Source organism: Glycine soja, chromosome 19 (assembly GCF_004193775.1).
Source record: "Glycine soja cultivar W05 chromosome 19, ASM419377v2, whole genome shotgun sequence".
Lineage (NCBI taxonomy): Eukaryota > Viridiplantae > Streptophyta > Magnoliopsida > Fabales > Fabaceae > Glycine > Glycine soja.
Genome location: NC_041020.1, coordinates 39559069 through 39684491, shown reverse-complemented (window position 1 = coordinate 39684491; position 125423 = coordinate 39559069). Strand labels below are relative to the sequence as shown.

At 33.7% G+C, this 125423-nt stretch overlaps 10 protein-coding genes and 1 pseudogene across 14 annotated transcripts; 2 read left to right on the top strand and 9 right to left on the bottom strand.

Annotated features, from left to right (window-relative positions):
* Positions 1 to 4000: 4000 nt before the first annotated feature.
* LOC114399972 (putative calcium-transporting ATPase 11, plasma membrane-type) lies at positions 4001 to 15353 on the top strand. Of its 3 annotated transcripts, none has more exons than XM_028362202.1 (8): positions 4001 to 4401; positions 10802 to 10856; positions 10959 to 12901; positions 13019 to 13177; positions 13465 to 13636; positions 13724 to 14022; positions 14157 to 14474; positions 14748 to 15353. In XM_028362202.1, the coding sequence occupies exons 1-7, from the start codon at positions 4228 to 4230 to the stop codon at positions 14460 to 14462; spliced, it is 3108 nt and encodes a 1035-aa protein (XP_028218003.1). In that variant the 5' UTR covers positions 4001 to 4227; the 3' UTR covers positions 14463 to 14474; positions 14748 to 15353. The 3 variants fall into 3 exon arrangements, with proteins under 3 accessions (XP_028218003.1, XP_028218002.1, XP_028218000.1); XM_028362201.1 differs by having other exon boundaries at positions 14623 to 15353; XM_028362199.1 differs by having other exon boundaries at positions 14157 to 15303.
* A 1309-nt stretch (positions 15354 to 16662) lies between these two features.
* Positions 16663 to 22018, bottom strand: LOC114399113 (UDP-URONIC ACID TRANSPORTER 1-like). 2 transcript variants are annotated; one of them, XM_028361223.1, is made up of 5 exons: positions 21660 to 22018; positions 21026 to 21520; positions 20147 to 20250; positions 17807 to 18035; positions 16663 to 17082 (listed from the first exon to the last, which is right to left on the bottom strand). In XM_028361223.1, the coding sequence occupies exons 1-5, from the start codon at positions 21738 to 21740 to the stop codon at positions 16936 to 16938; spliced, it is 1056 nt and encodes a 351-aa protein (XP_028217024.1). In that variant the 5' UTR covers positions 21741 to 22018; the 3' UTR covers positions 16663 to 16935. The 2 variants fall into 2 exon arrangements, with proteins under 2 accessions (XP_028217024.1, XP_028217025.1); XM_028361224.1 differs by having other exon boundaries at positions 21026 to 21517.
* A 12202-nt stretch (positions 22019 to 34220) lies between these two features.
* Positions 34221 to 39170, top strand: LOC114397917. Its single transcript, XM_028359974.1, has 10 exons — positions 34221 to 34405; positions 34840 to 34905; positions 35402 to 35467; positions 35553 to 35851; positions 36275 to 36457; positions 36583 to 36798; positions 36913 to 37197; positions 37314 to 37601; positions 37711 to 38014; positions 38096 to 39170. Exons 2-10 carry the CDS (start codon positions 34869 to 34871, stop codon positions 38773 to 38775), a joined length of 2358 nt encoding a protein of 785 aa, XP_028215775.1. The 5' UTR covers positions 34221 to 34405; positions 34840 to 34868; the 3' UTR covers positions 38776 to 39170.
* A 642-nt stretch (positions 39171 to 39812) lies between these two features.
* Positions 39813 to 44426, bottom strand: LOC114399097 (glycerol-3-phosphate dehydrogenase [NAD(+)] GPDHC1, cytosolic-like). The gene is made up of 5 exons (XM_028361203.1): positions 43340 to 44426; positions 42101 to 42322; positions 41397 to 41644; positions 40717 to 40856; positions 39813 to 40539 (listed from the first exon to the last, which is right to left on the bottom strand). The coding sequence occupies exons 1-5, from the start codon at positions 44001 to 44003 to the stop codon at positions 40416 to 40418; spliced, it is 1398 nt and encodes a 465-aa protein (XP_028217004.1). The 5' UTR covers positions 44004 to 44426; the 3' UTR covers positions 39813 to 40415.
* A 3969-nt stretch (positions 44427 to 48395) lies between these two features.
* Positions 48396 to 60454, bottom strand: LOC114397972 (chromatin-remodeling ATPase INO80-like). Of its 2 annotated transcripts, none has more exons than XM_028360067.1 (23): positions 60137 to 60454; positions 59894 to 59981; positions 59327 to 59723; positions 58792 to 59224; positions 58501 to 58701; positions 58232 to 58342; positions 57223 to 57647; positions 56935 to 57043; positions 56775 to 56855; positions 56535 to 56707; positions 54992 to 55117; positions 54591 to 54752; positions 54445 to 54502; positions 53786 to 54016; positions 53460 to 53606; positions 52014 to 52559; positions 51635 to 51892; positions 51428 to 51535; positions 50894 to 50988; positions 50624 to 50780; positions 50174 to 50371; positions 49860 to 50018; positions 48396 to 49355 (listed from the first exon to the last, which is right to left on the bottom strand). In XM_028360067.1, exons 2-23 carry the CDS (start codon positions 59973 to 59975, stop codon positions 49083 to 49085), a joined length of 4530 nt encoding a protein of 1509 aa, XP_028215868.1. In that variant the 5' UTR covers positions 59976 to 59981; positions 60137 to 60454; the 3' UTR covers positions 48396 to 49082. The 2 variants fall into 2 exon arrangements, with proteins under 2 accessions (XP_028215868.1, XP_028215867.1); XM_028360066.1 differs by having other exon boundaries at positions 60186 to 60454.
* A 1578-nt stretch (positions 60455 to 62032) lies between these two features.
* LOC114398178 (alpha carbonic anhydrase 4-like) lies at positions 62033 to 66435 on the bottom strand. Its single transcript, XM_028360341.1, has 7 exons — positions 66065 to 66435; positions 64658 to 64872; positions 63979 to 64085; positions 63755 to 63857; positions 62927 to 63085; positions 62778 to 62831; positions 62033 to 62416 (listed from the first exon to the last, which is right to left on the bottom strand). Exons 1-7 carry the CDS (start codon positions 66162 to 66164, stop codon positions 62327 to 62329), a joined length of 828 nt encoding a protein of 275 aa, XP_028216142.1. The 5' UTR covers positions 66165 to 66435; the 3' UTR covers positions 62033 to 62326.
* A 2013-nt stretch (positions 66436 to 68448) lies between these two features.
* On the bottom strand, positions 68449 to 71631 carry LOC114399064 (disease resistance protein RGA2-like). Its single transcript, XM_028361162.1, has one exon. It carries the CDS (start codon positions 71542 to 71544, stop codon positions 68911 to 68913), a length of 2634 nt encoding a protein of 877 aa, XP_028216963.1. The 5' UTR covers positions 71545 to 71631; the 3' UTR covers positions 68449 to 68910.
* A 10763-nt stretch (positions 71632 to 82394) lies between these two features.
* Positions 82395 to 85667, bottom strand: LOC114399419 (disease resistance protein RGA2-like). The gene has a single exon (XM_028361604.1). It carries the CDS (start codon positions 85566 to 85568, stop codon positions 82956 to 82958), a length of 2613 nt encoding a protein of 870 aa, XP_028217405.1. The 5' UTR covers positions 85569 to 85667; the 3' UTR covers positions 82395 to 82955.
* Positions 85668 to 90538: 4871 nt separating this feature from the next.
* On the bottom strand, positions 90539 to 92886 carry LOC114398822 (annotated as a pseudogene).
* A 5125-nt stretch (positions 92887 to 98011) lies between these two features.
* On the bottom strand, positions 98012 to 101034 carry LOC114398287 (disease resistance protein RGA2-like). Its single transcript, XM_028360471.1, has one exon. It carries the CDS (start codon positions 100917 to 100919, stop codon positions 98289 to 98291), a length of 2631 nt encoding a protein of 876 aa, XP_028216272.1. The 5' UTR covers positions 100920 to 101034; the 3' UTR covers positions 98012 to 98288.
* A 13240-nt stretch (positions 101035 to 114274) lies between these two features.
* Positions 114275 to 117430, bottom strand: LOC114399376 (putative disease resistance protein RGA4). Its single transcript, XM_028361565.1, has one exon. It carries the CDS (start codon positions 117318 to 117320, stop codon positions 114723 to 114725), a length of 2598 nt encoding a protein of 865 aa, XP_028217366.1. The 5' UTR covers positions 117321 to 117430; the 3' UTR covers positions 114275 to 114722.
* Between the last annotated feature and the right edge of the window lie 7993 nt (positions 117431 to 125423).

The window sequence follows — 125423 nt, the reverse complement described above, 5'->3', positions numbered from 1 at the left end:
TGCGGGGTATTATTTCTGTGTGAAATTTAAAAGACGGGAGAATTGAAAATGCAAATATTTTATATTATTTTGTTTTGCAAGGAAATTTTCATACACACATAGGTGGATGTTTCTAATTGTTTGCAAGTTGAGGTCAATCATTTGCATGAAGTGTATTTGCTCTATTATTTCCTAACTATTGCTTATGTGATTTATCTCTGCAGTTGCATATTGATGTTTTATTGAGTATAATATAGTAATTTACTGCAATGAGAGTTCTTTTATCTGCATCCAATACAGATTTTATGTTTGAATGACGATACATGCAGTGGCAGGGATTGACCCTCAGTTCTGATTCTGCTAGAGCATTAGACATAGAAGGGACAGCTTGTGCTTGGGTATTTCATTTTTTATTTTCGGTTATTTGTAGTAGTGATTCCTCTTGGCTTGGGCAATGATACGAGACGGAAGGAATTAAATTTAAATTTCTTAAATAAGATCTTAAAGATTTAATCATCAACAAAGTTTGTAAATATTTTGTACTTATAACTTGATAAAAAAAACTGTAACTTAAATATCTCCTAAAAAAGTGTAAGTTACTCTAAAATAAATCTAACAGTTAAGGACAAAAATTTAAAATAAAAAAAATATTTGTAGGAGCAAAAAGTTAACTCCACTATCATACACTACTTTAAAATGGAGAACACTAATGAAGCACTATACCTAAGTTTTGCTTTTCAAATTGACAACTCAAATCTTCATTCTAGTGAACATATTTCCTTCTCAAACTTCTTAATAAATTTAAGGCGAATGCTCATATATACCTAAAAGTTTAAGAGAATTTCTTTCCTCTCTGATCGGATGAAGGTTTATTTCCTTAAATTAAAAAAAAAAACCTTTAGAAATATATGCACAATTGTACACAAGAAGGACAGGGGTTACTTCTAACGTCATGCACCAGATCCATACTGGTAGGTAGAGCATTATTGTGTTATCAATGTCCAAATTAAAATTTTCCAGCTCTAGTTCCATACTTCATTGTTGGTTTCCTGATTCGTTCTATATATATCCTAGCTAGAAGATGAAGGTTGTGGGGCGTGTGCTACAAAAATGACTCTTTTTTTTCTTCTTTTTATGTTGGAAACATGACTCTTGATGCTACTGAAGAGTTGTTGAATGCTCAAACAAAAACAAAAACTCTTGGAAGCAAAAGAATGTTGTCTCTAGAAGATAAAGCAGATTGTGGCTTAATTTGCTGTGGCCATTAACAATTTTGTTGGTAGAGGCTGAAGTACCTTTAATTTGCCGTGGCTCAATACTACTTTAAAATCTTGATATCTTAAGTGTAAAATGAAAGGCTAATTTTATAAACCGTTGAAGATAACATGTATTGGGTGATGGATGAAAGTGTAAAAGTGTAAGTCTCAATGCAAATACAATATCAAAATAGAGTGTTAAAATTAAAATTAATTAAAATAATTTTTTACTCTTTATATATAATTATATGAAATATGATGAGGATTAACTTCTCGCATATTTCATTATAAATTATTTCAATCACTTAGTATCAATTGTAATGTGATAATTTTGTCTAAAACTCAAATAATTTTTTTTTAAAATCTTTATGGCCTTTCATTTTTCAAATATATTTATCATTATTGAGTGGAATTTGTTAAAAACCACAAAATTATGTAAACCTTTCAACCGGTATCTAGTCTAGTATCTACGTGTTGTCGCCACTCAAATAATGAGCTAAAAAACAATGGAAAATTTACTCGCATATATATATTTTTTATTCACAATCGCGCGTATAATTAAGTTGAGTTCAAAAGCTTTCTTCATAATTTGTGAAGCCTCTTATCTTTAAAAAAACAAATCCATTTATTTTGACTGCATATGGCCTGTTTTAATGATTAATAAATGCGTTACCTTAAAAAAAATTCAGTTCTTTGTTTGCTTAAGATTTTTTTTAGGTGAATCTTGTTTGTTTTTAAGGAAGCCTTTTTTTTTAAGAGTGTAATAATTAAAGTCTATACCTTTTGCCAAAGAAACTATTACTCTATTAGCGATAAAATATCATTGATTTGAAGAAAGTCTTCATCATGCAAAATCACTTTTCAACGTCTACACGAAGTCTTTTTTTTTTTTTTTTTAAATGTAACCACTATCACTCTTGTAATATTTCAGCATATTATAATATGTATTACTTATTTTGATTGAAATAACCAAAAAACATTTTTATTATAATTTAAAACATTTTTAATCTTATTTATTTGTTCAATTTCTTTTAAAAAGATAATATTTTCTTATCAAGATCTTGAAAAGATTTTTAAAATAAATGTTATATGAAGATTAATCCCAGCTACATACGCACATGTACTATTGCATGTGGATGAAAGAAGAAGAAGAAAAAAGATGCTTTTTTTTTTTTATCGGCAATAAATATATCATTTCATAAAGTACAAGAAGTGTTGTAAAATTAACAAAAGGATCACAGCAGTTCCAAATTCCTTCTAGCCATTACAGATGAAAAGATGACTAAGAAAATATAAGATATCATCAATTTTTTCCTATGCTAAGAAAGATGCCCTTATATGGGCAGAGAGGTAGCTGGCTTCTTTGAAGAGATCATTCACATGCAATTTCCAAATAATTAATTAAAAGTCTATTGCGTCTGCATGATACAAATAAATTAAGGAAAACATATATATTACATCTGATTCTTCATTTGGCTAATTCTTATATGGATGCTCTTCCTGTATAAGTGCAAGAGGGTTCAGAGGCACATGACATCACGTGAATCAGCATGTCACATATGTATGCATTGAGGTACTTGAGTAACTCTAATGGGAATGCTTGAGTTATATCTTTTTCTAATTTAAGCAATGTTATGGTTTTATTAACACAATTGCCCCATTGATATATAGATACAGAACCTTACACAGAAAAAAGAGGGTCAAGCGTCATAACACGGTAAATTAAAAGACAAAATATAATAATCCAGAACCAGAAATATTTGAAAAAGAAACGAACCCCCAAAGTCTTTCTACAGAAGAAAAAGAATATAGTTGTTAAACATTTCTCAGATTCTCGGTCAACTATAGACAAATTAAACTAAAGTAACTTTTTAAATTCTTATACGCACATTAGAATGAAGTGTACTAACAAAAAAAAAAAAAAAGCAGGCCATCAAGTAACATGATAAATGCCTAATTGGTAAGAGGTTTTGTAAGCATTCGGAGAGTACAAACCAGTATTTTTAAAAATCAGATTCGTCTTTGAATTGGTTAAGTCATTAGTTTAGATTTAAGATTTCAGCAACCATTACCAAAATGCGGTCAAATTAATATTAATAAAATAATAATTAAATAACATGTAAAATAATATTAAAAATATAATTTCATAACACTAAAAACTTAGATAAAATATTATTTTTATAAATTTTTGACATTTAAAGTCCTCACAAAAATTTAAATCAAATATATTATAATATTTAAATTTAAGTTTTAACGATACACAATAATACAATGACAAGTTTATATATAGAATAAAAATAACAATTATTTTAAGTTGATTTGCTTTTTTTTTTTTTTAAATAAATTTTTTTAAAATTGTCAAAGTAAGCATTTTTCATTGATTTGTTGTGAATCAATTTCTTTTTCAGATAAATTTATTAATTTTTAAAATAATTATTTTAAAATTATATAAATGCTAAGTTATATTTGGATGACAATGTGCATCATCATTTAACTCTTTTGTTAAAATAAATTATTTTAAAATATAAAAAAGTAATGATATTAACTTAAAAATAACAAAAAAAAACAAAATTATTTTTTAAAAACTTAAAAGAAATAAATAAATAAATAAATAAAAACCTAAAAATTCAAAGCAAAAAAATACAAAAAGAGTAAAATAATAATATTTTAACATTCCTAACATGATTTACTTTGAAACAAAAGTAAACGTAGCAGCCGGTATCCCTCTTTAACTCCTCTATATATTGCCAAATCGTGCAGAGCACTATATCTTATATCTCCGTACGGTCTTTGTTTTTCCGTTCGTCGTTATCGCGGACACATTTTCACCCGTTCTTAAATCCTCTTCCATTTATGTGTACGTATTCCACCACTGCGCCACAAAACGCGTGAGATTTTCACTCGCCGCTTCCCTCTCTAGCCTCTTCGAAACATCAACACCTCCTCTTCTTCTGATTCTGATTCTGATTCCGATTCCGTTTCATTCCAAACAATGGAGAGAACTCTCCTCAAGAATTTCGAGCTCGAGCACAAAAATCCCTCCGTCGAAGCCCTCCGCCGATGGAGATCCGCCGTCACTTTCGTCAAGAACCACCGCCGCCGCTTCCGCATGGTCGCCGATCTCGACAAGCGCGTCGAAGCCGAGCAGATTAAGCAGGGAATCAAGGTTTTTCTTCCCACTTTCCTCCTCTATTTTTATTTCATTATCTGTTATAACTATATCTGTTTGAAAGTTTATCGAAATATTCTTAACCACCACGGCGTAGAAACTTCCAAAAAAAATAGCAAAGTAAAGCAGAGAAAGGTGCTATCATTAATGATCCTATGAATATTGATGTTAAAAATCAAATAAAAAGTAAAATACACTTTGTGCATATAAATTTCAACAAAATAAAAATTAAATAAAATAGGTTAAGCTTCTCTATCAGCTTAAATCAATATGCGGTACATGCATTAAATTTTGAAAAAAATAAATGAAATAAACTTTTAGCATATTAATCTGTTTTTTCTGTGAATGTTTTATGGCTGCTTTAGAAAAGTCTACGTAAATTGAGCCTAAAAACAGTGAAGAATAAAATGGAATTAGCCACGAGAGTTTAAGAAAACTTTTACTAGTAGAGTACTAGTATTATTATTGCTTGTTTATTTCTTGGTCATATGCGAAAGATCACAAGCACATGCTCTCGGAGTTCTGGTTGTTGAGAGAGAAATATAAAAAGTGACGGAGGAAAGAATATTAAAAATGAGGTCTACATGTGGAATCGTATGCGGAGATAAAATAGAGATAAGAATTGAAGTGGCGTCGTTTTTTAAATATTCTTTTCTGACTTTTTGTGAGGATTTGATTTCGTGTGAAATAAGTTGCAAATGGAGATTAAACACAGTCAAAAGTTTTTGCCTTTCACTAAATAGCCGGTTTGGACGTGTGTCACAATGTGAGAACGTTGAACCCAAGAACAATTCAAAGCAAAAGGACACTTTTTGCAATGATACAAAATATTTAAATGGTATTCCTTATTTAGTGAACGGGAGTTAAATATTGCGGCTGTTGCTAGATGAGTCTCTTTGTCTTTATATATATATATATATATATACTTTATTTTGGAGTGGATTGGAGAGCAAACAAGAGAAAGAAGAAAGGAAAAAAAATAAAGAGAAAAGTAATAGATATAATAAAGAAAAGAAAAAGTATAGGAAAAAATAAAATAAAAATTTGATTAAGGAAAAAGTAAATATGTATTTATTTTTCTTGTTTTATGCTCATCGGGCGTCTGATAGGATTATTATGCAACTCAATAGTCTATTTCTGTCTTTTAACACAAATGACACAAAATGTTTATTTTTGAATATCCTATAAGTAACATATTTTTAAGATACTTTCAAATATACTTTTATTAGAGAAAATAAAATATGTACTATTAATATAAAATAATTATATATTAATATCTAATAATAATTTATCATGATAAATTAGTAATTATTTTAAAAATTATATTAATAATATTTTATAATTTAATAATAATATAAAATTATTCTATATTATAAGCATGAATAATGTTAAACTCTTTTTACTTTAGTTAAGTTTCATTAAAAAATATAAAATTTTGTTAGTGACTTTTCCACATTTTGTGACGTGTGAACGTCTTTTCGTGACGTTAGTGTCTGTACTACTGAAAACTAATGCTTTGTCGTACAGTTTTCTGTCTGTACTGTGTTTAGTGGTTCCAACATCCCAAGGTCAAGTCTACCACTAGCAATAAAAATTTTTTAAAGAAAAAGGGTAGTTCTTCATTTGCACAATAGCTGCCATTGGCAAAATACATACGATTATTGATTACCCCCTTGAAGTAGGCTAATTAACTAATACTAATAGTTAATAGTGTGTGTTAAATTCTCAATTTAAATCTTTAAAATAATTTGTGACTTTCTTAAGAACAAATCAAACAAGCACTGAATGGGAGAAATGGGATGGGGCCATACTGCGCTGGTGCTATCTTTTTTCATGATGGCTGTTGTCATGACATGACTTATGGCCCAAACAACACTGAGCTAAAAAAAGTAGGTGCTGATACTTTACATTGGATGGACGGCAGATAATGTTACTTTCACGTTTGGCCGTGCCAATGTATCTCATCCGGATTTGACATTTTAGCTTGGTTTTATTTTATTTTGTTTTTAATTAGGAGTGAGATTAGGAAAGGTAATCAATCTGAAGATTACGATTTGATTTATATTAGCGGGTTTGTTGAAGAGATTAGATCAACACTTTTTAAACGTAGATTCTCGGTAAGAATGTACGTCTACCTTGTGAGTTGTGACTTTCGGGACATTCATGGTCAACATTCTTCCTTTATCTTCTTGTTAGTTTTGATTTCCAGTATTTATCCCAATTAATTTATTTTACTAGTTTATATCTTATAAATTATAAGTTTTTTCAACTAGCTTATAATTTATAGTTATATATTTTTACTGTATTTAGTTTTTCATGTTTTAATACAATTTCATTTTTATTTGTTTTACATTTAGGATAAACTCTGATTTTACTTCATCACTAAATAATTCTATTCGTTTTTAATTGGTACTATTTTTTTGCTTGTTTTTTTTAATATTAAACTATTATTTTAAATTATTTCACTATTGTATTATTCAATTTATTAATTTAATAAAATATGTGATCTTTTAGTTCACATAAATTCTTCATATAATCTTTCAAATCCTTAATATTGAAATTTTTGGAATATTCAAAACTTAAGATGTAATTTTATGTAAAAAAATTATACTTGAAAGAAAAAACAAATAGTGGACATAAAATAAAATAACTGCAATTTCAAAATATTGATTATTGCAATTTAAAAGTATAAATGAGTGAATAAATAATATAAATTATTTTAATGATTTATTTATAATTAGCCCATTTTTCATATTATACTATTTATTTTATATTGTTCGATTTTATATCTAATTCTTAAATCTTAATACTATTTTATGAATTACTGCCATAAAAAATGTTACAAATGTTTTCACCATGGATACTAAAGTTATTTGGAATATTTAACATGCAATTTGCACCGAAGTTATCTTGTGGCATGCCACATCTAAAGCAACTGATGAATAAAGATGTGATGTAAAAATGGAAAATTTAAGGTATCTTTGAAAGTATTTTTCATGCATACAGTTGTACTACCCACTACAAAAGTATTTTATTTTAGCAATTAAACATATTTATCCTAGTGACACAGCAAACAAGAAAGTCGAAACTTCCTGGAAATTTCCTTGGCAAAATCTGATTGGGAACATTTTGACACTACAAAGACATCAATAATAGATTTCATAGAAATCAACAGCCATCAGTGATCAGAGACAATGAGACAAATAGTAAGAAATAAAAATAAGAAGGAAGTTGGTATTTACTACTACTATTTAAAAAATATTCCAAATACATTCACTTTTTATTTATTTAAATTTTATTTTATTTTTCCATTCCTCTTTTCATTTTATCACATCATTTTTCTACTAGTTAGCAACCTTTGAAAATGACACTCGTGTCCTGTATCTGTCTGAAAGTTATGGGCAATTAATATACATTTTTATAGCTTAATATACGTTTAAAAACTCTTATAATATAACTTTTTGGATACAAAAGTTATTTTAGTTTGTTGTTAAAAGTACCTTAAAAATGCATACTGTTAATAGTGAAAATTAGTGGTTTATGGAAAATTTGTGAAATTATATAAACGTGCCTTATATTTTATTATAAAATAATATGAATTTACTGTTAATTAGAACATCGGATTGTATATAAATGTAAACTTTCTACACAAAAATTCATTTGCTAATAAATCTTAAACTTAATTTTACAAGTTTTATAATACTTGAAAAATAATATATTATTTATGATATAAATGTTCAAAACAATGCTAAACAAGTTCATATCATTTACTCCAGAATAAGTAATGTTGGTTAAAGTCAAGTATCACAACATGTCTCGATCAGCGCGATAGCGTAACTACTCTTGACTAGTCTTTTTTGGTGCTGAAATTAAGAATGACTTGAAAAACGCGGTATAGACGCGTCTAGTAAGTTGAGTGTTAACAAAGGCACGGCAACAGCAACAGCAACATTTTGAAATGGCAATGTAAATTGTTGCCGAAATTTCTGCTGCCGTATAGATGTCAACAATGGCGGATGTCGGTTTAAAGTAAATATTTACTGTAAAAGGGTTCAGACTACTGGAAAACGAGGGTTTAGCCTGAATCCTAATCCTGATAATTGATTGAAAAATTTACTGGTGAAAAATTTACTGTTAACATTTACTTAGTTAACGAAAAATTTAATTGAGATTTTTTTTAATAAATTCTTCGTAAGATTAATGGTGAAATTTATTGAAATAAGCTAAAAAGATCAATCACAAAAAAAAAAGTTAAAAAGATTATTTTGATAAGCTTTTCTGAAAAGATTATTCATATAAGTTAAGAAGTTATAAAGAAGTTTCAAATAAATTATTTTTTGATTTCCACGAATTTATCCTACAAACCAGCAACCTGGGTGTAATGGCAACACTCGATAATCTTAGCTACGAGCTTTGTGAGATATCTTAAATAAAACATATAATTTAGTGAATTTAAATTCTATTGCACTGCAGTTCTGTTGAAGCAACATTTTTTTGGTGAATTTAAATTTAGTGCGTGTTCAGTTTAGATTATTATTAGTACTTTTTATTAGCAAAGGGCCTAGAGGCTAGAGGCCAAGAAAACCAGAAAAGCTACCTACAAATTACTAAACAAAGTTGCTGAATCATCAGCTAGCAAATGTAAGTACAAGAAGTCCAGGACACAATCTAAAATCCTAAGACCACCACTATCTAAAGACATTCCATAGTTGGCAAGAGCATCTTCAAGTGCATTCATCTCTTGAGCAATATGTCTACAGAAATAAATAATAAGAGACTCGAGCATATAATTGATATATCTAACCAGAGTATAACCGGGATGGTGGATATTAACCCCAATATTTTCATGTTGATAGCTAAGAGGGAATCACTTTCAACACATTCTGGAGAAGCACCTGCTGATGGCTAATTTTAAACCATGAAAAATTGCCAAATTGCAAGCCATGGCTGATAAGAAACGGCCACTATGATCTCTGATGATACTGCCAGATGCTTCTACTTGAGAGGCATAAGCATAAGCTCCATCACGGTTAATTTTTATGAATCCCTCATCAGGGGGAGTTCAAGAAAAAAATTTGCTCAGGATGATGAAGCATTGTGGATGTTTGATTAGAGCCGCCTAATCTGAATGGCAAACAGCCTTATGAATGGACAAATCAGTGGAAAAGAGAGGGGCAAAAACAACTTCTAACTTCTTTCCGAAATGACATGGATTGAGAAACCAAAAATAAGAGACCAGCCAACACCCTGGGAGTGCTGTCCGTCCAGGTTTGTTTGAAACCAAAAATGAAGGTTTCGGTTCTGAAAATTTTTGTTCCTTGAACCCGTGAAGAGGGAACGTTAGGAGCCAAACCTGTTTTGCTGTGCCACAATCTTTTGGAGCATGGAGAGTAGTCTCTTCATGCTGTTGGCAGCATTTGTGGTGATATTTCATTGATGCCTAAGATAGTTAGTTAGGAGAGCATTATGGGCTGACTTCCAAAGAAAAAATGTCACTCTATCCGGAACTGGCCAGTCCCAAATACTCTTGAGTAGGATGTAGTTACGATACGCAGAGGCAAGATTGAAATTCCCATTAGTAGAAAACTTCTAGATCAAGGAACCATTTCCAAAGCATTCCACAAATAATACAAACTATGTGGCTTGGGAGCATTTCCTTAAAAAAGTCATAGTTCCAAGAGCCATCCTGTGCAGTGACTTAAAAAACTTTTAAATCCCAATCTGAATCCTCCAAGGACTTCAAAGCCAATTTTGAAAGGGTTAAAGAAGTTTTTGGAACTTTCTTAAAAAACCTGTTTGGTCCAATTCTTAGAGACAGGTTGGAGAAGACTCATTGGAGCTCTTCAGAGGTCAGTTAATCATGGTGATTGGAAGTTGATCAGGGTTTGTTTAAGAGAAAGTGATTAGACTCAGAATGTAACACCTTCTCCAAGTTACCTCAAAGTTGAACTCGAGGTTTATATGACCCAACTAGCATATCCTTTGGCAAAAAATGCAGATTTATTTCATTTCATTATTCACTTATATGTTGACACATTCAAAAGGGGTTTCCCCTCCAATCGTTCTGACAATATTGATAACGGTGACCTCTCTGCATTATGATTAACCATTCCTTGTGAGTATCGAGTGAAAAATGTAACTTTCAATATTTCGTTTGCTGGTTATCTAACCTGCTCCAAAAATAATCATGATTAAGATGGAAATACTAACATTTTTCTTAAATTTTAACTGAGGTTTCTTGAAAGAGTTCTCCTTAACTTCATAAAGTTTTAATTTCATGCAATGAGATATGGGACTATTTTCTTACTTTGAATGAGGATTTTTCTACCTACCTTTTTGTATGTTGACAATTTGTCGTTACCAGTTTTACTATTTTATCTTTGGTTTACTCTATCAGGAAAAATTTCGAATTGCTCTCTACGTTCAAAAGGCAGCATTACAATTTATCGATGGTACAGTGATCCAATTTCAGTATTCAAAGTTCTTATCATTGCTATAGAACTAATCACTTTCTCTTCATATGTTTTCTAAGCTAATCTGGTTTTCTTGTGCAGCTGGTAATCGAGTCGAGTACAAACTATCAAGTGAGGTAAGAGATGCTGGTTTTGGTATTCATCCAGATGAGATTGCTTCTATTGTTCGTGGTCATGATAACAAGACCTTAAATGATATTGGTGGAGTTGAATCCATTGCAAGGAAATTGTTAGTTTCGGTAGATGGAGGTGTCAACGAAGAGAGTATAAATAGCAGACAACAGATTTATGGATTCAATCGTTATACCGAAAAACCTTCTAGGTCGTTCCTGATGTTTGTGTGGGATGCATTGCAGGACTTAACTCTAATCATTCTCATGGTTTGTGCTGTAGTTTCTATAGGTATAGGGATTGCCACTGAAGGGTGGCCAAAGGGAACTTATGATGGTGTGGGAATCATACTCAGTATATTCTTGGTCGTCATTGTTACAGCTGTCAGTGATTACAAGCAGTCCCTGCAGTTCAGGGATTTGGACAAAGAGAAGAAAAAGATATTTGTTCAGGTCAATAGAGATGGGAAAAGACAAAAGATCTCAATTTATGATATAGTAGTTGGTGATGTTGTTCATTTGTCAACTGGGGATCAAGTTCCCGCTGATGGGATTTTTATATCAGGATACTCTTTGCTTATTGATGAATCGAGTTTGTCAGGTGAGAGCGAACCGGTAAATATAAATGAAGAAAAACCTTTTCTTCTCTCAGGAACCAAAGTGCAGGATGGTCAGGGGAAGATGTTGGTTACAACTGTTGGCATGAGGACTGAATGGGGAAAATTGATGGAGACTCTAAACCAGGGAGGAGAGGATGAAACCCCATTGCAGGTTAAATTAAATGGAGTTGCTACTATTATTGGTCAAATTGGTTTGACATTTGCCATTCTGACATTTGTGGTGTTGACAGTTAGGTTTGTGGTCGAAAAAGCGCTTCATGGTGAGTTTGCCAGTTGGTCTTCAGATGATGCAAAGAAGTTACTGGACTTCTTTGCTATTGCTGTAACCATAATAGTTGTTGCGGTTCCTGAAGGATTACCACTGGCTGTGACACTCAGTCTTGCTTTTGCAATGAAAAAACTAATGAATGACAAGGCACTTGTAAGACATCTTTCTGCTTGTGAGACTATGGGTTCAGCTAGTTGCATTTGCACAGATAAGACAGGGACATTGACCACTAACAAAATGGTGGTTACTAAAGCATGGATATGCGAAAAATCCATGGAGATAAAAGGTAATGAGAGTGCAGACGAACTGAAAACATGTACATCTGAAGGAGTTCTAAACATCCTTTTGCAGGCTATATTTCAAAATACTTCTGCTGAAGTAGTCAAGGATAAAAATGGAAAGGACACTATATTGGGAACCCCAACAGAATCAGCATTATTGGAATTTGGCTGCCTCTTGGGTGCTGATTTTGATGCGTATGCACAGCGTAGAGAGTATAAGATACTCCAAGTTGAGCCATTCAATTCAGTCCGCAAGAAAATGTCTGTGCTTGTGGGTCTTCCTGATGGAGGAGTCCGAGCTTTCTGCAAAGGTGCATCAGAAATAATATTAAAAATGTGTGACAAAATTATGGATTGCAATGGGGAAGTTGTTGATCTTCCTGAAGACCGGGCAAATAATGTCTCTGCTGTTATAAATGCCTTTGCCTCTGAAGCTTTGAGAACTATTTGCTTGGCCTTTAAAGAGATAAATGAAACCCATGAACCCAACATTTCAGATAGTGGCTATACTTTCATAGCCTTAGTAGGAATCAAGGATCCTGTACGCCCTGGGGTTAAGGAAGCAATTCAAACTTGTATAGCTGCTGGAATAACTATCCGCATGGTTACTGGTGATAACATAAATACAGCTAAAGCTATAGCTAAAGAATGTGGTTTACTTACAGAGGGTGGTCTAGCCATAGAAGGTCCAGATTTTCGTGACTTGTCTCCTGAGCAAATGAAGGATGTTATACCAAGAATCCAGGTTCTGATCTCATCTCAAATTCTGTGACTTTCAGTTCTTGAGGACAGGGAAAAGGGTAGGTTAGGTGTTTTGTATCCTCTATTGAGATGGTTTCTTATGTACTTGATATGGTTTCAGGTGATGGCACGATCCTTACCTCTGGACAAGCACAGATTAGTAACCAATTTGAGGAAATTGTTTGGTGAGGTTGTTGCTGTTACTGGTGATGGAACTAATGATGCTCCTGCACTGTGCGAGGCAGACATTGGACTTGCAATGGGCATAGCAGGAACTGAGGTTTGTATCTCTTGTTTACTACGATAATTCTGGCAGTTAAGTGTACGCTTAGTTTTGTATAATAGTCCTACATTATGTTAAAGATATAAGGCGTTAGCGTTATCTTCTATTCTAGTTTCATAATTTATTAACTGATTCGTTAATTTTTCCTTTGCTATCTTGTCTATCCTCCCCTATAATTGTCCCATACGTGGCGGTTTCTTTTTCCTCTTTTTATATTAATGACTCTTTGCTACCATTCATATCTAGTAGCATTTTTTGTGCTTGATAATAAATACCATTTACAGGTTGCCAAAGAAAATGCCGATGTCATTATAATGGATGATAACTTCACGACTATTGTCAATGTTGTCAAATGGGGACGTGCAGTATACATAAACATTCAAAAATTTGTGCAGTTTCAATTGACAGTTAATGTTGTTGCTCTGGTTATCAACTTCTTTTCTGCGTGCATCACTGGTTTGTTGGTTAATAGAATTTGTTTTCCCTTTTATAATCTGTTGACTTTGTTTCAAGCAACATGGTTGATAGTCTTCCTTCTTTCAGGATCTGCTCCACTCACCGCTGTTCAGTTGCTTTGGGTCAACTTGATCATGGACACTCTTGGTGCATTAGCCCTGGCTACTGAACCTCCTAACGATGGACTTTTGAAAAGACCCCCAGTTGCAAGGGGAGCAAACTTTATCACCAAACCTATGTGGAGGAATATCATAGGTCAAAGCATATATCAATTAATCATCCTAGGGATTCTAAATTTTGACGGGAAGAGGCTACTCGGACTTAGTGGTTCAGATGCAACGAAAGTTCTCAACACTTTGATATTCAACTCCTTTGTATTTTGCCAGGTACACTCTGCATGCATCATGCCCTAATTGTTGTTTATACTTAATAGACTCCAAACATGTAAAATAAAAGTTCAAACCTGTTAAAAAATGGTTCCATTTATATACCTAGCTGTTTTCCATTTCTACTCTTCCAGGTGTTTAATGAGATAAACAGCAGAGATATTGATAAGATAAACATATTCAGAGGCATGTTTGACAGCCGGATATTTTTGGCGATAATTTTCGCCACCGTGGCATTTCAAGTGGTGATAGTTGAATTCCTTGGAACGTTTGCCAGCACTGTGCCTCTAAACTGGCAATTCTGGTTACTAAGTGTGGTAATCGGAGCAGTTAGCATGCCTATAGCTGCTATCCTCAAGTGCATCCCAGTTGAAAGAGATACTAGTAAGCAGCACCATGATGGTTATGAAGCACTGCCATCTGGTCCCGAGCTGGCATAAAATATTATAAGAGTATGGTTTCGTTTTCCTTTTCTTTTGTTTTTGGGTCATGAACATTTTTGTTTACGTATTTTGTTTTTTAGGACACTAACCTTACGAAAAACAACTAGATAGATGAACATTGACAAGAATGCCTAACCAAGCTACTTTTTTACATTAGGGCATTACCCTGGTTGCTCTGCTCATTTCTCCTACTAGTGTAGTGTGCTTTTAATGCTGTCATTCCTTACGGCATTGCAAATTTATGTAATTTTGTAAAGACTTGATACCATACGGAATTTCCAGGCATGACAAAACATATATGGGTGTTGGAAAAGAAATGATTGAAGGCAATACCAACAACAGTCCTCTCCTCTCTGCGCACTGAACGCAACTAGTGTATGTTTATCTGTTTATGTCAGAACCAGCTGTTTTTGAGGAGCATTTTTATTTGAGAACAGTTCCAAACTTCTGCAATTCGTAGTTCACATAAATTCATTTAAGAGTCTAGTTGTGCAAAACTAAAAAAAAAAAAAAAAAAACTTTCCTGCGCCCTTGCTTTACCAGCATGACGAGGGGGATATTCATCCTATCTTTTACCAAGCAAGCCGATTGGGAACCCCACATATTTTGCACCCCTGCATTTGAGCAGAGTTTGGTCCGTTTGGCTTGTAATACAAAGATCTCAGCACGTGCTACATAGATAATGGCGTTCATATTTGTTGAACAGAAACTAGGTAGTCCTCGAACTTTATAGTTCACTGGTACATTTTTGTACTTTACAATATACTTTTTTTTACATGTTTAATATTAAATAAATGTTATTGGTAGATAGGTAGTGTCTACCTTGGAATTGTGTTTACGTAGTGTTTGGTTAGTGGGAAATGGAATACGGGAGGAATATTTTTATAATTTTTATTGTTTGTTTCAATTTTTAAGAAGGATAGGGGAATAAAGGGGGTCATCTAATTTTTGCTCTCCTCTAATATTGGAAGATTTGGAGGAAAGAAGGAAATTTAAAACATTTCAACTATAATAACTAAAATATTTCTATTTCTATTTTCAAATTTAAAAGTGTAAGATTACAAAATTAAATTAGTTTTTAAAATCTTTTCCTCCCCTTTGAACCAAACAAGAAAATGATTACTTCTTCCCCTTTATTAAAATCTTTCTCCTCCTCTTAACCAAACATAATGTCTAAACAATTTTTTCCTCCCCTCCATTAAAATTCTATTCCTCTTCTCCTTTGAACTAAATATTTCCTTAGTTCATAATGAATAATTCTAACTTCTAAGTCTTCTAACTACATCCTCTCACTAATATTACTACTTTTTTTTAATTATAAGTATTAAATATGTTTATATTTTTAACACCTTAAATGTATTTATTTTTTCATTTAATGCTTTATAATGTAGTAGGAGAATGCCTAGGAGGATATAACATTACTATTTAAAATCTATGCTAATACAAAATAATTCTATCTGGAGTTCTTATTGATCACATGTCAACTTATAAGTGCATTTCATCCTAAAAGTTCTCTCCTAAATTACTCATCTATCCCATGTCAATCTATATTAGCACATTTCAACATAAAAATCTTATGTGTCGTCTTTCTATACATTCTTTTATTTCAATTGAATTATTAATTCACATCAATCTAAGATTTAATGTAACCTGATTTTATGGACTATATAATCAAAATTATTTTTTATCATAGGAATTGTTAGTATCATAATGTTTCTATTTTAAAATTCAAACAGAGTTGGAAAAGAAAAGGCAACAAATGAAAGAAGAAATAAGGAATGTGTATATTTAAAAGAGACCCAATATGAGTATTTTAAAAAAAAATTTACTTCTTTCATTTTTTGCATTTGATTTTTTATTTATTCAGATTCTCCTTTAATTTCCACAACATTGAAATTTTTTCAGACTACATGTTCTGAACAATCATCCCCATTGCATTGATTCCTACTATTGCCTTTGTCATTGTCTTTAAGTCTTTCTTAAGGTGAAAAAATATAAAGCCAAACTGAGATGAGTATAACTTTTCTCTATCTCTTTTTTGTTTTTACATTTTCTTTATTTGAGAGGCTTCTATTTTTTTTTTTAACTTTTATATTTTATCATTCCCTTTTCATTTGTTTGCTTCATATGTTTGTCTATAATGAACGTGAGCATAATGACATTAAGGGTGGAGGGCAAGATGGTGCTCAGATCCTAGTTTGCTATCAACTTTCTCTTCATTAGTAACTATTGCCTCTGACGCATTCCTAAGCATAATTCTCGTGCTTCAACTCATTACAATTTTTTTTTGGTACACTTACTTAGGACAAAATGTACCAGTGATAAATAAATATTTATGTGGTAGATACAACAGAATAACATTATAAAATGGCTCCCTTCTACTCCTAGTCACGTTACAAAGAATCTTGTTCATATAAATAAACTACAATAAAATACACGAATCAGACAATCGGTGAATGTTAGAGATTGTTCATCTAAACCTCCTTTTTGTTTCTCCATATGCAGCTACTCCCATCACGGTAATTGTATAGCCACCCATGCCAAGAACAGTGACAGGGTTTCTGAATAGGAGTATTGAGATTACAACAGCTACGGCACCTTTTGCATTGCCTAATACCTGTTTAACATAATTTTAGAGGGAATTCAGTGTATGAATTTCATGAAGTAACAAAGCAAGTTTGCTTTAAGCACACTTTGACATGAATTTTTTATGTGATTTGGATAAAATAGAATTTTTAAGAGTTTCAGTTTCATCCTTAAGTTTGAAAAGTTTCACTTTGTTTTCTTAAAGAGTCTCAGGTAATCTAAATTAATCCTTTCATTAGTTTATCACACTTTTTTTTTATTAATAAATATTAATTGTTAGTATTTTATTAGCAGGCAAATCAAACCCATAATCTTTTCCTCTCTCTTTTTCTTTTACCATCAAGTTTACCTTACAACTCCTTTAGTTTCCTTTAGTTTATCACACTTGGTTAACTTAGAGATACATGACAAATAATGAAAGATGTCACATCAAATAAATATTTGCCACATCAGTCAAAATTGACATTGATAGTGCCAAAAATTGATAGAAGAACTTAATTTAGTCTAAGAAAGACACTTTAAGAGACAAAAGTGGAATTTAGAACTTAGAGCATCAAACTAAAACAAAAAATATAGATAACAAAAGGAAATTCTATTTTAGCCTATGTGATTTCGAGTCTTATGTTACAGGGTCAAAACATTTAGTTTAGGTAAAAGTGATTTTCAGTTTTAATGAATAAAAGAAATTTGGTCTTATTATTTTAGCTTTTAACTAAATATTTTTCATAAGTTCTAGTAGTGACAAAGAGGCAAACCTGGAGTGTGAGAGCACTGGTATGTTTAGTCACCAAGAAGTTTGTTAAGTTTGCTGCATACGCTATGACTGAGTTTAGAAAAAGAAGTAGCCACATTGATTTATGGTCCTTTGCAAGCGTCAATGTGACATCTACGACATTTGGCTCCATTATAAGTGCTGCAGGCAACAAAACTAGAACCGCGATTGGAGACATATACAGGAGCAAATTCATTGAGTTCAACTTTTCCCTGTTAAGTTGAAGGGGATGCAACATTATAAGCATTTTGTATCAGCCAAAAAAGGCTTATGCAATTATGGTTTATGAAGTCCATGAGATAATGGGGAGGAGGAACCTCAAGTTCTGGTCATTGTCATACTAATACTAATAACTTGGAGAACATAAAAATTTCCAGTATCTTAAGTTGTGTTTTGAGTACAAATAATTTAGCCAAAGTTTGAAAGTTAGAAAAAGGAAACAGATAGTCACCCTGTTGTACTTGAACACAATAAGTAAATACATAAGAATGTGTGTTTACTATAATGTTAGGCATTAATCCTTTACAAAAATTGAAGCATTTCATATGGATAACACATGAGAGGTGATGTAATACAGTTTTAAGGACACTTGAGAAGCAGCAGTTTCACTGTAGAGAAAGGCAAGAGTGGAATTATGAACCAGTTTGTTTAAACTTATTTGTTGAAATAAGTGTTTATTTTAATCAAATAAGCAACTTTCTATTTTTAATAGTGTGTTTGCCTAAATTGTTTCTGCTTACAAAAAACAATTTTCTGCTTATTTTAAGAAGCAAAATCTATCTGCTTCTTAAAAAAATGCTTATATAAAAAACACTTATTTTAAAGTTGCTTTTTTAAAAGTTTAAACAAACTCATCCTATATCTAAGTTACGGATGAGAAAGTTTTAATCACACCTTTGTTCACAACTACTGCTCATTTCCTATTTTATATATTTAAAATTAATCATATACCAAAATGCATATAGTATAAAAACTTCCTATTGTCAAGTAACTAAAACTCTGAAAGTAACATGCTGTTAGCCAAAACTTTCAGCAAAAAATAGTTATTTGTTGGGTTCGAAATTAAAGCCAAGTGAAAAGGCATAGATGGTATCATGATAGACACAATCTGCTCGACAACGAAGACTATTCAAATCTAAAACCATCCAAGATTTCAATTATAATGAAGAAAAAGAATATTGATTCTCAAGTTGTATTATCATGTTGTGACTGCCTCCACTCAAGTTAAGCTATAATTTTGGCTCTAAGTTTGCAGAGAACCACATATACACATCATTAAGAAGCTGAGTATTTAGACGGCCATTCATTACTAATTTACGGTATAACTTAAACAAATATAGTTCATGTAACCAATAGGTCTTGCTTAAGAATAATTCATTTATGAATATGAAAAGGAAACATACCTACATGACTAAAATGTAAATAAGTAGGAAACATAAAAAACAACGAAAAGTTTTAAGCAAGAAACATCAGGGTATTAGAACTTTCATTTGTCTTTTTTCAATCGTATAAGAACAATGGAGAAGAAAAACTTGTTCCTCAGGTAGAAGTGTTCTGCTAGTCCATCTTTCATGCATCAAGTAATCATGATACAAAAAACATGCATGATTACACAAGTTGGAAAAGAGTATATTTTTTTTCTCTTACCAAATGATTTCCGGTTCATGAAAGTGTAGTTTGCAGAAAAAAGTGGATTCAACAAGATTTTGTTTTTCCTCACATATCACAAATGAGATTAAAGGAATGGGTTAAAAGCAAGCAATATTAGTGACACAATTTTCAATTACAAACCAATAATACCTATAAAGAGCTGAAAGAATAAACATTGTCCAATAAAGCAATATAATAAAATTTTAAAACATGTGTTCTTGAATCCACAATTCACAATAACTTAATATTTTCAACAAATGTGAATTTGGTTCTTAGTCACTCCACAACCTTGGCTACTGATCAATTACAGCAAAATCACAATTGAAGTATGTTTTTACATATAACAGCATATCACTTTCCAGCTTTTTTATTAAAAAAAAATACTATTGTATGTCTTATGAGTCATGACATCATATCTTCGACACACAGTACAGCTAACAACTTCCTGAAACATCCTTCAATGGTTGTTTTCCAGGAAAAATAAGTTTAGACAGCTAGTTCCCTATTTCTTGTTGCACAATTTCTTGTTTCAAATAAATAAGCTGAAGGGAAGCATATTGATAGCAGATTTCAGCAATCTTTGATACTACTATAATTTTTAGCCAGTTAGCTATTGAAGTTAGATGAAAAAGAGGAAATTAGAAATCGTAGACACAGTGTAAAATATTTTTACCCTTCAGAAGAAAGTAAAATGCTCTGAAGGACAGACTTGAAGGCTCTTGCGGCAGTTGCACTTAGGCACATAATGAATCCAAATAAGTGAAACCCTGGCTCGCCCTGCAATCACCAAGAAAAATATGAAGCTCTGCAGAATCAAAATGAATAAGCCGGGAAAACAAAAAGGAAAATATGCATGATGCCAGTCGAAAGCAACTGCTATGATGTTGCCACTTGCCAGTCGTATAACAAATTATATTGTGGTGTGCAATACACAGAATGCCATGACATTTAATAAGTAGATAACTACAAAAAGCCTAATTCATGAAAAGCTTTAGGGGAGGCATCATAATCATATATATAACATGATTAGATAAAATAAAATGATAATTAAGTAACTTCAATGCTAGTTGATTATTTTTTAAAAAAATCCCAAAAACCTGGCTATCTGATATAAAAGCTAATAAACTAGAACAGTGCAGATCCAAAAAGAAGAAGACAACAAAGAATAATGCCAAGAAGCATCATTTTCCCAGTGATTGTCATAGATTTGCAGTTCTTGAAAAGTTGAGATCTCATTAACTTCCAAGCAGGTTTCACTTCATGAAAAACAGATTCCTTATACCTTTCAAACAATCAAGATCAACTAAATCACACAAACCACCATCACCTAATCTGTCCAACACCACTCCAGATCTGGAGTGGCACAAGGAACATGATGCAGCATTGACATGTCTCTATAGTCACACAAACACCCTTCAAACACCAATATGAATCAATCAAGAGCCCCCCTATCCCAATCTCAAAGAGAAACACATCCATGATCATTCACAACATTCAAATACAACAAATCAAAAGAAAGCAGTGAGATTAAATTAAAGAGAACAAGACATACCCCACTTGCAATGACAACTCCAGCAACAACAGGAATAAGGGCACCATAGGTAACCCAAGCCTCTCTCTTGAGGGTGGCCAAATAGGCAAAGACAGCAGTGAAGAAGGGTGTGGTTGCCCCCACCGCTTGGTTGAAGGACACAGCCAGGTACTTGAGGGAGATGTTGCCACCAACCACAGAGGCACAGAAGACAAGGCTCAAAGTTGCAATCTTGATGAACTGGGACCTTGATTTGATCATCTGCTGAGGCACCACCTTGAAGAACACAATGGAGATATAGCTGAGAACAGCACAAGCTGACATGTGGCACATTGTGAGGAAGATTGGGAACTTGAATCCATAGTTTGAAAGCAGGTACTTGTTCAGAAGGATCACACCAATGTTTGAAGAGTACCAAAGTGTCACCAGAAAAACTATAAACAGATTCTCCTTGCTGTTGGGGGACATTGTCTTCCCACTCTTGCCACCTCCACCACTACCTCCTCCTCCTCCTCCCTGGATTTCCATTTTTATCACAACCTCTCATCATTACATAAATTCTCAATATTCAAAATAACAATAATAAAAAAATGATATCTTTTTCTTTTTATTTCTTTTGTGTTTTGTTTTATGCTTTTGTTTATTTAGTACTTACCCCACTTTCTTTCCCTGTGGCCTTAGCTTCATTTTCAAAGGAGGCCTTGGATCTCATGCTGTAAGAACCATGTGTGCTCATTGAAACTTGTTGGTATGTTGTGAATGGGACAGACAGACAGAACACACGGCTTTTGTTTTGTGGACTATAAAAAATGGGGTCTTAAATTTTTAATTGTTATATATATGGGTCATCCCTCTCAGCATTGGTGATGATGATTTGATGAAGTTGGTTGAAAGCTTGTGGAATAGAATTGAGTGGAGTTTTGTTGATGATGCTATTGCTAATGATGTTTTGTACTAAATTAGAGGAAGGGTCATTTATAGAAAGCTATCTGTTGACATTTTCAAGGGAACCAACCACCCAAAAATGAATGTTATGCTTCTTCAAGAGCTATTAACACACTCACTCTTAACCGATCAATGCGCTCACAATTAGTCACTCGCTAACAATAGTACCATACAAAAAAGTCTAGGCACAATTGTATTGCTTTTGTAATAAATAAATAAAAGTGCCAGTTAATTTTCTTCCGTTACTAGTATAAACACTCTCAACCAATCATAGATCAGTTTATATATGAGTAATTATTATAATTAATAAATTTATTATATATGATAATGGGTAAATTTTTTTACTGCATGATAATATGTAATTGAATAGTATAATAAAATTATTGAATTAACGGTTTTGAGGTGCTCTAATTTATTGGTATACAATTGTATTAAATATTTAGAAAAAAAAAAATTATCACTCATAATGACTATATCCAATTTAAGTAATTATTTTTAATGAACCATACTTATATCTAAAAAAAATACTAATATTGTATCTTAATTAAATTTAGTAAAAATAATTTTTTAATACAATTAGAGTTAGAGTTTTTTTTATCTTAGTGATTAATAAGGGATGATATATTATGAAATTCAAATTGAATTTCGAATCGCTTAAAATGTAAAGCAAGTGAGTATTATTTTGAGAGAACTTTTTTAGATTGGAATTGAAAAGGGGGTGTCCCACACATCATATCCATGGTCCTTCCACCACCCAATTATTCCCCTTAATGTTAGGATAGGAGTAAATTATTCCTGATTTTTGGGTGTTTTCCTTGTTTTTCTTCCTCCTTTTTAGGTTAATAACGAGAGATTTAATAATTAAGCAAAATAAAAGGGTGAAAGAACAAAGACTATAATCTATGGGAAATGAGAGGAGCGGTGCCAGACGACACGTTGGGATCAAAACGACAAAGATCTTGGCACTTGTCGTATCACCTCTTCTTTCTTTGATTTGTGTTTAAAACGCCAACTCTTCCACGTCCAAGCCATGACGCATAAACCGACACTCATTCACAAAACCCTATCGTCTAAAAATACATACTACAATATTTAAGTGTGCAAGAAATTAGCATCATGTTTATGATAAGGAACCTTTATGGATAATGATGTATGCTCCAAATCCACGGTGATATTTACATAACATTATGGTCCTCTTCTATAAAAAGTTTTTTAAGAAATAATTGCCACAGAAGAACATGATCCAATATTGATAAACTCTTCGGTATCACAATTTACATTCATTATAGTTATTTTAAGTTAACATCATGGCATGCAGTTTTTTTTAGGTAAAATATAGTTGTGTAATAAATTAGAGTTTAAATTTAATACTGTTTAAATACTTATAATTTTTTATGTGTTAAAGTAATTTATAAGAGTTAATAATTATACCACATATGGTAATGTATGATTAAATTGATAGGGGAAATATATTTACTTCTAATTAAATTTAATAGATATTACTATTTAGTTTAATTGACATTATTAGTATAAAAAATTTACGTTATAAAATAATTAAAAATCACCCTTAAGATAATTTATATAATATTTACAATCAATGTTAACAAATTTATCACATATACCAATTTAAATGATAATATATAAAAACTGTTTGCCAACACATTTTTAATTAAATTCTTATTTCTTTAGAATTAATATATATATATATATATATATATATATATATTAATACTATAAAAAAAAAATACATTGTGATCTAATCTAAAATTACCATATTTGCGTGAAGGCAACCAATGTTCGGGTCATCTATCTAATCTTGGACTCAATTCTCTAGAGTGGTGTTTAACTGGGAAATCTTGTCTATGATGATTTACTTAGACTACTCATGTCATGGGCCCATGCCTAATGGCATCCGAATTAAATCCTTTTCCTTTCCTTGTTTCGTCCTATTTTTCTATCTATGTATCAAAAAAATATATAGAATTGACATATTGTTGAAAATTATTGATTTTCAATAATTATTTTCAAAAGGCATATTTATTTATTCTAATTTATTAATAGTATTAAAAAGTTTACTTCAACAATATATAAAAAAGGTTAAATATTAGGAGTATTGAAATTCAAACCAGACTAAAATCCAAAATTTGCTAAAAAAATAAAATTCAAACCAAACTGATGTCTTTTTAATTTGTTTAAATAATTTTGTGCTCAAATTAATCGGTTTAATTCGATTTAATTTGGTATCCTATTTATGTCTCTGGCATCATTCAAATCAAATTGAACCACATATACCATACTCAAGTATGCGCTGCGCTTTAGTATTGTTATTCTTTTATAATTTAATTTTTTTAATAAAAGAAAGCTGAAGTAATGAAATGTACAGTGAATTAAACAAATTATTTCATAGTTGTAATTTGTTATGGATAAGATATATGTATTTATTCTCACATGTTTAAACACACTATGATTTTATCAATCTTATTTGCTAGCACTATACGCAAGTAAACATATTATGAATGAATCATTGTGGGGTTGGCTATTCAAGGCTTCAACTTATTTGACGAATAGTAGGTACTGAATAGTAGGTATCTTAGACAAATAATTTTTTTGTATAAGAGATTAATAATATAATTATTATCATGTATGTAATGTTTTGTTCTTCTGTTTCTTATTATTATGTAAATGCCAATTTCAAGTTTTGATTATAACTTAATTAATTACTAGATTTTACATTGTGCCAGTTTCTTTCTTAGTTAAATTTAAACATTTTTAAAGATTATATTAGGATAAAATTCAAAGTATTAAAAATTATAAAATTGATCCAAATCAAATCACACAAATCGATCGATTAGAGTTCTGTCAAGATTACATTTAAATTAAATTGTATATAATTTTATGTTTGATTTAAATAAATTTTTAACTAAAAATTGGACTAAACCTCATCACAAACACTTCTATTATATGTGATTTTGGTCATTCATATATTCGCTTTTCGTCTTCCAAAAATAATTTTATTACATTTAGTCACTAAAATTTTCATTTTATGTCATTTATTTAATTCCGTTAATTTTTTATATTAAATATAAACGGGCTTCACCCCTGTGAATAATATGATTGTTACAATCAAGTCAATGCTCTTGTTGATCAATTGATGTTTGTTCCTAGAATAATGTTCCACCAAGAACAAAGATAATATGAGTTAATTGTAAGCACCTGTTTGAAAATAATACAACTCTAATATGATTTTTTTATAATATATGTTTGTAATTTCTAATAAATATTTAAATTTTATGTTTATTCTTTAATTTTTTTTCATTTTTGTTATCTGACAAAACAAAATTTTTTTAGTCCTTGATATTTTTATAGTCTTAGATAAATTAACGAATTTTATATTTATTTTTTTTATAAAAAAAATTTATTTGTTATTTGTCTTTTTAAAAAGACATATCACAAATGAAAAAAATTATAAAAAAACAAACATAAAATTCATTAATTTATAAAATACTTAAAAGTGTCAATAAAAAAAATAAAATTATTATTTTAGTAGAAATCCAATGCAAATAAAATATTTATGTGGAAGTAAACATAAAAATCCGATATTTATTAAAAATAAAAAATATATTTTAGTTTTTTTTATTCTTGCAAAGCACGTTGAATATTAATTTAACGTTGAAAATGAAAATGTTAATGATAGAATAACTACTGCCGTAAACTTTTAAAAGAAAAAGTTAATAGAGGTAAATAAATAACTTAAAAGGAGAATTTAAAAAATTTCAAAGAACAAATTGAATAAACATTATTTGGAGGAACAGAATCATATTTAATCCTATCAAAACATTATTTATAAGATTTTGGAAATCAATTAGAACTTGAAGTTTTTCTTAAGATTTTAAAAGTAAAATAAAACAAATAGAGTATGATGGAGTGATCGAGGTGCAGGGTGTATCCGGGACAAAACAACTTACCAAGGAGATATTCATTTTTTTTTTGTGAAAAAAATGTGCTAGGTGTCTTATATGGTAAGAAGAATAAAATATATCACCTAATTTAATTCATGGTTAAGATAAATAGGATAAAAGTAATTTAAAACTTGTCATCATTCTTTTCTTAACTAATTTTTGGAATTCTTATATCCACTTTTCCTTTTTATTAGTACACTTCCTTTTTTTTTTCAAAAATATCCATGAAGTATACACTCTCCTTCATTCTCAAGAAGAGAACACTCCCCCTATGCTAAATGACTATTTATGTTAATGAGAGTTGAACTTTCACTCTGGCTCTTAATGACCATGGGCAATCTGATAGCATCAACCTCATCCATGACCATTGACTTGCCGGTGGCCTTGCCAGAGATAACCTTGCAGTCCTCGATCTCATTGTAGGTGTGGAACAACACCATGTGGATGTTAGCGGTGTGCCAGGTCCACTATGCCACATTGTGCTGCTTTGTTACTGCCTCAATGAGTAATTTTGCAATAACATCCTTGTCGAGAGGTTCTGAATAGGCTCGTCATCATCATTGTTATGTGAGCACTAGATTGCCTTGTTTTGCTTGTTGTTTGGATTAGAATTAGAGAGGTAAAGGTGTCATTTTTCCTTGTTGAATTAGTACCACCATCATGTATTATGAATTATCTCAAGCCCAAAATTTTATTTTAATCTATTTAAAACTCTTCAATTAATTTATTTATGAAAGTATTTGTAAATTTTTCACATCTCAAAGGATAAAGACTAAAACATAGAACATCAAAAGAAAAATCATATCATATATATAAGCATCATAATAACTCAAATCTCCTCCATACATGCATGTAAACATAAACTACACTTTAAGGATAAATTACATAAACTCTAAGTCGGTGAACATTATACATAAAATTAAAGAGAAAACAAAATGGATAATGTGTCATCACGTTCAGATACACATATTCATTGAGTCTCCAAATGGCATAGAACCACCTTTTATCCATCTACTCCCTATGTACGTCAGATATGGGATCATCACATGCACGAATCACACATATAACAATGCAAGGGTAAGTTTACCAAAACAAACACACTAACAAGGGATAGAACTTAACAATTAAAACATGATCCATTATTATCACATATATGACATAACATGCATAAATTATGCATAAAACACAAGTCTTAGAATTCTAGTGATAGAACAACTCATAACAATCATCAGTTTGTCAATCATTACATAAAGGTTCAATCATCATGCATCATCTTCATCATCAGTCCACCAATCATCAAATAACACAATATTTCCATGACTCATCAGGTAACACATCATTCTCAAGTCACAATTATTAATGCACATATTTATCATATCATGTTGAATCTTTACTCTTGGAAGATTTCACCTTTAGAGCGGTTAATTGAAACATGTCCCTTAACATAGTCGTACTCTATGATTTGACCAATTGGGAGACCTGAATTAACACTACAAATGAAGTGTGGTTTTGAAAAAATGGATGAGTGTGAGTAATGGATTACCCCAATAAGGCTTGCAAAGACCTTAAACTATCTAGGAATTCACCCACCCATTCATTCTATAGGCACATTCGACATTAGCCACCACATCAACCTCCAGTATTAGGCTAAAGGCCTTTTTAGCACCCCCAACTTACGTGCCTATTCACATGCAATGTCATTCATCAATGCATGTATGTTATGATCATTCAAATTAATATCATACATCATCACAAATTCATTCACCAATCTCAACATCATAAAATGTTATAATATCATAGATTCACCATTCATATGTTCATCACACTGATGAACCCACATATAGTTCAATAAGCATAGCAAAACATTTCAACACCTTAAATTCTTACAAACAACTCGCAAAATTTTATATGAATATGAATATCATGATCTCAATGTAAAGTCAACTCTAATAATAAAACAACATAACCTTAGTTGCATCTCATATCATCATAAATTCATTAAGATCTTAAAATAATTAACTTACGTGAGGAAAACAAACATTAATCATATTTACATCCAAGTTGGTCATTGGACTCAAAACTAGTCCTGGACTCAAAAAATGGTCATTATACTCAAAATGATCACTAGACATGAACTGGTCATTAGACTTAAAAATTGATCATTGAATTCAGAATGGTTATTGAACTCAAAACTGATAATGGTCACTGGACACGAAATTGATGAATGGACACAAAACTATCAGTGAATGTGAATTTGGTAGAATTTTAAAATTTTATAAAATTGTCTCTCATGACTTTCAAATCATTCCAAAACAAATCAAAACTATTTTCTATCAATTCAAATACTACAGAACATCAAAACTCTTTACAAATAGAAACTTTTCATCAATATTCATCAAATAATCAAAAACCCCCCACATGCTTAATGTTCCATTTTTAAACAATATGATTAATTCTCAAACAAAATTTAAACCAATCCAAGACAACCTAATCATAGAAAAGGGTAAGGCTTCCCGTACCTCTATAGAAGCAAAATAAAGCTTTGTGAAAATGGAGGAGAAAATGATGAACTTTAGGTCCAAGGGAGGAGCTTTCCTCCACTCCAACAACAAGTCTATCTCAACAACATCACCCTAAACCTAAAAGCAACCACAAACGAAATCAAAACCCTAAAAACCAAGTTTTTTTCATGAAATCCCATGGATGCTCTATGAGAAAGCCAAAATGAAACAAAGGAAGGAAGAAGAAAGGTCCTTATCACACTAGGAACAATTCAAAGAACAATTAGAAAAGGAGAAAGAAGCTTTCTTTTGCACAAGGAGAAAAATAGTAAAAAATGATATTTTGATTTAGGTTCCAAATTTACAAGAATTTTGTAAAAATTTATGATTTTCTCATTTTTTTCTCTTTGCACCCCACACTTCGCTAAACTCACCATCTCTTTCTCATGACTTGATGTCAATTCACTTGATTTAAACACTCTAAAACTCATTAAAACACATATACAACATGAAATATATACCTAACATAGACATAACTATAACAATCCATCATCTTATAATTAATTAATTACTTATACACTTAAATAAAATTTAATTATTCTTACTATTTAATTAAAGCACTTAATCAGAAATTACGAAAAATATAATGTTACATGATGTTTATACGAGGTGCACTAGAAAGAAGGGATGAAGTTGTTAATTGAAGGTTTGGGGAAAATTGGTGTTCTGGAAAGTACCGATTGTGTGTGGTAGTGTACGAAAGCAAAGGTGGAGAGAGTGACGTGCGGGGTGATGGACGAGTGAAAGTTTAGCTAACATAAATAGTCATTGGGGAGTGTTCTCTTCCTGAGAGTGAAGATGAGTGTATATTTCCAGAATATTTTTGAAAAATAAAATAAAAAGGGAGTCTACTATAAAAAATGACGCATTTGTAGCCGTGCTAGTTCATGTTTCTAGCACATGACTTTAAATTATTTTTCTAAAAATAGGTTTTATGCTAATAAATTGCCACCTTATTATTCTAGTTTTGCACATCAACATAGAAGATGCACGTCAGCTACACTGTCAGCAATTTAATTAATATAAATATATAAGACTAAATTTCATTGAATATGAAAACTTAATTTAAACAATTAAAGTTGCCCATGTGATAAGTCACAAAGACTAAAAATATAATTGAGTAAAAAATTTATAACAATAACTTAGATTTAAAATTAATAATAAATAATAATTATATTATGCTGATAATAAATTAATTCTAATGTAACAAAAAATCTCAATCACCAAATATCAATCATCATGTCAATTAATTGTTCCAACTTAATCTGATATGTCGAATTTAAGTTGTTAAATACTTTGGAAGATGGTCTAAACAAAGAAAACTCAATTAAAAATTCCTAGTAAAATTTATCATTTAATATCTAAAATTAACAATAAATGAAATTTATTATAGATATGATTTTTTTTAAGTGAACCTTGAGTGTCTAAGAACCTTATGCAATTTTTTAATTGACTTGACGCCTTACACAACCTTGCAGCATTAAACCACATCATAATGATGTATTCCACAACTTGTTGCCCAAGTCGTGTCTTTATGGACGGAACGTAGAGTAACTATAATAATAGAGTCAAAACAAATATTGGAATTGGAAACCCAATGGCAAGAAATAGAAAAATGTCTAACAAGATGGAAAAATGCCAATTTTAAGATAGGGTACTGAATTCACAATGCATGCGTGTTGCAGTTTAGCACTAAAAGAAGAGATGAAGTGCATGTGACAAATTTCAGAGTGGTTGGGGTTCCTTGTCCTGTGGTTTAAGTTTTGCAAAGTGAATTGCCAACATTAGATACGTCTCGTACTTAAAATGATAGGGGAATGGAGAGAAATGATAATGATGGGAAGAGCATTGGAAGATCTTGTACTTAAAATGATGACAGGGAAAGTGAGAAACTCCAGAAATTCAATTTGTGTAATTTGTGGTATTGCATTGTAAATTTTAAAATAGTTCATGTGTTTATTTTTTTTTAAGAATTACTATCACTATGTTAATGAAATCTTACTGTTCATTACTACTATCTAAATGTTAGAGAAATAGTGAAAATTAAAATGTAAACATAAGCGTAATTAATGAAACTCTTGATATTCCATGAGGGTGATTGATCCTGGGTCTCTTTTATAAACTTATTATCAAAATAGACATGTTTTAAAACATATTACTAGAGTGAGTTTGTTTTTAACCAAGAGTAGGTGAATCAACATTTTCGACTTGTCGTTTCATTTTCTTAATTCGAGCAAACATTCTATGCTACATGAATCAACAATCACAATTGTTATTCCCACTTGACGTGACATGTACAACAAACAACAATTCGAATGTGTTGGTTCCTTTTAATCGCTAAGAATTAGGAAATTACTTCGTTAAAAAAATCAAATTGAATTGATTTCAAATTATTTTTATTTTAACTGGTTTGATTAATTTTATAATCGAATGGTCAAGTTGATTTAAAGACTAGTTTAAAACTAAATTTATTTTAAAGACTAACATGTATACTGTTAATTCGAATGAAGCTGAATTAAGATCTTTTAAATAAAATATCGATTTTGAACTTTTATAAGTAGAAAAAATAATTAAGAAAAAATACTTATTAAAAGTCAAGTTTTTTTAATAACGATTAATCATTACTAACATGATAGATGCTTCAAGTCAATAAAATAATAACCCAAAAAATTAGTCTTCAAAGAATAAATTTTCCGTATAATATTAATTTTTTAGGACTTTACTAATCAATATCCTTAAGAAATTAATCAAAAAATTAAAAAAATATTTATTATAAAAATTATAAGAGAATATAAAAAAATTATGAACAATATGATTTTATGCATCTTAATAATTTTTTTTAATTCATTAACTAATGTTTCTAAAGAATATTCGTTAACATTTTGTCAATTATTTATACTAAGTCTAGATGCTATGGCATATTATGAACATATTTGGTAGAGATACAACTTGAAAGAATAGCTATTATATTTTTTTAAAAAACTTGGCTCGGTAAACTTTTCAATTATTGTGGTATCGATCGAAAAACTATTGTTTGAAGAATCAATTGTTGCATAAATTAATACCTCAGAATACTTTCAAAAGATTAAAACGACAACGTACTTTAATGAAAAATATGATTGTAACAACCAAATGTCACATAAGAAAATAAAACAATGTGCATAAAAAAAGATAAAACGTTGACTGAAATATATGGTACACACTAAGATGACCAGACTTAAAAAGAAAAGACGTGACTTTGTTATAATTCACCATTTTTTTATAGATAAATATTAATTATTAGTTTTTTAGTTTTTTTAGTAAAAAAATTCAAATAATTTTTTTTAACCATCCAACCAAATGATGAATCTTATATCTCTATTATCATTCACCTTTATCTTATGATTTTTTTTTCTTTGAAAAAAATCTTCTATTTCATGAAAAAAATTCTTATTTATTTCTTGATAAATAAAACTTTTGATTATATATGTTTGGATTAACATTTACAAAATTAAGTTTGGATGAAATTAATTTAAAAAAATTGATTATGATTATAATTAATTTTGAAGTTAAACAATGGCATGAAGCAGTTATATATGGCATAGCAATCAGACTTTCGTTAATGATGTTGATTCAGTGAAGGAAAGGCTTTTCCATTTTCTGCAAGTATTCGATTACCACAAGCAGCAGCTTCAATTGATATCAGCACTATGGGGTATATGGGGCAGATCGAAGAAATGAGAAAGTGTGAATGATTTTATCTCCCACTGGCAATTTGTTTCCAAGAACAAATCTGGAAGCTCTCAGCGTGGCATGTCAACCACACCAGCAACTCCTGATATTAAATGGACAAAGCCTCCGTCTCTGGATTTTTAAAGTGCAACATTGATGCTTCCATGCATTTATGCAGAGAGACAGAGACAAGTACATATGGAATTGGTGTTTGTATCCGTGATGAACGTGGAAATTTCAAAATCTGCCAGCATATATACTGCAATCATATGGACCATCCAGAAACAGTTCCATATAACATCATCTTTGATCAGCTCGACTGCAAAACAAGTATCAGATGACATCCTCTCTTCGTCTTCTACAAATTCTGAGTTTAGGGTTTTTTACTGTCTTTACGTAAGAACAAACTTAGGTTTATTCATAACTCTTATGTGAGTTTTGTGCTCAAAGACAAGCTAATCAAGTCGCTTATTCGTTAGTCAAGACGTCTAGATTATATATTAGTCCAAAAGTTTTTGAGTATATATGCTCCTCGTTGTATTGATGTCATTATTTTAAATAAATGATAATCTTAGTGTTTGCAGTAAAAAAAAAAAAAAGATGACATCTTTAAAAAAAACACACACACACATAACTAAACACACAAGATATATGATTTTTACCATTGAATGTCACTCGTTTGGTAACTTCAACCACATGATTTATATAAATCTATGGGTGAAAATATTTTGGGATTTAAGCCTTTTCTTTCATAAGCATATAAGATTGAATGTCACTCGTTTCTTTCATAATTTATGTAAATAATTTATATATTAATTTATGAAATTTAAATATAAATTGGTAAATGAAAATAAAATATGTAAACTATTCACAACAAAAATATATAAAATGATATAAAATAATTAAAAAAATTTCTATTTTAAATATTTGAAAATTCAAAAAATTAATAACTTTTCATTAATGATTAATAAAAAATAATATTTATAAAATTAATTAAACAAAAGTAAGTATTTGAGTGATTTTTTATCTTATCTTTAAATATTTCAATTCTTATTAAAATCTTTTTTATTTTATTTAATCTCTTGTTAGCCTATGTTAGCTACTTAGATACCATGTTCCAACACATTCCATCAAAGTTAACTTTTAACAACTTTGAATGAAGGAAAAATTAAAATTATTTATTTTAAAAAAATAGAGATAAAATATCTTGATTTAAAAATAGATTGACGAAAATTACGGATTTAAAATTATAGGAGATCAACATTATAATTTAACCATGAAAAAATTTATGTTAACAAGGTAAAAAGAAGGTTAAAATAAGAAGAGAAAACTTAAAAATCATTTAGGAAGATAACAAGGTTTTTTCCTAGGCACATATTTTCCATTTGATTCCTATTTTATTGACTTTTGATTCTTAATGAAATGATATAAGTGATTTTGTGAAAAAAAAAACAAGATGTTTTGTAGTCTTATTATTTAAATTTAAATTTAAATATAAGTTTCATCTTTCATGTAAAATTTTAGCAGTCAAGTTATTAAAACAAGTATTTACTTTTAATTTAATTAAAAATAATATTATAAACAGTTAAACACTTTCAGTTTCATTTTAATTTGTTATTTAAGATAATTAAACAAAACTTTAAGAATCACTCGGTCACGTCGTTTTCTATGTCAATTATAGAATGCTTCTCTCTTTACGTTGTTTAAAGTCCGTACACATCCATTAAAAAACATTTACTCTATTAAGTATTATCGCACCATACGGAGTATTTATTTTTTTAACAAATCTTCTAATATTTTAGGGAAAATATAAAAATATATACGTGTTCTCTATTTAGTAAACATAAAGATGAACAAAAGGATTTTATAAAAGGAATTAAAAAACTTTTAAAAGTTAAAAAAAATAGAATAGACGTGTAGCAAAAAAAAGAGTTGACGTGTGGACCCCATTGGGTGATAAAAATAGCACCTGAAAAAAATCGACGGCCCACGAACTAGCCCAGTCAAACAGGGCCCCACCAGAACCCCGGGCCCACGTCGCAGTGTAGGAAATGACCACACTACCCTCAGTCTCGCCGCTTTCATTTTCAGTTGCAGCCTTTTTCGCTGCAACACAGAACACACACTCACTCTTGTTATTCGCTCTTTCTTCTTCTTCTCTGAATTTGTGGACAATCGCAAAACCCTAGGCACTCTCACTCGCATTTCACGGACTCGTTTTCCAGGTGAAGAAGTAAAATACAAACGTGCTTCCCTTCCTCATTTCATTTAATTTCTCCCTTTTTAGGCATCTTTGTACTACTACTGCATTTTTTTTTTATATTTTATTTATGGCCATTAATGGTTACGCTGTGTGTGATGTGACCATCATTCTTAATGCTTCATTAATTATTATTTAATTAATACATACTCTGGTTGGTGCGTAAATCGTAATAGTAATTAATTCCACCCCTTTCCCCTTCTTCTTCGATTCTCTTGAAGAAGTTCCGTACACAATGCCTTTGTCGTTCAACCCTCTTTCGCACCGACCAACACCATGTTCGTTCCTTTCCTTTCCGCTACTACTTTCTCCCTTAATCTCATGTTCTCTATTACTATTACTATTATTATATTCAACTTTTCGTCTTCCTCAAAGCCACTTTTTGTTTTCATTTTTCAGGATATAGTAGTAGTTACCTACTGCAGTTCATGGCTTGGGATCTCTGGGGTTCGTCCTATGCCCAAGGTTTCTCTTTTTCTTCCCTACCACTACTGTTTCTCAAGTCATTATTTAATTAATTAATCGTTTAGTAGGTTGAATAAGTTATATAATCAACTTTTCACTCTAAAAAAATAGTTGTAATCAACTTATTAATTAATCCGTTCAATATTTTCTATGCGCACATGTTAGTTAAAGTCGATATTTTTAAAAGGTTTGTTTAATGAAGAATGAAACAGTTTTTAAATTTTATGGAAATTTATTACTTAATCCACTCAATATATATATATATATATATATATATATATATATATATAATTTATGGTTGAATTAATAAAATTTAATATATACTTAGAGTTGCTGAAGAGGTAGTTTCACCCAGAGTTGCATATGGAGTAAATTGATCCCTCTTCAATATTTTTTTTCTTATTTGATTTTCTCCTATAAATGATTATGATCAAGAAGTTTATCCAAACATATCAAATTGCTTTTGACATGTAATTTATTTATTTACTTGTCTCAGTTGCGAGTGGTAGTAATTACTGGTCACAGCATCCTGAATGTGACTTCTACTTTGGGTGTGGCCGTGGTAATTATTGTTTCACTCCCTCGCTCACAATGCATTTGGGTCCTACGTGTGTTGTGTTTACTCTGGCTTTCTGTTGAACTTGTAGATTTGATAGAGGAGGATGCCTTGAATGTGGAATCCTGTGTCCGGGTTTTGAGAATTTTGATCACCAAGGCAGATACCGAGATCGAGGAACTTGAAAGGGACCTCTTGTTTCTTCAGAATGAATTGGCCTGCGCCGAGCATGAAAAATGGCCTGATATATGCCGTGCTGTTCTCACTGAGAGAATCAACCGGCTTGATGTGGCGGTTAGCACTTTGAAGAATGATCATGCTGATGATGCGGAGATGCAGCCACTGTTAGATAGTGAACCTGCTGAGACACTTCATGAAATACTTGCTCAGGTTTGGCTTTTGAAATTTATTTTTTGGATATGAAAAACGTTTTCTGTTTTCATTTTTGGTATATATTCCTTAATTTCTATTATTCAAATATTCATGCAGGGGGAAGTAATTATGCTACTATTGATTATAAGTTATACTACTGTAGTATACAATAGCTTATCAATTGTATAACTGTAATTCTTTTATCTTAATTAAAGGGTTAACCTATGGATTTTCTCTATCTTACAAGTGCTGGATAATGACAACAATATATATTTAGCTATCCGTTGCTTGCCATTTAGCACATATATTTACTCCTATCTCCTTGGTTGCTCTTGTGTATCTTCTGGTAGTGTTGGTTTAATGTATAGTATTTAACTGTTGACACTTGGTTTTGAATGTAACTGGCGTGTTTTCTTCCCCCACCTTTTCAATTTGAAGCAGTCTCTGGATATGAAAATGTTGAGTCCAATTGTGAATCTAGACAAGGATTCTAGCACTTTTGATTCTAATATAATCATTAAGGGGGAAGAAAAAGAACTCCATGGAACCTCTGAAAGCTCTGGAAGCTCAGAACTTCTTTTGGAGCTTCATGGAAAGAGATCAGATAATCCCGAAAAGATTGAGGTACAGAAAGCTCTGTTGTATGTTTTTAATTTAAATGCTCTTATTTTCTATCCCCTGTCAAACATGTCTCAGACTCTCAGCCAGTGGACCTGCTTTAAATCCTGACTAGATTTTTTTCTGTTAAGGAATTGTCTGAAAAATCTCTTGTTAGAAGTCCTGATTTGGGGGCTATCATCCATGCACCTGATCACTCTGTTGAGACAAAATTATCAGAAACATTTGATAATGACGTTACTGGAAATGAAGAAGTCAGAAGAAGTCAACACATTAGTACAGATATAGGTCAAGTGTTGGATTTGTTTTCTGCCAAAGACGATGAAAACATTCCAAATGGAGTCAAGGTGCAAGAAGTGTTGTTCCCCTTCTAATCAATTTAAACTTCTTGGATGTTGCAATTAATATTTTACTTTAATTTTAAAAGGTTTTTGGTCCATTTTTTCTCTTAAATTGTGCAGAAAGGAAATGAATTTGTCAAAGAAAAAGATGTTAGCTCAGATGATTTTAGACCTGCAATTGGTGTCAAGGGGAGGAAAGAGTATCCTCATTCCAGGTTAGTTACTTCACAACAACGAAAAGGTGAACCTGATCACTCTGATTGGATGAAATTATCAGAAACATCTGATAGTAAACTTGCTGGAAATGAAGAGGTCGGAAGAAGCCAACTCATTAATACAAATATAGGTCAAATGTTGGATTTGTTTTCCGCCAAAGACAATGGAAATATTCCAAGTGAAGTCAAGGTGCAAGAAGTGTTGTTCCCCTTCTAATCAATTTAAACCTCTTGGATGTTGCAATTACTATTTTACTTTAATTTTAAACAAGGTTTTTGGTCCATTTTTTTTCTTAAATTGGGCAGGAAGAAAATGAAGTTGTCAAACAAAAAGATGTTAGCTCAGATGATTTTAGACCTGCAATTGGCATCAAGGGGAGGGAAGAGTATCCTCATTCCAGATTAGCTACTTCACAACAAAAAAGTGGACCTGAATCTCCTGATCACTCTGATTGGATGAAATTATCAGAAACATCTGATAATAAAGTTGCTGGAAATGATGTTGAAAGAAGCCAACTCAATGATACAGATATAGGTCAAATCTTGGATGTGTTTTCTGCCGAAGACAACGAAAATATTCCAAGTGAAGCCCAGGTGCAAGAAGTGTTATTGTTCCCCTTCTAATCAATTTACACTTGGATGTAGCAAATTAATATTTTATTTTAAACAAGGTTTTTAATGCATTTTTTCTTAAATTCTGCAGAAAGAAAATGAATTTGTCAAAGATGTTAGCTCAGATGATTCCAGACCTGCAACTGACATCAAAGTGAGGAAAAAGTATCCTAATTCCAGATTAGCTACTTCACCTCAACGAAAATGTAGAAATTCTAATTTAGACAAAAAGCTATGTGATATTGCTCCAAAAACTGCACGGAAGGCCTACAAGAAACAGTCCAAGGTTGCTCCAGATAAAGATTTGAACTCCATGGATTTACCTTTACAAGTATTTTATCCTCAAACATTTTGTAGCGCCAATACTGAATTTTGCTCCTTTAAAGGAAGTAATGGTAATAATTCTGGACTAGTGTTCAATATTGAAAACACCACTCCCTTATTAATGCTGAAAATTCTGCATTGATTTCTGTTAGGGATTCAAACCAAGAGTGCCCTGTATACTGATTTACAGCTGATAGATGAAGATGAAGAGGAACAAGAAGCACAAGACCTTAAATCCCAAATTACTACTAAATTCAGAAAGTTGAACATGAGTTTCCCTTCAAAGCTAAAAGCTCGGGAAAAGCAGGAACTGGAACTAGAGGCATTTTCTTCCAGAGAACCATATGACAGTTGTACAGAAGTTATTCAAAGTACACCCATAATTGTATCAACCAAGAGGCAGCGAAGATCCAAACCCTGTAATGATGTTGCCATTTTAACTGAGCCGATGAACCGGAAGAAAATTTCTAGAAGGGCAGTGCAACCTGACAAGCATGAAACTGAAGGTGGTGCTATTGTTCCTTATGATAGCAACTTCTCTGAATTACAAAAGAGAAGAAAAGTTTCAAAGTTGCCAATCACCGTGGACATGGAAACAAATTCAGATAGGGTTTCTATGGACAGTGGAAGCCAGTTAGTTCTTCATACTAGCAAGTTGCATTCCTTGGTGGATTCCCATGATGGGACCTCATCTTTGCTGCCTGGTGACTTGAATAGCTTGTCATTGACTGATTTGAGGGCCATGGCAAAGGACCACAAAGTAAAACAGTACTATAAGCTTCGAAAAGGAGCTTTGGTTGAACAATTAGCTAAGCAGTTCAAAAGCTGCTGAACTTATTACTGGTGGTAACCCATTTTTCTGCCATGCTTTTTTGGGTATCCCTCTTGGTTGGTTTTGGTAATGTCCAGTGGTTCCCTGGAATTTGGTATAGGATTCTGACATAGTTATGAATGATACATAGGCAAACCAAAATGGGTTTTGTAACAGGAAATTGTACAGCCTATATAGATAGAATTCTTAACAGTTTGTAAATGAAAGGAAGTATAGGTTTTCTTCCTTGCAACTGGTTAGTCATTGTGACTGCAGAGGAGACTTCAAACTAACTGTTGTGCCGCATTCACATGCTGTGAGATTGATTGTTAAAATATGAAGCGCGGTTTACAGCATTAACAAATTTGATGATGTTACTTTCAGTTTTATACAGTCTTTATAAATATTTTACACAAGAATCTTTTTTTTATTTGCAGTAGTGTTTGTGCAAAACACGTGGGTGTTTGTGCAATAGATTTTTATTAATTTTTAGTTACATCCGTAATATATTGAAGTATAAAACAAACACACTATTTGATTTAAATTCTGACACGTTGTGAGTTTAAATTTAATTATGATATAATTTGAATTATATCATTAAATATTTAAAGTCACTTATAAGAGATGGCATTACCAAAATAATTGTATTTAATTAATATATTATAATCTTATATACTCGGGCCTCCAAAAAATTTTATGCTCCGCCTATGCCTTCCCCTTTCCGTTGAGGCTAGGAAGATAATATGTATTGTCTTAATAGCAGAGTGGTGGGGCATAATTATTGACCTCTTAACTCTGTTGCAGGTCAAGTTTTTAACTTCAGAAGGTACTGATGAAAACTGGCAATAGATTCCTTGATCCTTGTCCAATTGTTAGCAAGTGATCAAGGTGGTCCTAATTCCCATCTCAGTTAGTTACTATTATATTAAAAAATACAAAATTCAATAGACTCATCTTATCATAAACAGTGCCTTGTGACTGAGAATGAGTTTTTAGCTTTTAGGTTGTATACTTTATTCACCAATGTTGCCAAAACAGAAGTAACAATTTCAGATTCACACACAAGTGATAAGGGGAAGGGGAATAATCCTCTTGTTTCGAAATGGATGGGAAGGGAAAGGAACCTAAGGGGAAGCTATTCCCCCTTTGTTTTCCTCAAATACACAGTTTTTGTTCTCCAAAATTGAGATGGAAGGGCAATAAACTTTGTTCATAATTAAGCATATTACATTTCATTCAAGACCTTTATAATTTAACTTCCATTCCTATCCCTCATTAATCTTCCAAGCAAGAAGAAAAGGTAGCTTTGCTTCATTCCTTCCACTCCCTTTGTATCCCTTCCACACTTATTCCATTCCATTCCATTAATGAAAAAAAAATCCAAAAACAATGTTGTAGTGTCCATCAGGCAGTAGTGAGTTCTCACCTAAGTTTCTCCATAACCATACAGAGTCCTGTTGGGCAAGGCTAGTGTAGTGTTTTTGGGAGTTATCAGTCCAATTGCTTAGTGGCTTATATTTTGACATATATACATACAACAATGTAATATAAAATCCATCACAAAACAATACATCCATGCTCATTTAAATATTTCCTTTTAGTTGATAAATGCTTCCCATATGTTGCATCCACATTTGACTTTTACCAAAGAGAGAAAACAATCAGGGCTGTCCAAGAAGTGAAGGCTTGTAGAAAACATGGCTTTGTGCAATCTCAATTCGTTCACGAGGATCATTCAGATTTTCATCCCTCAAGGCTTTCAGAATAGCTTGTGATGACTGTTCCCTGAGAAATCCAGCATGCACCAGAAACATGTGAAACCCATTTAGTGCATTGGAAAGATGTATAGAAGATTTGCAAATGTAGTAGTAGTACTTGGAGTTGGAAGTGTTCAAAGATAACAAGCATAAGGGTAAAGAAAGAAGACTAGCATAGTTTCAGTCAATTATTGCAGGAGATTACCTTGATATCAAAATTTTGTAGAGTGTCTTCAAGATAGGGCAGAGTTCTACAGGAGCAACAGGTTTGTTTTCTTCAGGATGCAACACATTCAGGCTAGATTGGCTCAGAAGTTCAAAGAACGCCTCCACTGCTGACACACCCTAGAAATAAATGGCATAGCATTTTTGTTTAGTAATTGGGATTTGATTGAAGGCAAAAAATGGATTCTAAGGAGAAATACACAAGGATGATTTCTCTTTCTTATGTGAATGATATTAATTCCACCTTTGGTGAGGCAAGGGAATCTATGAGGGCCAAATAATAAGAGAAGTGAAAAGAGTGGCTTATGTCAAGTAAAAATTGTAACATCATATTCATCAACCCATCTAAGAATGCCTTAGATCACATAAAGCTTTGAAAATTGCCAGCAAGGATGGTACATACCATCATCTTCGTATTTTCTCCATACAAGTTAAAAACAAACTAAAGTCCTAATAAACTATGAATACTAGTGCAAATGATGAAAACCAGCAGCCTCTGCCATAGGATGCTGCTAAATTATCTGTGAAACATCATCACTTTTTAATGTATATAATTGTTCAACTTTCACATTATAAAGACACAATTGGCTCACCTCAGGAGTCAGGAACATAGCATATGAGCTTGGAAGAAACTAGGACATGAAACATTACGAAATATACCTGAATCATTCCTTTGCCACTAATGCTGTCACCCATGTCTGGTCTTAATTGACCCTTAGCTAACATCTGGCCATACCAAGCATTACGACCTTTTAACAAGGTCACATAAGTGTCAGCCAGTAATGGCCCTGCAAGTTTCTCAGGTTCTTCAGCCAACAAGTGAGTGATAAATATCATTTCCGACGTGCAGTGTGCAAAGTACACGGATTTGCTTGTGGCACTCTCATTTGTAAGGGCTGCTACCATTCCTGACAGCATTAAAATGAAAAACAGGATTTATATATTATAAATCAGAAAGCAAGACATGGGAATGCCTCTAAAAGTAGAGGTATGTTGAACCCCTTTCTTTTCAAAGTTAATGCCAACTAGTCTAGTCTCTATAGCATGTGAAAACACATAATGCCTTAATTAAACTTACAATAGTATACATCATCAATCGTGAAATCTTAATCTATATACCTTTATATGTACCACGCATGGAAAAATTGTATGGTTATTGTTTACAGATGCTTGCTTTTGTATTTTCTTTAGATTGTAGAATCTTTATGAGATAATATGCATAAGTATGTTTTCCTAGTCTATGTGGAATACGGAGTGAACCAAGAAGTGAAATAGACAACATTACACAAACCAAAACATGATGATATGGATTACTGCAAGTTTGACATGGCATGTAAAGATATAACAATTAATTAGTAGCTTACCAGCTCCAATTGCATAGACATTTTTCAAGCCACCCATGACCTCATGAGTGACGAGATCACTGTTATCCCAGACAATAAAGTGTGGTTGGCGCAAAAACTTTGCCAGAGCTTTCCTCCATTTCTCAGCTCCACATATTCTTGCATTAGCATACTCCTTGTTGTAGATTTCTGAGGCAATATTTGGACCACCAAGATAAAGTATGTTCTCCATAGGCACTCTAGCTGTCAAGTTTGGGCGCAAAGAGTAAAGAATTAGGGAAGGACTAAACATATTATTGCATAGTTAGAAGGCTATGATCTCTGATAAGAAAAAATCAGATGAAATAAATCAAAAGAGGAGTAATTACTAGAAAACAAGGAAGCTAAGTACTAACTTTAGCATGAAAATTCGGTTGCTCAGTATCAAATCCTTGGTTAACAAATAGATGTAATTCAGTAGGAGAATTATCACAATTGATCTGTAATATGCTTCAGTATGAATATGAACAAGATAGATTTTTGTAAACTGAATGTGTTAAAGAGAGGACAGGAAGGTTGAGTCAAGAAGAACTTCGAAGATTATTGATGAAATTTCAAATGCATTCAGATAAACACGGAAGATTAACTCATAATTTGCAATATTTTTAACTGATGCGTCATGTTTGGATTAGATTCTTCTTCAAGATTTTAATTGGCTTGATAATAAATAGTTTTTTTTTTTTTTTATGGGTATTACTATTCAAATGTGTCTGGTAATTTGGATTATAAAGATTATAATCTCAACACAGGAAATAGGTTTTTTATGGCAGATAAAATTTTAGAGATTATGATTAAAAATTAGCAATTCATTTTTAGCTATTTTTTTATATATTTTTTCAATAATTGATTAATTCAAATACAAAATCAATTACTACAAATTACTTTACCCTTTTTATAATTTATTATGAAAAGACTATTTCTTAGACCATTCAAATGAAATAAATTATCTTAGAACCACTTTTCACCCAGAATATTCAAATACAAAACTTATTTCATATAATCAATTATAACAATTATAATTGATTACATCTAGAAGATTATTGAAATGATTTATTTTTCACAACTAATCCAAATTAATGCACCCTAAATTAGAGCAAGTGACAAAAACAATCATCACACTTCTTTGCTTGTTCTATCCTGGCAAAGGCATGATACTTAATTTTTATATAGAAAGAAGCCAAAACAGATAACTTGTAAGTAGAGATGAAGAAAGACTCTTACTTGCTTGGTTAATCATCTTTGTGGGAGTTATAATATGTGGAACAGGCTCCAATGCAGCCTCTATACCCTTTGACAAAGAGATAATTATAGGCACTGTGATTCTCTCCTTCCAATACTTACTAATCTCTTCAAAGATCTCTCTTGTTTCTGTTGAAGGCAAGCCATTGACCACAATATCAGCATCCCAAACAGCTTCTTGCAAGTTTGTGACAACCTTCAAAGGACAAAGTGGTGTATCAATCATGTTCAAGCAAAAACCATCTTTGAGAATCTCATCAGCAAAGAGGGTCCTATCACCAAGCCTTGCCTCAACATATTTGAGATAAGCGCAACGCCGGATCAACCTCCTCAACACATCTTCCCTTGAGTTGATAACCTCAAAGAGATGTTCAGCAGTGGCTCTATCCACTGCCCTTCCTGCCCTTCTCCATATCCTGATCTGTATCTTGTCCCTAAATTGCCCATAAGTGTCTTGTAGCAAAGCTGCAAAAACACTTCCCCAAGCACCAGCTCCAACACTCACAATTCTCAAAGGGTCACCATCACCCTTCCCAATAAGCCTTCTCAAACAATCAAGCTTCTCCTCCACCCCATTACAATTTTGTACACCAACACTTCCATTTGAGTATCCATTATGAACCACTCCCATAATGCTTCCCACCATGCTCTAAAAGGCAAAGAATGGTTGTCAACGAAGTCTAAGAAAAAAGAACTAGAGATGAATCATGAACTTCAATAAGATGTGTGATGTGCCTATAAACTAAGCTGAGACACCTATATAACCTTGCCTCAATTTTATGCTTCTCACTTTCCCCTTACCGACTAATGAATATTTTTTTCCTTTTACCATAAGAATAAGATTGCCTTGACAAAATATGCTGCAATGGGAAATCAAAGTTTTTTGGTGGGTGCTGCTTGACCAAAGGTGAACATTAATTTGGGTCTATGCAAAAATTTCTGACCAAAAAATGAAGCCTATCCCTCTCTAAATTTAAATGAAGCATGCAATGCATGAACCATGATATTTATATGTACACACACATCACACAAAGTGCTCTTGTATTTTTCTTTTAGTTTCTAAGAAGGGCACGTGCGAAGCCAAAAGAATAGATAAGGGGGATGGGGAAAAAACTAAAACCAAAACCGAACACAAACAAAACTTTGTTTTCTCCGTCTCTTGTTAGTTGATCTACCCAACTATAAGACGCGGCTAGTGCCAATAAAAAAACAAACTTTTGTGCTGGGAAAACTACAAAGTTATTGTCCTTCATTGATGGGGTTGATTTACTTTAACTCATCCAACTCATGACCCCATCATATCTATGATTCCTAGCTTTTTAATCGTAAGAGCCCACATTATTGGAGGGAAAGCTAAATACTTAAACCAGACAATAAATACAAAATAAAGTTTGTAATAAAAATGTTTGTGTTATTTTTTATTTATTTCACACATGTATTTTTTGGCAACACTTAGCATTCTTATTCAAGACATAGTTTGATGTTAAAAGTAGATATACGAACAAGTGAAGATTTGAATCATAATTCATTATGTTATAGTTGACTGATTTTCAACTTAATTAATTGATATGGGATAACATCCAAAAAAGTCAACATAATGTGATATGATTGATAATTATATTTCTTAATTATATGATAAGGAGTTCGATTTCATTTATGTACAAAAAAGTATTTATTAAAAAAGTATCTATTAAACATTTTTCTCTCAACTATGGAATATTGGATTCATTAAAAAAAACTTAAATATGTTTTTATATTTTAAATTTGGATCACTTTTATTTTTGTCCTCCAAATTTAATTTTTTTAGACTATGAAATTTGAAATTTTTTTTATAGTTTTCTTTCTTAAAATATGAATTTCAACTTAATTCAATTTCAAAAATTAACGAAATGAGCCTCTCACTTTTCACTTTTATATGTATTGAAAGGAGAGTCTACCTTTTCAATTTTTGCCATGCCACATTGATAAAGGTGCGATGAAATGGTGTGTGTTAAATTCATGTGGAGTCATATTGACAGGGGTGCCACCCATATCAATCTATTGGCATTAAAAGTATTTGGGTAGGGCCAACTTCCCCAACGGTTATTAATATTGTATGACTTTGCCCACATTTTCATGTGATGTTCCCTCTCAATCTTCATATAGTCATCATATTTTGTCCTTTTTTGTGGTTGACGGACACATATTTAATGTCCTGCGTCTTATGTTTGAGCTTTTCTTATTTGAAATATTAGTGCTCAAGTAGTATTTGTTAGATGAATTTTTTTTAGCTTGTGTATGTAATTAGATTCAGGTATCGTTCCTCAAAATAAAAAATTCAGGTACGTTACTTAAGTACTCTGTTAGTTGGATTTAGGTGATCGAATTAATTGATTTTTGCAACAATTTAGTTGTAATTAATGTTCACGTGATTCATACACTAATATACATTTCTCTTGATGTGTAGGTTTATTTAGTTAGTTTAGAGATGAGGTGTATGTTTGAGATAGCAGTAAAGTTAGACGAATTTAGATAAATTTATTTTACAACAATTCTCAAATTTAATTTCTGTATAGGAATATTTTTTAATAAAGTTAGACATAATTAATTTTATATAAAATCATATTATATTATATATATACACACGAAATTTGTTAACACTCATTTATATTTTAATTGGACTATGTTAGTAAGTTATTATTAAAAATTATCTTAAAATACAATGATTATATATCGCCTTTATCTTTAATTATAAGGTTCTTTTTGAAATTTATTTATTTATTTTTATGATTTTTTTTCTAATTTCTAGATACATAATTATGTTTTTTTCTTATATATTCTTTCTTAATTATTTTTTTTCGAACATTAACGAGAAGTAATTAAATAATTAAAAAGATAAAAAAGAATAATTTTAAACTGATGATACAAATAATTAACATATTTAATATGATTAATTAAATTAATTATTTTTATTAAGAGGATGAATTACTTAAAAAAGTTTTATAATTAAAAACAAAATGAGTAACTTACTAACACCCTAACTAAAAAACAAGTACTGATATGCTAACAAATATTTGTGAAATTTCCTAACCTGCAGATACTTGATTTTTAGTGGAATACGCTAGTAAACTATAACTAAATATTATATTCCAGTACAATGATCAAAGACTCGAACTTAGGATTACCAATCAAGCTGAAATAACTTTTTGTCAGTTGATTCACATATATAATGATAAATGCTATAAAATTGATTGTTATAGTTTAAAAATAACAAATAATTTAATTTTTTAAGTGTTTTTTTTCAGTATGTACAAAATTCTTAAGATATTGGTTAGATAAAGATAACAATATTATTCTTATCATTTGAATTTATGATGTTAGCAATTTGATTTTGAACATGATATTAGTATTTAGAGTCTATTTAATAAAATTTCAATAAGCTCCTCTGCACAACAAATTTCTCTTTTAATTTTTTTGAGAAAATTATACTAATTACCTAAAATTTTTGTAAAATTTCATAAACTTGAACTTCCTCCCTCTGCTTACACCTGTTGCACTAGCCCCCCTTAGTTTTTGAAAAATATACACCTTATACATTACACTAACTCTTCATTGTTTGAAAAACATTATACCATGTCTCCTGTAAGGAAGGTTATTGTAAATGTTACAAAAATAAAAGTTGTCATTTTACAAAACCTTGAAGGTAATTAGTGTAATTTACTCTTTTTTTTTAAAAAAAAACCAGCAAATTAATATCAATGCTATATTCTTGCAAACCCATAGGATGGAAGCTAAAGCTAGTTTTTCACAAGTTATTCCTATCTTTAATGGAGTACTAGCATCCATTGTATGATATGATTTGAATATGTTAATTTTTGGATTAATTGTCACTTTTGTCCATGAATGTGTAATTTAATGTATGTGTTCCTGAAAGATGAAAATATAAAATTTAATCTCTAAAATTATAAAAAGTGCGACAAATATATCTGACTACTAACTTTCATTTGTCACTGTTAATAAAATAACTATGTGGCACAGAGAGACAAATTTATCATTGAAATGATTGTCAATGTAGTCATGTTGACTAGATTGGACGAAAATGTCAATAAGATACCATTTTTGAATGAAAATGTCAGTAATTTTTTATTGGATGAAAATGTTAATATTTTTTTTATTGGAGGAAAATATTTGTAATTTTTTTTGTACCTAAATATCAGTAAGTTCTATTGGATCAAAATGTCAATAAATTATCATTATTGGATGAAAATATAAGTATTTTTTTTATTGAACCTAAATATCAACATGTTTTTATTGGACTAATTTGTTAGATCCAAAATTTTATTTTATTTAAGGCTAAAATATAATTTTATAGTAAATTTTCGTCATTTTTTATCCTTGAAAATATAACATTACAATAATCACTTAAAAAATATATTGACAAACATAATAACAACGATAATATTGATTACCAACCATAATTTATTTGTCATGATAAAAATTATCCAAAATAAACATTGTATCAGTTTATCAAAATAAACATTGTAACAATGTACCAATCATTACAATTTTTTCTAAATTATAATAATTAGTCACAATCCATTTAAATAAAAGATAAATATTCCATATTTCACCTCTTCAAATCTTTGCTTTTATTAGCGACGATGGACGAAAATTAACAATTGAATATATTTATTACACTTTTTACACTTTCAAGACTAAATTTTGTATTTTCATCTTTCATGGATGCATTTGCCAACAAATTATACATTCAAGGACAAAAGTAACCAGTTACCATATTCGAGAGAGTGAAAAGATGAAAAGTCAAAAAAATATTATATAAGAAATATGTTCCTATATAACTAGAGATTACATATTTGTCCTTGAATGACCGAATAGATTATTTTATTAACTTCATCCCTCTATGTCAAATAAGTTATTTTATTAACGGTAAAAGATAAAAGTTAATGATCAAATATATTTATCACATATTTTACACTTTCAAAGACGCATTTATCAGCGAATTACACATTTAAGGACAAAAGTGACTCTTTACTCTTAATTTTTTTTATAAATCAATATTTATTAAATGATGGGAGTAAAAAAAGTATCCTTGCCCTTTACATCAATTTGCAGACCTAGTGTTGTACCCAAAAATTTGCAGACCTAGTGTTACAATAAGATAAACATTTCAGAATGACCTCCACTCATAATAAGACATGATACTTTTTCATGCTTAGCTTTTATCCACCACCAGCTTCTAACTTTGATGAATTCCACCACCCCTTTATGATCCGGATGAATTGAACAAGTTATTCTTAAACTTGGTCAGCAGTGATCTCAAATCATATATTGATAATGGGGTGCTAATTATCATGCAGCAGACTAATACGAGTAGCAAGACTACCGCATATTAATCATCATTTGTTATAAATATTGCTTGTGGCACAAAAAATCAACTCAAGTAAGGATGGCTCAATCTGTACAAACTACAAAGTCCCCCAACTGTGGAAGAGAGGAGAATCTAATATCTATCATTAAGGACTACCATATACAACCTAGGATATACAGCTTCTCCTGTTTTGACTCAACTTTGAAGCCACTATTTGCAGTCAGAGCCAAGAAATAGGGAACTAGAAACTGTTGATCAACCAGAGAGCCAATTTAGCAGTCTCCACAAAAATGTCAATCCACAGGGCTGAGAATAGTAACTCCAAAGTTTTTGTAATGGTCAAGAATCACTATGTCTTCAGTTGTCTTGGCCTGATTCTGCTTTAGAACCCCCGACACTAAAATCTCGTGGAGGTGGAAACTGGGACTGCTCTGGGACCAAGCTAGCAGTCCAAGTAAAAGCATCTTCAAACTTTTCATTCACATTCTTCTTTATCCTCTTGGGTCTCTTGGGTTTCTGACCCACTGGATCAAGATCATCCAGTTCACCGTCCATAGGCATAGTACTAAATTCACTCATCTTTTGAGAGTTCTTTGGCCTTGAAGTTGGCTTATCTGAGGCAGCTTTTCTCTGCAAGTAGACATTATGTTACCTAAGTTAAACATATCATTCAAAATAAGCTTGCAATATTTGAACTCTGCAAACATCATGTACTCCTAAAAATTCAAATCACTCAAAAACTATCATGTAAATGATAAAACCAACAAAAAAGTACAACAGATTCAGATCCTTTATTGTCACAAAACCATCATGTTGGAAAGAGACACAGACATATAGGTTTTGTTGTATATGAACCCACCAACCACCGTGATGGGTACCATAATTGGTTAAGGGTCAGCTAGTTATATTTAAAATCAATTGTCATTATTTTGTGTCTGTCAAGGTACCATGATGGGTTAAGTAAGGGTCACAACTTGCATAAATTAACAGTTTTCTTTATATCATGCAATCAATTGAAATAAGTATCATGAATTTTAGTAACCAATAAGTTTAGAGGCATAATCAACAATAACAAAGCCTTATTAGAGGTACAATCCTCTCCAAATAAATAAATAAATAGAAGCATGGTCATACCTTTTTATTACTAGACTTTGAACCCTCTGGATCCATGGAAAGATCATTATCTGATGTACCCTGGGCTACAGAGCTTGTTAGATCTTCCATCGATGCATCACCGTCTTCATTTACCCGAATACCCCTCATAGGTTGTTTTTTCTTTTGCTTATCCTTTACCTGGAAGGATAAGCGAGGTCAAACAATCAAAAAATTTCTCAAAATTGTTTTAGGGTTTCTAGACCATTTTTCCTAGTATTTCATTTGGTTGGTCCGAGAGATATATTCAATACAATGTAAAATAATGAAGTTTGGTAACTGAATTCACAACCGACCTGAAGAGGGATTTCCTTTAATTTCTGTTCCAATTGAACATCATCTAGAAGCAATGATACAACATCCTCAGGAGCTAAAAGATCTCCACCGACAGAACCACCAGTCATGACAAGGTTCTGCACAGTACTTTTCTGACTAGCTCTAAGAAGAATCTTCTCTTCAACTGTCTCTTTACATATAAGTCGGTAAACAGTAACCTGCAAATTTGAAAATGCATCTAAAATTAGTTTTAAAGTAAATAAGTTAAGCACTTACAAACTCAAAAGGAGTAGCTTTAATGTCTGAGCAAGAAAAATGTGCATGATCCAGAGAAAGGGAAGCATCAGTTCTAGATATACAATGAAGGAAAATTCAGAGAGACCAATAGTTGAGATCCCCAAAATATATGCAACATGACATCCATAGAACATGTAGCAGGAGGGAGAAGTAGCAGGAAAGATGGAACTAACATCTTTTGTCTGACCCAAACGATGAGCTCTGTCCATTGCCTGTAGATCCAATGTTGGATTCCAATCGCTCTCATAAAATATGACTGTGTCAGCAGCTGTCAAGTTGATACCCAATCCACCAGCTCTTGTACTCAGTAAGAACACAAAAATATCACTCCTACAAAAAATTAATAAGAAATATAAAAACAGTAGCATGCTGAAATAAGTAATGTTAAGTAGTCTAACCAGAGTACAGTATGAAAAGATTACAAAGAAATTAGAAGACATTACCTATGCTGAAAGTCTCTGACCATGTCTCTGCGGTCCTGAATAGTAGATGATCCATCAAGTCTAAAATACCTATATTTTCTATAGTTCATGTAGTCCTGCAAAAATGATCAAATTACCAGTCAGCATATAGAGAAAGACCCATAAACATTGAAAGCCAAGAACCAAGACTGGTGAAACAATTGTGTTGCTCTGTACCATGTACATAGATTCTCATCATGGTAGGAATGTTTCCATTTTCAAATCATTGAACATTTGAACTTACCTAGAAAGCCCAAGTTCCCATTTATTAAAAATCAAAATCAAACAAAAGTATCAAACTCATTTAATAGCTTTAGGGAAAAAACATAAATACTTGCAAATATGTGTGAACATATATGTGTACACACACAAACATGCAACTTCTAGGTCTCCTCATTTAATAGCCCATGTTTCACATTTTTTATTTGAACATATCAGAGTGATACAACCCAGGATTTTTTTTTATATATAAACAATCATTATCAAAAAATGAACATTGAGAAATGTTGAAAGTACCTCCAAAATATTCAGCATCTTGGTCATCTGAGCAAACAAGAGAACACGATGATTTTCTGCTCGTAAGCGTTTCAATAATATATCAAGTGTTTGGAGCTTTCCCGAGTCCTACATGAAAATTATGTAAATTAGAAGATCTATTCCACATGAAAGTTGAGAGGAGGTGTTCCATGTGAAAGAAAGAGTAAAACTAAAAGTAACACTTACAGTGAGCAATTTCGCAGGGTCAAAATTCCGCATAGGTGGAGAAGACCCAAAAATACTGTGTGTTAACTCAAGAGCAGGCTGAGAAACAGGTAGTTCAGAATCTATCTCTTGAATTAAATGATGAGGACTATCTGGCTTTCTAGGCCCATTATTATCAGATGTACGTGCAAACCCCACAAGCAACCTCTTAATCCAGGGATCATGTAATTCTTCAATCATTTTATAGCAGAAGTTTCTATCTGAGCAGTGAGCACCAATCTATGAAGATGAAAAGAAGAAAATGGTCAATAATTAATCATCATTTTGCTTAAAAAGGAAAAAAGAGGCAATTTATTTTGGAAAAAATAACTGAAGAGCAGATAATAAAGAAACAACATACCGGGGGAGCTCTACTTTGTGGGATATATGTGTAAGCAGAGTGAAGAAGCCTGGCATTTGATAACACCCTATCTTGATGGGGGACAACCAAGGCCTCAAAAGGAGCATGGCTGGGTCCAGTTTGCAATTTTTTTTGAAGAACCAGGGTCTCAGATCTCAATGGCACCAATAACATTCGTGTAACTGCTCTCACTTTTTCTTTCTCAAGGTAACTACATTCCGGATCATCATCTATGGTCTCCGTTAGAAAGTCTACAGCTTCATCAATGAATTTTTGTTCCCATCTCATCATAGAAAATAGTAGTCGCTCCATAAAAGAACCAGTAGCCAGAAATGTCACCTCTTGTGGAGACAAATCCATCATATGGGTAAAACCAAAATTTCCACTTTTACTGTACATATCTTCTGAGAAGACAGACCGATAAACATTTTCGGGTCTAAAAATATTAAAATGTTTATGAAAAGATTCTCTGGAGACAACAGGACCAACAGCTGAGCTGAGAGTTTCAGAACTTTGTATAATTTCTTGATAGACAAGTTTTGGTATCTGAAAAATATTGGGGGAAATAACAAAAGCAGTAAGAAAAGAAAACTAAACGAGGCATAGGTGACATAAGATAGAAGAAACAAGTAAATACTAGGGAAAAGAGAAAACCCTAAACAAAAGAAAAACCAATATCATCATGACCTGGGTCATTTTTTAACCATATATCAAACAGATTCTCCAAAGGGTGACATTTAATATTGAAAACATACGACCCTTTCACAATAAAAATGCCAAAAATGGCACCAAACAAACAACAGGTTCCATGTGTATCAAATTTTACCAGCCAGAATAGATCAATGTTTAGTGTGAAAGCATTAATTTACCCTCTACCATTCCCCAGATGTACATTCTTTTGTTTTTTTCCAATTCATATGTTCTCATATAAAAAAATTACCTAGTATCATTTTATCCTTCCATATCCTCTTTTGTTCTTCTCAAATCTCAACCAGTGTTACTGTCTAATACCATTGAAAAATCCTCTTTATAACGGCTGTTTACTATGGACCCATTTTCAGACGATAAAAACTACCAACCCAACAACTAACATAATAAACTAAATCATACTTAAATTTCAATTGTCATCCTTCTAAAATGTAAGAAACCAAACTGTAGCAACATTGAAACAAGGTCCTGAGTCCTGAATGAACATACATGTTTCATAAACTACCCTTGTTCATGGATGAAATTAGCTTTGTCTCAACTATAGAGTCAAGGATAGTTTAAGCAGTCCAAAACTAAATATCATACAATGCATAGAATTCCTACATTCGGCACTACATCTAATAGGAATGGAGAGACCAAATTCTTAAGGAAACAATGTGGATAAGTTTGCAACAATACAAGACCAAATAAAATTGAATATTTCGGTATAGTAAATAAGGCATGAGGTCGAGGAAATACCTCATATGATATGGGGTTGTGACCACCAGAATAATATACATCCTCCATCTCCCCAAATGGAGGAGGTGGAAGGGAATTTGGAATCTCTCCAAAGTAAAGGTATGTGCTTCCCTCACTCCTTTCGAACAACTCTGGATGGTTGCAAACCTATCATAGTTGATGAATAATATTTATTACAGGCACACTCTTGGTGGGAAGAAAAAATAACTTACACACAATTGAATCACAACAATCCTTATTTCAAAATGAACCAATTAATACAAAATTTGTGCTACTAAAATTAAGAACAAAGAGAAAAGAAAGCCTGAATACTATGAATTTTCTACCTTCCTTAGTTGAATAACAATGTTCATTAAATTCAGAATTCTCTTCTCATTGAGCTGCCCACGATTACTATCAAACAACTCAGCAAGAGATATCTTGTTCTTAATTGCTTGATAGAAAGCCTGCTGCCGAGAACTCAGCTTACAATGCACAGTAACCTCAGTTTTTGTAGTAAGCTCAGAAATCACATCCTTTTTAACACGCCGCAGCATGAAAGGCTTTAGAATTGAATGCTGTTAAGAGAAGAAATAATTAGAACTCTAACATAAGGGTTTAAAATGATAAAAATTCTAACTAAGCTAACAAAATGCAGTTACAATAGTTAAAACCTAGAAGCAATAATAAAAACAAGAGTCACCATATAGTACATCCAATTGTAATTTTAATCATCATATCCCTGTTTTAACACAACTCATAAGCTCATGGATAAGTTGTCAATATGACAATTTCTAAAAATTTAACACACAATAAAGGTAAGAACTCAATGAATGGCACCACTAACTTCCCCTATTGTGAAACACCAAGCAATTACCTTTCATTCCACAACATAGGCTATTTATAAGCACATAAAATTTACAATTTTACAATAAAATCCAATATAATATAATAACACATCCTAACCATCTCATCACTATGACTATCAACAAGAAAACAAACTTACCAATCGATTAAGTTGGTGCTCATTTAAAGTACCCCCATGTTCTGCATGGTTCTCAATTCTGAAATGGGTAGATCATGAAAGATTGTTAGACCATAGTTAAATTTAAATAGTTAATATGTCCAAGGACTTTAAGGTGGAATATCTACCCTTTAGAAAACCACTCGTTAAACTGCTCATGGCTGTCAAATAAAGTTGGCATGATGAAGTGAAGAAGAGCCCATAACTCAGCCATATTATTCTGAATGGGTGTACCAGTCAGCAGTAGGCGATTCCGACAATTAAAACTGAGGAGTGTCTTCCATCTTATACTGTCAAATAAAAAAATTTAAAAAGAAAAATCACAAAAACGTGTTAATAGTAATATAACTTCTTGATTGACCACACAATCAACAAAATATATACAAAATTGTAGAAAACACAATCCTAAAGAAACGCACAATATAAAACAATTAATCTGACTTTTTTAAAAAAACAAGGGCTGGAACAATTATCAATTAATAATAGATGGCATTCACTTATGCACCGCAGAAACAAGATTTCAGCAAACCTGGTTGCACTTTTGATAGCCTGGGCTTCATCTAAAACCATATACTGCCATTTCACGCGACGAAAATACTTCTCATCAGATACTAATAGCTGGTAGCTTGTGATGAGAATGTGAAATTTAGCTTCCCTGGTAAACACGCAAGGTATAGTTACAATAGAAATAAGAGGAATGAAAATTAAAGACAAAAATGATAAATTACAACGGAGCTTATTTTGGGAGGCGAGGGCCAAAATATTGCCTTAGCTTAGATACACAATTTCAAAGGTTAAAAAACAAGATGATTCTATGCAGATGAACAGTGTATTCATATTGACCAAATCCTTTACACAAAGAAAGGGGATTCCACCATTAATATCTTTTTTTACTTTCTTAAAAAACCAATTGTTTTGTTTAACAATAACTTAAAAGTGAGAAAACCATTTCATTTCAAAAAGAAAATTGCACCAATTGCAAAATACTCCTAATTTTAAGGAACTTCAAAATTTTCAATGTATACTGCAGTTTTTACACCAGTTTTTGTTCAGTTTTCAAATTTAAATACAATTAAAAATTGGCAAAACTATACTTTTTGTCCTTTACTTCGGGTTTCATTTTTGTCCCATAACTACTTTGAAATACTCCTAGCTGCATTTTATAGTTTTCTTTTGCTTTGCTTTTTAAAATTTTATACTAATACAGATAGGAATATCACAATAATAATTAAATAAACTTAAGAATTTTTAATATTATGTCTACAAGGACTTGTGGTCACTTTTAAAACATTGATTTGCTCTTTTGATTCTAGATTTGTGCTATATGTTAATATTATACTAATTTTATATCTTGGATTACAGTCAAGTCGAGTCCTATACTTTTTAAAATGTCATATATCCTATGGTTGTGTCGTATTGTATTTGTATCCTGTGTCATATGTGCACATTCTAGACTAAAAATATTGCTCACATTCCCGGCACAGAATATCCACCTAAGTTAATTAAAAATAAATAAATAAATGAGCAGCAAATTCCAGAATACATAAGGTTCTTATATTGAGAAAAATAACCTTATCTGAGCATAATTTTTCTTCCTTTTTGAATCACACCAGCTCGAGGCAATTTATTTCCTAGAAATCTACCTCAACCCTTACTGGGCAGGTAACAACAAAATGAAGTAAAATACTCCAACATTTTTTCCACCCTATTCTCAACTTTGCCTTACTAAATCCACCATCTGACCATCATTACTCATAGGTTCAATCAATATTCTTAGTGAAAATAAAAAGTCGCACCAGTAAATTATCATCTTTCGTTTACTTCATAAATCAATTTTAGAAGGAAATCCTTATTTTGACAATTTTTTCTACAACACATGAATAAGCATAAAGGAATCAAGGGAGACTGAATTCCACAAACCAAATTTATATATGTATCGAAATATCTTTGTAGGGTTAGTGACATTTGATTAAAAGAAGTCCATTTTTCTCAAACAATAACCCTATGTAGAAAGCCATTACTGTCAGCTGCATCTTTCAAGGTAAAAAAAATGCAAAAGAAATTAAAATTACCTACGATAAAGATCCTTTGGGTTAATACTTTTCCTAAGTACTGTCCTCTCTGAAAGCCCACCCCAATATGGAAGTCTTTTCAGTTCAGGGCAGAAGCGCTCAAGTTCCTCATTCCAATTATTTAATACAGAAGCAGGTGCAACAACCAGAAAAGGTCCCCATATATTTTTTTCCTGAAAGGGACAAACAGGTTACAAAAAAGTCACAGTAATGTACCAAAACATGTGGTTGAATAGCTACCTCAGCTAAATGGGCCAAAAAAGCCATGGCCTGAATGGTCTTTCCAAGCCCCATCTCATCAGCTAGAATACCATTTAAACCCTGAAAGATACCAAAAGCCTTCAAATTAACAACCAAATGAAATAAATCATTGAGACTTTATTAAGGATTGCTCAACAACCTGCTCATAACAATTAACAAGCCACTGAAGACCTTTTAGCTGATATTCTTTAAGAACCCCTTTAAATAATTCAGGTGTCCGAACAGTGGATGCCACTGGCATGGTGGAGCTGCAACACATCGACACAAAAAGCTTAATTCAAATGAATACAATATTGCTTAACTCACCTCCCAATATTATCCAGATGAACATCAATTTTTTTTTTCATGTGTGTGTACAATTACATATGCCCATGTAGTATAGAAATAAATTTACACAACAACAAATAAAGAGAGAGAAGAAACTCACGGGGTTTGCAAATCAATATTACTCGCTCCAGCAACATCTGGTGGAAGTGAATCAGTTTCACCAGCTTGGCGCAGCCTCAAGCATTCAATGTCAAAAGCACTTGTCAACATTCTCTGCTTAGAAACTGCTTCTTGTGCAGCCTTCAAAGCTTCCTTCTTCAATTCAGCCTCTTCAGGATCTACCTCCTCATCGGGCATCACATCTGAAGAGTCAACCAGTGCATCTTGATCATCTGCATCTTCATCTTCCTTGGGTAAAGTTTCTGAAGATAGTAAGTTCGACTTGTTCTGCATAAAGTGGCTGTACAGCTCAGTTTGTTGTATAAGAAAATTAAGCCTTTGCTGCTGCCTCTTTGCCTCTCGAAGCTCCTGTTCACGCCTCAAAGCTTCAGCAGCTTCTTTTTCCTCCCTCTTCCTCACTTCTGTCTGTGCAACGAATGAAATTAAAAATTACAGCATATTCAAGTCTAATGTACAAATGAAAATGTACACATTGTTGTATCTGCATGTCTACCAAATTGACCACCCATTTTATGTCAAGAGTCAAGATGTAGGTGTGATATCTATTAAAAGAATATCAATTCTTCTTTTCTCTATCTCAAAAAGACAAAAACACCTAAATTGAGCAGCTTAGACCCAAAATTAAATACCACAGTTTGAAAAAGGTGCACAATACCACCTGGATCAATCATTACCACTCCTTTTAAAAAACTGTGACATCATTTCAATAATCTCAGTGAAAAGAGATTTCAAAACTGTTATCCATAAGATAAAGATGCATCAACAAAATACATGCAGACATAGTGACATACACTAGTAGGTAAAACCTATTATCAACTATCATGCATGACACTTGACTTCAAAAAGTAAAGGGAGAGTATGCAGCCATCATGTTACTCTAAAAAGGTCACCATAATCACATAAAAAAGATGACTTCTTGAAATACACAGTCTTCCAGAGTTCAATATCGAACACCATAAAATCAATGACAGGAAGGAATTAAGAAATACCATCTCCTTGTCTATTCGTTTCCAGAACAGTAACATGTCTCTAGCTAGTTTCCGGGTGCGCATACCGACAGTCCTTGTCCATTTAAGGGATCTACTAACTTTCATTCTGACCTGAAAGAAAAATAGGTCCATATAATTAATAAGTTACTGTAGACAAAATGCTGAATACAAAACCTACCATCAAAATCTTTAGACTAGACAGCTAGATTCTAGATACACCACAAATCAATACAAAATATAACAGATAGAAAATGTATTTAGGGCAATGCCTCTCTTTGACAAGTCTCTGAGACCCTCTTGGCATCAATGAGCTGCTTTCGATGAAAAATAGTGAAGTTCCTATGATGCTTTGGTATGTCTCTTCTTACAATATTTGCCCAAATTTTTCCACATCTTTCCATTTCCTCCTTCTCGATCAAAGCAGGGTCTTTCTTCACCTTTTGCTTCTTAGGTAGGCTTCTTTCAATGATCTGAAGCAGTCCAAAGAGACTAAGCTAAATGATAAAAAATAAGGGAGAGTGTAAAGGGGAAAACATCAATTCATTTTATATGATAGATACCTCATAGGTGTCACCTTTCTCCAAAACCTTCACATAATATACCTGCAATACTCCACCCTCAGACAAAATAGATCGCCTTATACTTCCCGCTGCCCCCTCCGGAATGGAGGAATTCAAATCAACATCAGACATTTTCAGACTGAATTTATGAGCTGAATTAGAAGCTGACATGACCTTCAGTCGTGCCTGCAGTGATTCAAATTGTGGTATTGCTTCTCCCATGCCTGCTCGGTTTCTGTTCCCAAATCTTTTATCAGCAGCCATCATTTCAGCTAAGGAGCCCAAATCCAAAGTACCCTTTAAGTAAAAATCCTCAACATGGATATCCGAGAAGCTTGGGAGGTTCAGAGCTCCAGCCAACTTATCATAGACCGGAGGAATCTTGTAAATGATTCCATCCCCAATATCCAAAGATGCAGGTTCATACATAATCCTGAAAGGAGTTCACAACCGCAAGGTAATTTTCCACTTAAACCATGATTCATGATTCAAAAACTCAAACACCATAAAAGGCAACAGAGTAGAAAAGGCAAACCTATCAGTGCCATATTGTGGTGAGAAATCTGCATCGCGGTAGTTTCCAGGTTTCTGAGAACTGGAATCATTCATCCATTCCGATGTACTCTCCGCCACATGTAATCCTCCTCCCCTGTGCTCATTCCCTGACTTGCGAGCTTTTAGTCCCGTGTTGCTTTTCACAAGTGGAGCAGCAGCCTGATTTTGGGCGGGACTACTCAAGGTACCCTTAAACCTCCTCTTGTATTTCTGAATATGCTCTCCCAGCATCGATCGATATCGCTCCTCCGTCATGTGTGCCCCGTAAAAACTGGTCTTCTCCTTGTTGTCACTGTTTAGAGACCATCTCCTCTTCTTGAACAAATTCACTTCCTTTTCATGCACATTCCCATTACCGTGATTTGTAATCCCCCCACCTACTCATGGAAGCATCACAAAGATACAGAACACACTTAAACTAAGTCCAAGCTCTCAAACCAACAACAACTCATTAGCCAAACAGTAATATCTACATACAATCATGAGAATCCTAGTAGCTAAGTCTCTCATATAAACAAAAACCCTAAAATATAGAAACAGTACCTACCTTCGCTGTCTCTGCTCTCATCCTGACTACTATTCCCGTAATAATCAAAATCATCATCTTGTTTTGGAAGTTGAAAGTTCATCAAAGGCTACAAAACAATGCAATCAGAAACACCGAAAAATAAACAAAATCCTCGAACTATTCATTTTTTCAAAAGAAAATACAAGAGGCTAAAATTCAATTCAAATTAATTATACAAGTACGTCTTAAGAAACCTCAAAAGAAGCCAATTCAGACACATACGGTGAGAAGAAGCACAATGGTTTCTGCGAAGAAAAGAAACAGTACGGACCTCGAGATTGAAGAGAGTGGAGTAAGAGAGTGAGTCCTTGGATTTCGGCCTGTGATCCATGTGCTGCGGCGCAAGCAACTAAGATGCGAACAAAGGAACCCTAGTTCTGGGACGAAGCATGAAGAAGAAGCGTAAACCTAAAAAGAGAAAGGGGAACAGAGTGGTGCGCAGGATAAGGCGAGGGAAAGAGACGAGAAAGACTAGTATGGAAGTGGAAGCCCTGGCGTTCACTAACGTGCGCTGGACAGGTGACATTTACGCTAACGTGCGCTACCCTGTATGTTTCGATTTTGACGGTGGAATTTGCCGTGTATAGACGGCGAGAAGAAACGGAAGGGAATGGAATTAATTATTTTTTCTACGTGGAGGGAATGGATTTTTTTTTTGGAGGGAATGGAATTCTTTGCTCCAATATAAATTATACCAAGTGCACTTCTCTTAACTTATTTTAAAAATGAATAAAAATTTGTTAATTTTACGAAAAATTAAATAATAAATCATCACAATTATTTCAAAAAAAAATTGTTGTACAACAACAAGATCTATTTGAACTTAATGGACACTTATTTCTTAAAATCTAAACTTTCATAAACTATCATAGTTCATTCAACAAGATCTATCATAGATATGTGTTATTATGTAAGATTTTTTATATTAATATTATGTTAAAGTGAGAAAATTATCAATTTAATCTTTATATTTTTATATTTGTTGAATGTTATTCTCATGGTTATAAAGTTATATATTATTTAAAGGTCATTTATAAAGATTTTCTCCTTTCAACTTGTCTAAGTGTGTCTTTTATTAGGGACAAAATCGTGATCGTCTATCAAGGAAAATGTTGGTATGCAATTGTCTTAAGTACTTAGAGAGAGTTTTATTGTCCATAGTAAACTATCAATTCAAACATGATTAACTCCAATAAAAATACTTGTGGTCTAAAAAAATTACATCAAAGTTGTCAATTTGTTTGTCTAAATGTAACAAAAATGCAAATAAGTCTAATTATAGAAATAAATTTTCAATCTAATTATAGGAATAAATTAATTTTTCCTTATTATATGACATTTTTTAAATAAATATCTATTATTCTAAGCTTGCAACCAGCAGCATAAAAGAGTTATGTGGAAAGTCCCTTGGTATAGGATAAACTCTCTAGAAAATAACTTTCATGAGATGATGGTTTCAAAGGTGCAACATCAATGAAATCTACTTCTAAAAACAATAAAAGTATCAAATGTACTAACAAGACATTAACAGAGTAATATTGGGTTAGTCTCCTAAAATAAGATTTCAAATTCGAATCTTGTAAATGAAAAAATGTGATTAGAAAAAAAGATCCCACTAATGACTAGTAAGATTTTTCGATAAAAATAATTATTAGTAGAGATTCTGCACCAATGCCACGATAACTAAAAAAACATTTAATGTTGCAATAAAAATAGTGAAAAGGTGTTACAAATGGAGGCAATTAAAAATGAAACACATTGAAGGTGTCAAATGTTGTAGTGACAATGGGAATAAAGGTGTTAAATGAAGACAATAAAAAATGAAACACACTAAAGGTGTCAAATGTTGCAATCACAACAATACCTAAAACATTCACTATAAGTTTAATGACAAGATACTAATAGTATAAACTAGTTTTTGAAATCATTCAATTACAACTCTCTATATCGTAAGTTTGTTAAATTTTATAATAATAAAAAATTATATAAATTAACGATAATTTATGATTAAATAATAATGTAAAATTATTTTATAGTCATTAAACTCATGTATAAAAAGTGTGTGAATATTTTTTTATGTTGATTTATACTAAATATTGTCATTCAATTGGTGCTAGCTTGCAAGAAACTTCATTTAAATTTAAATAATAAAACTCCTTTTCATGTTTTTGTCACACTATCTCCCTCCTCAAAAGTACAAATTATCACTCTCTCATATATACCAGCACAAACAAATCAAGCCAACATACTAAAAAACAAGCACACCAAAAACACAACTTAAAACATAATAAAGATCATTATTCCAGGTGCTTGATCGTGCCCTCATGTAGCCTTTATTTGTCCATACTTCGTACTCTACTTTATTGCCAAGTGTAGAAGCAGTTACTTCCCTTCACATCTTTATACAAATATTTAAGTAGGCTTTTCATTCTCCATAGGTCCATATAACCAAACTTGTCTTCCACCAAGTTCCTGCGTTGGCCTTGCATTTTCCTCATATCCCTGTGGAACAGTTGCAATTTAGATAATGCTTAAGTAGATGTACTTGTATTGTATGATCACTTATATGGAAATTTTAGATTTGATAAATAGTTCTAAAAGAGAAGTATTCGTGCTTCTTGAAAAACATTATATATATATATATATATTTACACTATTAACTAATTAAAATTTACTTGTAAATATATGACTTTTAATTAAAGTCATTTTTATAAAAGTCTATAGTTTTTAATTATATGTCAGTTCATGATTAAATGTAAAATAAAAATAAAAATCTTTACATCGGTGTATTCCAGTTATATATAAATTCAAAAACATTTGTTTTAGGAAACTTGATAGATCTAGTGGGTGCTAATTTACTTACATGATGAACAGCTCCTTTCAAGGCACTTAATTGCTCGCTTGAGATTGTCCTGACCTGTAATACACATGCAACATAAGTTTAGAAAAGGGTGTCTAGTAAAAATATAGTCTTTGCTAGTTAAGAAAATCATGTGAATAAAGTACAGAAACCTTCTTCACAATTGTCCAAACAACACCTTCAGTGCATGGTGGAGTTGTAAGAGAACCAACATATCTGTAGTACGGTCTGCTTTTAAACTTGATCTCTCTTGGGTTGATTACTCCTACATCTATATCCTTGTCCACACTTGATTTTATGTCATTGAGCAGCTGCCAGAGAGAATAAAGTTTTTGTTATAGAAAAAACAAATTGAAATTAATCACTCAGTCATTTCCAGCACCATATTAATCACTCAGTTACAATACATAAATTCAAAATTAACCATATAATCATTCTAGCATCAAATTAGGTTCTCTTTTATGACTTATGTATAATCATTGCGTTAAATAATGTTAATAGCAAGGTTTTAAATTGTGGTCACAATTATAGCTTTGTATTCTTGATATTGTAGGAAAGTATGGATAAATATATCTATGCAGCAGATATGGCTATAATTGTAGATGCAAAGATCACAAAATCCTTGAAATTGCAGTCAAAATTGTAGTTGTGGACCATTTTTTAAAATGAAAAAATAGTTTAACCACATTTATTTACTTATAAAGCAAAGTACAGAGTTTCAGCATTGAATAGAATTTAGGAGCCCTTTTTATAATTTTTATCTATAGACTGCTTCTTCTAAAATTTGAGATTCACATAATCACAGAAGGGGCAAAGTTATCTTACAATTTATAGGGAAGAGAAGAGAACTATATGTACTTAAATTCACATATTTGCAAACATTTATCTAAACTAGATATAGAAACATGTAGTAATCTATACACTATACAAGCCATTTATAAATAAATTCTCAGAAGTGTACACAGATGTCAAGAGCAAACCTTTGAAAAAAAGGGATCTGGAGAACCAATTTTATACAATATTCCAATAACAGCAAACTCTCCCTTAGAGGATTTATGGACTGCATGCAGTTCCAAGTCAAACCTAAATAACAAATAGAAGACATCTATATTTATATGGAGAATCATGCAAAGCCAAGCCTAATGAATTTCCTTAGCACTGCATCAAGCAGTTAAAGAAGCTAAATGAAAAATGGAAAACTCACTTTGTTCCATTCAACGTGTGCTCTGAAGGTGTATGCCAATGACATTGAATCAGATTGTAGTAAGTTTCATTTATGTTAAGATGGCCTGCATCTCCTTTCCATTCCAGCTGTCAAAACATTAAGCACAAATATTAGGTTCATTATGCAAATTTGTCCCAGCTCTCAGGAAGTACTGATCCATTGATAAGTACTGCTATATATGCGACTAGAAAATTTTTATCCTTCATGTTAATAAGTAAGATTTCCAGTGTATTGATGTTGCAATATGATGCAACAACTAAGTGTATGTTCAGATAAAATTTTGCAAAAACAACTAAAGTCTTGTTTCTACAAAATTGAGTTTTCAAGCAAAACTTTAATGTGTAAACGTAGATATATATCCAGAAATTCTCCAAATTTAGTTAGGAGCACGCCAAACAGAAAACGGAACATAATCCAAAGGTACCCGAAAAATAAGAAGTTCATGAAACAATAGGATGGAGTGCGTGTTTGGATACACGTTAGATATCCAACACCACATGTTTGGCCCTACAGTGAGGAGTTGATTCTGATTCTTATAGTCTAAATTTAATTTTGAATACATTGAATATGTTTTTTTAAGAATAAAAACATTTAAATATAAATCACTTCATTTGGTAATTAATTTTACATACTTTCACTCGAACGCATAGTGACTTACCACGATGTCATGACCACTATTCTTTAGGACAGCAGGAGCTGATTTGTAAGCTTTCTTAAGTTTACCCAATTGAGGAAGCTCTTGAACCCTTTGGTCAAGCAGATCAATGGGAGATTGTAGTTTTCCATCCCCACATGTTTTCCATTTTTGGTTGACACGCCACCAATTCTCTGGTCCTGTGCTACTTCCTATAGCGTAGGTAAATTTTTCATCTTCTGTTCACACAAGGGAGAGAAACCAAGGTCAAGCTCAATAAAGAGTAACGAGGCATTAATGATTCCAATTGTTATTCTTTTTTTGGCTGAATTTCCAATTGTTATTCTACAACAGTGATTTTTTGAATTGAACCACAAGATATTACAATTAAAAGAGCCTTATTTAAAATGTTCCAAGTAATATAAAGAGTTTGTTCCTTCCCCTCTTTTCACCAATTTGATCTATTCATCATCACCAACGGTTATGTAAATTCTGTGAGAGAAGAAGATGTCAAATTCGCCAAAGGCATAAGAAATTGGCCTCGTAACAGTAAGGAAAGGTTGGTAACAAATGATAAAATAATAGTGGTAAAACATAAGTAAAAAAAGTATATATCTTCACAAATGTGCGAAGAGACTATTAATTTATGATGTGGGCTTGTAGAAAAGGTGAATGAGATATAGTCATTTCATGACTCCCAAATAAGGTTGTAAAAAAATTAAGGTTCAGTAACATAAAAGAAAGGTAGGTAAAGCTTTTTCTTTTGATGTTTCTTCCATAATTCTAATTTACATTAATTTAATAAGCCAAGGGTTAAAACTGAAAAGTAAACCAAAGGAATAAAAAAATCAACTAAAGGAGAAACAAATGCTTGTCTTATGAATGCATCTCCAGTCTGCAAAAACAAATTAAAGTTCATGCTGGTTGATCATTAAAAAATTAGACATTCAGAATTGATATATCTTTCTTATGAAAATATTCATTAGTAATATTTAACATCGAAGAAACAATTATCAAATCAATTAGATCATCAATTGATCACAAGATAAAACAATTTTAATTAATTATAGATGGTGAATCATCCAACAAATTTTTCATATAAGAGGTTGTGTAATGCACTCGTTTGAAAAAGAAGAAAAATCAAACTTCATATATACTAGAGAAATTAAAATTATTGGAAAGAAAATTATCAAAGATTTGTTAATAAAGCTGCTTTTAGAACATAAATAAACACAAAATAAAAACTGGCTAAACATGATGTTAGTGAGGAACATCAAGATATTACTAATATCCTTGGTTCCCTCAAATTGCCAAATGATGTATCACAACAATGACTGACACCTTCTTTCATTCTGAATTTCTCTAACATGAAAAATAAAAAGAAAAAAGAAATCAAGGGTTTTACTATATATAAATTTGATTCATACGTACCAGCTTTAGAATCAGAAGCTGATGCAAGGAAGGAAGAGGAATAGAGAATGAGCATTGGGAGGAACACATAGAAGAAGTTGAGATTGGTGGGGAGGGTCATTATGCTATGACTATATCGGTTTTAATTAGGTGGTGATAGCTAGATATGTGTGTAATAATGTAATAATCACGAACATCTATTGCATGTGCATGTATCTTTGGGTGTGTGTAGTGTGTATATATATATGTATGTAGTGGATCTTGTTTGCTTTTGTGCTTTTGAAGATTTATAATAGTATGCTCACAGCCTCTAATCTCGTTCCATTTCAAGGGTTATCATTCACGCTTGCCATCCAATGTGCCTACTTTCACGTACAAGTTGTCAATGTTATTCATTTTAGTTACTTATTACTTATGTTTGGTATGTTGGTTTATGGTACCGTTATGGTAGAAATACCGATTTATTTACCCGCTAAGGAAAAACTGTCAATTAATTATATTTAAGCTAAAATGGGATTTCGGTCCATTTATTTTTTTAATATATAATTTTGATTTTTTTATTTTAAAATTAAGACATGTAGTTATTGTATTTAAAAAAGTAATAATTTTAATCTCTCTATTCAACATACAATTCAAATTAAGATGTTCACGGTTAATTCTAACTTTAACTCATGTTATTGAAAAGAAAATTACTTTTCAACCCGTTCATCTTCTTTGCAGCATTCTTCACCATCCAATTTTTTCAGCAATGTTCCCACCTTTGTTTCTTGTACCTCTCCTCTATTAACATTCTCCACAACCCAAATAGTGTAAATAGTCTGCAACAAAAAAAAATCCTATTTGAAGATATATGCTACGGAACTGTATTTAAAATGTGATAAGAAGAAGCATTGGGGAGGTGATGGTGTAGTTTTGAAACCTTTCGCTTAAATACTTTTGTCGTTTCTCCTTTTTTTTTATCGAAAATATAAATCCCTAATTTTATTTTGAGGTTTGACCTATCTAAAAAAATCCTAATTTATTGATCACAATTTCTTGCCAAGGACTTTGATGTTGGTTGCAAGGTTGAAATCGAGATTCTAAAATTTGATAATTATTGAAATTTAGGTTTAGGAATGTTTTTCAATTTCTCCTAGTGATTTTATGAAAGAAGGTAGCTGGGTGTGGAACACCTTTGTAGGAGAGACATTGACAATCGAGACACCAATGACTTTGTCGAAAACAAGTTTCATGGTGGTTACAACTAAAATTACATTTTAGTGTTATATTTAACATCATGTGCCTAAACTTAATTAAATATTATGAATATGTCTAAACTGTGATATGTAATTATTAATTAATACGTAAACTTATTTTGAAATATTATTGAACAATAATGTAAAAAAACTATTTTAACTAATTAAACTTTTAGAAAAGACTTCCCTGTAAATAACATAAAAAGTATTACCCCAATTTAATTTAGGAATTCCAGTAACTGTAAAAAATTATGTGTTTTTTTAGCTTAATTTGATCTAACACCATGATGTATTGACTAGAATTATCTACATGAGACAAAATTTATATCTTAGATATTTTTAATATTGTTTTCTAATAAAAACTGAAATTTCAATAGGCTGTCAAGTATATTGGTGAAAATAGGCTGGGCTTCTGAAATTTGAATTGGATGTCAAGTACATTTAAAGATCATATTACTAAAAACAATGAAAATTAAAAAATTAATTCCTTATATAAAATATAATATTCAAAATTAAAATAAATTATAGACTAAATATATCTAAATAATTAATTATTAACAATTTACTATACCATTTAAGATAAAATTATAATTTTAATCTCAAATTTATTTTCAGTTTTCATGAAAGAAAAAGTGGAAGATAAAAAGAATTTAATCAAAGAGGCATGTATTAAACATATGATTCAATTAGTACAATTTGATGTTTGATGTAAAATGGTATGCTCACGAAGAGTTAGTGATTAGATTAGTGTGTTTATATTTGATACTGAGATCAATGTGATTCTGTAGGTAGCACTGATTCTAATCAAACCTAATTTTAGAATAATGTGATTTTTGTTTATGAGTATATATATATATATATATATATATATAAAATTGATTTTCACAATTTAATGATATTTGAAAAGTAACTATCAAAATTAATTTTAAAGGTAAAATTACCAAAATGGATATTAATTGTTTGTGGATGTCTTTTGCATTATAATTTACCAAAATAGCAGTGTGTAATATCCCAATTGGCTCGGTGATTACAGGGTTAGCTAGTTAGTTACCAAATTGTTTTGCTTTTATTTTATTAACCACTATTTTTGCTGCACGGGCAAAGAACCAACATTATGAACAAAGAAATAACACTTTAGTCCTAACCAAGCAATATAATAACACTGATATTATGAACCAACAGCACCAAATAAAATGTTAACAAAATAACCTTATAAAATGCTACAACAACACCAAATATAGCCGTTCCGCAGCAAAATAACAGTATAAAAATAACAGGCAGTGGAGATCACAGTAAATATATACGAGTATCAAAACAACAACAAAATAATAAGCACAACATAAAATAGGTGGTGGAAAAAAATACACACGCATGCATTGACTTGATGGACAACGGAACAGAGTGAAGGACAAAAACGAAAAATCCAATATTGAAATCTGAGAATTGACTCTCCCATGAGGCAGAAGCAGCTCCAGGGTAACTTCACCCAAAATCAATTTTCAATAAGTGAATCACGTCCAACACAATAAATCAAACATCATGGTCTCCTCTTTTTCACGTTTGACCATTCGTGATCCACGTCCAGGGGTTGCCAAAGGAGCTTCAACGCTTATATGTCTCAACAAGTCATTCCTATTCATCTTCTTCTTCCTCCAGCTTTTCTGGTTCTTCAATGAAGACGTGTTTGATATGTGATATTTTGGACCAAAACTCACCGACATGGGGCTGACATTTTTTGCATAATTCAGGGCAACCTCTGATATGCAAATGTTCAAGTGCGGTGAGGTGATGGATGTTATCCGGGAGAGATATAAGCTTTGGACAATCAAATATAAGAAGTACTTTCAGATTAGTCATAGTTGACAGCCACTCCGGAAGCATTTCAAGATTGTCGCAGTTTTTAATACCCAAGGTCTGTAAGAAGTTGGCAGTTTCTTGAAGCCATTGAGGTAAGGCCACCAGCTGTGGTAAACCCCTGAATACAACATATTTTAACTTCACCAGCTGTGGTAAGCCATTGAGGTTTTGTTCTTCATGGTCGTCCTTCCACAGTTCCAAGTCCAGATTAACGCAGTCTTGAACAAACAGAGTTTCTAATTCAGGAAAATTTGTAACATCCAGTGGCAAAGACTTCAGACTATGACAGTCACCAACATACAATGTTTTAAGAGCAGGGAACTTCACCCCTCCAAAGATAGACTCCATATTATGGCTTGATCCAATAGACAGCTGTGCAAGTGAGATCAAGTTGGTAATCTCACTGTAAGGCAAAACAGGTTGCTTTGTACTTATATCCAAAGACCGAAGACTAATCAATTTTCTTAATCCTTTGGGCAATGCTTCCAGCTCCTTGCATCCCAGAACATTCAAGAATTGCAAATTTTGGATCTTGCAAATAGAATTGGGGAGTCTTTTGATGTTGCGATTATTCTGAATGCTGAAATATCTCAAGTGTTTCAACTTACCAATGGAACGTGACAAAGTCTTGCATGTCGAATCACTTAAATCCAAAACTCGCAATAATTTGAACTTTGACACACAAGTATTTAGCAAAGCTTCAACGTTGGCTCCTTCTGCACCATTTGGAAACATTATGGTTCTCACAGCTACCGATTTTGAGGTGAATGAATTTCCAATAAAATTGTATTCAGCAAAAGACAGATGCCAAATATTCTCAGGAATATTTTGAATGTGGGAATTTATAAGTAGACACTCCTCTTTTGTAACAAATACAGCAAGATCATGCACCAAATCATGAATTTTAAATTGATAAAAAGTGCCACCATCGATAAAATCTTGAAGGAAAGATCTTGATAGTAATTCAACCAGATACTGTTTGACAACATCTTCCGGCGTCTCATTCTTTCTAGGTGATGCAAGGACACCAAGTGCCCCCCAAAGCCTACTTATCTCAAAACTATGAAATTTATAATCCTTTGGGTAAAGCGAAAATAATGCAAAACACTGCCTTAAATAGGAAGGCAAGAAATCATAACTTAATTTAAGTGAAGGTAAAATGTGATCTTTTTTTTGTGGCAAATTCCAAATTTCATTGTCTCTCACATATTCCCACTCCTTTGCCTCAAATTTTGAAAATAGTAAACTCCCCAATGTTCTCACAGCCAATGGAACCCCTTTGCATTTGTTCAGAATTTCTTTTCCGATATTTACCAAATGAGGATGTTTTTCCTCTTCGCCTTCTTTAAATGCCCATTTGACAAAAAGAGACAATGAATTATCCTGAGAAAGGCTTTGTAACTTGTGAGAGGTAACAGTTCCCATCATGGAAGCAATGGAATCAATACGTGTAGTCACTAGAATTTTACTTCCTGCAGCAACCCCTTCTTGTATTAAATTCCTCAACTCAACCCATTTAACACGGTCATCATTCCATACGTCATCCAAGACAAGTAAGAATTTTTGACCGGCAAGTATGTTTCTCAGTCGATTTTGTAATTGCTCCAGATCGACCAAGTTTAAATTTTGTTGGGGAAGAGGAGCATCAGCAACATTAGCAGAATTGATGATTTTAATAATGAGTTTGTTAATGTCAAAGTCATCAGAAACACACACCCATATCTTCAATGAGAAACACTTATCTATCCTCTTATCATTAAACACAAACTTTGCAAGCGTAGTTTTTCCCAAGCCTCCAATTCCCACAATGGGGATAACAGAGAGACTTTTGTCATCATCATTGGGATTCTGCTGCATCAAAAGCTCTATGATCTTTTCTTTATCATGTTCCCTTCCGATCACATCTGAGTCACTCACACGGGAGTGTGTCATGCGACTCGTGTCTCTGCTATGAACAACTCGTGTGTCAACATCAATTATTCGGAGACCAAACTTATGCCTATCAGCTGCAACCTTGTCTAGCCTCTTGCTGACATCTTTGATTTGTTGAGCCATCTTGGAACGAAAAACAAGTGGATTAGAACTTGAGAAGAAGTGGCTTACCTCGTCTTTGATGGTACCATGAGCTTTGAGCAGTTGCTTTCGCAGTGTTTGGCATTCAAATTCATCCAACACATTTTGGGCATCATAGAAGACACTTTTGAGCTGCCTCAGCCATTCCTGCAGCTCATGGTTATGCTCCTGCTTTTGCTCAGCATCTAACAGCACTGCCTTGACTAATGAGAGAGTCTTTTTAAGGTCTCGGAGATGGTCGTACAAACCCACCACCCGAGAAGCTTCTTGGAAAGCATGAGAAGCAAGCTTTGTTATGAGAGACTCAGCGATGCTGAAGAGAAATAATTCAGCCATGGTTTGTGTTATCAGCAATTCCAACACCAGAGATCGAAAGTAAAAATACAAGACTCGTCAACTCTAGTTTTTGTGGCCAATGGTTAAGGTTGTCCCCAGGAGCAATATCCTTTACAGCTCTTGCAATTGACAAACAAAAATAAATATATTCTAATATAGATTTGCATGTAAAAAGAAAAGGGTGATTTTGATCTAAACATGATTCTTAATTCAAAAATTTCTATTAATTTCATTTCACAACATATGTACTTGAATCATTTGTATTTCTAATAAGCAATGTCTTATAAACAATCATTCTTAAATTCTTTTTTATTTTACAAAAAATCTTAAACTCTTAATGTCTAGAATAAATTCAACCTATCAATTTAGTCAAGGGAAAATTATATGTTTTAGATTTTCATAAATTAGTGAGTTTTATTTTAGATTTTTAATAAAAGAATTACATTAAATCTCTAATAAAGTAAAAAAAAAATTTATCGTTAAGTTCTTAATATTTTGTTCTAGTAGCTGATAAATTCCATAAATTTTAATGAGTTTTTAGTAAATTTTTGTTCATTTAAAATTAAATATCAAGAAACAAAATAAAAATTTTATTTTATTAAGAATTTAAAATAATTTTTTTATTAAGTACTGAAAATAAAATTTATTAATTTATTTATGGTATACCTAAATCATATTTTACCTTGTGGTAATTAGCTTTCAAAACTTACTATTTACAGTTTGCGTGAAAGTTATCAATATCAACCGAGAATTCGTTAGTGCCGCCTTGAAAGAGTCACGTACATCATCAACGGTTAAAAAACTCCCATTATCCATGAGGTCATATGGCCGCAATACATATGAGAAGTATCCGGCAAAAAACTCCCATCAACATAAGTACAGACTCGTGAAATTGGCCATTAAGTTTCCACTACCGCTCAAATGTGCTGCAAATTTGATATATACTATACATTGCTGCAATTAAACGAGTCAATTTTATACTCATTTTAAGACAACAGTACTTTTATTACTTCATGTTTTATGATTTTTTTCTTTTCTGTTTAACAACAAACATGTCACCCTTGTTGCTTCAATTTTCTTACTATTCTTGGGCCTAAATTAGTTAGTGCTTTTAATTGAACTCTATCAATTATCCATTAGTATATACGTGATATGCTCAAGTTCGAAGGCTGGTTTACAAGGCCAGCACCTCCAAAATAGAGGGAGAAGACGGAGAAGATGAAGGAGAAGATAAGTATCGAAATTTTTCATTGCCTTACTTGCTTATTACATTGTTTATTTATAGTGCTTCCTAATGACAGAATTGTATTAATTGATTCCCCAGGAATATCACACTAACAGAATTTGTTAGGCTGTCCTTGAGGGTAGACAACACTAAGGCAAGCAAGGATACTACGCTTTGTCGTTTTCTTCATAAGTAATCGTTGAGGTAGGCTGTTTTTGTGAGTTTCCTTTTGAGCTTGTCTTCTATTTGCACCTCCCTTTTTGTCTTTGTGGCTGTTGTTTCTGTTGTTGAGTCTAGTTCTGTATCATCCCTCGGGCCTTACAAACTCACCTTGTCCTCAAGGTGAAAATCACTGCACAACTGGGACCAATCTTCCCAGGATCTTTCATCTGGAGATAACCCTTTCCATTGCACAAGTACCTCCCATGGTGCACTGGATGAAGTCTTGCATGTCGAATCACTTAAATCCAAAACTCGCAATATGACCTTGACACACAAGTATTTAGCAAAGCTTTAACCTTAGGTACTTCTAAAAATATTTTAATACTCTTTATTATTTTTCTTTTTTCTTTAATTGAATTTGAATCTAACTTTTTATTAGACGTGAACTCATTTGGTTGATACAAATGTGTTAACGACATTCCTTCATTCCTTTTCTTTCTTAGTTCAATTTTGTGTGTGTGTGTTGTATCGTTTGATTGTTGCATTTTTGTTAAACATGTTTCATCAATGTCTATTAATTGAGTATGATTCTTTGCTTCAAATTTTAGTGTTTGTTCATGGTAATTTGTTATTTAATATTTAATAAAGATGATAGAATAACTTTTTTTACTTATATATTTCAATTGATGTAATAAAGATGTTAGGAGAATCTGATGTATAATAAAGATGTTAACATAATAGGGGTAAAAATAATGTAAAAAAAGAAAAAGATATCTTGTGCAATTTGAGGAAAAAAAATGCGAGTGTAATTCAGTCTATATGTAAATGGAGTCAGATTCATTGGCAAGACAACATGAATTTTCTCTATATGTGAAAATCAAGTATATCAATAAGTCCCTTCATCTTGCATGATGAATGAGTCCCTTCATCTTGCTATGCTAGTTTCCTGCTAGTGACATTATCATAATTTCGAGATTTTGTTTCTTGGTCTTGATTTAGGGATCTACCTGCATTGAGGGATGGTTAGTTAGGAGTCTCGATCGTGAGAGACAGGGTACGATGTGGAACAATGGCGCAAAGTGAAGTTTACGAAAGAGGAGGAGGTTTAGATTGAAGCTTCAATGGAGAGTGGTGAGAAGGTAGGAAGCGAAAGAAATTAGGCTTTGCTAGTAGGAAAGATTCTAACTCGAGGATCTTTCAACAACGAGGCTTTCATGACAACAGTAGCGCAATTTTGGAAGGTGCATGGGGTGCTAGAAATCAAAAAAGGAGGAAGGAACCTTTACACCTTCAGGTTCCTACATGAAAATGATCGAGCACATGCAGATTGAAGGAGGGTCATGGTGCTTCGATACAAGATTGGTGGTTCTCAATTCAATGAATATAGAAGAAAATCCTGGGAAGGTCAATCTTAATCATTGTCCATTTTGGATTAGGGTTTATGATTTTCCGGTGGGTTTCGAAACAAAAGAGATGGCAGAACGAGTTGGCAAATCGATGGGAAATTTTATCCAATGGGATAAGTGTAATGAAAATGCTATGGGGAAATCTTAAAATATAATAGGAATTTTAGAAGAATCATTTTGAAAATTAAAAATTTAAAGGCCAAACAAGAAAAAACAGTATATTATAAGGAAAAAAATTATATTTAATTCTATTATTATAGGAATTAAAACAAAAAAATATATTAAAATAACTAAAATAAATAAATAATAAAGACAATAACCAAAATGATAATTTTACAAGGATCTTTTGAAAAATATTTTATAAGGATTAAAAAAATAATATATTATGGAGAACAAATTGTATTATAGGTCTATTTTTTTTTATAATGTTTAGTATACATGTTCCTTTACGGTAAAAAAAATTATATATCTCGTCATTTACCAAATGAGGATGTTCTTCCTCTCTTTAAATACCCAGTTGACAAAATGAGACAATGAATTCTCCCAAGATAGGCCTTGTAACTTCTGAGAGGTAAATGTGTCCCTCTTGGAAGCAATGGAATCAATAATGTAGACAAAAACGTATTACCCCAATTTAATATACGAATTCCACTAACTGTACAAAGCAAGACTGTGAAGTTCCTGTTTTGTAAAAGTCGTGATCCATTTTGCATGACACACATTTTAATTAAATGCCTCATTAAATCTTAATGCATACCTCCCATTAAAATCCATCAGCAATTCATGACCACCGCCTTCCAAACACACATCAGATCTTGTCCAGACTAAGAAGAGCCGGGAATATTTGAATTGGATGGTTGTCAAGTACATTTAAAGATCAAATTACTGAAAATTAGAAGGCTTAGAAAATTAAATCCTTAAAATATTATAATCAAAATTAAAATAAATTATAGATTAAATATATCTAAATAATTAATTATTAACAATTTACTATACCATTTAAGATAAAATTATAATTTTAATCTCAACTTTATTTTCAGTTTTCGTTAGAAATAAAGTGGAAGATAAAAAGAATATAATCGAATAGGCATGCATCAAATATACGATTCAATTAGCACAATTTGATGTGAAATGGTATGCTCACGAAAAATTCAAAACATATTAAGAGAATCATCAAGAATAACAAGAAAACACACACCGAAAGAAAGAAACAAACAAGTTTGTTATTTGGATCAGTGTTTTTATAATTGATTCTGAGATCAACACGATTATTCTATAAAATTGATTCTAATTAAATGTAATTTTAGAATGATGTGATTTTTATTTTGATACATATACATTAAAAAAAATAATTTTCACATTTAATGATATTTGAAAAGTAACTATCCAAATTAATTTTAAACGTAAAATTGCCAAAATGAATATTAATGGTTTGTGGATGTCTTTTGCATTATAATTTACCAAAATGAAGTGTCAATATCCCAAGTGCCGTGGTGATTACAGGGTTAGCTAGTTAGTTACCAAATTATTTGGTCTTCATTTTATTAACCACTGTTTTTGCTGTACTGGCAAAGAACCAACTTATTATGAACCACGAAATAACACTTTAGTCATAACCAACCAATATAATAACAGAATAACCTTATAAAATGCTAAAACAACAAGATGCCGAATATTCTCACAAACATATTTAGCAAAGCTTCAACGTTGGCTCCTTCTGCACCATTTGATAACATGAATTTTCTCTGTATGCAAAAACCAAGTATATCAAGAAGTCCCTTCATCTTGCATGATGAATGAGTCCCTTCATGTTACTAAGCTAGTTTCCTGCAAGTGTCAGTATCATAAGGGTTTTCTTCCAAGATTTTGTTTCTTGGTCTTGATTCATGGATTTACTTGCATTGAGCGATGGTTAGTTATGAGACTCAGTGAGAGATAGGGTAGAATGTGGAACAATGGCGCAAAGTGGAGTTTACGAGAGAGGAGAAGGTATAGATTGAAGCTCGGACGGAGAGTGGTGAGATGGAAGGAAGTGAAAGAAATTAGGCATGGCTGGCAGGGAAGATTCTAACTCATGGATCTTTCAACAACAAGGCTTTCATGGCAACAATAGTGCAAATTTGGAAGGTGCGTGGGGGTGTAGAAATCAATGAAAATGAAAAGCATCGAGCACAGGTTGAAGAAGGAGGGTCATGGTGCATTGATAGAAGCAGATTGGTGGTTCTCAATTCAATGAATATAGAAGAAAATCCAGCGGAGGTCGATCTTAATCATTGTCCATTTTAGATTAGGGGTTATGATCTTCTGGCGGGTTTCAAAACAAAGGAGATGACAGAGCGAATTGACAAATCAATGGGAAATTTTATCAAATGGGATAAGTGCAATGAAAGTGTTATGGGAAAATCTTTCAGAATGGGAATAAAAGTGGATATAACTCGACCACTAAAGAGGGGAATTACTCTAAAACTAGGAGAAAAGATGATAAAGAAGATTTTGTTCAAATAGGAGAGATTAGGAAGTCTTTGTTTCTTGTGTAAATGCTTGGATCATTTGATGAAGGAGTGACCGTAAGGAAGAAGATACAAATGAAATTGATCTAGATGATTTACCCTAGGGGACATGGATGAATGCTTCTCCCATGAGAGCAAACATGGTAACTAGAATGAGGAATGAGGTAAAGATTGGGAGCTTTGGAAGGAGGTTATTGGAAAACACTAGGAGGACTCAAATTCGGTTAAAGGGAAAGGGAAAAACCTGAGAATATCAGAAAAAGGAAAAGTAACTCTGCCAGTGTTTTAGAAGTGTTGTAGGTGCTGGAAGGATGTCAGTTGGACAAGGGCTCGATTACTAGGAAAGAAAAGCAGACAAAACAGGCCCTAATGAAGGTGAAGGTAATACCTGAAACTCTATGTCTAAGTGTGATTACTGATGTAGGAGAGACTGCGTTGATAAGGAAAAAGGGAATGAAAAAACTACTAAAAATATAATAGGCCTTGTGATAGAAAGAAAAATGAAGATAACACAAAGCCTAATAATTATAGGAAATAATGGCTGTGGTGGTAGGAATTGCAAGAGAAGGGCTCGGGGAGAAAGGAGAGGAGGGAAAAAATACACAATTTAATGATATTTGAAAAGTAACTATCAAAATTAATTTTAAAGGTAAAATTATCAAAATGGATATTAATTGTTTGTGGATGTGTTTTGCATTATAATTTACCAAAATGGCAGTGTGTATTGCCTCGGTGATTACAGGGTTAGCTACTTAGTTACCAAATTATTTTGTTTTTATTTTATTAACCACTGTTTTTGCTGTACGGGTAAAGAACACACATTATGAACCAAGAAAGAACACTTTAGTCCTAACCAAGCAATATAATAACACTGATATTATGAACCAACAACACTAATTGATAAATTTGCAAGAAGGTTTACAAAAGCTACGTCTCCCTGATCATCAGCTATACACAAATATATAGGAGAAATAGTACCAAATTACTAAAACAGAATCATTGTAATAGAATTAACTGAATAACAAAAAGTGATTAAAATAGAATTAGCAGCATATGCAGGGCATATGCAGAATAGCAGCAGTAGCAGGCCTTCATCCAATACCCCCCCCCCCCCTCTTCAAGATGAGAGGAAGATGTTATCAATACCCAGCTTGACAATGATACTAAGAAAGATATTTCGGGGTAAAGCTTTGGTAAAAATATCTGCAAGTTGGTGATGCTTTCTGACATGCATGAGCTTCAAAATTCCTTGAGAAACCTTTTTCATGACAAAATGTAGATCAATCTCTAAGTGTTTTGTCCTCTCATGAAAAGTGGGGTTGGAAACAATATGAATTGTTGCTTGGTTATCACAATAGACAGCAGCAAAGGGAATTCTGACATTGAAATCAGTGAGTAAATTTTGAATCCATGTAACTTCACTAGAAACAGAAGTCAAGGACATGTATTCTGCTTCTGTTGAGGACCTACTAACTGTGTTTTGTCTTTTGGCTTTCCAAGAAACCAAGGAATTCCCTAAGAAAACACAGAAGCCAGTGGTGGATCTTCTACTTTCAAGACATGATCCCCAATCTGCATCCATATAAGCATGTAACTTTGTGTCTGAGTTGACTCTAAACATAATACCTTGATCAATAGTGTGTTTAAGGTACCGAAGTAACATGTTAGCAGCATGCATGTGGTTTGTATAGGGGTTGGAGATAAATTGACTTAACTTGTGCACACAGTAACACATATCTGGCCTAGATATAGTTAAGTACAAAAGCCTGCCAACTAGTCGTCTGTAAGATCCTGGATCAGCAAGCTTTGTTCCTGAGTTAGCTGTCAATTTGTTATGTGCTTCCATAGGAATCGAAGAAGGTTTGCAGGCAAGCATTCCACAATCTTCGAGGATAGACAATGTGTAATGTTTCTGACACATGAAAATGCCTTCCTTTGACCGAGATAGCTCTAGGCCTAGGAAAAATTTTAGGTCTCCCAGATCTTTGAGTTTGAAGTGCTCTTTTAAAATGGTCTTGGTTCTGGATATCATGGCTTGACTTGGGCTAGCCAGGATAATGTCATCAACATAAACCAAAATTGCTATGAAATTATCTCCTTCTCCTTTAGTGAACAATTAGTAATCATGCTTAGATTGTTTGAATCCACTTCTGAGTAAAGCATTGCTGAAAGTATTGAACCAAGATCTTGAAACTTGCTTCAGTCCATATATAGATCTATTCATCTTGCAAACTAATGGTGGATTGGGTCCCTTGGTGACACTATATTGATAGCCTTGTGGAATATTCATGAATATCTCTTCTGAAAGAGTCCCATTGAGGAAGGTATTGTTGATGTCTAGCTGAGCTAGATTCCAACCATTTGATGCTGCCAGAGATATCAGCAACCTTAAGGTAGTTATTTTTGCCACAGGTGAAAAGGTTTATTGAAAATCTAACCCATATTACTGTGTAAAACCTTTGGCAACTAACCGAGCTTTATGTCTTGCTACTATCCCATCCGAATTCAGTTTCAGCTTAAAAATCCATTTGCAACTGATAGGTTTCTTCCCTTGAGGCAATGGGACAATGGCTTTGTAGCTCATGGTTTTATGAGATTTGGCAGATGTAGTGTTTATGTGAATCAGAAAGTTTTGAGTAATCTAAGTGATGCTGTATAGGGTAGGTGACTTTGTTTGTGCTGGTTATATTGTAGCAGTGGAAATCAGTGAGATATTTTGGAGTGTTTGAAACTTTGGTAGACCTCCGTAGGGGTTCTTGAATAGGAATATCAAGTTGTATGGTGGTAGCAGGATCTAACTGAGCAGGTTGAGGAGTATGTAGTGGTGTGTCTGTGATGGATGAGATATCTGTTTCATCTGAGTTAGTGGAGGTTATGAGATTAGGGGTGACATAGGGGTCAAGCAACTCTCTGTCATTGTTGTTGGACTGCTGATTTTTGAAAGGGAATATATTCTCAAAGAATTTGACATCTCTGGATATGAAGATTTGCTTAGTAGACAGGTTGAGAAGCTTGTAGCCTTTATATCCTTGAGGGTAACCAAGGAACACAGCTGCAACAGCTCTAGGTGAGAATTTGTGTCTGCTTGATATTAGAGTGGAGGCATAACATAATGTTCCAAAGGTCCTGAAATCAGCATAGTTAGGAAGTTTAGCATATAAAATCTCAAATGGTGACTTGGTTTTCAGAATGGGGCTAGGGGTCCTATTCATCAAGAAAACTACAATTTTAACATATTCACCCCAAAATTTTAATGGTAAATAAGATTGAAACAACAAGGCATAAGTAAGATTTAAAATATGGAGGTGTTTCCTTTCTATAACACTGTTTTGTTGTGGGCGTTCCACATAGGAAAATTGGTGTAGGACACCTTTCTTTGAAAAGAAATCTGAAAAGGTAAGTTCTTTTGCATCGTCAGATCTGAACCTCTTGATGGTGGTTTGAAATAGGTTTTCCACATATGAGAAAAATTGTGGTACAATGGAGAAGCAATCAAATTTAGTTTTAAGAAGGTAAATCCAGGTGAACCTACTTTTATCATATACTAAAGTTAAAAAAATATTTGAATCCATCAAAGGTAGCTTCCCTAAAAGGTCCCCAAATATCAGCATGTATTAAATCAAACAATTCAGCACTAAAGTTGTTTTGGTTAGTGAAAGCTAATCTATTTTGTTTGACAATAGGGCAAACTTCTCAGTGAAATTTGGAATCAATAGAGGATAAAGGAACTTTATTACAAATCAGTTTGTACACAGGTATAGGTATGTGGCTCAATCTGTGGTGCCAAGTTTCATAGGTAACAACATTACAAGTTGTATACTAGTATCATGAAAGGAAGACTTAGGGAAATCGAAAAGAAGTAATCCTTGATGTTGCCAGCGATGCCAATCCTCCTCAATGTCTTGAGGTCCTGAAGAATAAAGCTGTTAGGTTGCATAGTAAATTGGAAAGAATTGTCATGTATCAAAGACACAAGGGACAACAAGTTAAATCTAAAGGTTGGAATGAATAACACATTGTGCAGGAAGATGTCATCATTCAGTTTTATGCTTCCTATCCCTTCAACCTTTACCTTGGTGGAATTAGGTAATAAAACATAAGAATCATGTAAAGATTTAAAGGAATTAAAATGTTCTTTTGAGCAACATATATGTGAGGTTGCTCCTGAGTCAAGAATCCAATAATGGCAAGACTCATTGAAATCACAGCTAGTGTTCATGCAGATACCTGAAATGTTTATGGCAAGAGTATCAACATTGTTCTCTGTGTTCAATTGTTTTGTCAAGAAGCTAATCAACTGTTGACATTGAGCAGTGGACAAAGTGTTTGTGGCACCATGACTTGAGGACTCATCATGATCAGTTACCTGATTTACAGTTTGCTGAGACTTGTTCTTGAAGTAATTTGGAGGATAGCCAACAAGTTTGTAACATTTGTCTTTGGTATGACCCAGCAGGTTGCAATGAGCACAACGAGGTATCTCTTTCTTAGCATTTCAACTCTTACCATTAGTAGGGTTCTTGGTTGTAGAGTTGACAACAAAGGCCATAGTATTAGATTTTGGAGAGGGTATGTGGTTTCCAACAATTTCTCTTTGTGCTTCTTCTTGAATAACAAGAGAAAAGACATTACCAATGGAGGGAAGAGGATCAGAGAGGAGAATCTGACCCCGGACCTGAGCAAAACTTTTGTTTAGCCCATTAAAAAGGACATGACATATTCAGATTCAGTGTAATCTTGTAGAGTTTGTAACCCGCCACATTTGCATTGGAAGGTTGGTTTGTATCCTGAGAGTTCTTCCTAAATAGATTTCAATTTTGTATAGTAAGTACTAACATCATCACTTCCTTGTTGTAATGACATTAGTTGCCTTCTCAACTGGAAAATTCTTGGGCCATTCTTTTAGGGAAACTGTGTTTTCAAATCTTCCCAAATTTCCTTAGCCGTGTTGGAAAACAAGATGCTGCTAATGATATCTTTAGAAACAGAATTGTAAAGTTAGGAAATGACAAGATTGTTACCACGAGTCCATGCAGCATATGTAGGATCAGCTGTGGTTGGCATCGGGAGGGATCCATCGATGAAGGCCACCTTGTTCTTCACCGAAAGAGCTACCATCATTGCACGACTCCATGTGGTGTAGTTCTTGTGGTCGAGAGGATGAGAGGTATGGATGAGTCCTGGGCCATACGAATGATGTAGAAATAGTGGGTGGGAGGGATCTTGACTGAAATCTTTAACTGGTGCTGCCATGACTCCAAATGGGAAAGCTGATGGGAGAAGAGACAAAAGAGAAGATCACAGGCCCATTCAGGAAGAGGATCATAGAGGTTGTTGTTAATTTGATACCATATTGATGTTATCAGCCTTGTGATAACTTGGAATGAACAAACAAGAAGGAAGAAAGAAACAAAAGGATGCTCAGAAAAAACTTAGAATTAGTATATTGATAAATTTGCAAGAAGGTTTACAAAAGCTTTGTCTCCCTGATCATCAGCTATACACAAATATATAGGAGAAACAGTACCAAACTCCTAAACCAGAATCATTGTAACACAAATATATAGGAGAAACAGTACCAAACTCCTAAACCAGAATCATTGTAACAGAATTAACTGAATAACAAAAAGTGATTAAAACAGAATTAGCAGCATATGCAGAATAGCAGCAGTAGCGGCCATATGCCGAATAGCAGCAGTAGCATGCCTTAATCCAATAAACACCAAATATAGCCGTTCCGCAGCCAAATAACAGTATAAAAATAACAGGCAGTGGAGATCACAGTAAAATATACGAGTATAAAAAAAACAACAAAATAATAAGCACAACATAAACTAGGCGGTGGAAAAAAACACAAATGCATGCATTAACTTGATGGACAATGGAACAAAGTGAAGGACAAAAACGAAAAATCCAACATTGAAATTTGAGTATTGATTCTCCCATGACGCGGAACCAGCTCCAGAGTAACTTCACTGAAAATCGATTTTCAATACGTGAATCATGTCCAACACAATAAATCAAACATCATGGTCTCCTCTTTTTTCACGTTTGACCATTCCTGATCCACATCCAGTTTCAACGCTTATATGTGTCAACAAATCATTCTTATTCGTCTTCTTCCTCCAGCTTTTCTGGCTCTTCAATGAAGACGTCTTTGATATGTGATATTTTGGACCAAAACTCACCGACATGGGGCTGACATTTTTTGCATAATTCAAGGCAACCTCTGATATGCAAATGTTCAAGTGCGGTGAGGTGATGGATGTTATCCGGGAGAGATATAAGCTTTGGACAATCTGATATAATAAGTACTTTCAGATTAGTCATAGTTGACAGCCACTCCGGAAGCATTTCAAGATTGTTGCAGTTTTTAATACCCAAGGTCTGTAAGAAGTTGGCAGTTTCTTGAAGCCATTGTGGTAAGGCCACCAGCTGTGGTAAACACCCGAATCCAACACATTTTAACTTCAACATGGGGCTTTGTTCTTCAAGGTCGTCCTTCCACAGTTCCAAGTCCAGATTAACACAATCTTCAACAATCAGAATTTCTAATTCAGGAAAATTCGTAACATCCAGTGGCAAAGACTTCAGACTATGACAGTCAGAAACACTCAATCTTTTAAGAGCAGGGAACTTCACCCCTCCGAAGATAGACTCCATATTATGGCTTGATCCAATAGACAGATGTGCAAGCGAGATCAAGTTGGTAATCTCACTATAAGGCAAAACAGGTTGCTTTGTACTTATATCCAAATGCCGAAGACTAATCAATTTTCTTAATCCTTTGGGCAATGCTTCCAGCTCCTCGCATCCCAAAACATTGAACAATTGCAAATTTTGGAGCTTGAAAATAGAATTGGGGAGTCTCTTGATGTTGCGATTATTCTGAATGCTGAAATATCTCAAGTGTTTCAACTTACCAATGGAACATGGCAAAGTCTTGCATGTTGAATCCCTTAAATCCAAAACTCGCAAAAATTTGGACTTTAACACACAAGTATTTAACAAAGCTTCAACGTTGGCTCCTTCTGCACCATCTCGAAACATTATGGTTCTCAATGCTACCGATTTTGAGGTGAATGAATTTCTGAGAAAATTGTATTCAGCAGAAGATAGATGCCGAATATTCTCAGGAATATTTTGAATGTGGGAGTTTAGGAGTAGACACTCATCTTCTGCAACAAACAGCGCAAGATCATGCACCAAATCATGAATTTTAAATTGACAAATAGTGCCACCATCAATAAAATCTTGAAGGAAAGATCTTGACAGTAATTCATCCAGGTACTGTTTGACAACATCTTCCGGTGTCTCATTCTTTCTTGGTGGTGCAAGGACACCAAGTGCCTCCCAAAGCCTAGCTACCTCAACACTACGAAATTCATAATCCTTTGGGTAAAGTGAAAATAATGCAAAACATTGCCTCAAATAGGAAGGCAAGAAATCATAACTTAATTTAAGTGCAGGTAAAATGTCATCTTTTTTTTGTGGTAAATTCCAAATTTCATTGTCTCTCACATATTCCCACTCATTTTCCTCAAATTTTGAAAATAGTAAACTCCCCAATGTTCTCACAGCCAATGGAACCCCTTTGCATTTGTTCACAATTTCTTTTCCAATATTTACCAAATGAGGATGTTTTTCGTCTTCGCCTTCTTTAAATGCCCATTTGACAAAAAGAGACAATGAATCCTCCGGAGAAAGTCTTTTTAACTTGTGAGAGGTAACAGTTCCCATCATGGAAGCAATGGAATCAATACGTGTAGTCACTAGAATTTTACTTCCTGCAACCCCTCCTTGTATTAAATTCCTCAACTCAACCCATTTAACACGATCATCATTCCATATGTCATCCAAGACAAGTAAGAATTTTTTATTGGCAAGTTTGTTTCTCAAATGAGTTTGTAATTGCTCCAGATCGACCATGTTTAAATTCTGTTGGCAAAGAGGAGCATTAGCATCATTAGTAGAATTGATGATTTTAATAATGAGTTGGTTAATGTCAAAATCATCAGAAACACACACCCACATCTTCAATGAGAAACACTCATTTATTCTCTTATCATTAAACACAAACTTCGCAAGTGTAGTTTTTCCCAAGCCTCCAATCCCCACAATGGGGATAACAGAGAGACTTTTATCGTCATCATTGGGATTCTGCTGCATCAAAAGCTTTATGACCTTTTCTTTGTCATGTTCCCTTCCTATCACATCTGAGTCACTCACACGGGAGTGTGTCATGCGACTCATGTCTCTCCTATGCACAACTCGTGTGTCAACATCAATTATTCGGAGACCAAACTTATGCCTATCAGCTGCAACCTTGTCTAGCCTCTTGCTGACATCTTTGATTTGTTGAGCCATCTTGGAACGAAAAACAAGTGGATTAGAACTTGAGAAGAAGTGGCTTACCTCGTCTTTGATGGTACCATGAGCTTTGAGAACTTGCTTTTGCAGTGTTTGGCACTCAAATTCATCGATCACGTCTTGGGCATCATAGAAGACACTTTTGAGCTGCCTCAGCCATTCCTGCAGCTCATGGTTATGCTCCTGCTTTTGCTCAGCATCTAACAGCACTGCCTTGACTAATGAGAGAGTCTTTTTAAGGTCTCGGAGATGGTCGTACAAACCCACCACCCAAGAAGCTTCTTGGAAAGCATGAGAAGTAAGCTTTGTTATGAGAGACTCAGCGATGCTGAAGAGAAATAATTCAGCCATGGTTTGTGTTATCAGGAATTCCAACACCAGAGGTCGGAAGGAAAAATACAAGTCTTCTTCACTGGTCAACTCTAGTTTTTGTGGCCAATGGTTAAGGTTGTCCCGAGGAGCAATAATTTCCTTTACTGCTCATGCAATTGACAAAAATAAATTCATCGATCATATGAACTTATGAATTTAATTAAGGGAAAATATGTTTTATTTATAGATCTTTAATAAAAGAATTACATTAAATCTCTAATAAAGGAAAAATTTTATTGTTTAATTACATTAATTTGCGGTTTTAGTAAAAAAAAATTCATTTAAAATCAAATATCAATAAAAATAAAAAAAATATATTTTATTAGGAATTTAAAATAATCTTTTTTTCGTTAAGAACTCAAAATAAATTTTGTTAATTTATTTATGGTATACCTTAATCATATTTTAGCTTATGGTAATTAGCTTTCAAAACTTACGATTTACAGTTTGCGTGAAAGTTGTCAATATCAACAGAGAATGCCGTTAGTTCCGCTTTGAAAGCATCACCTACATACCTGTATTTCTTCTGGGATTGGCATCCTGGTACCTTGTATCCTCTCTTTTACTGTCTGATTATTTCTATTATACATATATATATATATATATATATATATATATATATATATATATATATATATATATATATATATATATATATATATATATATATATCAATTAGCCTTTTCCAAATAAAACTTTTGGGCCTTCTGAACTCATATTTTGTATAGTTTTATATTTTCAGCAAATTTTAGTTTTATTCATTATTATACCTATGTGTAAGGAATTATTTGCTGCTCATATTCGATTCACTTAATTAATTGGTTCACTAATTACAGTACTCATTAATGTGCCATTCACAACTAGCTTACACAACATTCACATATATAGGCAAGTTAACGATGACAACAACCTCAAAATTGCACAATTGCACTATTTTCCTCGCAAGAACTAATTGGGAATTACTTTGAGATGAATTCAAGTTGATCATTTATTCTTTACACTTCTATTTTCTCAATATATACGTCTTGCTGTGCTAGGCTTTTTTTTTTTTTTTTTATATATATAAGCAATCTCTTGCCCAAGTAAAAAGAAAGTTTGGAATGATATAAAAATGCAAACTTTCCTTTTTCCATGTTCTTTGTTGACATAAGAAGGAAAAATTGCCCACACAAGTATTAAAAAGATTAAGAATAAACACTGGATGGAATCTATTATTCAAGCATAATAATAAACGTCTCAATTCAACTGCACATTTGTCAAATTTTTATTAAACTCAACAAGCCATCTTAGGCAACATCTTCATAAAGAACAAAAGTTTGGCCTTTTAAGGGTTGATGTGCCTTGGGTCCCTGACCTCTTATTTGTCCGTGTTTAGTGTGGTTCTACATTTGTTCAAATGCCTCTAACTTTTTTACACATTCTCTCTCTTTCTCTTTCTTTGTGTTGTTATCCGTGAGGTCTTTCTTTGTGTTATCCGCTGGCTGCATGTACCCCAACACCATTTATTTTTTATTTTATTGTAAAAAGCAAATTTCTCTTTCTTTCTTTGTTATCCGCGAGCTCTTTCTTTATTTTATCAGTTGGCTCTTTCTCTTTCTTTGTGTTGTTAAAAAAATATAAAAAGCAAATTTCTTCCTTATTTTATTGTAAATCTTGTGGTAACATTCTTTTGCAGATGTCATTAAAAAATTACCTTTCTTGTAATTTTCTTTATTTTCCTATTTATTCTTAAAAAAATTATTTGTTAAGTAATTAAAGAAATAACAACATACATGTTGCAGAGGGAAAAATTGTAATAGATCACCTTTAACTCTTTTTTGTAAATTCAAATTTTGAATGTTTGAGTTCATAAACATTTCACACATGTCTATGAATTTGAATGTTTCTTTATTTTCCTATTTATTCTTAAAAAAATTATTTGCTAAAAAAGGTATCTAAATTGTTTAAAAAATAAAACAAATATAATTTACAAAAACTAAAATTATTTTGAATAGTCCTGTTTTGAATAAAATTAAGCTATAACATGGCCAGTAAGACAAGAACAACATTGATTAGAAATTGTTTTTTGTTGTTTGTTTTTTACTTAGAAATTGTTTACATTCATTTTTAATTTTTTTAAATTGTTGTAGAGATGAGTGCTTCTAGTCCTAGTCAAGCTAAAGAACAAGATGATGATACCAAACCTTTATGGACCTATGTTACAAAGATAAAAAGTGTAGGTGGTGGTCGAAATTATGAGATAAAATGCAATATTTATGATTTTACCTTTAATGGGTATTACACTAGAGTGAGGGCACACTTGTTGAAGATGTCTGGAAAGGAAGTTAGAGTTTGTCAAAAGGTAACAATTGCCAAATTTATAGATTTGAAGAAGATAGACAATGAGGCTACAATGAGGGTGGAGAAGTCAAAAACAAAATCTGTGTCATTGCCTCCGGTTTCTACTCAACACCAAATGGATACAAACACTCTTTGGTGTTGATCCAAAAAACAAAAAGACATCGGTAGAAAATGCCTTTAATTTGCAAGCTAGAGGGACACTTGATCATGAAATTGCTAGGATGTTTTACTCTTCGGGGTTGCCTTTTAATTTAGCAAGAAATCCTCATTATAGGAAGGCATTTGCTTATGCTGCCAACAATCAGATCAATGGTTACCAACCTCTAGGTTATAATAAATTAGGAACAACATTACTTCAAAATGAGAGAAGACATGTGAAGAAATTGTTACAACCAATTAAAAATGCATGGAGCCAGAAGGGTGTGAGCATTGTTAGTGATGGATGGAGTGACCCACAAAGAAGATCTCTTATTAATTTCATGGCTGTCAGGGAGAGTGGACCTATGTTTTTAAAGGCCATCGATTGTTCAAATGAGATCAAAGACAAGGATTTCATTGCCAAACATATGAGGGAGGTAATTATGGAGGTTGGGCACTCAAATGTTGTGCAAATAGTGACGGATAATGCAGTCGTTTGTAAAGTAGCAGGTTTAATAATTGAGACTGAGTTTCCTTCCATCTATTGGACTCCATGTGTTGTCCATACACTAAATCTTGCTTTGAAGAACATATGTGCAGACAAGAATGCAGAAAAAAAAACAATGTTGCTTATGAAGAATGTTCTTGGATCACCCAAATTGCGGATGATGCAATGTTTGTGAAAAACTTTGTCATGAGTTACTCTATGAGACTATCAATTTTCAATTCATTGAAATTGCTATCCATTGCTCCAACAGATTTGCCTCCATTATTGTAATGCTCAAGAGATTCAAGCAATTGAAGAAAGGACTCCAAGAGATGGTCATTAGTGACCAATGGTCTTCTTATAAGGAAGATGATGTTGCAAATACTAAATTTGTGAAAGATACTTTGTTGAATGATAAATGGTGGGATAAGGTTGAATATATTCTTTCTTTCACTAGCCCTATCTATGATGTTCTTAGAAGAACGAATACGAAAGCTTCATCTCTCCATCTAGTATATGAGATGTGGGATACAATGATTGAAATGGTGAAGAATGTCATATATCAATATGAGAGAAAGGAGGAGAGTGAAGGATTAACCTTTTATGAGGTAGTGCACTCCATATTAATTGACCGTTGGACTAAGAGTAGCACTCCTCTCCATTGTTTAGCTCATTCCTTAAATCCTAGGTAATTAACTCTATACTTTTTTACTTATACTTTTTAGAATTACATAAATTTTAATCATGTATATATTTCTTTTTAATTGTATATATTATAGTCATGAATGGCTAAGTGAAGATTCTAATTGAGTTCCTCCACATTAAGACATGGAACTCACTCGTGAAAGATTAAAATGCTTCAAGAGGTTCTTTCTTGATGTGAATGTAAGAAGGAAAGTAAATATTGAGTTTGCCAACTTCTCGAATGGAAAAGAAGGTTTTGATGATCTTGATTCTTTAAATGATAGAGGTCAAATGGATCCAAAAGCTTTGTGGCTAGTTCATGGCGTTAATGCTCCAATACTTCAAAAGGTTTCCCTTAAGCTACTTGTGCAACCTTGTTCATCTTCATGTTGTGAAAGGAATTGGAGTACATATTCATTTATCCATTCTTTAAAGAGAAACAAGATGACACCACATAGAGCTGAAGATTTAGTATTTGTTCATAGCAACCTACGACTTCTCTCAAGGAATACTCCACAATATCATCAAGAGGAAACTAAAATGTGGGATGTAGTTGGAGATGATTTTGGATCACTTGATGATTGTGGTATTCTTGAAATTGCTAGTTTGTCTTTAGATGAACCAGAGTTAGAGGGTGTCTTTTTCAATAATAATTGTTAGTTTGTGGAATTCTTGAAGACTTGAAGTTGCTAATTCATCATCTTGCTTTATAATTTGTTTTTGTAAAGAAATAAAACATACAAATTGTATAATGAAGTCTCTTAGTATTTTTTGTAACTCATTATCATAAGAAAAGTTCTTTTGAGATGATGATGAATATATAAATCTTGATTTTCAATTTAGATCTTTTATGCATATCGCTCATATTTAATTGTATGTAATTTTATTTTATTTAATTATATATATATATATATATATATATATATATATATATATATATATATATATATATATATATATATATATATATATAATCGTGTCTGTGTCCTACAGTTTCAGCATTACAGGTGTCCACGTAAGGAGCTGGAAGCATTGCCCAAAGGATTCAGAAAATTGATTTGTCTTCGGCATTTGGAGATAACTACAAAGCAACCTGTTTTACCTTGCAGTGAGATGACCAATTTGATCTCGCTTGCACATCTGTCTATTGAATCATGCCATAATATGGAGTCTATCTTTTGGAGGGTGAAGTTCCCTGCTCTTAAATCATTGTATGTTGCTGACTGTGATAGTCTGAAGTCTTTGTCACTGGATGTTACAAATTTTCCTGAATTAGAAACTCTGATTGATGAAAACTGTGTTAATCTGGACTTGGAACTGTGGAAGGACCACCATGAAGAACAAAACCCCAAGTTGAAGTTAAAATGTGTAAACCCCAGAATACAACACATTTTAACTTCAACTTGGGGTTTTGTTCTTCATGGTGGTCCTTCCACAGTTCCAAGTCCAGATTAACACAGTTTTCAACAATCAGAGTTTCTAATTCAGGAAAATTTGTAACATCCAGTGACAAAGACTTCAGACTATCACAGTCAGCAACATACAATGATTTAAGAGCAGGGAACTTCACCCTCCAAAAGATAGACTCCATATTATGGCATGATTCAATAGACAGATGTGCAAGCGAGATCAAATTGGTCATCTCACTGCAAGGTAAAACAGGTTGCTTTGTAGTTATCTCCAAATGCCGAAGACAAATCAATTTTCTGAATCCTTTGGGCAATGCTTCCAGCTCCTTGCATCCCAGAACACTCAAGAATTGCAAATTTTGGAGCTTGCAAAGAGAATTGGGGAGTCTCTTGATGTTGGGATTGTTCTCAATGCTGAAATATCTCAAGTGTTTCAACTTACCAATGGAAAGTGGCAAAGTCTTGCATGTCGAATCACTTAAATCCTAAACTCGCAATAATTTGTACTTTGACACACAGGTATTTAGCAAAGATTCAACGCTGCCTCCTTCTGCACCCTTTGGAAACATCATGGTTCTCACAGCTACCGATTTTGAGGTGAATGAATTTTCAAGACAACTGTATTCAGCAAAAGAGAGATGCCGAATATTCTCAGGAATATTTTGAATGTGGGAATTTATAAGTAGGCACTCCTCTTTTGTAACAAATACAGCAAGATCATGCACCAAATCATGTTTTAAATTGACAAACAATGCCCGAATTGACAAAATCTTGAAGGAAAGATCTTGACAGTAATTCATCCAGATACTGTTTGACAACATCTTCCGGTGTCTCATTCTTTCCAGGTGATGGAAGGAGACCAAGTGCCCCCCAAAGCATAACTACCTCACCACTAAAAAATGAATAATCCTTTGGGTAAAGCGAAAACAATGCAAAACATTGCCTCAAATAGCCGGGGAAGAAATCATAACTTAATTTAAGTGCAGGTATAATGCCATTTTTATTTTGTGGCAAATTCCAAATTTTATTGTCTCTCACATATTTCCACTCGTTTGCGTCAGACTTTAAAAATAGTAAACTCTCCAATGTTCTCACAGCCAATGGAACCCCTCTGCATTTTTTGACAATTTCTTTCCCCATATTTACCAAATGAGGATGTTTTTCCTCTTCGCCTTCCTTAAAGGCCCATTTGACAAAAAGAGAATGAATTTTCCGGAGAAAGGCTTTGTAACTTGTGAGAGGTAACAGTCCCCATCATGGAAGCAATGGAATCAATACGTGTGGTCACTAGAATTTTACTTCCTGAAGCAACCCCTTCTTGTATTAAATCCCTCAACTCAAGCCATTTAACACGGTCATCATTCCATACGTCATCCAAGACAAGTAAGAATTTTTGACCGGCAAGTTTGCTTCTCAATTGATTTTTTAATTGTTCCAGATCGACCATGTTTAAATTCTGTCGGGGAAGAGGAACATCAGCAACATTAGCAGAATTGATGATTTTAATAATGAGATGGTTAATGTCAAAGTCATCAGAAACACACACCCACATCTTCAATGAGAAACACTCATCTATCCTCTTATCATTAAACACAAACTTTGCCAGCGTAGTTTTTCCCAAGCCTCCAATCCCCACAATGGGGATAACAGAGAGACTTTTATCATCGTCATTGGGATTCTGCTGCATCAAAATCTCTATGATCTTTTCTTTATCATGTTCCCTTCCTATCACATCTGAGTCACTCACACGGGAGTGTGTCATGCGACTAGTGTCTCTCCTATGAACAACAAGTGTGTCAGCATCAATTATTCGGAGACCAAACTTATTCCTATCAGCTGGAACCTTGTCTAACCTCTTGCTGACATCTTTGATTTGTTGAGCCATCTTGGAACGGAAAACAAGTGGATTAGAACTTGAGAAGAAGTGTCTTGCCTCGTCTTTGATGGTACCATGAGCTTTGAGCACTTGCTTTCGCAGTGTTTGGCACTCAAACTCATCGAGCACATCTTGGGCATCATAGAAGACACTTTTGAGCTGCCTCAGCCATTCCTGCAGCTCATGGTTATGCTCCTGCTTTTGCTCAGCATCTAACAGCACTTCTTTGACTAATGAGAGAGTCTTTTTAAGGTCTCGAAGATGGTTGTTCAAACCCACCACCCGAGAAGCTTCTTGGAAAGCATGAGAAGCAAGCTTTGTTATGCGAGACTCAGCGATGCTGAAGAGAAATAATTCAGCCATGGTGTGTGTGATCAGGAATTCCAACACCAGAGATCGGAAGGAAAAATACAAGTCGTCACTCGTCAACTCTAGTATTCGTAGCCAAAAAGATAGTAAGGATTAATACGAAAAAAAATATATTAAAATAAATTATGTAACAAAGGCAGTCACCAAAAAGATAATTTTACAAGGATGTTTTGAAAAAAAAATTATAAGCATTAAAACAAAAAAATAACAATATATTTTAGAGAACAAATTGTTTTACTGGTCTATTTTTTTTAATGTTTAGTATACATAATACCATAATTAATTTTTCAAGTTTTTTCCCTCTGTTCTACTCCAGTTTTCAAGCATTAGAATTAAGGAGAAGGGATTGAAATTCTATTCTTCAGTGGTGTGCGAGGGGAATTTCTTTCATCATAGACATTATTTCGCAAATTCTGATTGTGTGGATGTGAGAAAATGCTTTCTGAACCTGGTGTGACATTGGAATCATAGTTTTATTTGGATAAGTTTGGGTGTTTGTAGAAAAAATAAAGAGCTATATGTGAAGGACATTCTTCTCACCACAGACATTATTTCAAAAGTTCCAACGGTGGGTATGTGAGAAAATAAGTTCTTGAACCTGGTGTTCAAATTTCACGACAATCCAACTGTTAACAAGTTCGAGATCGCCATCTTAGTGAGACTGGTTTGAGTGTATGCAAAAAAAGATGATTTTCGAAGAGGAAGAAAGGAAAACCAAATTGAGAGAAAAAGAAAATCATAGAGACTTATTTTCAATTTGAAAACTAATTTAATACGTCTCTATTAGTTATAACTAGAGTATTCAAAGTCGATTATTTACTTTATTTTTTATTTTATCATTTTATAAAAACTCTATTTTACTCCCTATCAAATGAATAAATAAAATATTTTTTTAAGAATATATATTTATTTTATTTATCTTAAAACTATTATTTTAATAAATAAAATTATTTCTTCTTATTTATTTAATTACAAAAATTTCATTATTTTCCTAACACTCTATTTATTTTTAAATAAAATTCTTTTCAAATTTATTTTACAAAAAAATGGATGTTACAAACGTTAACTTTCTTCCGTCACCGTTAATAAACTACTCAAGATTTGAAGAAATCAAATATATGATATATTTATCTTTTATTTATAATAGGTTGTGACTAATTATTTTAATTTTAAAAAATTTATAAAGATTGATACAATGTTTATTTTGAATAATTTCTATTGTGAATTATGATTGACAATCAATATTATTGTTATTATTATTTTATTTAAATTATGTTTATCAATATATTTTTTTAAGTGATTATTATAATGTTATGTTTGTAACGATAAAAAATGAAAAAAATTTATCTTAAAATTATATTTTACTCTTTAATGAAACAAAATTTTGTGTTTAACAAATTAGTGCAATAGAAACATACTGATGTCTAGGTCCAATAAATAATTATTAACATTTTCATTCAATAATGATAACTTATTGACATTTTGGTCCAATGAAACATATTGACATTTAGGTTCAAAACAATTGATAATATTTTCATCCAATAAAAAATATTGACATTTTTCGTTCAATAAAAAATAAGTACATTTACATTCAAAAATGGTATCTGAGTGACATTTTCATCCAATTTAATCGGCATGACTATGTTGACAATCATTTCAGTAACAAATTCATTCATTTATGTCACGTAAGCTAATTTATTAACGGTGACATATGAATGTTAATAGTCGGATATATTTGTCTCACTTTTTACACTTTCAAAGACTAAATTTTATATTTTTATCTGTCAGAGATATATTTGTCATCAAATTATGCATTCAAGGACAAAAATAACAGCAACAAATTCTTCATGATAATGAGGTATACAATTAGTCCCATGTTTCAGCAAGTGACTGCTGCCTTTGCTATAATCTGGTGACAATTAAAAACCAAAATTTCTACCAAATGCTTTCCAAAGTTGATTATGCATATCAAATAAATGAAAGAAAAAGCAATCACAAATAAAATTAAGAAAATCAAATATTGTTGTATTGCCACACTATCAAGAAAATTCTCAATTGAAATGCCTTTTCCTGTAATCTCAAATTTATTTTCAGTTTTCCACAAAATAAAAGGTTGAAGATAAAAGAAATATAATGATAAAAAAAATTAAGAGAACCATCAAGAACAAAAATCTCCATTATGGAAAACACACACCAAAAGGAATGAAAAAATAAATAAATAAATAGAATAAGGGGCTTCAATGCTTATCTGTGTTATTAAATCATTCGTCCTGTTTTTCAATGAAGACGCCTTCGATATGTGATATTTTGGACCAAAGCTCTCCGACACGCGGCTGACATTTTTTGCATAATTCAGGGCAACCTCCGATTTGCAAATATTCAAGTGCTGTGAGGTGATGAATGTTATCTGGGAGAGATATATGCTTTGGACAATTGATATAATAAGTACTTTCAAATTAGTCAAAGTCTTGCATGTCGAATCACTTAAATCCAAAACTCGCAATAATATGAACTTTGACACACAAGTATTTAGCAAAGTTTTAACGCTGGACCTTCTGAAAATATTTTAACATTCTTCATTCTTTTTTTTTTCTTTAATTGGACGTGAATTTAACTTTTTATTGGACGTGAATCCACCTTATTGTACAAATGTGTTAACAACATTCTTCCTTCCTTCCTTCTCCTTCTTAGTTCAATTTTTTTATGTGTGTTGTGTTGTTTGGTTGCTGCGTTTTTGTTAGACATGTTCCCAACAATGTCTATTGATTGAATATGATCATTTGTTTTAAATTTTAGTATTTGTTATTTAGTATTTAACAAAGATGTTAGAATAATTTTATCTGCTTATATATTTCAATTGATGTCTATTAAGATGTTAACAGAAAAAAGGTGGAGTAAAAGTAATGTAAAAAAGGGAGGATATCGAGTGCAATTTGAGAAAAACACAGGGGAGTGTGAGTATAACAAAGATGTTAAGATAATTTTGTCTGCTCACATATTGTAATTGACGTTAGTTAAAGACGCTAACAGAAGAGAAGTGAGGTAAAAGTAATGTAAAAAACGGGAAGGGTATCCGGTGTAATTTGAGAAAGAAAACATAAGGAATGCAAGTGTAATTTACTCTATATGCAAATGGAGTCAGATTCATTGGCAAGACAACATGAATTTTCTCTATATGTAAAAATCAAGTATATCAATAAGTCCCTTCATCTTGCTAAGCTAGTTTCTTGATAGTGACATTATCATAAGGGCTCCGAGATTTTGTTTCTTGGTCTTGATTCAGGGATCTACCTGCATTGAGGGAGGGCTAGTTAGGAGTCTCGATCGTGAGAGACAGGGCACGATGTGGAACAATGGCGCAAAGTGAAGTTTACGAAAGAGGAGGAGGTTTAGATTGAAGCTTCGATGGAGAGTGGTGAGAAGGTAGGAAGCGAAAGAAATTAGGCTTTGCTAGTAGGGGATATTCTAACTCGGGGATCTTTCAACAGTGAGGCTTTCATGGCAACAATAGGGCAAATTTGGAAGGTGCATGGGGTGTAGAAATCAAAGAAGGAGGAAGGAACCTTTACAGCTTCAGGTTACTACATGAAAACGATCGAGCACAGGTTGAAGAAGGAGGGTCATGGTGCTTCGATAGAAGATTGGTGGTTCTCAATTTAATGAATATAGAAGAAAATCTTGGGAAGGTCAATCTTAATCATTGTCCATTTTGAATTAGGGTTTATGATTTTCCGGTGGGTTTTGAAACAAAAGAGATGGCAGAACGAGTTGGCAAATCGATGGGAAATTTTATCAAATGGGATAAGTACAATGAAAATGCTATGGGGAAATCTTAAAATAGAATAGGAATTTTAGAAGAATCATTTTGAAAATTAAAAATTTAAAGGCCAAACAAGAAAAGACAGTATATTATAAGGACAAAAATTATATTTAATCCTATTATTATAAGAATTAAAATAAAAAAATATTAAAATAAAATAAATAACAAAGACAATAATCAAAATGATAATTTTACAATGATGTTTTGAAAAATATTTTATAAGGATTTAAAAAATAATATATTATAGAAAACAAATTGTATTATAGGTCTATTTTTTTATAATATTTAGTATACATATTTCTTTACGGTAAATTTTTTTTATATATCTCGTCATTTACCAAATGAGGATGTTCTTCCTCTCTATTTTCTTTAAATGCCCATTTGACAAAATGAGACAATGAATTCTCCCAAGATAGGCCTTGTAAGGTACTTTCCAATAAATTAATGTGCCTAAACTTATAATGAAAGACTCTTTTAAGGTATAACTTTCTGTTTTATGTCTTTTGAACTTATAGTACAAATTTAAATGGGCGTGTCTATTAGAAGGGTTTTTTTTATTAAAAAAAAAACTATTTTAACCGATTAAACATTTAAGAAAGACTTTCCCTGTAAATAACAAAAAGTATTACCCCAATTTAATATACGAATTCCACTTACTGTACAGAGCAAGACTGAGAAGTTCATATTTTGTAAAAGTCGTGATCCATTTTGCATGACACAGTTTAATTAAATGCAACATTATTTTTGCCGATAAAAAAAATGCCTCATTAAATCTTAATGCATACCTCCCATTAAATTCTCGTAGCCATCCATCAGCAATTCATGACCACCGCCTTCCAAACACACATCAGATCTTATCCAGACGAAGAAGAGCCAGGAATATTTGAATTAACGTGATTTTTACAATTGATTCTGAGATCAGTGTTTTTACAATTGATTCTGAGATCAACATGATTACTATAAAGAATTGATTCCAATTAAATTTAATTTTAGAATAATGTAATTTTTATTTTGATACATATATATTTAAAAAATTAATTTTCACATTTAATGATTTTTGAGAAGTAACTATTAAAATTAATTTTGAACGTAAAATTACCAAAATGGATATTAATTGTTTGTGGATGTCTTTCGGATTATAATTTATCAAAATGGCAGTGTGTAATATCCCAAGTGCCTGGGTGATTACAGGGTTAACTAGTTAGTTACCAAATTATTTTGTGTTTATTTTATTAACCACTATTTTTGCTGTAGGGGCAAAGAACCAACATTATGAACCACGAAATAACACTTTAGTCCTAACCAACCAATATAATAACAATGATATTATGAACCAACAGCAACAAATATAATTTTAACAGAATAACCTTATAAAATGCTAAAACAGCAAAAAATATAGCCGCTCTGCAGCAAAATAACGGTATAAAAATAATGGGGATCACAGTAAATATATAATACACACTAAAAAATAATCAAACATCATGGTCTCCTCTTTTTTTCACGTTTGACCATTCCTGATCCACGTCCAGGGGTTGCCAAAGGAGCTTCAAAGCTTATATGTGTCAACAAATCATTCCTATTCGTTTTCTTCCTCCAGCTTTTCTGGTTCTTCAATGCAGACGTCTTTGATATGTGATATTTTGGACCAAAACTCACCGACATGGGGCTGGCATTTTTTGCATAATTCAGGGCAACCTCTGATATGCAAATGTTCAAGTGCGGCGAGGTGATGGATGTTATCCGGGAGAGATATAAGCTTTGGACAATCTGATATATGAAGTGCTTTCGGATTAGTCATAGTTGACAGCCACTCCGGAAGCATTTCAAGATTGTTGCAGTTTTTAATAATCAAGGTCTGTAAGGAGTTGGCAGTTTCTTGAAGCCATTGAGGTAAGGCCACCAGCTGTGGTAAGCCCCAAAATGCAACATATTTTAACTTCACCAGCTGTGGTAAGCCATTGAGGTTTTGTTCTTCATGGCCGTCCTTCCACAGTTCCAAGTCCAGATTAACGCAGTCTTGAACAAACAGAGTTTCTAATTCAGGAAAGTTTGTAACATCCAGTGGCAAGGACTTCAGACTATGACAGTCAGCAACATACAATGTTTTAAGAGCAGGGAACTTCACCCCTCCAAAGATAGACTCCATATTATGGCTTGATCCAATAGACAGATGTGCAAGCGAGATCAAGTTGGTAATCTCACTGTAAGGCAAAACAGGTTGCTTTGTACTTATATCCAAAGACCGAAGACTAGTCAATTTTCTTAATCCTTTGGGCAATGCTTCCAGCTCCTTGCATCCCAGAACATTCAAGAATTGCAAATTTTGGATCTTGCAAATAGAATTGGGGAGTCTTTTGATGTTGCGATTATTCTGAATGCTGAAATATCTCAAGTGTTTCAACTTACCAATGGAACCTGACAAAGTCTTGCATGTCGAATCACTTAAATCCAAAACTCGCAATAATTTGAACTTTGACACACAAGTATTTAGCAAAGCTTCAACGTTGGCTCCTTCTGCACCATTTGGAAACATTATGGTTCTCACAGCTACCGATTTTGAGGTGAATGAATTTCCAATAAAATTGTATTCAGCAAAAGACAGATGCCAAATATTCTCAGGAATATTTTGAATGTGGGAATTTATAAGTAGACACTCCTCTTTTGTAACAAATACAGCAAGATCATGCACCAAATCATGAATTTTAAATTGATAAAAAGTGCCACCATCGATAAAATCTTGAAGGAAAGATCTTGATAGTAATTCAACCAGATACTGTTTGACAACATCTTCCGGCGTCTCATTCTTTCTAGGTGATGCAAGGACACCAAGTGCCCCCCAAAGCCTACTTACCTCAAAACTATGAAATTTATAATCCTTTGGGTAAAGCGAAAATAATGCAAAACACTGCCTTAAATAGGAAGGCAAGAAATCATAACTTAATTTAAGTGCAGGTAAAATGTCATCTTTTTTTTGTGGCAAATTCCAAATTTCATTGTCTCTCACATATTCCCACTCCTTTGCCTCAAATTTTGAAAATAGTAAACTCCCCAATGTTCTTACAGCCAATGGAACCCCTTTGCATTTGTTCAGAATTTCTTTTCCGATATTTACCAAATGAGGATGTTTTTCCTCTTCGCCTTCTTTAAATGCCCATTTGACAAAAAGAGACAATGAATTCTCCGGAGAAAGGCTTTGTAACTTGTGAGAGGTAACAGTTCCCATCATGGAAGCAATGGAATCAATACGTGTAGTCACTAGAATTTTACTTCCTGCAGCAACCCCTTCTTGTATTAAATTCCTCAACTCAACCCATTTAACACGGTCATCATTCCATACGTCATCCAAGACAAGTAAGAATTTTTGACCGGCAAGTATGTTTCTCAGTCGATTTTGTAATTGCTCCAGATCGACCATGTTTAAATTCTGTTGGGGAAGAGGAGCATCAGCAACATTAGCAGAATTGATGATTTTAATAATGAGTTGGTTAATGTCAAAGTCATCAGAAACACACACCCATATCTTCAATGAGAAACACTTATCTATCCTCTTATCATTAAACACAAACTTTGCAAGCGTAGTTTTTCCCAAGCCTCCAATTCCCACAATGGGGATAACAGAGAGACTTTTGTCATCATCATTGGGATTCTGCTGCATCAAAAGCTCTATGATCTTTTTTTTATCATGTTCCCTTCCGATCACATCTGAGTCACTCACACGGGAGTGTGTCATGCGACTCGTGTCTCTCCTATGAACGACTCGTGTGTCAACATCAATTATTCGGAGACCAAACTTATGCCTATCAGCTGCAACCTTGTCTAGCCTCTTGCTGACATCTTTGATTTGTTGAGCCATCTTGGAACGAAAAACAAGTGGATTAGAACTTGAGAAGAAGTGTCTTACCTGGTCTTTGATGGTACCATGAGCTTTGAGCAGTTGCTTTTGCAGTGTTTGGCATTCAAATTCATCCAACACATCTTGGGCATCATAGAAGACACTTTTGAGCTGCCTCAGCCATTCCTGCAGCTCATGGTTATGCTCCTGCTTTTGCTCAGCATCTAACAGCACTGCCTTGACTAATGAGAGAGTCTTTTTAAGGTCTCGGAGATGGTCGTACAAACCCACCACCCGAGAAGCTTCTTGGAAAGCATGAGAAGCAAGCTTTGTTATGAGAGACTCAGCGATGCTGAAGATGAATAATTCAGCCATCTTTTGTGTTATCAGGAATTCCAACACCAGAGATCGAAAGTAAAAATACAAGTCTTCACAGGTCAACTCTAGTTTTTGTGGCCAATGGTTAAGGTTGTCCCCAGGAGCAATATCCTTTACAGCTCATGCAATTGACAAACGAAACACGTGGGTGGGGTACTTGACAATCAAAATTAAATATATTCTAATATAGATTTGCATGTAAAAATAAAAGGGTGAATTTTGAACTAAACATGATTTTTAATTCAAAAATTTCTATTAATTTCATTTCACAACATATGTACTTGAATCATTTGTATTTCTAATAAGCAATGTCTTATAAACAATAATTCTTAAATTCTTTTTTATTTTACAAAAAATCTTAAACTCTTAATGTCTAGAATAAATTCAACTTAGCAATTTAGTCAAGGGAAAATAATATGTTTTAGATTTTCATAAATTACTGAGTTTTATTTTAGATCTTTAATAAAAGAATTAAATTAAATCTCTAATAAAGTAAAAAAATTTATCGTTAAGTTCTTAATATTTTGTTCAAGTTACTGACAAATTCCATAAATTTTAATTTGATTTTTTAGTAAATTTTTGTTCATTTAAAATTAAATATCAAGAAACAAAAAAGAAATTTATTTTATTAAGAATTTAAAATAATTTTTTTATTAAGTACTCAAAATAAAATTTATTAATTTATTTATGGTATACCTAAATCATATTTTAGCTTATGGTAATTAGCTTTCAAAACTTACTATTGACAGTTTGCGTGAAAGTTATCAATATCAACCGAGAATTCGTTAGTGCCGCCTTGAAAGAGTCACGTACATCATCAACGGTTAAAAAACTCCCATTATCCATGAGGTCATATGGCCGCAATACATATGAGAAGTATCCGGCAAAAAACTCCCATCAACATAAGTACAGACTCGTGAAATTGGCCATGAAGTTTCCACTACCGCTCAAATGTGCTGCAAATTTGATATATACTATACATTGCTACAATTAAACGAGTTAATTTTATACTCATTTTAAGACAACAGTACTTTTATTACTTCATGTTTTATGATTTTTTTCATTTCTGTTTAACAACAAACATGTCACGCTTGTTGCTTCAATTTTCTTACTATTCTTGGGCCTAAATTAGTTAATTAGTGCTTTTAATTGAACTCTATCAATTATCCATTAGTACATACGTGATATGCTCAAGTTCGAAGGCTGGTTTACAAGACCAGCACCTCCATAATAGAGGGAGAAGATGGAGGAGAAGATAAGTATTGAAATTTTTCATTGCCTTACTTGCTTATTACATTGTTTATTTATAGTGCTTCCTAATAACAGAATTATATTTATTGATTCCCCAGGAATATCACATTAACAGAATTTGTTAGCTGTCCTTGAGGGTAGACAACACTAAGGCAAGGAAGGATCCTACACTTTGTCGTTTTCTTCATACCTAATCACTGAGGTAGGCTGGTTTTGTGAGTTTCCTTTTGGGCTTGTCTTCTATTTGCACCTCTCTCTTTGTCTTTGTGGCTGTTGTTTCTGTTGTTGAGTCTGGTTCTGTATCGTCCCTTGGGCCTTACAAATTCACCTTGTCCTCAAGGTGAAAATCATTGCACAACTGGGACCAATCTTCCCAGGATGTTTCATCTAGAGATAACCATTTCCATTGCACAAGTACCTCCCATGGGGCACTGGGTGAAGTTTGACGGTAGTCGAGTATTGCTAAAGGAGAAATAAGGGGTTGGTGATTAGCAAATTGAGTTGGTAATTCAGTAACATCGGCATTCTCTGGCGAACCATGAAATAGTTTGAGCACGGAGCAATGAAATATCGGGTGAATTTGGGCGGTTTCCGATAATCCTAATTGATAAGCTACCGGTCCGATTCGTTCCTGGACCTGGAATGACCCATAATACCTCTTAGCTAATTTGCCTGCGATTACTTCAACCCTTTTTGCCGAAGTTTGACGATGAGGGCGAAGCTTCACCAAAACCTAATCATCCACTTGGTATTGCACTTCTCGGCGTTTCTTGTCGGCTTTCTGTTTCATAGCTTCTTGAGCTTTCAGGAGTTTCTTACGAATGCTTTGGAAAATCGCCTCTCTTTCTGTCAAATACTTCATCTACGGCATCGACTTTAGAAGTTCCGGCAATGTACTATGGAAAATTAAAAGGTTTGTGGCCAAAAGTGATTTCATAAGGAGTCGAGCCCGTGCCCCCAATCCATGATGTGTTATGCGATAATTCAACCCAAGGATTCGTAGCTAGCCCCATGTACGTGGCCGGCGATGCACAAAAGCTCACAGATATTGCTCAATGATTCGATTCAGCACCTCAGTTTGGCCATCACTCTGAGGGTGATAGGCCGAACTCATCCGGAGTTGTATGCCGCTTGCCTGAAAAAGCTCTTGCCAGAAGCGGTTGACAAATAGTGGATCACAGTCGGAGACCAAGCTCCAAGGAAGCCCATGAAGCTTCACGACAAAGTCCAAAAATAGGGATTCCGTCATTAAAGTAGAATGATTCGAAGGAAGCATTCCCAGGTGAATGCCTTTAGAAAACCAGTCAACAACTACCAATAACACGGTGTTGCCTTGGTATGGAGGTAAGTCCATGATAAAGTCTAGGGAGAGGTCATCCCAAGGCCTGTGGGGCACAGGAAGGGGGCATAGTAGGCTCGCCACCTTCTTAGCTTCATACTTGGTTACTTGGCACTTGACGCAGTGGGCCACAAATTATGCAACATCTTCTCGAAGCCCTAGCCAGACGAAATTTTCCATGATTCTTGCCAGAGTCTTAGTAACCCCGATGTGTCCCCCTGTTGGTGTCGCATGATACTCCATGAGTAAGGTGGAAGCCATTGGCAAGCCGCGAGGTAACCATATGCGACCTTTATTGAGAATCAGGCCTTGTGAGACTTCAGATCTGGGGTGCTTGGTTGGATAAGTGAGCACTTCTTGAAGGTGACATTGGTAATCAGAATGATTATCCAGTTGGCGGCGAAGTTCTTTCATGAACGTTAAGCATGGGACAGAGAGGACCATTAACATAGTGGAGTCATGTTCTGGTAAGCACGACAGGGCATCCGTCGCCTGGTTGTGACTGCCTAAGCGATTCTGAATATCATAGTCATACTCTATCAGACGAGCTAAATACATATGTTGCTCCAAGGTCTAAATCACTTGGTTCAACAACTCCTTAAGGTTGTGATGATCGATAACAATGGTGAAGTGGTGCCCAAGAAGGTACTGCCACCATTTCTTCACCACTGTGGTTATCGCAGCTAGCTCCCGCACATAGGTCGAGGCATGCATGAGTTTTGGGCTAAAGGGTTTACTGAAGAAGGCAATGGGGTGTCCCTGTTGTGAGGGGACGACACCTTGGCCAACTCTAGATGCATCCGTCTCAACGGTGAATGGGAGCTTGAACTCTGGTAAGGCTAAGATTGACGTCGTTGATAAAGCTTGCTTCAGTGTATCGAAAGCCATCTGGGCTTGGGTTGACCATTGGAAGGGCTCTATGGTGGTAGCTTTGACCATGGGCATGACAATGGTGGCGTAACCTTGGATGAAGCAGCGATAGAACCCAGCGAGGCCCAGAAAGCTTCGAAGAGCTTTAATGGAGCATGGAGTGGGCCATTGTTGGATTGCAGCAATTTTGGAAGCAACTGGTTCAACCCCTTTGTGCGAAACTAAATGGCCGAGGTATTCAACTTGGGTCTACACAAACAAACATTTAGAAAATTTCAAAACGAATTGGTTATCGAGTAGCACCTGAAATGTTGTTGCTAGATGGTGAAGATGATCCTCAGGGGAGCCACTATATATGAGAATGTCGTCGAAAAAGACGATGATAAAATGTTGGAGGTACGGCCGGAAGATCATATTCATCGTTGCTTGGAATGATGACGGTGCGTTACACAACCCAAATGGCATTACTTTGAATTCGTAATGGCCATGGTGTGTCTTGAAGGCGGTTTTGGGAGTGTCCTCCACGTGCATCCGAATCTGATGGTAGCCCTTTAACAAGTTTAATTTTGAGAAGCAACGCGCACCACCGAGTTCATCCAAGAGCTCGTCAATTGTGGGAATCGGGAATCGATCCTTGATGGTGAGGGTGTTCAAAGCTCGGTAATCTACACAGAACCTCCACAAGTCATCGTGTTTCTTCACTAACAGCACCGGTGACGAGAATGGGCTGGTGTTGGGTTGTATCAGTCCCTTTTGCAACATGGATTCCACCTGCAATTCAATTTGTGCTTCTGATAATAGGGGTACCTGTATGGGCGAACGTTGACCAGCGTTGACTGCAGGAGAAGGTGGATATGGTGGTCAGTGTCTCGTACCGACGACAAGGCCTGTGGACTCTAGAATAGAGAGCTAAACTTAGTTAGTGAGTAAAGCTCGTAACTCCGGGGAGAAGTCATCAATGGGTGCAGGTGATGTGTTTGCAGGAACCACGGTAACATGGAAACACATGGCATTGCCAGGTTTACGGCACAATCATAGAAGCTGAGGTGGAGTCATCATCCCCAATGTAACGTCTTTATCCTCGTGCAACTCGACCAAGCTTCCTTTGTGAAAGAACTGCATGGTTAAGGTGGTGTAACGTCTCATAGAATATTATTGCCAGAAACAAAAATGGGCATATTATAATTATAATAGCAAAACAAATTCAGGGTGGGGAGGGAAGGGGCATTGCAGTTTATCAGGGTCCAGAACTGAGAAGTGAGAATATACCTAAGTAATCCAATAACCAGTTGTAAAGCTCCAACGAGAAGAACTTCTTTCTTTATATCAAGTTCATTCACCAACCACAAACTTATTGTATTTTTTCAAAAAAAAAAATATTGAACCGGAAAAGCTTAAAATACAATTAGCAAAGCACTGAGCCAATGATGACGTACCTCAAGATCACAATAACTCGGCTAACGTCACAGCTGCGTCAATGCATACATATATTAATCAATTGTCATTTATAAATGCACATGATCCAAATAATACCATCAAGACATATGAATTGCCAGCTACTATATAATTTAGTAGTAGTATTTTTTAAATCGGAATATCATCACACTTGCAAGTAAGATCAAAGACAATTGGAAAAGTTATTTATAGTCAATTGCTATATTATCTTATTTTTTTAAAAAATAAAAAAATACAATAAACTCTAGTTTAGTCAATGTATATATTGACAATTTGGCTGATATAGCCCAATTAATATCATTTATATTACTATAAATTTTTATATATTATTTTGGATAGCAGATGCTTATGATTAGAAATATGCATGCATATACTTTATGCTTAATACTGGATGAGTAATTTATTTGACATGTGGATATTTTAATTGGAATCACGGATCGGCAATATAGTAGCTTATTATCATATCTTATTTTGTTGCTAATGCATAAGAATATAAAGAAGAATCACAATTATTTTAATGATTTATACCTAAGTAAATTATTTTACTGATTCAAATCTCTTGACTAAACAGAGGGATTATATCAAATTCAACAAGTATAATTCAAAACCAAATATGTAGGCAAAAAAATAAAATTTATAAGGCCTTCTTTTGTTTTGCTAGAAAACTCAACTTAAGAACATAGCAATAGTATTCCCCTCTGTAGCTTGTTATGTTATATTCTGTGAGAGTTGAAGAGGTTCAGCATAGCAGTGCATAATATGAATTCACTCAAGCAGTCCAATTTGTACAAATGATTTATTCAAGTAGTTGTTGGTGCAATAAAGTTTCATTCAGTCATTTTATCAAGCAGTTTGCAAACAGTAACCCTGTCTGTCATTCCAAAAGATAGCTCTAACAGCTTTGAAACCAAGTTAGTTCAAACATAAAAGCAACAAAAAATAATTATAATATGAAATGAAGCATACAATACAACAACAACATCAAAGTAGACAAAGATGCAAAACCAACAATATAATTAAGCCCAAGTGATTCATACCCACAAAAAGAGACGTGTTGATGTTTGTGGAGCTTTCCATGCACGCAACATGCCACGGTAATTGACCAAGTTCAGTCTTGGTGAATAATGAGTAGCAGAAAAAGGAGAAACACAGTCATTAATAATTCATTTCTTCAACATTATAGAGTATAGTATCTGCATCTTCAATTTTCTACCCATCATTCCAAATCTTGTACACGACTACCCGAGCACAAAATTATCAATCTAGAAATGAGGAAAAAGGCTTGGTGTTGCCCTGCATTGCTGAAAATATAAATATACATATAAACGAGAATGTTAAACATCTTTCTAAAGTAGAAAAAAAAGTGGCATAGTTTATTGGACTTGTTGTGGCCTGTTTGAAATCAAATTATATATGACTTAGAATCACATTAAAATGTCAACTGACATGATTTTAAGTCAATGTCTACATATTTAATTTAATTTTCAATTGATTTGGAGTTAAAGTTCGTCTAACTTCAAAATTAATTTTTTAAATGACAACACAGGCAAGCACACAAGTTACCTTGTGAGCAAGAGAGTAAGCCATTGCTCTTTCTCTTTTGAAAGCTCCTTCTTGCCTCATTTGTATCTCTGTCTTAACGTCTTCCAACGTTCCTTTGCTGTCACACTATCCTTCCTACAGATTCCATTAGATACAATACCACACCACAGGTAAATGATGAAACACAAGCTTGTATGGGTGAGTTATAAATCATAATACCTCAGCTTGCTTCAAAAGATCAAGTTTACTCTGTCGCATGTTGAGCAAGTTCTGCACAGCTTGCCCCTCTATGGACATCCTCACACGACTAGCTCTTACTCTGGCCTGAACTCGAACCAAGGCCTGCATGCACCTTAATGTCACTGCTGCCTGCTTCCTCACCTGTCTCCCCTAGAACAAGTGCTTGAATCCTCACCATTGCCTTCAATGCCCTCAAAGCCCTTCTTGCCTGCAATCACCACACAAGTGATGTCGAAATATAAGGTTGGTCTAGTGGTAAAGGCCGAACGCAGAAGGAAAAGGGGGAGAGGCCATATGTTAGAAACTAACAATCCTAACAATTAATATTTGTCTATAAAAAAATAGTGAATGTAAGATGGTATACCAAGAAGGCGCGGAGCTTGGACTCATCCAGATCGCACTGAGTGGAACCTTCGACGCTGCTGGTGACGTCGAGGAGGCGGTGGTCGCCCTCGGGGATGAGGGCGTCGGTATAGAGGGAGAGCCCGCGGAGGCAGAAGGCGGCGGAGAGCGTGACGTCGACGGGGAACAACCGGGGGAGCGCCGGGAGAAGGAGGCAGAGGAAGGTGGAGAGTTGGGAGAGCGAGGCAGAGACGGAGAGGCATTTGGCCTTTGGAGCGAGGAGCGAGACGCGGGCGGAGCCTCTAGAGGGATTGGGGGTTAGGGTTCCTGGCTGCGCTGCGCATGGACCACTCTCACATATATATCTAAGCCTTTTGTTTTAATTGAGATAACGATGGTCTTTTATTAAGACTCGTTGTTATTGTTATCACTAACACACATTCTAAGGCGGTTTTTTTAATAACCGTCTTAGAATGTGTCCTTTTTGTAAAATAATTATAAAAATGTCATCGGTTAATTTTTTAAGGCGGTTCCAAGATAATCGTCATAGATCCGCTGTCGTAAAATCCCACATTTTTAGTAGTGCACATAAACTATCAAAATTAATTTTGAACGTAAAATCACCAAAATGGATGTTAATTGTTTGTGGATGTCTTTTGCCTTATAATTTACCAAAATGGCAGTGCCTAATGTCCCAAGTGCCTCGGTGATTACAGGGTTAGCTAGTTAGTTACCAAATTATTTTGTCTTTATTTTATTAACAACTATTTTTGCTGTACGGGCAAAGAACCAACATTATGAACCACGAAATAACACTTTAGTCCGAACCAACCAATATAATAACAATGATATTATGAACGAACAACACCAAATATAATGTTAACAGAATAACCTTATAAAATGCTAAAACAACAAAAAATATAGTCGTTCTTCAGTAGCAAAATAACGGTATAAAAATAACAGGCAGTGGAGATCACAATAAATATATACGAGTATCAAAACAATAACAAAATAATAAGCACAACATAAAATAGACGGTGATAAAAAAAAACACGCATGCATTAACTTGATGGACAATGGAACAGAGTGAAGGACAAAAACGCTTATATGTGTCAACAAATCATTCCTATTCGTCTTCTTCTTCCTTCGGAACTCTTCTGGTTCTTCAATGAAGATGTCTTTGATATGTTATATTTGTTGGGATCCCTCCTTAATTGAAAAGGTTTTAGAAAATTCTAGAGTTTTCTAGGAAAGTGTAGAATTTTTTAGAACGTCCTGAAGAACTCTAGAGTAGTACTCTAGAATTCTCTAGAAGCTTGTGGAAGAATGTGGAAATCTCTGAATATTCTGGATATGTGTGGAACCTTATAGAAGAATATAGAAGGAAGTAGAGAGTGTAGAGACTCCTAGAATGTGTGGAGCATTCTAGAGAATTAATCTCCACCATAGGATACAAGTAATCTCCATCATTCATTGTGGAGGTGGAGTGGTATAAATAAAGGTAGGAGCCTTCATTTCTAACTGATCCCAAGACAAGACAAGAGTGAATCCACTCCTTGGAGTGAGAAAGCTAGAAAGTTAGAGAGCCTCTTTGAGAGAGAAGATAAATAGCTTGGGAAGTCTCTATCATCAAGCTTGAGTGAGTCACCGTGTGAGTCGATCCCAATACAAAGGGTGAATCCACTCCTTGGAGTAAGAAAATTAGAAAATTAGAAAGTCTCTTTGAGAGAGAAGATAAATAGTTTGGGAAGTCTCTATACTCAATTGAGCCACCGTAGAGTGAGTCGATTTCAAGACAAGAATGAATTCACTCCTTGGAGTGAGAAAACTAGAAAGTTAGAGAGCTTCTATGAAAGAGAAGATAAATAACTTGGGAAGTCTCTATCCTCAAGCTTGAGTGAGTCACCCTAGAGTGAGTCAATTTTATAAACACATCCTTGTAACCCTACTATTATTTTGTATAGTGGAAGAGTCTTCATATTGGAGAATTATAATCGTGTGCTCCCATTACTATCTTTAATTACTAAGTATCTATCTTAAATTTCACGAAGTGAGAAAGTCTGAGTTTTTCCAACAATATTTTGGACCAAAGCTCTCTGACACGGGGCTGACATTTTTTGCATAATTCAGGGCAACCACCAATATACAAAATATTCAAGTGCGGTGAGGTGATGGATGTTAATTAGCTGGGAGAGATATATGCTTTGGACAATCTGATGTAATAAGTACTTTCAGACTAATCAAAGTCTTGCATGTCGAATCACTTAAATCCAAAACTCGCAATAATATGAACTTTGACACACAAGTATTTAGCAAAGCTTCAACGTTGGCTCCTTCTGCACCATTTGAAAACATTATGGTTATCTCAGCTACCGATTTTGAGGTGAATGAATTTCCAAGACAACTGTATTCAGCAAAAGACAGATGCCGAATATTCTCAGGAATATTTTGAATGTGGGAATTTACTAGTAGGCACTTCTTTTTTGCAACAAACACAGCAACATCATGCAACAAATCAAGCATTTTAATCGATAAGCATGGCCCAATTTGGATAAATCTTGAAGGAAAGATCTTGAATATAATTCATCCAGACACTGTTTGACAACATCTTCTAGTGTCTCATTCTTTCTAGGTGATGCAAGGAGACTTAGTGCCCCCCAAAGTCTAGTTACCTCTTCGTTATTGAAAAGACTATCCCCTATGGATAAAAAGGAAACAATGCAAAACATTGTCTCAAATAGGAGGGCAAGAAATCATAACTTAATTTAAGTGCAGGTAAAATGTCACCTTTTTTTTTGGCAAATTCCAAATTTCATAGTGTCACGTATTCCTACTCATTTGCCTCAAACTTTGAAAATAGTGAACTCCCCAATCTTCTCACAGCCAATGGAACCCCTCTGTATTTTTTCACTATTTCTCAGGAGAAAGGCTTTGTAACGTGTGAGAGGTAACAGTTCCCATCGTGGCAGCAATGGAATCAATACGTGGGCTTTTTTATTAATCGGGGGTAAAAAATTTCGCAATCTTCCATTTAGAAGTATATTTCAAAAAATTACCCAAAACGGAGTAAGTCGTAACAATTGTTACGATTTCTGAAGTCAGAAGTTGCAACAATTGTTATGACGTTTTAATTTTTTTATTTTTTAGCTGAAGTCGTAAAAATATTTACGACTTCAGTCTAAATATAATTTTTTTTGACGTACTTTTAGAAAAAAAAAACGAAAATCGTATTTTGTTTTACGATTTTAAAGTCGTAAAACTGTATTTTAAAAAAAAATTGAGGTCTACGACTTCAAAGTCGTAACCTCCCTTTTTTTAAAAAAAATGCTATTTTACTATTTGCAGGCTATTTTTACTTTGTTAACCTTTTTTTCATAATTTTGTTTTAATTTAAATATAATCAATTTTTAATTTAAAGTCTTTCAATTTTTTTAATGTATTTTTATTGATAGATTATTTAAACTTTAAATAAAAAACATTTAAAGTAAACTATATTAACTTAATATTATCACCAAAAATTTACTAATAAAATCAACTTAATATTATTTATTATATATTTAAATATATTTTTTAACTTTTTTATTTTAAAAAAATAAAATCGTAAACATTATTAAATTAAAAAAAAACAGATTTACAAAAAAATTTAACAAATTAAAAACAGGCTGCAAATAGTAAAACAGCCTTTTAAAAAAAAAATAAAGGAGGTTACCACTTTGAAGTCGTCTACCTCAAATTTTTTTAAAAAATACATTTTACGACCTTAAAGTCATAAAACAAAATACGACTTTCCTTTTTTTTTTTAAATACGACTTTAAAGTCGTAAAAAAATTATATTTACACTGAAATCGTAAATATTGTTACGACTTCATTTAAAAAATAAAAAAAATTAAAAACTTGTAACGGGTGTTACAACTTCTGACTTTAGAAGTCCTAACAATTATTACGACTTATCTTGTTTTGAGTGATTTTTTGAAATATACCCCCAAATGGAAAATTGCAAATTTTTTTGCTCCCAATTGGTAAAAAAGCCTCAATACGTGTATAGTCACTAGAATTACTTCCTGCAGCAATCCCTTCTTGTATTAAATTCCTCAACTCAACCCATTTAACACGATCATCATTATCATTCCATACGTACGTCATCCAAGACAAGTAAGAATTTTATACCGGCAACTTTGCTTCTCAATTGATTTTGTGGTTGGGAATTATGTATGCTATGACAGGGTTATAATTGTGATTGAGTTTATAGGAGAAGAATTGTCCCATGATTTGCATCATGAGATCCAAACAGTGAGACAAGAAGATCGAGGAAATCTTGAAATGGGGCATCACTTGAAGGTACCATATTTGTCTTCTACTCTTAGTCCGACGTGGGTGCCCGTCGTTTTGGAAGCAACTAGGCCCCTTGCCTTTATTCTTTCACCCACCTTTCTCCTATTGTCATAATCAATTATAAATTCATTTGACCTCATTTTAGTCTGTCTTTTATTTTTTAATATATTTTCCATCTTATCTTAAATTCAATACTATCTTATTATTAAAATTAGAATATGCTATTTCATTATAAAAACTTATCTTTAGAATTATGATTCAGGAATCTACCTGCATTGAGTTAGGGTTAGTTAGCCGTCTCAACCGTGAGAGACAGGGTACGATACGGAACAATGGCACAAGTGGAGTTTACAAAAGAGGAAAAGGTTTAGATTGAAGCTTCGATGGAGAATGGTGAGGAGGTAGGAAGTGAAAGAAGTTAGGCATAACTCAGGAATCTTTCAACAATAAGGCTTTCATGGTAACAATAGTGCAAATTTGGAAGGTGCGGCAGGGTATAGAAATCAAAGAAGCAAGAAGGAACCTTTACACCTTCAAGTTTCTAAATGAAAAGTATCTAGCACAGGTTGAAGGAGGGTCATGACACTACTAAACAAGATTGGTGGTTCTCAATTTGATGAATATAGGAGAAAATCCTGGGAAGATCGATCTTAATCATTGTCATTTTGGATTAGAGTTTATGATCTTCTGGTGGGCTTTAGAACAAAAGAGATGGCAGAACATTGACAAATCAATGAGGAATTTTATCAAATGGGATAAGTGCAATGAAAGTGTTATAGGAAAATCTTTCAGAATACGAGTAAGAGTGGATATAACTCCCACTAAAAAGGAGAATTACTCTAAAACTTGGAGAAAAGATGATAAAAAAGATTTTGTTCAAATATGAGAGATTGGGAAATCTTTGTTTCTTGTGCAAATGCTTGGATCATTTGATGAAGGAGTGACTGTAAGGAAGAGATACGAAAGAAATTGATCTAGATGATTTACCCTATGGGACATGGATGAAAGCATCTCCCATGAGAGCAAACATGGTGACTGGAATTAGGAATGAGGTAAAGATTAGGATCTTTAGAAGGAGGTTATTGGAAACTAAGAGGAGCACTTAAATTCGGTTAAAGGGGAAGGGACAGACCTGAGAATATCGAAAAAAGGAAAAGTGTCAACAGGGACCAACTCTAAATATATTTAAATAACTAATTATTAACAATTAGTTAATAATCCTTAAAATTATAGACTAAATATAATAATCCTTAAAATTATTAATCAAAATTAAAATAAATTATAGAATAAATATATTTAAATAACTAAATATTAACAATTTACTATACTATTTAAGATAAAATTATAATTTTAATCTCAAATTTATTTTCAGTTTTCACGAAAGAAAAAGTGAAAGATAAGAAAAATATAATAGAAAAGTCATGCATCAAACAATTGATACGAATAGTACAATTTGATGTGAAATGGTATTCTCAGAAAAAGTTCGAAACATATTAAGAGAATCATGAAGAAGACCAAAACATAGAAAAACAAACAAGTAAATTTGTAATTGAATTAGTGCTTTTAGAATTGATTCTAAGATCAATGTAATTCTATAGGATTGATTCTAACTAAACGTAGTTTTAGAATAATATGATTTTTGTTTAGATACATATATTAAAAAAATGATTTTCACAATTTAATTAATGATATGTGAAAAGTAACTATCAAAATTAATTTTGAACGTAAAATTACCAAAATGGATATTAATTATTTGTGGGCGTCTTTTGCATTATAATTTATCAAAATGACAGTGTGTAATATCCCAAGTGCCTTGGTGATTAGAGGGTTAGCTAGTTAGTTATCAAATTATTTTGCTTTTATTTTATTAACCACTATCTTTGCTGTACGGGTAAAGAACCAACATTGTGAACCACGAAATAACACTTTAATCCTAACCATGCAATATAAAAACACTGATATTATGAACCAACAGCACCCATTAAAATGTTAACAGAATAACCTTATAAAATGCTAAAACAACACCAAATATAGCCGTTCTGCAGCAAAATATCAGTATAAAAATAACAGCCAGTAACGGAGATCACACTAAATATAGAGTATAAAAATAACAACAAAATAATAAGCACAACATAAGATAGGCGGTGGAAATAAACACACGCATGCATTAACTTCATGGACAATGGAAAAATCCAACATTGAAACCTGAGAATTGATTCTCCCATGACGCAGAAGCAGTTCCAGGATAACTTCACCCATAATCGATTTTCAATAAGTGAATCGTGTCCAACACAATAAATCAAACATCATGGTCTCCTCTTTTTTCACGTTTGACCATTCCTGATAACAGTCCATGGGTTGCCAAAGGAGCTTCAACACTTATATGTCTCAACAAATAATTCCTATTCGTCTTCTTCTTCCTCCAGCTTTTATGGTTCTTCAATGATGATGACGTCTTTGATATGTGATATTTTGGACCAAAACTCACCGACATGGGGCTGGCATTTTCTACATAGTTCAGGACAACCGGAGATTCTCAACCTTTCAAGTGCGGTGAGGTGATGGATGTTATCCAGGCGAGATATAAGCTTTGGACAATCTGATATAGCAAGTGTTTTCAGATTAGTCAGAGTTGACAGCCACTCTGGAAGCATTTCAAGATTGTCGCAGTTTTTAATGAACAAGGTCTGTAAGGAGTTGGCAGTTTCTTGAAGCCATTGAGGTAAGGCCACCAGCTGTGGTAAACCCCAGAATCCAACACATTTTAGCTTCAACATGGGGCTTTGTTCTTCATGGTGGTCCATCCACAGATCCAAGTCCAGATTAACACAGTCTTGAACAAACAGAGTTTCTAATTCAGGAAAATTTGTAGCATCCAGTGGCAAAGACTTCAGACTATGACAGTCAGAAACATTCAATGTTTTAAGAGCAGGGAACTTTACCCCTCCAAGGATAGACTCCATATTATGGCTTGATTCGATAGACAGATGTGCAAGCGTGATCAAGTTGGTAATCTCACTGTAAGGCAAAACAGGTTGCTTTGTAGTTATCTTCAAATGCCGAAGACTAATCAATTTTCTTAATCCTTTGGGCAATGCTTTCAGCTTCTTGCATCCCCGAACACTCAACAACTGCAAATTTTGGAGTTTGCAAATAGAATTGGGGAGTCTCTTGATGATGCGATTATTCTCAATGCTGAAATATCTCAAGTGTTTCAACATACCAATGGAATGCGGCAAAGTCTCGCATGTTGAATAACTTAAATCCAAAACTCGCCATAATTTGAACTTTGACACACAGGTATTTAGCAAAGATTCAATGCTGCCTCCTTCGGCACCATTTGGAAACATTATGGTTCTCACGGCTACCGATTTTGAGGTGAATGAATTTCCAAGACAACTGTATTCCGCAAAAGACAGATGCCGAATATTCTCAGGAATATTTTGAATGTGGGAATTTACAAGTAGACACTCCTCTTTTGTAACAAATACAGCAAGATCATGCACCAAATCATGAATTTTAAATTCATAAAAAGTGCCACCATCGATAAAATCTTGAAGGAAGGATCTTGATAGTAATTCATCCAGATACTGTTTGACAACATCTTCCGGTGTCTCATTCTTTCTAGGTGATGCAAGGACACCAAGGGCCCCCCAAAGCTTAGCTACCTCATCACTAAGAAATGAATAATCCTTTGGGTAAAGTGAAAACAATGCAAAACATTGCCTCAAATAGGAGGGGAAGAAATCATAACTTAATTTTAGTGCAGGTAAAATGTCATCTTTTTTTTGTGGCAAATTCCAAATTTCATTGTCTCTCACATATTCCCACTCATTTGCCTCAAACTTTGAAAATAGTAAACTCCCTAGTGTTCTCACCGCCAATGGAACCCCTCTGCATTTTTTCACAATTTCTTTCCCGATATTTACCAAATGAGGATGTTTTTCCTCTTCACCTTCTTTAAAGGCCCATTTGACAAAAAGAGACAATGAATTCTCCGGAGAAAGGCTTTGTAACTTGTGAGAGGTAACAGTTCCCATCATGGAAGCAATGGAATCAGTACGTGTAGTCACTAGAATTTTACTTCCTGCAGCAACCCCTTCTTGTAATAAATTCCTCAACTCAACCCATTTAACTCGATCATTATTCCATACGTCATCCAAGACAAGTAAGAATTTTTTATGGGCAAGTTTGTTTCTCAATTGAATTAGTGATTGCTCTAGATCGACCATGTTTAAATTCAATTGACGAGGAGGAGCATCAGCAACAACATTCGCAGAATTGATGATTTTGATAATGAGTTGGTTGATGTCAAAGTCATCAGAAACACACACCCACATTTTTAATGTGAAACACCCGTCTATCCTTTTATCATTAAACACAAACTTAGCAAGTGTAGTTTTTCCCAAGCCTCCAATCCCCACAATGGGGATAACAGAGAGACTTTTATCGTCATCATTGGGATTCTGCTGCATCAAAAGCTCTATGATCTTTTCTTTATCATGTTCCCTTCCTATCACATATGAGTCACTCACACCGGAGTGTGTCATGCGGCTCGTGTCTCTCCTATGAATAACTCGTATGTCAACATCAATTATTAGGAGACCAAACTTATGCCTATCAGCTGCAACCTTGTCTAGCCTCTTGCTGACGTCTTTGATTTGTTGAGCCATCTTGGAACGAAAAACAAGTGGATTAGAACTTGAGAAGAAGTGGCTTACCTCGTCTTTGATGGTACCATGAGCTTTGACCACTTGCTTTCGCAGTGTTTGGCATTCAAATTCATCCAACACATCTTGGGCATCATAGAAGACACTTTTGAGCTGCCTCAGCCATTCCTGCAGCTCATGGTTATGCTCCTGCTTTTGCTCAGCATCTAACAGCACTGCCTTGACTAATGAGAGAGTCTTTTTAAGGTCTCGGAGATGGTCGTACAAACCCACCACCCGAGAAGCTTCTTGGAAAGCATGAGAAGCAAGTTTTGTTATGAGAGACTCAGCGATGCTGAAGAGAAATGATTCAGCCATGGTTTGTGTTATCAGGAATTCCAACACCAGAGATCGATCGGAAGTAAAAATACAAGTAGTCACTGGTCAACTCTAGTTTTTGTGGCCAATGGTTAAGGTTGCCCCGAGGAGAATAATTTCCTTTATAGCTCATGCAATAGACAGAAGAAACACGTGGGTGGGGTACTTGACAATCAAAAATAAATATATTTTAATATAGGTTTGCATATAAAGATAAAAGGGTGAATTTTGAACTAAACATGATTCTTAATTCACAAATTTTCATTAATCATTTCACGACATATATATTTGATTCATTTGTATTTCTAATAGGCAATATCCTATAAACAATCATTCTTAAACTGTTTTTTTTATGTTAAGAAATTCTTAAACTCTCATTTCTAGAACAAATTCATCATACGAACTTATCAAGTTAATCAAGGAAAAAATATGTTTTAGATTTTCATAAATTAGTGAGTTTTATTTTAGATCTTTGATAAAAGAATTCCTAATAAAGTAAAACTTTTATTGTTAAGTTCTTAATTTTTTGTTGTAGTTGCTGATAAATTCCATAAATTTTAATTTGAGTTTTTAGTAAAAAAAATTTCATTTAAAATTAAATACCAAGAAACAAAATAAAAATTTAATTTTATTAAAAATTTAAAATAAAATTTTTATTAAGAACTAGAAATAAAATTTATTAATTTATTTATGATATACCTAAAAAGATAACACCTTCTTCCAGCTTGGAGAAGACGATACATCAACATCAAAAGAAATGAAAATAAAGTTTGAAAACTTAGAATATAGCTAAACATGTTAGAAATACATCGATCAAAATAGAAACTTCTAGAAATCTTCAACCAATTTCGACTTTGTCAATCTTCTTTCAAGAGTACAAAGCAAGCATCAAAGCTTAACTATCAAGCAAAATCAGTAACAAGGTCATTTGACAAAAGTTCAAATCATTATTAATCCATGAAACTATCAAGATTTAACCACCCAGCTGAAACTATACCTCAAAGTTTAACCACTTGGCAAAAGCAACGACGCTTAACCATCAAGAGCAGAAGCAAAACAACGATTCAATGCTTAACCATCCATGACAAAAACTTAAACAATGCTTAATCACCCCGAACAGAAGCTTACATCAACAAAATAGAAGAATCACAAAATTTGTCTTCTATGAGGACTTTTCACAAATACTTTGTGAACCAACAATAACCAAGGTTTAACCACTCATGAAAGAGGCTAACAAATAAATAATGCTTAACCACCACACATGGCAGAAGCTAAAAACATAAATACAAGCCAAACAATAAGCCAAAAACATCAGAAGCTTTTTAATCAAACACCTTGTAGACAAACAAAATCTGGACACTAGACATGAAGAAACTTACACAACCTTCATTTGGAGTCATCACAGGAAAAAAAATCCAACGCAACACCAGTTTTCTGCTGGAGCTTAGCTCCTCCATACCTATGTACACATGCTATCATATATGTATTCAACTTCTCCTGGAGTAAAAATGACATAGTGTTGGACGGGGACAATCTTAGTTTGAACAACCTCATCTAATTATGAGTTTCTCCCTCAGCTTTAGAAAGCTATTGCTTTCCGTTGTAGTATTCCCTTAACAAACCCTTGATGACAACAATTATCACGGACTCGGGTTGGTGTGGAGAAATGCACTGAGACGCACGGCGTTGCAACCCAGGTCACGGTGGTGAGGCGCACTACTGCGGCTGAGGCGGTGATTAGTGAAGCGCGCGAGTAGAGACGCTACAAAGTTACAGCAATGCTGCATTCCAAGATTGAGGTTGGTGCGGCGAGAGTGACAACGGGTTAGCGGCAAGAATCACAAGTGTTCGTTATATAGCGGCAAGAATCACAAGAAAAAAATATTTTTATTTGCTTTGATACCATGTTAAAACTCATGGTAGAGAAAAGGAGAGAAGAGAAAAGAGGGATTGAACATTACTTTGGATGATGATCAAATGAGTAAATCAATTTTTGCATGAGTACATTGAATCTTATATAACTAAACTTGTAACTAATTTACAACTAACTAAACTAAACTTAACTAACTAAACTAAATTGTAACAAACTGAACTAATAACTAACTCGTAACTAACTAAACTAATTTTATCTCTAATGGCATTCTGAACTCATATCTTGTATAGTTTTATATTTTCAGCAAATTTTAGTTTTACTCATTATTATATCTATGTAATGAATTCATTTGCTGCTCATATTTGATTCACTTAATTAATTGGTTCACTAATTACAGTACTCATTAATGTGCTATTCACAGCTAGCTCAGACAACATTGCATGTAGGACAATGAGAACAACCTCAAAATTGCACAACTGCACTATTTTCCTCGCAAGAACTAATTGGGAATCACTCTAAGATCAATTCAAGTTGATCATTTATTCTTTACACTTCTATTTGCTCAATATCTAGTTTTGTTGTGCTAGGGTTTTTTTTTATAAGCAATCTCTTGCCAAAGTAGAAAGAAAGTTTGGAATGATATAAAAATGCAAACTTTCCTTTTCCCATGTTCTTTGTTGAACATAAGAAGGAAAACTTACACACACAAGAATTTAAGAAGATTAAGACTAAACGTCATACCGGATGGACTCTATTAACCCTTCACTACAAAGTGTCGTCTCAATTCAACTACGCATTAGTCAAATTTTTATTAACATTAGCAAGCCATCTTAGGCAACATCTTGTTTTTATCTAATATCCAAGCATAATAATAAGTCAAGACTTAGTATCATGCATATAATATATGCAAATGGAATTAGATTCATTGGCAAGACAACATGAATTTTCTCTATATGTAAAAACCAAGTATATCAAGAAGTCCCTTCATCTTGCATGATGAATGAGTCCCTTCATGTTGCTAAGCTAGTTTCCTGCAAGTGTCAGTATCATAAGGGTTTTCTTCCAAGATTTTGTTTCTTGGTCTTGATTCATGGATCTACCTGCATTGAGGGAGGGTTAGTTAGGAGTCTTAGTGAGAGGGGTACAATGTGGAACAATGGCGCAAAGTGAAGTTTACGATAGAGGAGATAGTATAGATTGAAGCTCTGCTTCCCCTCCCACCGCGACAAGCTCTGCAACCCACCCCCACGGTTCGCCGCCTAACACCAGAGGAACTGGCCTCCCGCCGCGAGCGCAGCCTTTGCTTCTCATGTGACGAGAAGTTCCATAAGGGTCACAGGTGCGCCCCTAGGGTTCACCTCCTGATAGCGGACGAAGATGACCTTCTTGAGCACGCGGGTTCTAATATAGACCCAAATGACCCCACCAACCCGGTTCCCAGCCCAATTGACTTACTCGACCCAGCAGCCCACATTAGTCTCAACTCTCTTACGGGTCATCTCACACCCGAAACCCTTCGGTTCGTCGGCCACATTGCCGGCAACCCTGTCCTGGTGCTAATTGATGGTGGGAGCACCCACAATTTCATCCAGGAGCAGCTCGTGGCTCAACTGGGTCTTCCCTGTCGCCCAACCACCCCGCTAAAGGTCATGGTAGGGAATGGTCAGTATCTTGAATGCCACACTACCTGCGAGGCCACCACTCTTGACCTTCAGAAGCATTCATTCACAGTTGACTTATATGTGCTGCCAATCGCCAAAGCTAATGTCATCTTGGGTGTGCAATGGTTGCAATCCTTGGGTCCTGTTTTGACTGATTACACTAAACTCAGTATGCAATTTTTCCATGATGGCAAGATGGTCGAGCTCCAAGGGAATCATGAAGCTCAACGAGGAATGCTCTCCTCTCCTCAATTTTGACGTGTCTGTCGTAATCAACCACATAGCCTTTGCTTCCACATCACAGTGCTCCCAGATGAACCTGAGCCCGCGTTGACCAAACCTGTTGACCCCAAGGCCCAACACCTCTTGCACCAATTCTCTGTTTTATTTTAGGACCCAATGACATTATCGTCGGCACAGGAAACCGATCATCAAATCCATTTGCTCCTAGACGCCACACGAGTGAATGTCAGACCATATAAGTACCCTTACTATTAGAAGCGCGAGATAGAGACACAGGTTGAGGCAATGCTACAACATAATTCAACCCAACAAGAGCCCATTCTCTTCGCCGGTGCTGCTAGTCAAGAAGTCCGACGACACATGGCGATTCTGTATGGATTACCGCGCGTTGAATGCCTTAACGATCAAGGATCGTTTCCCAATTCCGACAATTGATGAGCTCTTGGATGAGCTCGGTGGCACTAGTTGTTTCTCCAAATTGGATATGCTGCAAGGGTATCACCAGATACGCATGCAACCAGACGACATCCCCAAAACGGCTTTCAGGACTCACCACGGGCACTTTGAATTCATGGTCATGCCCTTTGGCCTGTGTAATGCACCATCTTCGTTCCAAGCGACCATGAACGATTTATTCCGGCCATACCTTCAATGTTTCATCATCGTTTTCTTCGATGATATTCTCATCTACAGCGTCTCCCTCAGCGACCACCTGCGTCACTTACAAACCACTTTCCAGGTGCTCTTCGAGAATCATTTTGTTCTTAAATTTTCCAAGTGCCTCTTTGCCCAACCACAGGTGGAGTATTTGGGCCATTTGGTTTCTCACAGAGGCGTCCAACTTGTTGCTTCAAATATTGAAGCAATCGCTCAGTATTAACTCGTTGGCAAATGTACCAAATCGTCACATGTAGTAAAGTTCTCGGAAGTCCGAGTGTCGAATCCACGGGGACTTTGTTTGTACTTAGATTAATGCAAACCCAATTTAAAAGCAAGAGATAAGAATTTAAAATAAAAGATAAAGAAAGATAGAAGATAAGGTAACGAAAAGATAAGATATTTAAAGATAAACTTAGAAGAGAAAAGAAAATATAAGATATTTAAAGATAAAATTAGAAGATAAAAGAAAAGATAAAAGATTGAAAGATCAAAATAGAAGATAAAATATTTAAATTACGATATGATAAAGATAACTACTTCTACGAAATTCAAATAAAGGAAAAATAAAATCTATATAATAAAATTGTTAAAACCTAACAAGTCTAATCAGCCTAGATATATGGATTCAGGATTTGTCTATTATCAATACCAGTGAACTAATTCTGCCCCACATCTATCCATCTACTTGCCCTTGATGCCTCACGATGACAAGCCTACCTTAATTACCTATCTTCCAAATGCCCTGACTCAATAACTAAGATGCATTAGGATTACATTCTAGATGTTTGCTAAAGCATGGGCATTGGGGCATTAAGTCATGCTAACCCAATAATTTCTTTTTTTTTATTGTTCTATTAAGCGTTACCCTCTCCCGAGTGGCCTAACCCTTAAAACCGATTCACGCATTCATTCCTTATCCCTAATTAGGCTTTAGCCTCTCCCGAGTGGCCTAAAGACTAACAGAAAACAAAGTCCGAGATGCAGAATAAGCAAGAAAGAAAAGCAGATAAAAGAACCTGGAAGGAAACCTCTCTAAAAGATAACCCGATAATTTCTTCCTTTTAGTGTTTCTTAAGCGTTACCCTCTCCCGAGTGGCCTAACCCTTAAAACAGATTCAAGTATTCATTCCTTACCCCTAATTAGGCTTTACCCTCTCCCGAGTGGACTAAACCCTAACAGAAAGTAAGTTCCAAGATACATGATGTAAAAAGAAAGAACGGTAAATAAATAAAAGAACCTGGAGGGAATTCCTTTTTTTATTGATAACTCTTGAAATACTCCATACATCATTGGCTTTTTAGGCCTGTTAGGCCCTAGCTAGGGGATTAGCCACTCATGGTCATGAGGACTTTACAATGAGAAGGGGGTGAAAGAAAGAAAGGGAGTAATTGAAACCCCTAGGAGAGGGGGTTCTGTGGTGGTGTTCTTTTCCTAGGCTGACCCTCTTTTTTATAGGTGCAAACTTGGGCTTGGGTCTTCGTAGTCTCGTTGAGCGCAAAGCCTCGCGCTCAGCGCCACGTCGCGCTCAGCATACGTCCTGCGCTTAGCGCCTTGCTGGACTTGGGCTTCTTCTGATTTTCTTCTTTTTTTCTTTATTTCTGTCCCTTTTTTGCTTGTTGTACCTCCCTTTTTCACATCTGCAATCAAAATTTGAAATCAATTAAATCTTTCCAAATTGAAGCATAAATAACTGCTAAATAATTAATTCTAAGTTAATTTTAGACCGATTTTCCATTATTAATTCACTATTATTTAGCAGTTATCACTCAGTGGCCTGAACCTCGCTCCATTCGAGCCTTGCGAAGCTTCTTGGGTCTTGCCGAATTCTACCGTAGATTTATTCGTAGATACGCCACCATTGCTGCCCCTCTGGTGAAAGCAACCACCATTGAACCTTTCCAATGGACCCCGTTCACGCAGACAGCCTTTGAGACCCTGAAGCAGGCATTGACTTCAGCTCCAGTTCTCGCCCTACCAGACTTCCGGCTACCCTTCACGGTGGAGACCGATGCTTCAGCCATCGGAATGGGAGCCATTCTATCACAGCAAGGCCATCCAATTGCATTCTTCAGCAAGCCCTTTAGCCAGAAGATGCTACGAGCTTCTACTTATGTCTGGGAGCTATTTCGCCATCACCGCCGCAGTGAAGAAGTGGCGACAATATCTTCTCGGTCACAGCTTCACCATTTTAACTGATCACAGGAGCTTGAAGGAGCTGATGACATAGGTTATACAAACGCCAGAACAACATACTTACTTAGCTCGCTTAATGGGCTATGATTATCATATCCAATATCGATCAGGGAGCCATAATCATGCCGCTGACGCGTTATCATGACTGCCGAAAAGTGCTCCCCAAGCTTTCCTCATCCTCTTTGTACCTTGCCTCACTTTCATGGATGAACTCCATACTCAACTTAGTGTGAATTTGACATTCCAGCAATTAATGAAGGATGTTCAAGAGCACCCAGATCGCCATCCTGAGTTCTCCATCGCTAACAAGTTGTTGTTGTATAAGGGACACATTTGGTTGCCATAGGGCTTGCCCCTCATCACCACCCCACTGACAAAGTACCATGCAACTCCCACTGGTGGCCACGCCGGCATTGCGAAGACCGTGGCTCGACTCATGACCAATTTTTATTGGACTGGTCTCCGGGATGATGTTTCGTGCTTCGTAGCTAGATGCGTTGACTGCCAAGTCACAAAATACGAGACTAAGAAGGCAGCTAGCCTTCTCTGCCCCCTCCATGTGCCAAGTAAACCCTGGGACGACTTATCACTAGATTTTATTGGTGGCTTACCGTCATATCGTGGCAACACCATGATCCTTGTCATTGTTGACCGTTTCTCCAAAGGAATTCACTTGGGGATGTTGCCTCAGAGCCATTCAGCTCTCACGATGGCGCGACTCTTCTTGGACATGGTGGTCAAAATCCATGGCATGCCGCGGAGCCTGGTATCGGATCATGATCCCCTTTTCATCAGTCATCTTTGGCAGGAACTATTCAAATCTAGTGGCACCCAACTCCGGATGAGTTCTGCGTACCATCCACAGAGTGATGGGCAGATTGAAGTTTTGAACAGAGTAGTGGAACAATACTTGCGCGCGTTTGTTCATCGGAAACCCACGAGCTGGGGTAGATTGCTTCCATGGGTGGAATGGTCTCACAATACCTTATGGATGGCGAACACAGGCACCTCCCCGTACGAAATCATTTTTGGCCGCAAACCATTCAACTTTTCGAACTATATTGTAGGCTCCTCGAAGGTAGATGTTGTGGAAGAACTGTTAACTGAGCGGGACACGACATTTCAAATGATTCGTAAAAAGTTATTGAAAGCCCAAGACAAGATGAAACAATATGTTGGCCAACACCGCCGAGACATCCAATATACCCCTGGGGAATGGGTTCTGGTTCGTCTTCGACCCTACCGCCAGTCCTCGGCGAAGGGCCAACACAGGGCAAGTGCGAAACTTGCTAGATGCTACTACGGGCCATTTAAGATTGTAGCTAAGATAGGACCCGTGGCCTATCGCCTGGAGTTGCCTGAGGATGTTCGAATACACCCTGTGTTTCATTGCTTGAACCTCAAGCCTTTTCGGGGAGAGCCAGAATCTATGACACCACCACCTTTACCACCCACGTTCCACGATAACCAAC

What these genes read in the sequence shown, in the direction of transcription:
- LOC114399972 (XM_028362202.1), top strand. Translation starts at nt 4,228, where the DNA reads ATGGAGAGAACTCTCCTCAAGAATTTCGAGCTCGAGCACAAAAATCCC. An exon ending in AGATTAAGCAGGGAATCAAG is followed by an intron (nt 4,402 to 10,801) that starts GTTTTTCTTCCC and finishes TTACTCTATCAG; the next exon opens with GAAAAATTTCGAATTGCTCT. An exon ending in AGCATTACAATTTATCGATG is followed by an intron (nt 10,857 to 10,958) that starts GTACAGTGATCC and finishes TTTCTTGTGCAG; the next exon opens with CTGGTAATCGAGTCGAGTAC.
- LOC114399113 (XM_028361223.1), bottom strand. Translation starts at nt 21,740, where the DNA reads ATGAGCACACATGGTTCTTACAGCATGAGATCCAAGGCCTCCTTTGAA. An exon ending in ATTTTACTTTCTTCTGAAGG is followed by an intron (nt 18,036 to 20,146) that starts GTAAAAATATTT and finishes TCAACTTAACAG; the next exon opens with GGAAAAGTTGAACTCAATGA. An exon ending in CCAGTGCTCTCACACTCCAG is followed by an intron (nt 17,083 to 17,806) that starts GTTTGCCTCTTT and finishes TATGTTAAACAG; the next exon opens with GTATTAGGCAATGCAAAAGG.
- LOC114397917 (XM_028359974.1), top strand. Translation starts at nt 34,869, where the DNA reads ATGGCTTGGGATCTCTGGGGTTCGTCCTATGCCCAAG. An exon ending in ATAATCCCGAAAAGATTGAG is followed by an intron (nt 36,458 to 36,582) that starts GTACAGAAAGCT and finishes TTTTCTGTTAAG; the next exon opens with GAATTGTCTGAAAAATCTCT. An exon ending in CTCCTTTAAAGGAAGTAATG is followed by an intron (nt 38,015 to 38,095) that starts GTAATAATTCTG and finishes GATTTCTGTTAG; the next exon opens with GGATTCAAACCAAGAGTGCC.
- LOC114399097 (XM_028361203.1), bottom strand. Translation starts at nt 44,003, where the DNA reads ATGGTGGGAAGCATTATGGGAGTGGTTCATAATGGATACTCAAATGGA. An exon ending in GTGGCAAAGGAATGATTCAG is followed by an intron (nt 40,857 to 41,396) that starts GTATATTTCGTA and finishes ATTTATTTCTAG; the next exon opens with GGTGTGTCAGCAGTGGAGGC. An exon ending in TACAAAATTTTGATATCAAG is followed by an intron (nt 40,540 to 40,716) that starts GTAATCTCCTGC and finishes TGGATTTCTCAG; the next exon opens with GGAACAGTCATCACAAGCTA.
- LOC114397972 (XM_028360066.1), bottom strand. Translation starts at nt 60,245, where the DNA reads ATGGATCACAGGCCGAAATCCAAGGACTCACTCTCTTACTCCACTCTC. An exon ending in TGAGAGCAGAGACAGCGAAG is followed by an intron (nt 59,724 to 59,893) that starts GTAGGTACTGTT and finishes TTCCATGAGTAG; the next exon opens with GTGGGGGGATTACAAATCAC. An exon ending in AGCACCAACTTAATCGATTG is followed by an intron (nt 54,017 to 54,444) that starts GTAAGTTTGTTT and finishes TTCTCTTAACAG; the next exon opens with CATTCAATTCTAAAGCCTTT.
- LOC114398178 (XM_028360341.1), bottom strand. Translation starts at nt 66,164, where the DNA reads ATGACCCTCCCCACCAATCTCAACTTCTTCTATGTGTTCCTCCCAATG. An exon ending in CACACGTTGAATGGAACAAA is followed by an intron (nt 63,858 to 63,978) that starts GTGAGTTTTCCA and finishes TTTGTTATTTAG; the next exon opens with GTTTGACTTGGAACTGCATG. An exon ending in TGAAAGGAGCTGTTCATCAT is followed by an intron (nt 62,417 to 62,777) that starts GTAAGTAAATTA and finishes ACTGTTCCACAG; the next exon opens with GGATATGAGGAAAATGCAAG.
- LOC114399064 (XM_028361162.1), bottom strand. Translation starts at nt 71,544, where the DNA reads ATGGCTGAATTATTTCTCTTCAGCATCGCTGAGTCTCTCATAACAAAG.
- LOC114399419 (XM_028361604.1), bottom strand. Translation starts at nt 85,568, where the DNA reads ATGGCTGAATTATTTCTCTTCAGCATCGCTGAGTCTCTCATAACAAAG.
- LOC114398287 (XM_028360471.1), bottom strand. Translation starts at nt 100,919, where the DNA reads ATGGCTGAATTATTCATCTTCAGCATCGCTGAGTCTCTCATAACAAAG.
- LOC114399376 (XM_028361565.1), bottom strand. Translation starts at nt 117,320, where the DNA reads ATGGCTGAATCATTTCTCTTCAGCATCGCTGAGTCTCTCATAACAAAA.